General features: G+C 43.2%; 1 protein-coding gene across 14 annotated transcripts; it reads left to right on the top strand.

The window, feature by feature from the left end:
• Window positions 1-51,352: 51,352 nt before the first annotated feature.
• On the top strand, window positions 51,353-116,966 carry JADE1 (jade family PHD finger 1). Of its 14 annotated transcripts, none has more exons than XM_034959134.3 (12): window positions 51,353-51,549; window positions 73,425-73,502; window positions 78,167-78,241; window positions 84,660-84,745; window positions 88,074-88,231; window positions 90,679-90,866; window positions 93,768-93,979; window positions 97,344-97,511; window positions 99,051-99,167; window positions 103,409-103,930; window positions 109,583-109,700; window positions 113,088-116,966. In XM_034959134.3, the coding sequence occupies exons 2-12, from the start codon at window positions 73,451-73,453 to the stop codon at window positions 113,993-113,995; spliced, it is 2,604 nt and encodes an 867-aa protein (XP_034815025.1). In that variant the 5' UTR covers window positions 51,353-51,549; window positions 73,425-73,450; the 3' UTR covers window positions 113,996-116,966. The 14 variants fall into 14 exon arrangements, with proteins under 14 accessions (XP_034815025.1, XP_034815028.1, XP_063459971.1 ...); XM_063603901.1 differs by lacking the exon at window positions 51,353-51,549 and adding an exon at window positions 51,629-51,785; XM_014344730.4 differs by lacking the exon at window positions 51,353-51,549 and adding an exon at window positions 51,801-51,963.
• The last annotated feature ends 4,930 nt before the right edge of the window (window positions 116,967-121,896 follow it).

The raw sequence follows: 121,896 nt of genomic DNA on the forward strand, positions 1-121,896 counted from the left end.
AGAGCATTTACTAGGTATAATGTTGGGATCTTTCTTTGTTTTGCTCATAAAAATCTCTTAGGGCTCTGAAAGTCAGGTTGCTTTTTCCTTCCTAACTTCTGTCTCAATTTTATTATCACCTTAAGTGGCATCTGGTTGACAATGAGAAGAAAGAATTCAGAGAAAGAAGTAGAATGGAGGAAAAAATGACCTGTGACACCCACCAAAATCCAGCTTGGGCTTAGCTAATGTTTTTCTTGAGAAATTGTGGTACACCAACACGGTAATACTCTTTTATAACGATGGAGATCTAGAACTGTTCTAAAAAGGAAACAAACAAAAAAAACTATATGAAAGAAAATTTTTTAAAAATTAGTATACCAAGTGGTAGATCCACAAATTATTTACTTGGATAACAATACCTAAACTTACTGTATCAGCACCATCCAAAATATCTTCTATATATTCACCCATAGTTTTCTCAACAGATTTATGGGCCAGGTCCTATTATAAGCCCAATTCTGCAGGTGAGAAAAATGAGGCACAGAGAGGTTAACTCTTTTGTCCATGGTTACACAGTTAGTAAGTAGTAGTCTCAGATCTGATCCCAAGCCATCTGGCTACAGAGTTCACGGAATTGGCTGCTGTAGCATTTTGAATTTTTATAGAAATTCTTATTTGCTTTCATTAATAAAGCTCTAAATCAAGTTTAGCCCTCCAGGGTTTCAGTAAGAAGATGAGTTTCAGGATTTGGACCACCTAAAAATTTTGTATAAACCTCATCACATTCGACAGACTTCTACCTGATATTCTTAGGTAACAGGCAGTGGGAGGCCAGAGGGAAGCCAGAGGAGAAGGTGTCCAATAATAAGAAAGTCTTCAGGCTGGGCGCAGTGGCTCACGCCTGTAATCCCAGCACTTTGGGAGTCCAAGGTGGGCAGATCACAAGGTCAGGAGTTTGAGATCAGCCTGACCAACAGGTGAAACCCCGTCTCTACTAAAAATACAAAAATTAGCCAGGCGTGGTAGCGCATGCCTGTAATCCCAGCTATTCAGGATCGCGCCACTGCACTCCAGCCTGGGTGACAGAGCGAGACTCTGTCTGAAAAAAAAAAAAAAAGAAGAAAGCCTTCAGTTCCTTTGTTTGTTTGTTTTTGAGACGGAGTCTCAAAATGGTAGCCCAGGCTGGAGTGCAGTGGCATGATCTTGGCTCACTGCAACCTCTGCCTCCTGGATTCAAGCGATTCTCCTGCCTCACCCTCCCAAGTAGCTGAGGTTACAGGCACCTGCCACCACACCGGGCTAACCTTTTTTGTATTCTTTTAGTAAAGACAGTGCCATGTTGGCTGGGCTGGTCTCGAACTCCTGACCTCAAATGAGCTGCCTGCCTCAGCCTCCCAAAGTGCTGGGGTTACAGGTGTGAGCCACTGTGACTAGCCAAAAGCCTTCAGTTCTTAAAGTGCTTTTTTTTTTGAGGCAGAGTCTCACTCTGTCGCCCAGGCTGGGGTGCAGTGGCATGCTCACTGCAACCTCCACCTCCCGGGTTCAAGCGATTTTCCTGCCTCAGCCTCCCGAGTAGTTGGGATTACAGGTGCGCACCATCATGCCTGACTAATTTTTGCATTTTTTGTAAAGACGGGATTTCACCATGTTGGCCAAGCTGGTGTCAAACTCCTGACCTCAAGCGATCCTCCCCCATTGGCCTCCCAAAGTGCTGGGATTACAGGTGTGAGCCACTGTGCCTGGCCCAGTTCTTAAAGTACTTTAAGTAGTTAGTTGTTCCTAATTATCCACCACTAGACATAATGCTAATATATCCTTATAGCGTAATCTTTGTTTATATCCATGATTCTAAAAAAGTTATAATGAAGACAGTTTAAAAATAAGTCATATAATTTTCACCAGTATCAGGAAGGAATATTATAAGATCATTGTTAAATGATAGTTTTCAGAGAAAATTATTTTATATGAAAAATTCTAAGTAGAACCATTGCATAGAATACAATTCAAAAATTTTAAAAAGAACAAGAAGAGACTCAATAAGGATAAATTTTAATGTAACCAGAAATCAGATTGTATATGCTGGAAGTAATATGTGATTTTAAAAATCAACATGCTTGGCTGGGCATGGTGGTTCTCGCCTGTAATCCCAGCACTTTGGGAGGCCGAGGTGGGCAAATCATAAGGTCAGGGGTTTGAGACTAGCCTGGCCAATGTGGTGAAACCCCATCTCTCCTAAGAATACAAAAAATTAGCTGGGCATGGTGGCATGTGGCCGTAATCCCAGCCACTCGGGAGGCTGAGGCAGGAGAAACACTTGAACCCTGGAGGCAGAGGTTGCAGTGAGCTGAGACTGTACCACTGCACTCCAGCCCAGGTGACAGTGCGAGACTCCATCTGAAAACAAAAACAAATCAACATGCACAACTTAATTTAAAGGAATTTTAATATACAATGATATAGGCCGGGTGCGGTGGCTCAAACCTGTAATCCCAGCACTTTGGGAGGCTAAGGCGGGCAGATCACAAGGTCAAGAGAGTGAGACCATCCTGGCTAACACGATGAAACATCGTCTCTACTAAAAATACAAAAAAAAAAAAAAAAAATTAGCCGGGCATGGTGGCGGGCGCCTGCAGTCCTAGCTACTTGGGAGGCTGAGGCAGGAAAGTGGCATGAACCTGGGAGGTGGAGCTGGCAGTGAGCCAAGATCACGCCACTGCACTCTAGCCTGGGCGACAGAGCAAGACTCCATCTCAAAAAAAAGAAAAAAAAAAAAAAAATATATATATATATAGAGAGAGAGAGAGAATGATATAAAAAAATAGAAAGATGTAGTTGTGACATGAATGTGCTATTCATGTATTGCAGGCGAATTGTCAAGATGATATGGTAAATTTACATATGCTGGTGGTAGCAAGTATAAAACCCAGATATATAAGTCAAGGTAGAAAATATCTATCATTTGAGAAGGAATTATCTACAAAATGTAAGATTTTGACCAGGAGCCAAGAAAAAGGCTGTTGAGCCTCACTGTTAGCTCTTGCTCCTATGAGACTACAGAAAAGCTATCTCTCTTCTGTTGTTTACAGAGAATTGTCTATAATCTTTTAATAGTTGGCAATGAATTTGCTGGAATAGCTGAGTGATTATCAATTCTTATACTCTACAGATCAATACTCCATCATTAAACTTTGGGCATAGCTTTCAGTTGGCTGGGAGGAAGAAGAAGCCGACCAAGTTGCTTTTCCAAGATGTGTCATAGCAGGCAGTGTGGGAGACTAAGCTGAGATTTACCGTATGGCTAAATATCCTTTGGACTCCAAAGTTTTGAAGATTACTGCAGGACATTGAAGGTGACTGAGACTCACACCTTCAGTAACTAGTTTCTGGTCTGCCCTATTCATATCAATGTATCATATCAATGATATGTAGCCTGGAGGTTTTGATAACTGACTTGGAAATTCTGCCAGTCTCATCCTTTTATTCCCCTTACTAATAGAGGGTTGAATTAGTGGCATTGTGGTACCAAATTCTCTGGATGCATTTATGCAAGTGTGTACACATGCATACTCATTACTTCTTTATTTTCTTTGTGTGTGTGTGTGTGTGTGTGTGTGTGTGTGTGACAAAGTCTTGCTCTGTCACCGAGGCTGGAGTGCAGTGGTGTGATCTCAGCTCACTGCAACCTCCGCCTCCCGGGTTCAAGCAATTCTCCTGCCTCAGCCTCCCGAGTAGCTGGGACTACAAGCGCGTACCACCACAACCGGCTAATTTTTTGTATTTTTAGTAGAGATGGGGTTTCACCATGTTGGCCAGGCTGGTCTGGAACTCCTGACTTCAACCACCACGTCCAGCCCATACCCATTATTTCTATTTCATATCATAAACATTCTGAAAATTTATTTTTCTTTTATGTACCCGTCAACTTTTAAAGTTTAATTTTTTAATCTTTAAATAATTTACATGATTCAAATTTTAAAAAATATAAATGTATACACTAAGAAGTCTTTTTCTCCTCTCTGTTCCCATTGTAACCAATCAGTTCTTATTTCTGCAAACAACCAATGTTGTTAGATTTTCTATATCCTTCCAGACATATTTAAAGTATATATATATAAGAAAAAATATATAGCTATGTTATTGTTTTTTTTTTCCTTTTACTCAAGTGGCAGTCTATTTTCATACTTTAGAGCTTACTTTTATCAGATAAAACTAAATTTTATTATGTTCAGATGCTTTATCTATCCTGGTTATCTCTCTTGTCCTACTCTCCCATTTCTCACTCCCAATATGCATTTACTCTGCACTTTTGTATGCTAGAAATACATTAGTCCATTCCCTGATTAGTTTAGTTTAGGTGTTTTTGTTTGTTTATTTGTTTGTTTGTTTTTGACGGAGTCTTGCTCTGTTGCCCAGGCTAGAGTGCAGTGGCACAATCTTGGCTCACCACAACCTCTGCTTCCTGGGTTCAAGCCATTCTCCTGCCTCAGCCTCCTGAGTAGCTGGGATTACAGGCATGTGCCACCACACCCTGCTAATTTTTGTATTTTTAGTAGAGACGGGGTTTCACCATGTTGACCAGGCTGGTCATGAAATCCTGACCTCAAGTGGTCCTCCTGCTCCCACTTCCCAAAGTGCTGGGATTACAGGCATGAGCCACTGCGTCTGGCCTAGTTTAGTTTTTATTGTGCTGAAATCTTGCACATGTTTAGCCACTCAATATTGTCTGTTTAAATGGAAACCCCCAAATAATGTGATATACACATGTACATCTGTTTTAGTACAGAATCTAGTATAATACCAAGAATAATTACGAGTTTAATAAATGCCTTTTTATGACACTGATTTCTTTTCTTTTCTTTTTTTTTCTTTTTTTTGAGATGGAGTCTCACTGTGTCACCCAGGCTGGAGTGCAGTGGTGTGATCTCGGTTCACTGCAATCTCCGTCTGCCAGGTTCAAGTGATTCTTGTGCCTCAGCCTCCTGAGTAGCTGGGATTACAGGCATGTACCAACACACCCAGCTAATTTTTGTATTTTTGGTAGAGATGGGGTTTCACCACATTGGCAAGCCTGGTCTCAAACTCCTGGCCTGAAGTGATCTGCCCACCTCGGCCTCCCAGAGTGCTTGGATTACAGGTGTGAGCCACTGCACCTGGCCATATGACACTGATTTTTTATTTATTTGCCACCCACTTAGTGTTCTGAAACCAGTTCTATCTACTTTGGTGACTATTCCATTAAATTTTAGCTTGTTAATATACATGGATTGGCCAGATACTGGTAGAAGAGATATAGGACCATGCCTTTATTTAGTCAGTATGTTATAAAAAGAGATACAAAATAATTATAAATCTCTGAATTCTTTAGAATTCTATCTACGAACTTTATACAATCCAAATCAAAATACCAGTTAGATTTTTTTAGGACATTAAAAATACAGTTAGGCCAAGCATGGTGGCACATGCCTGTAATCTCAGCACTTTGGGAGGCTGAGATGGGAGGAGTGCTTAAGCCCAAGAGTTCAAGACCAGCCTGGGCAACATAGTGAAACCTCATCTCTAATAATAAGCAAACAAAAAAAGCATAAATAATAAAAAAAATATAATTGTATAAAAAATGAAATATATAATATGTCATTATTTGTGTAAGTTAATAATATCTGAGCACAAAATCATATACATTTTGTACCTACAACCAAAATAATACACATTAGAATGGTTTCCTGGGGCTTGTGGGGAGGGAAAAAGAATCAAAATAGAGTATTGGGGTAAAGGAAAATAAGTAAGTAGAATAAAAGCAGATACTTACACAATCCATTGATGGTCATGGACCATGAACTGAGAAATATAATTAAGTCATCTTTCTATGCCCAGGCAAGGGGCAGGGATGGGAGGTAGAGAGCAGAGACTTTATGTCTTTGGGTGAGCCTAAATTGATGGGACCCTTCCACATAAGATTTGAGACACTAGACCCAGATACCTTTAAAAAATATATCTCTTACAGCCTGAATCTGAATACTGGAGACTGACTGATTACAGATTCTTAGAATAGAAAGGGGTCACGAAGAGCTCAAAGAACAAATGAAAACAGACAAAAAATCTGCCCTCATTGATGGGAGGATGTCAGAGGTACACAGGAGCCAGCTGTAGAACTTCCAGTAGCCAATGGGAAAACAATTTAAGCAACTAAATAACAAAGTAGTATTGGACTATATAACTCAACATATCAGAGGTCGGGCACGGTGGCTCACGCCTGTAATCCCAGCACTTTGGGAGGCCGAGGTGGGTGGATCACGAGGTCAGGAGTTTGAGACCAGCCTGGCCAAGATGGTGAAATCCCATCTCTACTAAAAATAAAAAAAAATTAGCTGGACCTGGTGGCACGCACCTGTAATCCCAGCTGCTTGGGAGGCTGAGGTAGGAGAATCGCTTGAACCTGGGAGGCAGAGGTTGCAGTGAGCCAGAGGTTGCAGTGAGCCAAGATTGAGCCATTGCACTCCAGCCTGGGTGACAGTGCGAGTCTCTGTCTCAAAAAAACAAAAAACTCAACATATCAATATTCATGAGTCCATATTGATATAAATAAATTATTGAATAAATTAATAAATTGAGGAGAACAAACAAATCTTTCATGCTCTCCTGCAGAAGAATGACAAATAATGTATGTAGATACTCCATCCAATAATGAAGGGAGCATAACTCTGCACTCCTTGAGTGTGGGCTGCACAAGGAGTGGGGAGCTATGCTTCCCAAAGAGTAGAATGCGCAAAATGGGGATAAGGAGTAGCCGCCCACTGGGGAAAACAGACGCTCCCTCAGCCAGGTGATCAAGGGTCACATCAGCAGTAATAAATCATGTTAACAGATGTGCCTTTGTGTGATGTGATGACAATGGCGCTGTATCTCAGTGATCTTCCCAACACCACAGAACCCCAGGGTGGCTCATGCCTGTAATCCCAACACTCTGAGAGGTCGAGATGAGAGGATCCCTTGAGCCTAAGAGTTCGATACTAGCCTGGGCAACATGGCAAAACCCCATCTCTACAAAAAAGACAAAAACTAGCCAGGCCATGGTGGCACGTGCCTGTGGTCCCAGCAACTCAGGAGGCTGAGATGGGTAGATCACTTCAACCCAGAAGGTCGAGGCTGCAGTGAGCCACGATTGTGCCACTGCACTCCAGGATGGGCAACACACTGAGACTCTGTCTCAAAAAAAAAAAAAAAAAAGAAAGAAAAAACAGAAATTCCTTTTTTTTTTTTTTTTGAGACAGAGTTTTGCTCTTGTTGCCCAGGCTGGAGTGCAAAGGCGCAATCTCGGCTCACCACAACCTCTGCCTCTAGGTTCAGGCAATTCTCCTGCCCCAGCCTCCTGAGTAGCTGGGATTACAGGCATGTGCCACCACGCCTGGCTAATTTTGTATTTTTTTAGTAGATATGGGGTTTCTCCATGTTGGTCAGGCTGGTCTCGAACTCCCGACCTCAGGTGATCTGCCTTTCTAGGCCTCCCAAAGTGCTGGGATTACAGGCATGAGCCACCACACCCGGCTGAAAAAACAGAAATTCTGAGACTATCATATCCAAGAGGTGGCTCAGGAGACACGAAAATATAATGTACTATCCTGAAACCAAAAAAAGACATTAGGTAAAAAGTAAGGATATCTAAATAAGTATGGATTTTAGATATTAATCATGTTTTAATATTTGTCATTAATGGTAATATACAATAATAGGTGAAACTGAGGGAGGTGGTAGAAGTGATATGGGAACTTTCTCTACTGTCTTAATTTTTCTATAAATCTAAAACTGTTCTCAAAAAAAGGGTCATCACAAAAAAAGGGGGGGTCATGAAGTCAGTGGTCTATGAAACCCTGTAAAAATGTGACCCATCCCCCTCTATGTATAACAAAAAAGTTTTCTTTTTTGTCTTCCAGCTGAGGAAGTATTTGATTGGTTTGGTTGGTTTTTGCTAAACACAGAAGAGGTCTTTGCTCAGAGACACAGAAAGTGTTTCTCTTCTCTTCCTTTGGTGTTATGAGTGAGCTTGCCAAACTCGAAGGCAGATGTCTTAGCACCTTTCAGTGTTAATATAACTATGTATCTGGTTGGAACGTGCCCCGAGGCTCCCAAGGCAGCTAATAAATGGCCAGTAATGAACACTGATGGCCAGAGGCTTCTAACCATTAGGACAGTGGACCCATTCTTTCCCAGTCCTCAAAGTTCAACCACATGCAACTAGAAAGATAGTTTTAACCAATCCAAAGTAATGTTGGTTACAGAATCTCTTAGCACCAGTGTTCAGACAGGATTACATGTTGGGGTTTTCATCTTCTGATCCTAGCATGGTACCTAACACTCAGTAGGCACTTAACACATGTTCATTAAGTAAATGGCAATGTGTTCCTAGAGTTCAGGGCAGAATTTTAATATTTCATATACGGGTCTAATAAAGCAAAGAGCCATATAGCCTGGCTGGCAAAATAATTATCACCTAAAAAATTTATTAGGCATTTTCTAATTCACGAAATTTATCCGTTATTAGTTCAACTACTATAAGTTTCAAGCCTCTGAATAGCAGAACAGTTCCTGTTATCATGGGAATGTTGGGTCATATGTCACTTGAAAGGTATCTTTCCCTAAGTATCTATTAGTGTGCTAGCGTGGACTCAAAACTGGCCTATCAGGAATATTTAATGTTTCTCTCATGAGCAACCTTGAAGCAGTCGAATTTTATAATTTTTTTGTGTATTTTTTTATTAGTTACAGAACCTTGCCAATTCACTCAAGCTAATCTGCAAGTCCTGTCATTATCACAAAAAAGTACTCTGGCAAATTAACCCCATTTCTCAATGCAGGCTTAATAGGAAAGAGAGCTATTTTGAAAGCTCAGGGGATTACAAGCACTCTTTACAAAACGTACTGCAACACACTAGACTGTGAGATACAGCCTTAAATAGTTAAACAAGTCCATCGACATAAACTGGGTACATTTCCATCCTTGATTCTTCCCTATTGACTTCATTACTTAAGATGTACCTGACTGGAAGCTGGAAAAGGCCTCTTGGGAGTGAGCAGCCCTGGTGGAGGGGAGCAGAGGGAGCCCCTTATTTATGAGGGAGAGAAGACATCATTGGAAACGTATATGATTTGAACAACAAGCTTCACTGGAATATTATTGAGAGAGCAATACTTGGTTATATATAATCAGGGGTTTTGTAATGAATCTGTGGAAAGGTAACCAGTAATTTCTTAGTATAATCTAAAACTCTGAAAACCTTGTGATAAAATAGCTACAAAGAAATCAAATCAAAACACAGTCTCAGATGTTTTGATCATTGAAGTTGGAACAATTGGGATAGCCTTGAAAGCTTATCTCTAAAATAAGTTCTTACAGAACTCCGTGAGCAGAGACCAAAAGCAGACTTTTAGAAGAACTAACTTCAAAAAAGATTCCCTATATAATGAGTCATTTTAAACTGAAATGATCAAGACCTCCTAGGGATTCTAGGTCATGCCTAAACCATCACGGTCAAGTTGGACATGTATAGAGACCTGGTACTCTCACTCTTCCACCTTCGGCCCCACTTATATCCCAGGTTGGGCATTGAAGTTCCCTGTCAGTCAGTTGGACGGGGGTACAGGACAGGCCCCTTTAAACGCAGAACTCCCTCAATACTGCAGAACACTGGAAGAGCTCTTGTTCAAGTGGGTAAGTGCAGCCTGAGTGTCTGGTGAGATCAAACCTGAAGAGAGAGTGAGATAAGGAGAGAGTTGAGTCATTAGTCATCTCTTTTAACTAACTCTCTGAAGTTGGCTGGCTTCACACTAGACCTAGTGATTAATGGTAAAGAGATAGCTCTTGCAATTCAACTTCTGTAAGTACAAAGAAATTTAAAGCTTCCCCTGAGTATTCGCTTCCTCTTCGAATGCTTCAAAACAAATCTCAGCATTAGTAGGCTGATGCCAGTTCTCATCATACCCCACAGGCCTTGATGAGGGAGACGGAGAGAGCCAGGTGTGCCCTATTGAACAGGCCCCAATGGTTCTCTGCCTTTACATAGCAATCTCCTAAAGGGAGAACCAGAGTCATCAAATCTCAGGACAAAATGGCAGCCCTAAGAGGGCAATCCACTGTCAGAAAGCATGCATAAGCTATTATTCTGAAGAGAAGAAGATTATTTCCATTCACTATAGGGCTAGTCTGAAGTTTGCAAAGAAGTCCTTTTCATTCAATTATCCCTTGAAGGAAAGTATGTATGTAAAAGTTAAGAAAATTCAATATCAAAAATAGTTTTTGTTTTGGCTTTGAAATTTTTCTTAATATGTAAGCAAAATTCTTAGTTCTGGAGTTGCAGTTACTCAGTTATCAAAAATGATACAGATAAGATAACAAACCCCATTAACCACCCAGTTGCTCAAACAGAAATCTAGGATTCACGTTAATTCCTTTCTTCTTTCACCCCTCACACCCAATCCATTTGTTTCATTAGTTCTCCCTTCACAATACCTTAATTCATCCACTTTCTCCATTCTCATGGCACCATTCTAATATAAATCATGTCTCACCTGAATTGTTATCATAACCTCTTAAACAGAACTAACTCTTGCTTCCATAGTCTATTTCATGGCAGCCAGAGATTTTTAAAACCCCCATAAGATCTGGCCAGCATGGTGGCTCATGCCTGTAATCCCAGCACTTTGGGAGGCTGAGGCGGGTGGACTGCCTGAGGTTAGGAGTTCGAGACCAGCCTGGCCAACATAGTGAAACCCTGTCTCTACTAAAAATACAAAAAATTAGCTGGGCGTGGTGACAGGCACCTGTAATCCCAGCTACTAGGGAGGCTGAGGCAGGAGAATTGCTTGAACCTGGGAGGCGGAGGTTGCAGTGAGCTGAGATCGCTCCATTGCTCTCCAGCCAGGCCAACAAGAGTGAAACTCTGTCTGAAAAACAAAAAACAAAAAAATTGGCCAGGCGTGGTGATGCATGCCTGTAATTCCAGCTACTAGGGAGGCTGAAGCAGGAGAATTGCTTGAACCCAGGAGGTGGAGGTTGCAGTGAGCCGAGATGGTGCCACTGCACTCCAGCCTGGGTGACAGAGCAAGGCTCTGTCTCAAAAAAAAAAAAAAAAAATAGGATCTACTGTGTCAGTAAATCTTTAATGGCTTCCTCACAAGGCCTTACATAGTTTGGCCCCTAACTACCTTTCGACTTCATTTCCTACCTTGTTTTTCCTGCTAACACCACTGGTCCTGTTTGGGGTTTCATGACTAAGCCAAGCTCTTATTTCCCCTTGTGTCCTCTGGCTGTAATGCTGATCTTCTCATAACTGGTTCTTTTTCGTTCTTCAGGTCTTAGCGTAAATCATCTCCACATTTAAGATCTTCCTACTGGACCTGGCGCAGTGGCTCTCACCTGTAATCCCAACACTTTGGGAGGCTGAGGCAGGAGGATCACTTGAGTTCAGGAGTTCGAGACCAACCTAGGCAGCATAGTGAGACCCTGTGTCTACCAAAAATAGAAAAAATTAGTTGGGTGTGGTGCTTTGCACCTCTAGTTCCAGCAACTTGAGAGGCTGAGGTGGGAGGATCACTTAATCCTGGGAAGTCAAGGCTGCAGTGAGCCATATTTGCACCACTGTATTCCAGCCTGGGGGATACAGTGAGACCCTGTCTCAAAAAATAATAATAATAATCTTCAGGCCAGGTGCAGTGGCTCACACCTGTAATCCCAGCACTTGGGAGGCCAAGGTGGATGGATCACCTGAGGTTAGGAGTTTGAGACCAGGCTGGCCAACATGGTGGGACCCCGTCTCTACCAAAAATACAAAAATCAGCTGGGAGTGATGGCAGGTGCCTGTAATCCCTGCTACCGTGGAGGCTGAGGAAGGAGAATTGCTTGAACCCAGGAGCAGAGGTTGCAGTGAGCGGAGATCATGCCATTGCACCCCAGCCTGGGCGACAAGAGTGAAACTACATCTTAAAAAAAAATAATAATAATAATCTTCCTTACCAATCCATAGCTTCTCCTTCCCTGGCTGTCTTCTCTTTGTTAGTATCATCCCCCGTTTGTTTTATTTACAGCACTTACAATCTGAAATTGCCCTGTTTATTTAACGGATATGCCTATTGTTGGTCTTTTCCACTCACAACAAAATCTAATCTCCTAACCACATCTGTCTTGTGACATCACCACATCTCCAATACTTAAAACAGCACCTAGAACAATGAAGAGTCATTAAAGGAATGAAGAAAAGAAAAGAAGGAAGTATATAACCAAGAGCAGATTGGCAAACTCTTTTTTTTTTTTTTTGAGACAGAGTTTCACTCTTGTTGCCCAGGCTGGAGTGCAATGGTGTGATCTCAGCTCACTGCAACCTCCGCCTCCTGGATTCAAGCAATTCTCCTGCCTCACCCTCCCAAGTAGCTGGGATTACAGGCATGCGCCACAATGCCCGGCTAATTTTGTATTTTTAGTGGAGACGGGGTTTCTCCTTGTTGTCCAGGCTGGTCTCGAACTCCCGACCTCAAGTGATCCACCTGACTCGGCCTCCCAAAGTGCTGGGATTACAGGTGTGAGCCACCGTGCCTGGCCGGCAAACTCTTTTGGCAAAAGGCCAGACATTAAATATTTTAGGCTTTGCAGGTCACTTAAGACTTTTGTCGCCTATTCTTCTTCATTTAAAATAATTCTTGGCTCTTACAAAAAGCGAAAAAACAAACAAACAAACAAACAAACAAAAAAGCAGATCAAGGGCTGGATTTGCCCCAAGGGCCATAGTTGCCAATCCTGATCTAGATTAAGGAAGAAGTTTATCTATAACCCTAGTTACCTCTAATGTCTAAATTCTGCAAACCTGCCAGAGTTCTAGGTTGTAGTATAATAGAAATTGGAGTAGAAGGCCTGGCGCGGTGGCTAACGCCTGTAATCCCAGCATTTTGGGAGACCGAGATGGGAGGATCACCTGAGGTCAGGAGTTCAAGACCAGCCTGGCCAACATGGTTAAACCCATCTCCACAAAAATACCAAAATTAGCCGGTCATGATGGCGGGTGCCTGTAATTCCAGCTACTCGGGAGGCTGAGGTGACAGATTCGCTTGAACCCAGGAGGCAGAGGTTGCAGTGAGCCGAGATCGTGCCATTGCACTCCAATCTGGGCAACAGAGCGAGACTGTCTCAAAAAAAAAAGAGAGAGAGAAAGAAATTGGAATAGAAGTGCCAGTCATGACTTCCTTGCCCATGACCCCTTCTTAGTGAAACTGTTCCATCCACAGTTTGGAAAGGCAGATCTATATACCTCCTGATTCCTCAACACGTCTTACTTCCTATTCATGACTGATTGTACCAGATCACCCCATCAGATGACCTCTCTATGGAATTTGAAATTGGGCCACTGAAATAGAACTAACTAGATGCTGATGGACTCTTGAAGTAAAATATGTAGTTGGGTAGGTCCATGACAAACCAAAGCCAAAGGTAAACTCATATTTTCAGAGAATGGAGATAGCACAATAAAAAAGAAGTCAGTTTGCTCAAGGAAGCTTGAGAAAGAAGGAGACACACAGATAGAAGCACAGACCTGCTGCCACAGGGCCCCAAGAAGGGTGAAAGGACTAGCCTTGGGTCCTGAATGTCCAGCTCCATGTCCCATACGGTCTAGGTGTGCTTCACTAATGTCCTTGTATATCTGGGAAGTGTTCTGTTGTATCTCTTCTTTTATTTTTGAGACAAGGTCTCGCTCTGTCACCCAGGCTGCAGGGCAATGGTGCAATCCCGGCCTGCTGCAGCCTGGACCTCTTGGGCTCAAGTGATCCTCTCACCTCAGCCTCCCAAGTAGCAGGGACTACAGGCATGTGCCACCACACCCAGCCAATTTTTTAAATTTTTTATAGAGATGGGCTCTCACTGTGCTGCCCAGGTTGGTCTAAAACTCCTGGGCTCCAGCAATCTTCCCGTTCAACCTCCCAAAGTGCAGGCATGAACCACTGTGCCCAGCTTCTCTTCTTAACTTACCTAATTTGAGACAGTTTCTATTCCTGACCAGAGGAATGGGTGTTTCAAGTTACCGTCAAACCTATCAATGAACACACACGTGTTTGGTGGGTGTCTGTTATGTTTAAGACACTGAGAGACATGGTGGGGCAAACAAATACATGCAAAAAATAATAATTGTTTCCAGGAAAAGTAAATCTGGTAGAGGAATGAGACATAAATAACATAAAATGATAATTAACAGTGTGAGGCAGTGTATGGTAAGTACCGCATATCAGGGTTTTATGTGTCTAAGATGTTTTAAAAGTTAATTTTAATGGTATTTAGAACAAAATGAAAATAGATGCTGAGGAAATAATGACTACTATTTCAAAAGAACCACAACAGTGAATTTTGACAAATAAAATTGTTTTGATCAGAATTATTAACAGAAAATTGTTTTGATCAGACTTAATAACATTTTAACAATTTCAAAACTGCTAACCATGTGTCAAATCTATTAAGATGAACTGAGAATAAGCCATTCTGGTGTTCTTTCTGAAAGAGATAATGACTATCCTCAGAGTATCTAAAAAGTGTTTGGTCTTAACAACAAAGGACTAGATGAAGTCCCTGTTGTGTCAAAGTAAAGTCCCCAGTATTTCATCAATACAGACATCATGCTACCAGTTGCTTTAAAAATGCACTGCCTGATATAGTCTTTGTGCTGACAAAACATTCACTAGGAAGAGCGATCTCTAGAGATCTATGTCTGATGTGAGTTCGCATAGGAATTAATTTTTCCTGAACCAAGATTTGTAGAGATCTTCTAGAGATGCTTTCTGCAAAATTTGCTCAACCTGAAGTGGAAATAAACTTCATGGTAAAGGCAGTAAATTTACTAGGATTTTTTATTTTTTCAAAGTAAGTTTGTAAGGGCAATACATTTATCAGGATTTATTATTTTTTAAAGTAAGTTTATAGCAAAGTATTATTTTAAAAGGAAGTAAAGATGGGAGGGAAGAGTAAGAAAATGGGTTGCCTGCTCTAGCAATGCACAGAAATTCAGTATATGTAAAATAATCTGCTATTTAGCCCCTAAACAGTGTTTTTATTCATCCACTGGGCATTTACACTTGACGCAAAACAAGGTATGAGTCAGTAATTAATTTATGTCTATGTGCCAATATTGATAGTACTATACCATTAACTAATCAGTGGCTCTCAAGCTTAAGTGTAGATCAGAATCACCTAGAGGCTTGTTGAAACACAGATTACTAGGCCCCACTCTGAGTTTCTGATTCATTAGGTCTGGAGTGGGGCCTAACAATTTGCATTTCTTTTTTCTTTTTCTTTTTGGGACTGGGTCTTGCTCTGTCACCTAGGCTGGAGTGCAGTGGTGCAATTACAGCTCACTGCAACCTTGACCTCCTGGCCTCAAGTGATCCTCCCACCTCAGCCTCCCAAGTAGCTTATGACCACAAGTGCCTGGCTAATTGTTTTAACTTTTAAATGTTTTGCTAGAGACAGGGGTCTCACTATGTTGCTCAGGCTGGTCTCAAGGATTGCTGGGCTCAAGCAATCCTTCCCCTTGGGCCTCCCAAAGTGCTGGGATTACAGTCATGAGCCACCACCCCCCAGCTGAGAATTTGCATTTCTAACAAGTTCCCCAGGTAATACTGATGCTGTTGGTCTGAGGACCATGGAGAGAACCAATGAACTAAAAACTATTATACTGACATCAGCCCTGTCACCAGTCTGGTCTTTCCTGCTGCATACACCTAGGGAGACAACTAGAACTATATGAAGAAAGAGTCTAAGGTGGTTTTCTTATGAATTCTATTGCTGAAAAGTCATACAGTGGTGTGGGGGATTCTATCTCTAATTCTAATTAATTTTTAATTTTTTTTCTTCATATAAGGTCAAAGGCCAGCTGCCAGTGTTTGCTTAAGTAAAGAAGCACATATAGCAGGCACAAGCAAGGAATGAATTCAAGTGAAAATCTCACCAAAGTGAAACCTATTGGTTCACGCTGATTGTCCAGTGACAGTGCTGGGACAGTCCAGTTTTGGTGGTTGGGAAGGATTATCCAAACGAATAAAATACTGGCACATGCTACAACACAGATGAACCTTGCAAAAGTTGTGCTAAGTGAAAGAAGCTAGTCCTCAAGACCACATGTTACATGATTCTGTTTATCTGAAAGTCCAGAGCAGGAAAATGCATAGAGACAAAAAGCAGATTGATTAGTAGTTGCTGGAGGCAAGGGGTGGTTCACTAAAGGGGAAGAGTATTCTTTCTGAAGTGATGAAAATGTTCTAATTGTGGCAATGGTTGCACATATCTGTGAATATACTAAAAACCATTGAATTGTGTATTTTAACTGGGTAACTGTATGGTATGTGATTTATACCTCAACAAAGCTGTCTTTTGAAAAAGGATTGAGCCCAGGAGTTCATGACCAGCCTGGACAATATAGTGAGACCTCGTCTCTACAAAAAACTGTAAAAATTAGCTGGGTGTGGTGGCGCACACCTGTAGTACTAGCTACTCAGGCTGAGGTGGGAGAATCCCTTGAGCCCAGGAGTACGAGGTTGCAGTGATGGTATCACTGCAAAAGAGCCTGAGCAAAAGAGCAAGATCTTGTCTCTAAAAAAAAAGAAAGGATTGTCCATGTGCATACTTTGTTCATTCTCATACTTCATACCGTGCTGTCTTCTTTCCTTAGTACTTGTACAGGAACCACTATGATAAAAGACACTTTGGAAGCACAGAAGAGGGGCAGGTAAATTACAATGAGGGCTCAGAGGCAGCTTCCTGTAGAGAGTGGCTCTCAAGTTGAATTTTAAAGAACAAGCATGAGTAGCTAGCTAGAGAATGAGGGGATAGGGTGTGTCAAGTGGGAGTTAAGAGCAGGAGGGGAACTTCAGCTCTGGAAGGCACCATTGGCAGTGGCCTGCCCCGTTCCTGGTCCCAGCACCTGCAGAATAGAACCATTCTGGTTCTAGATTTTCCTGGGTAACCTTGACCCTTGGGGTCTGGTGACTTCATCTCCTTCTATTCCTTCAGCCTTAGGACTGGCTATTGGTGGTGGCTTGCTGTTGTTGTTAATTTCTGGATTATCTAAGCATCCTTATTTGTTTCTCAGCTCTTTCATCTCTGCTCTGAAGACGGAAAAAAAAAAAAAAAAAAAAAAGAGAGAAAGAGCAGGCTGTGGGAGGCATGGAATAATCAACACCATTTCTGATGGGAAACTTCGATGAACTGTGAATGGCTGGGGTGAAGGATGTGTGTAAGAGGAGAGGAACAAATAAAATTAGAGAAGTAGAGTGTTAGGTATTAAGCTAAAAGCCGCAGGGAGCCATTGAAGGATTAAGTAGGGGATCTGATTAGCATTTAGAAAGATCATTCTGATAGCAGTGTAAAGAATGGGCTTATTGCAGTTGGCCATGAACAGACTAGCAATAAGAAAACAAACATGTGGGAAACTGTTTCAGTGAGGGAGGGTGGACTAGTCAGCAATTCTCAAACATTTTGGCCTTAGGTGCTCTTCATATTGTTGAAAATTATTAAAGGCTCCAAGGCTGGGCTCAGTGGCTCACGCCTGCAATCCCAGCACTTTCGGAGGCTGGGGCAGATGGATCACTTGAGGCCAGGAGTTTGAGACCAGCCTGGACAACATGGTGAAACCCCGTCTCTACTAAAAATACAAACATTAGCTGGGCGTGGTGGCTCATGTCTGTAATCCCAGTTACTTGGGAGACTGAGGCAGGAGAATCGCTTGAACCCAGCAGGCAGAGGTTGCAGTGAGCCGAGATCGCGCCACTGCACTCCAGCCTGGGCAACACAGCGAGACTCCGTCTCAAAAAACAAACAAACAAACAAAGGTGCCAAGATAGCTGCCTTAGTTCCAGACATCACGTACAGACACAACAATGTGATAGAGGAGAGATTTTTCCATTAATGAATATTTCTGTTTAAGAGCCAGGATAACCTTTTTCAAAAATTCCTCAGCTCACTCTCCCAGTGCTTAAATCACAGAAAAAGGAAAAGGAGCTGTGTTTGGTTTAAACCAACCATGATTCACTCCCTGGAGCCGGGGTTGGGCATGGGGCCAGCCTCTTCTGAAGCTTATAGAGGCTCCTACTAGCAAGGACGAATGTGAAGAGGGTAAGTGCTCTTGGGTAAGCAGCTGTCAGCAGCTGCTACAGGATTCATCAATGCAGAAGTTGTCAGTGGAAGTCTGATGTCTACTGATGATTAACCAAAGAGTACTGAAGTCAGAAGAGCTGAGACAGAGGACAGGACTCTAAAGAATGCTGACACTTAGGAAAATGAGCAAAGTAAAATGAAGCTCTGAAAGAAACTGACCTGGGACATAAGAGTGCAGTGATTAAGAGCATGCGCTCCGAAGTGAGACTGAGTTAGGTGCTACTAACGTTAGCTGTCGGATCAGGGGAAAATCACTTCGTTTTCTCATCTATAAAATGGGGAGGAATTATACCTATTTCATTAGTGCTGTTAAGAGGTTGGATTAAATAATAGTAATATGTGTACTTAACACAGAACCCTTAATAAATGAAGGCTACTCTATTATTAGTTTTAATATTCATGAGGATCTGCTTCAGAGATGGAAAGATAATGAGATGGAACAGAAGACAAGAGAAGATAATTTTTTAAAGTGTCTCTAGTGATAAATACTGGAAAGAAGTCAAATAAGGTAAGGACCATCATGAAATGATTATAAGTGGTCCTATTCACGTTTTTAGCATCTACTATTGGCTTATATTAAACTAACAGCTAGCCAAATCCACAAAATTGCTTTTACACAAAATCCAGCCAAACTAGTTGCCTTTCTTTCTGTACCTTTGTAGCTAACTGCAGGATTTCCATTTTATACACTATGCTGTATCTAACTTTTTAGTCTAATGTTCTAGCCTGGCAAGATCAGTTTGAATCTTTGATCTATCTTTAGTACACTAAATGGCTTTTCCATTGATAATGTCATCTGTATACTTGATGTACGTGTCTTGTATATATATATTTTTTTCTTTTGAGACAGAGTCTCACTCTGTCGCCCAGGCTGGAGTGCAGTGGCATGATCTCGGCTCACTGCAACCTCTGCCTCCTGGGTTCACGCCATTCTCCTGCCTCAGCCTTCCGAACAGCTGGGACTACAGGCGCCTGCCACCACGCCCGGCTAATATTTTTTTTTTGTATTTTTAGTAGAGACGGGGTTTCACCCTGTTAGCCAGGATGGTCTCGATCTCCTGACCTTGTGACCCACCTGCCTCGGCCTCCCAAAGTGCTGGGACTACAGGCGTGAGCCACCACGCCAGGCCTGTGTCTTGTATATTTTTATGTAATCTTTTTATAACAAGTAAGTGGTAAGCATACTTAAAAGGAAAGTAACTTTTCTCCAAGCCGCATTCAGTTTTCTCATCTGTAAGTTGAGTATAATTAACAGGCCAGGCACGGTGGCTCACGCCTGTAATCCCAGCACTTTGGGAGGCCGAGGCAGGCGGATCACAACGTCAGGAGATCGAAACTATCCTGGCTAACACGGTGAAACCCCGTCTCTACTAAAAAATACAAAAAATTAGCCGGGCGCGGTGGCGGGCGCCTGTGGTCCCAGCCAGTCGTGGGGCTGAGGCAGGAGAATGGCGTGAACCCGGGAGCAGAGCTTGCAGTGAGCTGAGATCGTGCCACTGCACTCCAGCCTGGGCGACGGAGCGAGACTCCATCTCAAAAAAAAAAAAAAAAAGCCAGGCGCGGTGGCTCACGTCTGCAATCCCAGCACTTTGGGAGGCCAAGGCGGGCGGATCACGAGGTCAGGAGATCAACACCATCTTGGCTGACACGGTGAAATCCCGTCTCTACTAAAAAAACAAAAAATTAGCCGGGCGTGGTGGCGGGCGCCTGTAGTCCCAGCTACTCAGGAGGCTGAGGCAGGAGAATGGCGTGAACCTGGGAGGCGGAGCTCGCAGTGAACGAGATCCCGCCACTGCACTCCAGCCTAGGCGACACAGTAAGACTCTGCCTCAAAAAAAAAAAATGAGTATAATTATATTGATTTCAGATAAAGTATCATAAATAAGTAAATGCCTAAACATTCAATCCTCAATTGAAGCCTGTATCTGGCACATAGAAGATGCTCATGAATTCTTCCTTGTCACCTTTTTCTCCTCTTCCCTGTGTCACTCCTTCCCTTCCTTTCTCTTTAAATTTCTTTAAACATTGCTTTAATATACTGTCTTGCCTAACAAAAGAAACTGCATATAGAAGGGTGCATTGAGATCCAACTGGACAGAATAGATTAAACTGAATTTCATGCTTTGAGTTGGTGGTGGCTCCCTAACGTGAGGATAGAGACACAAATAACAAAAGATACTTCTGTCTCTTTTAAGGGAAAATTTTTAATTCCCACTGATATACTGTTGTCTTCTCCAGGTCTAGCCCTATACCTAACATCTCCTCTGGGTCTCACATCCCTTCTAGCCCCTCAAAGCACACCATAGTTATTTCACTACTAATAGAAAAATATGAATTTAGTATCAACAATAGGCACAGCATCAAATTAGGACCAAATATATGATTCTAGAGGCAGAAAACAACCTCTCTGCCACTTAGAACCTAATGAACTCTAGTACCTGGGTTTAATTCTTTTAGACTAGAGTCTCCATTTTCCTGAAAATCTACTACCTCATCCTAACACCCTGGGAAAAGAAAGAAAATTTGAGGAAACTTCTGGATTCCTGCCCCCTCTCCTGGGTAATATGGTCATGCCATTGATGTATTCTGTCACGCTGTCAACAAACATTTATTAAGCCCTTATTATGTTTCAGGCACATTTATAAATACTAGGGATACTGGGATGAGCAATACAGACAAGGTTCTCATGGGTTTTACATTCTAGAGGGGGAGACAATCACACAGAAAAATATACCAACAAGGCAATAGTAGAAATAAGTAAGCCGGGTGCAGTGGCTCATGCCTGTAATCTCAATGACTTGGGAGGCTGAGGTGGTAAGATTGAGGCCAGCCTGGGCAACATGGAGGTGGAGACCAGCCTGGGCAACATGACGAAATTCCATCATTACAAAGAGGTAAAAAAAAAAAAAAAATTAGCTGGGTGTGGTGACACGTACCTGTAGTCCCAGCTACTCAGGAGGCTGGGGTGGGTGGATTACTTAAGCCCAGGAGTTCTAGGTTGTAGTGAGCTATGATTGTAATCACGCCACTGCACACCAGCCTTGGTGACAGAGTGAGACCCTGACTCTGAAAGAAAAGAAGAGAAGAGGAGAAAAGAAAAGAGAAAAGCAAAGCAAAAACAAATGTGATATGGGGCATTTGAACAGATGACATGCTGTGGGGATCGTACGGCTCCTTTAGAGTGGGTGAGCAGGAAAACCCTCTGAACAGGTGACATTTCAGCTGAGACCTGAATTACAAGAAAGAACAAGTCACAGTAAAATGTAAAGAATATTCCAGGCAGAAGAAACACCAGCACAAAATCCCTGAGATGGGGATAAAACTGCTGTGTTCAGAGGGTTGAGAGGAAGAGGAGAGTGGTGTGTGATAAAGTTGAAGGGCCAGGGTCAGGTCACACTGTCAGGACCTCACAAACCTGAGAGCTGTTTAGAATTTCCTGGGGAGCTTTAAGAAACATGTGAGGCCTTCCTCCAGAGATTCTGATTCACTTGATCCAAGGTGGAGCCCAGGCATCAAAAGATCCCAGGGGATTCCTTTGTGCAACCTAGTTAAGACTCACTGATGTCTGGGGTTCACATGCCGTGGTAGGCAGCCTGCATTTTCTCCTAAGTGGGATGGGAAGTCACTAAAGGGTATGGAAACAGAGAAGTGATGGGATTTGAGTGATTTATTTAAAAGATCTCTCTAGCTGCTGTAAGGAGAATGGATTGTAACGAATCAAGAAAGAAAGCAGGCCATTATTGTTCAAGTCTTTTTGGAGACATATGCTTTAATTCCTCCTGGGTAAACATTTACGAATGAAATTGCTGGAAATACCCCAATGTCCATCACAAGGTGACTAGATAAACAAATTGTGATATGTTCATACAATAAAATATTACTCAGCAATAAAAATAAAGAACTACTGATACACAAAATAACATAGATGCATCTCAAAACCATTATGCTGAGTAAGACCAGCCAGACACAAAACAGTATATGCTGTACTATTTCTTTTATGAGGTTTAAGAAGAGGTAAAACTAACCTATGGTGATAGCAATAGAAGTGGCTGCTTCTAGGGGCACAAGGATTGACTGAAAGAGGGTTACTAGGGAATTTATGAGGGTAATAAAAATGTTCTACAACTTGATTATATGGGTATACACGTTTATAAAAACTCTGGATTGTACACTTAGGATTGGTACATTTCACTGTATGCAAATTTAAAAAAAAAGAACTACTACAACTACACACATAATAAAATGGCTTAAAAAAGAAAAAAAACAATACCAAGTGCTGGAGAGGATGTGGAAATCCCATATGTTACTGATGGGAATACGAAATGGTATATCTGCTTTAAAAAATAGTTTGGCATGGTGGCTCATGCCTGTAATCCCAGCACTTTGAGAGGCTGAGGAGGGCCGATGGCTTGAGCCCAGGAGTTCAAGACTAGCCTGGGAAATATGGCAAAACTCCATCTTTATGAAAAATACAGAAAATTAGCCAGGCATTGTGGTGCGCATCTGAGTCCCAGCTACTTGGGAGGCTGAGGTGGGAGAATCACCTGAGCTGGGGAAGTCGAGGCTGCAGTTGAGCTGTGATTACGCCACTGCACTCCAGCCTGGGCAATGGGAGTGAGACCCTGTCTCCTTACCAAAAAAAAAAAAAGTCTGGCACTCTTTCTCTTTTTTTTTGAGATGGAGTCTTGTTCTGTCACCCAGGCTGGAGTGCAGTGGCGAGATCTTGGCTCACTGCAACCTCCGCCTCCCAGGTTCAAGCAATTCTCCTGCCTCAGCCTCCTGAGTAGCTGGGACTACAGGCAAACATCACCACGTCCAGCTAATTTTTGTATTTTTAGTAGAGACGGGGTTTCGCCATGTTGGCCAGGATGATCTCAATCTCTTGACCTCGTGGTCCACCCACCTCTGCCTCCCAAAGTGCTGGGATAACATGCATGAGCCACCGTGCCCAACTTCTGGCACTTTCTTATAAAATTAAACAGGTACTTACCATATGACACAGCGATCTCACTTCTTGGTATTTACTCAAGAGAATAAAATATGTCACAGAAAGACCCTTATGTGACAGTTTACAGCTGTTTTATTCACAACAGTTGATTTTTGAAAACCAGAGAAAAGCATCAGGGATTACAGTTGGGAGACTATGGCAGTAGTCCTGGTGAAAGACGGTAACTAGGTCTAGGCTGCTAGGAATGAAGATGAAGAGAAGTTAACAAATCCAGGATGTATCTGGAGAGAGAGTCTAAAGGCATTGCCAATGGTGTGAGAAGAAGAAAGGAATCCAGAATGACTCTAAGGTCTTTGGTATGAGCAACTGGATGGATGATGATGCCATTTATGGGGCTGTGAAAGAATGGGGAAAGTAGGCGAGGATAGACAAAAATCCAGGGTTCTCTTTTAGCCATGTTAAGATGGCTTATTAGACTTCACAAACAGTGGAGCAATAGATTTGGGAAAAAGATGCCTCCATCTTTTATTGTTAGAACATAAACTGTCAATCTGGTGACTAGGAGGAGGCTGTGATGATAGGTGGCAGCAGAACGCCACGCTTTGGAGTTGTGATAGTGTGTCAGGAATAGGCTGACAAGCCACAGAATTAGGTATGATCTAGAATCTCTGTAGAACTGTGGACCTAACAGATAGAAGGAATAGAAAAAGAATTTAGGATGGGATGAAACAATCAATAGCTTAATCCAAACAAATGGTGTAATCACTGAATGGAGGTTTATAGGAGCTAATCAGGCTTGGAAATTAGATAATGATATGATTTAGGTTCAAGGATGTGGGCTAATGTGAGCATTTTTTATTAGTTATGTATTGCTATGAAACAAATTACTCCAAAATTTAGAGGCTTAAAACAATAATAAATGTTTATAATTTTACAGGAGTTCTGTGGATCAGGAATTTAGGAGCTGGCCGGGAGTGGTGGCTCAAGCCTGTAGTCCCAGCACTTTGGGAGGCCAAGGTGGGAGGATCACGAGGTCAGGAGTCAAGACCAGCCTGGCCAACTTGGTGAAACCCCGTCTCTACTAAAAATACAAAAAAAAATTAGACAGGCGTAGTGGCAGGCGCCTGTAATCCCAGCTACTCAGGAGGCTGAGGCAGAGAATTGCTTGAACCTGGGAGGCTGAGGTTGCAGTAAGCCAAGATTGCACCACTGCACTCCGGCCTGGGTGAAAGAGCGAGACAATGTCTCAAAAAAAAAAAAAAAAAAAAAAAAAAGAAAGGAATTTAGGAGCTGCTTGATGTTTCTGGTGTTTCCTTGTTGTTGTTGCTTTGGGGGAGGAAGAGGGCAGAATGGAGTGGCTCATTTTTAATTCAGGATCCCTCATGAGGTTGCAGTCAAAATGTTGGTGTGAGCTGCAGTTATCTGAAAGCTTGGCTGGGGCTAGAGGATCTACTTCCCAGATGGGTGATTCATACTCATGGCAAGCTAATGCTGGCCATTGGTAGGAGGACTCAGTTCCTCACTACATGACTGCTCCACAGGATTGCATGAGTAGCTGGCTTCGTCCAGAGCAAATGATACAAGAGCATGCAAGGTAGAAGTAGAAATGTTTTTGATGACCTAGCTTCAGAAGTCACTCTACATCATTTCCATACTGTCTTATTGATTTTCCAGGTCAGCCCTGTTCAGAGTGGAAGTATCCACCCAAGGGAGTGACTATGAGGTGTGAGAGAATCTCTGGGGGTTATTTTGGAGGCTGGCTACAACTCCTTTTTAAGTTCTAAAGTTCATGACATATTAAGAGTAAAAGGAACTCATCTCCTGGTAGTGGTGTTATGAACAGAATTCCCTGGGTGTTTGTTTTTGTTTGTTTGTTTTGAGACGAGGTCTTCCTCTATGGTCCAAGCTAAGGTGCTGTGCTCACTGCAGGTTTAACCTCCTGGGCTCAAGTGATCCTCCAACCTTAGCCTCCCACATAGCTGGGATCTCAGGCGAGCACTACCACATCCAGCTAATTTTTAATTTTTGTAGAGATGGGGTCTCCCTATGTTGTCCAGGATGGTCTCGAACTCCTGGACTCAAGTGATCCTCCCACCTTGGCCTCCCAAAGTGCTGGGATTACACGTGTCATTTACCGCATCTGGCCCCCCTAGAAATATGTGGCTCTAGACTTCGTGCAATACCAGCTTTGGAAGGTATATTTAAAAGAATTTGAGAAAAAACTTTTGTTTTTTAAAGCAATAAGTGTTTTATTTTATTTTATTTGTTTGTTTTTTGAGACAGATCTCACTCTGTCACCCAGGTTGGAGTGCCCTGGTGCGATCTGAGCTCACTGCAACCTCCGCCTTCCAGGTTCAAGGGATTCTCCTGCCTCAGCCTCCTGAGTAGCTGGGATTACAGGCACGCACCACCATGCCTGGCTAATTTTTGTATTTTTAGTAGAGATGGGGTTTCACCATGTTGGCCAAGCTGGTCTCGAACTCCTGACCTCAGGTGATCCGCCCACCTTGGCCTCTCAAAGTGCTGGGATGACAGGTGTGAGCCACCACACCCGGCTTAAAGCAATAAGTATTTTAAACCTAGGTAGGTTGACAATTAAATATAGAAATGATTAAGAAAATCAAACATGCTGGGCACGGTGGCTCACGCCTGTAATCCCAGCACTTCGGCAGGCAGAGGCGGGCGGATCACCAGGTCAGGGGATGGAGAACATCCTGGCTAACACGGTGAAACCCCGTCTCTACTAAAAATACAAACAAAACAAAACAAAACAAAAAACAAAACAAAACAAAAAACAAAAAAACAGCCGGGAGTGGTGGCGGGCGCCTGGAGTCCCAGCTACTCTGGAGGCTGAGGCAGGAGAATGGCGTGAACCCGGGAGGCGGAATGGCGTGAACCCGGGAGGCGGAATGGCGTGAACCCGGGAGGCGGAATGGCGTGAACCCGGGAGGCGGAGCTTGCAGTGAGCCGAGATCGCGCCACTGCACTCCCGCCTGGGCGAAAGAGTGAGACTCCTTCTCAAAAAAAAAAAAAAAAAAAAAAGAAAAAGAAAAAGAAAAAAGAAAAAAGAAAAGAAAATCAAACACATTGTATTAGTATTTTCGTGTAAAGGAATCTGTATATTTAGTATCTTAGGTCTTTATAGTGTTTAAGAGAATGGGATCTATTAGAAAAACATATTAGGGCCGGGCGCAGTGGCTCGCGCCTGTAATCCCAGCACTTTGGGAGGCCGAGGCAGGCGGATCACGAGGTCAGGAGATCGAGACCATCCTGGCTAACACGGTGAAACCCAGTCTCTACTAAAAATACAAAAAATTAGCCGGGTGTGGCGGCGGGTGCCTGTAGTGCCAGCTACTCGGGAGGCTGAGGCAGGAGAATGGTATGAACCCGGGAGGCGGAGCTTGCAGTGAGCCGAGATCGCGCCACTGCACTCCCGCCTGGGCGAAAGAGCGAGATTCCTTCTCAAAAAAAAAAAAAAAAAGAAAGAAAAGAAAAGAAAAAAGAAAAATATATTAGTCGTGTAGTATTTATTTAAAACATATGATCTAAGTAATTGACTTACATTTGTGATTTTAAGTGGAAATATTTCAAAATGTAAATGTAATATTAGACATTTAAAAGAACCTAAAATTAACATATTTTTAAGATTAATCGATTGCATACATATGAATCACATAAGTACTTGAAAAGGAATTTTTGTCAGTCATACAACTGAAGTACTTGACAAAATAAATTAATTACTTTAAGTTTACAAATGCAGATAAAATACTTAAAGTAGGTTAAGTAAATTTATTTATTTATTTATTTATTTATTTATTTAAAAAAATTTTTTTGAGACAGAATTTCAGTGTCATTGCACAGGCTGGAGTGCAGTGGCGCGATCTCGGCTCACCACAACCTCCGCCTCCAGAGTTCAAGTGATTCTTCTGCCTCAGCCTCCCGAGTAGCTGGGATAACAGGCATGTACCACCACGCCAGGCTAATTTTGTATTTTTTTGGTAGAGACAAGGTTTCTCCATGTTGGTCAGGCTGGTCTCGAACTATCCACTTCAGGTGATCCGCCTGCCTCAGCCTCCCAAAGTGTTGGGATTACAGGCTTGAGCCACCGCACCCAGCCTATTCTGTAGGTTTTTATTTTATTTATTTATTTTTTTGAGACAAAATTTCACTCCTGTTGCCCAGGCTGGATGGAGTGCAATGGCGTGATCTCGGCTCACCACAACCTCTGCCTCCCGGGTTCAAGCGATTCTCCTGCCTCAGCCTCTCCAGTAGCTGGGATTACAGGCATGCGCCAGGATGCCCAGCTAATTTCTATTTTTAGTAGAGACGCAGTTTCTCCTTGTTAGTCAGCTGCTCTCGAACTCCCAACCTCGGGTGATCTGCCCACCTCAGCCTCCCAAAGTGCTAGGATTACAGATGTGAGCCACCGCACCCTGCTGTTTTTATTTTTTTTTTAGATAGAGTCTTGCTGTGTTGCCCAGGCTGGAGTGCAGTGGCATAATCTCGGCTCACTGCAACCTCTGCCTCCCCGGTTCAAGCAATTCTCCTGCCTCAGTCTCCCAAGTAGCTGGGATTACAGGCATGTGCCACCACGCCTGGCTAATTTTTGTATTTTTAGTAGAGACAGAGTTTTGCCATGTTGGCCAGGCTGGTCTCGAACTCCTGGCTTCAATTGATCCACCCGCCTCGGCCTCCCAAACTGCTAGGATTACAGGCGTGAGCCACCACGCCCCACCAATTAAGTAAATGTATAAATTTGACCAAACATTAATCAAAACCCTCCTCAAAAGCGATTAAATTTAGCTATATCTATACAATTTATAAGTTGAATTTATAAGCTTACAGAAAAATCCTCGCAGGTTTTGATTTTGTACAGTCAAATATTAATTTTCAAAGCCAGGCAACTTCTGAATAATTTCTTTCTTTTTTTCTTTTCTGAGACAGAGTCTCAATCTGTTGCTCAGGCTGGAGTATAGTGGCATGCTCTCGGCTCCACTGCAGCCTCCATCTCTTAGGATCAAGCAATCCTCCCACTTCAGCCTCCAGAGTAACTGGGACTACAGGTGCACGCCACCACGCTGACCTGAATATCAATAATTTTTTCTATTTGCAAAAGCCGCCTTTGAGGGAATATATTGAATTGGATGGCAGATAAGGAAGGGGAGGTTGGGAAGAGATTTTGGCTGATGGGTCAGGCCCTGACTGAATAAGCTTGGGCCTGTCTCTAGCTGCCTTGCGAGGCTAGCTGCTCCAGTGCTATGAGCCCCTCAGTGCTGAAGCCGCAGGATGGGGGAAGGGAAGCAGAAGCCATGCGCCTGTCTGGGTTTGTCTGTCCCCAGCAACCCCTTGTCCTCACTGTGCTCTGTGCATGTATTAAATGATGCACTGGACTTAATACCAATTCACAGCATGATTCTTGTATCTCCGAAGGAGCTGAGCACATGGCGTAATGGTCTTTCTTTATTAACTTGCTCTTTGATTGTCCAAGGGACTCCTAACTGACCTGCAGAACTAATTGTGGCTGTATTAAGCAAAGAGTACAGTAAAAACCCAAAGAGGATCCTGAGCATAAGAGCTGCAAATTCACCACATTGTAGTGACATGACTGATCAATGTAGAATGAAGACATAGCCAAACACTGATTAATAGTGAGTGGCAGAGCCTCACATTTCATTTTTGGTTGTAATATATTATTGTTTTAAAATTTGCTATAACTGGGCCGGGTGCAGTGGCTCACACTTGTAATCCCAGCATTTTGGGAGGCTGAGGCCTGTGGATCACTTGAGGCCAGGAGTTCAAAACCAGCCTGGCCAACGTGGTGTAACCCGTTTCTACTAAAAATACAAAAAAATTAGCCAGTTGTGGTGGCACACACCTGTAATCCCAGCTACTCAGGAGGCTGAGGCAGGAGAAGCGCTTGAACCCAGGAGGTGGAGGTTGCAGTGAACCGACATTGTGCCATTATACTTCAGCCTGGGCAACAAGAGTGAAACTCCAACTCAAAATAAATAAATAAATAAATAATAAATAAAACTTGCTGTAACTGGTCTTATTCCTAAACCCCCTGCCCAGCTTGGATGTGGGGCAAGAGTGTTCTTAAATTTCCTGTTAACTGTATTTTTCTGTCTTCTATCAAAGTCCAACTCTCAGTTGGTGCTCTTGGCTTGGGATGGTGTCCAGATGCAGGAAGGAAGTCTCAAAAGCCTGGAGTGCTGGAGTGAGGTGGCCTGCTCTCCACACTGGCACGTGCGAAGTTCCCGACTTTGCTGCCCTTCATGCAGTTTTAGCATCCAAAGATGAGCTGCCCTGACCTCTGGGTTGCAACTTTTCTCTGCAGGCCTCCTCTTCCCCACCCAGGCCCTGCCAGACCAGCAGTCCAGGGCACAGCTTCAAAGCACAGCTCCGACATTCAGGGCCCCGATATAGTACTGTGGTCTCCAGCCACAGCCGTTCCTGGCTGGCCCAGTAGATAAGGCTTATTCTCAAATCCCACCCAGGGTAGCCAGCAGGCTCAGGTCACAAGTCCAGGAATCGCTAGCCGATCAAGGCTAGAGGTACCGCTTGTCTGATAAGTGACCCAGACCACGGGTGGAATCTTGGCTTGACAAGACCCACCGCCTTTCTCCTCCCCCAACTTCATCTTCGCAGTCTAACTATACTGGATCGGGTTTCCCATTTGGCAGTAAAACTTGTGCACTCAGCCCTGAATCACTGGTCTCTCAGCATTTTTCTCTGTAACGCAGGCAAAAGCCCCGCAGCTCTTGTCATCCCAGTGGGTGATCGCCTCTCCTGATCCTTGGCATTGTGCCAAGGCTCCTTTTTTCCCTACTTCTGTCTCCCACTCCTTCCTGCAGTACTCAGGGCCTAAATGGATGAACTTCTGGCAGGATGTCTTTACTCTCGTCACTAACGTCCAAGGCCCAGCCACGATGGTAGAAGAGGGGTCTTCACTACATTATGCGAGAAGGTGTAATACAAAAAATTAGCCAGGTGTGATGGCGGGTGCTTGTGGTCTCAGCTACTCAGGAGGCTGAGGTAGGAGGATTGATTGAGCCAAGGAGACAGAGGTTTCAATGAGCCGTGATCGCCACTGCACTCCAGCCTGGATGACAGAACAAGACCCTGTCTCAAAAAAAATAATGAAATAAAATAAAATAAGAGGTGCAGTTTCCAGCCTGGCCAGTATGGTGAAACCCTGTCTCCACTAAAGATACAAAAAATTAGCCTGGCATGGTGACGTGCACCTGTAATCCCAGCTACTCGAGAGGCTGAGGCAGGAGAATCGTTTGAACACAGGAGGCAGAAGTTGAGGTGAGCTGAGGTCGCGCCATTGCACTCCAGCCTGGGCGACAGGGCAAGACTCTGTCCCAGAAAAGAAGGTGTGGTTTGAGCCCATCATGTGAGTTGAGAATAGTAGAAACTGGGACCTATACTGGGACTCAAAATACATTAGCATTATATATGCAATTATATTTCCATTGAAACTAACTTTACATATTAATTGGACTTTTGAGGGGGTGGGGAGGGGGAATTATATTTAACAAAGAGTTACTGCCTGACTGTCATGTGCAAAGTACTGGACCCTGTCTACAATGACCTGACACCTTGGAGAGGAGGGGAAACATGTTTATAAGTATCTTCAAAGAAAAGACAGGGCTGGGCGCAGTGGCTCACGCCTGTAATCCCAGCACTTTGGGAGGCCGAGGCAGGTGGATCACCTGAGGCCAGGAGTTCAAGACCAGCCTGGCCAACATGGTGAAACCCTGTCTCTACTAAAAATACAAAAATTAGCTGGGCAGGGTGGCATGCGCCTGTAGTCCTAGCTACTCAGGAGGCTGAGGTAGAAGAATCGCTTGAATCCAGGAGGCAGAGGTTGCAGTGAGCAGAGATTGAGCTACTGCAGCACTCCAGCCTGGGCAATAAAGCAAGACTCCATCTCAAAAAAAAAAGAAAGAAAGAAAGAAAGAAAGACAGAAGATGGCAAGTGCTGTAAAAGAAATTCAAAGTATCATAGAAGCCTGGAGATGGATGAATTCTGAATCGGTGGACCCAGGAAGGCTTCAAGGAGCATCCATAAACATCTGAGGCTTGCTTAGGGAAAGAGAATATAGGAAGGAATAAGATATACTGTATCTGCTTTTGAGAATTCATGTTCTAGTGGCAAAGACTGACATGTTTTGTGGGAAAGGTGATGTTTAAGCCAGACCTTGGAAGACATGTACAATTTCAACAAGCAGAGATAAAGAATAAGAAAAAGAGGGATTTCCAGAAAAAGGAAAGCATGAATATCACAGACCTATGGTTTCTTTCCCTTCCCACCCCAGCACCACTTCATCCACAGGGATGAATCATCTTCTCCATACCATGAGATCCCACCTCCTGACCACATAGTATTGGCTCTTGAATATTGGCGGAATTCTTACCCAGCAAACCAATCAGTTCTTCCCTGAGACTTTTGGAACTGAAACTGAGAAAAAGTAGTCAATTTCCTTTTGGGTATGAAAGATAAACCTGGAATCTACTGATAACTATGACTTTGAGAATGCATGGAGAGAGACCGAGAGAGAAACGAGAGAGAGAGAGAGAGGAGTGAGAGAGAGGAAAAGAGAGAAAAAATCGAGGCAGATACAAAGGAGAGAAATATCATAGAGAGAGAACCCTAGTGGCCTGTGTGTCTCTGATTCTGGACATTCATGAGTCTTAGCTGCATTTCTGACCTTGGATTCCCTGGAATACAGTAATATCTTTATGATACATTTTTATTTTTCCTTAAGCTAAATTGAGGTTTTTGCTTTTTCTTCTTTGCCACTAAAAAATTCCTAACCAATTGTATTATTATTTATTTATTTATTTTGGTAAAGGGTCTCACTCTGTCACCCAGGCTGGAGTGCAGTGAGCTAGATCATGGCTCACTGCAGCCTTGACCTCCTGGGCTCAAGCAATCCTCCCATCTCATCCTCCTAAGTAGCTGGGACTAGAGGATGGTTAATTTTTGATTTTGTGTAGAGACAGGGTTTTACTATGTTGCCCTGGCTGGTCTCAAACTCCTGGGCTCAAGCCATCCTCCTGCCTCAGCCTCCCAAAGTGCTGGGATTACAGGTGTGAGCCACTGCACCCAGCATGTATTAGTTTTCTACAACTACTATAACAAATTACCTATTGTTATAGGCTTGAAACAATAGACGTTTATTCTCTTACAGTTCTAGAAGGTGGAAGTCCAAAATCAAGGTGTCCACAGGGCCGTGCTCCCTCTAAAGGTTCTAAGGAGGAATCCTTTCTTGACAATTTCTAGCTTCTGGCAGCTGCCTATAATCCTTGGCATTCCTTCGCCTATAGCTGCATCACCCCATTTCTACCTCCATCTTTACATGGCTGTCTTCACTCTGTGTGCCTCTCTGTCTTCAAATGGCCTTTCTTCTTCTTCTTCTTCTTCTTTGTTTTTTAAATTTGAGATGGAGTCTCTGTTGCCCAGGCTGCAGTGCAGTGGTGTGATCTCAGCTCACTGCAACCTCTGCCTCCTGGGTTCAAGCTATTCTCCTGCCTTAGCCTCCCAAGTAGCTGGGATTACAGGTACGTGCCACCACACCTAGTTTTGTTTTTGTCTTTTGTTTTTGTTTTTGTTTTTTTTTTTCAGTAGAGACAGGGTTTCACCATGTTGGCCAAGCTGGTCTCGAACTCCTGACCCCAGGTCTCAGAGGTCTCAGCCTCCCAAAGTGCTGGGATTACAGGTGTGAGCCACTGCACCCGACCATGGCCTTTCTTCTAAGGACACCAGTCATTGATTTTGGGGCCCACACTAATCCAACTAGACCTCATCTTAACTCACGACATCTGCAAAGACACTATTTCCCAATAAGGTCCCATTCTGAGGTTCTGGGCAGACATACATTTTGGAGGAATGCTATTCAACTCAGGACACTGCTTCAATGCACAAAGGCGCTGGGGCTGCAAGTTCAGATCCTGTTTAGAGCCAGGTACTCAGAAACCTGGAGTGTTGTGCCGGGGAGTTGGGGTTTGCTCTCTACCTAGTGAGGAGGCATCAAGTGTCCTGGACAGGACAGTATCATGGTCCTAGTTTCATGGAGGACTGCTGGTCATAGTGTGTAACCTAACTTGGAACAGGGAGGGATAAAGAAGCAGGAAAACCGGCCAGGCACGGTGGCTCACACCTGTAATCCCAGCACTTTGGGAGGCCAAGGCGCATGGATCACCTGAGGTCAGGAGTTCGAGACCACCCTGGCCAACGTGGCTAAACCCCGTTTCTACTAAAAATACAAAAATTAGCCGGGTATGGCGGTGAGCGCCTATAGTCCCAGCTACTTGGGAGGCTGAGATAGGAGAATCGCTTGAACCTGGGAGGCAGAGGTTGCAGTGAGCTGAGATCGCACCATTGCACTCCAGCCTGGGCAACAAGAGTAAAACTCCATCTCAAGAAAAAAAAAAAAAAAAAAGCAGGAAAACCAGTTACACTATTCAATGTCAGGTGAAAGGTAATACAGTGCCCAGTCAGGATAGCTGGTGTAGGAATGCGTAGAAAGGGACAGGCGGGAGACACACCACAGATCCAGAGTTAACCAGACTCGGCCACTTTTAACATAATTGTATGGTGGGGTGGGAGGAAGAGAGTGAAGAAACGGAAGAATTTAGATGCATTGTGCAATATGGGGGTCCATAAACATCATCGAATGGTTACCAGATGAGAGATGATATGACCTGAAGGGCTGGTATGTAAAGAGAAGGGCAAGGCTTGAGGATCACAGGGTTGGGCCCCCATAGACATTGTAAGAGGGGTCAGGGAGTTCGAAAGGCGTTCCCTCCATTTTGATTATTTACATGAAAATTATTCTGTGTTTTCATATGAGGAATCTAGAGCATAGTCCTTACCTGCTTTTATTTTCTTTAGGAAAAAAATTTTTGATACTCTTTGCTTACATCAGGATTCTTGTTTGAATAGTATATTTTTTTATTTGAATAGATACTGCCAGATTACTTTTCTAAAAGGCTATAACAATTTACTTTTCCACTGGTACCACATGAGTTTCCTTTCTTCCTTTTCCCTACCATTAGTAGGTATTTGCACTCTTTAATTTTTACTATTTGAAAATGTGACTTGGAGACAAAGTCTTGCTCTGTTGTCCAGGTTGGAGTGCAGTGGCGCAATCTCGGCTCACTGCAACCTCTACCTCCCGGGTTCAAGCAATCCTCCTGCCTCAGCCTCCCGAGTAGCTGGGATTACAGGTGCCTGCCACCATGCCTAGCTAATTTTTTGTATTTTTAGTAGAGAGGGGGTTTCACCAAGTTGGCCAGGCTGGTCTCAAACTCCTGACCTCAAGTGATCCACTCGCCTCAGCCTCCTGAAGTGCTGGGATTACAGGTGTGAGCCACTGCGCCCAGCCAAAATGAGAATTTTTATATATAAATCTTTGTCCATCCAATGATGCTTACAATGACGTTTATAATTAGAAAGATGACATAGGTGAAGTTTTCTCAGATTCTTTACTTTGTTGTTTGTCTTCCTGTGTGACTTTCTCCCACTTCTTTGCTAATATTTTAGGTGGATAGGGAGAGATATGAGAAAGGGAAAGGGTTAAATCAAATAAATGTTTTATTATCTTTGAATTATATTTATATATGCCTTTCCTGTCCTTCATTACAAAGTGATCTAGAACTGCTGTTAAGCCATTATTAGTTCTCTAATTTTACCTTATGCATAAAAAAATTTCTCATTTTATTGAGGGAAGAGCAAATGCAAAAGAATCCTAACATTATCTGTAACCTGCAAAAGCAGCTTCTTGACTCTTTCTTTTCTTTCTTTCTTTTTTTTTTTTGAGACGGAGTTTTGCTCTTGTTGCCTAGGCTGGAGTGCAGTGGTGTGATCTTGGCCCACTGCAACCTCCGCCTCCTGGGTTCTAGTGATCCTCCTGCCTCAGCCTCCCGAGTAGCTGGGATTACAGGTATGTGCCACTATGCCCGGCTAATTTTGTATTTTTTGTAGAGATGGGGTTTCTCCATGTTGGTCAGGCTGGTCTTGAACTCCCAACCTCAGGTAGTCCACCCGCCTTGGCCTCTGAAGGGTTGGGATTACAGGCATGAGCCACCACGCCTAGCCTGACTCTTTTCCTTAGACATAGAAATTCTGAAAAGCATCAACCTTTTTTTACCACAGTGAAAAAAAAAGATGAGATTTATATCTCAATACCATGAATGGTTTATATAATAATATATGAGTGGATAAATAAACATCCTTTTCTACAGTCTTCTCCTTTAAACTTTGGCTATTAGAGTCAGAATGCTTCGATTGCAGAATTCTCACTTGAGCAAAGTTTTTGTATAACATTATTCATATTCTTGGCCTTGGATAGCAATTAAGTCTCTCAAGTCTAAAATTGCTTTGTTTGCTTTTTAAAGAAATCTGCCCACCTTACAGACCTACAAGTTAACTAACCAGCCTGTTTTTCCCCCAAGAGGACTTCGCTCTGTTGGTTTCTTGCCAGCTCTTACTTTCAAATTGATATAGTTCAGTTTCACTGTTTCTAGAACATAGAATTCATTACCCATGGATTTTTGCCAACAATGTCCCTCTCATGTTTTTTAAAACTAAGATGAATGTTACAGAGTGACCTAGTGGACTGGATCCACGACTAGAAATCAGGCAGTGATATATTAGATGTGTGCGTGGATGCTCCATTCTGGGTAGTGAGGTGGCTAGGGGGATGGGATTCTGGGAGGGTGAGGAGGGCATTCAGGGTGAAGCCTTCAGGACTAGAGTGGAGAAATATGTGTGAGAGATTAGGTAAGATTTGACATATGTGAGGCAAGACTTAGATTCTTCCCTTGCCCTCAGGTCCCTGGTGGGTCTCTACCACAGATAGGGCACAGTCATTTATTCCTTTTGGTCATTTGGGTAGAAAACAGATAGCCAGGTGACAGAGAATATTTATAAAGGGCTCTAAGAAGAACCATTCTCTCTGTTGTTTCCATTTTCTCTTGCTACCTCTGCAGCTCTGCTTATCCCTCTGTTTCTACTAGTACTGAAAGGGCATGCCTTCCTGCAACAGAACAGAAATCTCAGGAATGTATACATCAGCATAACCTATGGCCAACATGAATTTTTCATTCATGTGGCTCTGTTGAATGAAATAATGAAATTCCTTTATCTTTTAGGTTACTTTCTAAGTATTTTTAGGTTACTTTCTAGGAATATGTTAGTGTTTAAATTTTTTTCTCTTCTGATTTACTATATGTATATATTTAATTAAACTTTTAATTGTGAGATAATTGTAGATTCATATACAGTTATAAGAAATAATGCAGGCCGGGGGTGGTGGCTCACGCCTGTAACCCCAGCACTTTGGGAGGCCGAGGTGGGTGGATCACTTTAGGTCAGGAGTTCGAGACCAGCCTGGCCAACATGGTGAAACCCTGTCTCTACTAAAAATACAAAAATTAGTCAGGCATGGTGGTGCACACCTGTAGTCCCAGCTACTCGGGAAGCTGAGGTGGGAGAATCACTTCAGCCCGGGAGGTAGAGGTTGCAGTGAGCCGAGATTGTGCCATTGCACTCCAGCTTGGGCAACTGAGTGAGATTCTGTCTCAAAAAAAAAAAAAAAAAAAGAAAGAAAGAAAATAAAAGAAAAGAGAGAAAGAATGCAGCTGAAGCCAGAAGCTACCTATTGGGTAAGGAGTGCTCTCAGCACTTAAGAGGTTTTTAAAAAAAAAAATAATAAAATAATGCAGAGAAATCTCATGTACCATTTACCCTGTTTCCCCCAATAGTAACATCTTCCAAAACTATAGCACAATGTGACAACAAGGATATTGACATTGACAGAATAAAGATTTATAAAAATTTCATCATCACAAGAATCCCTCCTGTTGCTCTTTTGCAGATGTGTACACTTCTCTCCTTCCCGGGCCCCTCGTTATCCCTGGCAACTGCTAGTCTATTCTCTATTTCTATAATGTTGCCATTTCAAGGTTGTTAATTAAATGGAACCATACAGTGTGAAACCTTTTGGTATTGGCTTTTTTTAACTCAGCATAATTCCTGGAGATTCATGTATATATCAATATTTAATTGTTTTTTAGTTCTGAGTAATATTTTGTGGTATGTACTACAGTTTGTTTATTCACTCATTGAAGGATAAGTGGGTCATTTCCAGTTTTTTGGCTATTATCACTAAAGCTGCTATGAATATTTGTTTTGTGTGTGTGTGTAAGATGGAGTCTCGCTCTGTTGCACAGGCTAGAGTGCTGTAGCATGATCATGGTTCACTGCAATCTTCGCCTCCCGGGTTCAAGTGATTCTTGTGCCTCAGCCCCCCGAGTAGCTGGAATTACAGGTGCCCACCACCATGCCTGGGTAATTTTGGTATTTTTAGTAGAGACGGGGTTTTGCCATGTTGGCCAGATTGTTCTCCAACTCCTGACCTCAGGTGATCCGCCTGCCTCGGCCTCCCAAATTGCTGAAATTACAGGCCTGAGCCACTGCGCCTGGCCTGCTATGAATATTTGAGCACAGGCTTTTATATGAACATAGATTTTGTGTCTCTGGAATATATGTCAAAGAGTACAACTGATGGGTCATGTGGGAGTTGCATGTTTAGTTTTATATGAAAGTGCCAAACTGTTTTCAAGAATGGTTGGACCATTTTAAGTTTCCACCAGCAATTATGAGTTATCCAGTTTCTCTACATCCTTGTCTGCATTTAATGTTGTCACTATTTTTATTTTAGCCATTCTGATAGTAACTGTAGTGATTTCTCATCGAAGTTGAAATCTACATTATTTTCCTGATGGCTAATGATGTCGGAGACCTTTTCATGTGCTTATTTGCCATCTGCATGTCTTCTATGAAAATATCTGTTCATGTTTTTTAAATCAATTTTCTAACTGAATTATTCGATTTTTATTTATTTATTTTTATTTTTTAAGACAGAGTCTTGCTCTGTTGCATAGGCTGGAGTGCTGTGGCGTGATCTCTGCTCAGTACAACCTCCGCCTCCCGGGTTCAAGTGATTCTGCTGGCTCAGTCTCCCGAGTAGCTGGGACTACAGGCATGTGCCACCACACTCAGCTAATCTGTTGGATTTTTAGTAGAGATGGGGTTTCACTGTGTTAGCCAATGGTCTCAATCTCCTGACCTCGTGATCTGCCCGCCTCGGCCTCCCAAAGTGCTGGGATTACAGGCGTGAGCCACCGTGCCCGGCCTATTTGATTTTTTAATTTTTGAGTTTTGACTGTTCTTTACATATTCCAGATAGTAGTTTTTTGTTGGATTTGTGGTTTGTGAATATTTTCTGTAGCTTGTCTTTTCATCTTCTTAATAGGATCTTTTGGAGAGCAAAGTTTTAATTTTGAGAGATCCAATATATCAATATTTCCTTTTATGGGTTGTGTTATCGCAATCAAGTAAAAGAACTCTTTGCCTAGCTCTAGATCTTAACATTTTTCCCTTATTTTTTTCTAAGAGTTTTATAGCTTACGTTTTACACTTAAGTCCATGGTCACATATTTTTAAGTAGGTGTTTAGATCCTGCTTGACATGTCTGATGTCTGAAATAAGCCTTAGCATGTGGAATTCTTTCTGTCCTCATTTTTTCCCTCAAGCATCTACTGAGTGCCAACTATGGCTCAAGTCACTGATACCAAATCATGTGTACAATTCCTCATTAGATAAATGTTTCAGACTTTGCAATGAGTCAATTGAGTGATGTACTTCAGGGCGTGGCCTTTGGAACCCAACTAGCTTGGTCAAACCTGGTGCCACCTCTCAGCAGCTTTGAGATCTTTAGCAAGTTACTTAATACCTCTGAAACTCAATGTTTCACATCATTCACATCTCGATGAAAATAATAATACCTACATCACAGGATTGTTGTGAGAAGTAAATGAAACATTATGTGTAAAATGCTTAGCACACTGCCTAGCACATACATAGAAAACATTCAATAATTTTTAGTCCTCCTCCTTCCCATCCCCTCATGCAAAGATTTTCTGGATACCTTCCCCAACTCATCATCTGCTTCCCCAGAGTCTCCAATTCTTTCTCTCTACTTCTGGTCTTAATTATTCTACTTCTTTTATTAAACAACATTCTCAACAGACTTTGGCATTTGATAGGATTTCCTATCTCCAATTTGTTTGTGGTATTCTTATACGTGTCAAACTATCTTTGTTTCCTGTATGTGTTATGTATCTCACCAACGACATATCTCCTCAAGGGCATGCCATGGCCCTAGTCTTCCATAGAGTCCAGCTCTATGTTGGGCAAGTGGCCCCTAATACACTGACAGTGGAGAATCTAAATTAAAACATTTTGTAGAAATGTTTTTGTAGAAAGCAATTTTTCAACTTCTGTAGAAAGCAATTCGGCAAAATGAATCCAAAACATTGAATACTTTGACCTAGTAATTTACCTTTTTCAGAATCCATCCTAAGAATGGTCAGATACTTGAATAAAAAATTTTATATATGGCTGGGTGCGGTGGCTCACGCCTGTAATCTCAGCACTTTGGGAGGCCGAGGCAGTCGGATCACCTGAGGTCAGTAGTTTGAGACCAGCCTGACCAATATGGTGAAACCCTGTCTCTACTAAAAATACAAAAAAAATTAGCCGGGTGTGGTGGTGGGCGCCTGTAGTCCCCGCTACTCCGCAGGCTGAGGCAGGAGAATGGCGTGAACCCGGGAAGTGGGGCTTGCAGTGAGCCGAGATTGTGCCACTGCACTCCAGCCTGGGCAAAAGAGCGAGACTCCGTCTCAAAAAAAAATAAATAAATAAAATAAAAATAAATAAATAAATAAATAAAAATTTAGAAAAATGTAAATGCATACTAATTTTAAAAATCAGGAATCAGAGTCCCAGCACGGTGGCTCACGCCTGTAATCCCAGCACTTTGGGAGGCCAAGGTGGGCGGATCACCTGAGGTTAGGAGTTTGAAACCAGCCTGACCAACATGGAGAAACCCCGACTCTACTAAAAATATGAAAATTAGCCAGATGTGGTTGTGCATGCCTGTAGTCCCAGCTACTTGGGCGGCTGAGGCAGGAGGAACGCTTGAACCCGAGAGGTGGAGGTTGCAGAGAGCCGAGATCACACCATTGCACTCTAGCCTGGATGACAGAGCAAGGCTCTGTCTCAAAAAATAAAAATAAAAAAAATAAATAAATAAATTTAAAAAATCAGGAATCAGGGTAAATTCCATTTATAGATGGAATATTATACCATCAATACAATTCTGTAGCTATAAATGCTGGGTAAGGTGTCAGAGCCCCGACATTGGGAAGTGGCGGACTAGCAGGTTGGTAAAAAGAATGTACCGACAACAGTATAGGTTTGAAAAAGGAAAGTTTATTAGAAAGAAAACACTGCAGAAGAGTGTAGCTGAGTGCCTCAGCAAGAGGACTGAGTGCAGTGGTGGATTTTTCCTTAGGAGCATTTATGGGTAATTTGGACCACATTAGCCATGTAGGTCATGATAGATGATTCCATTTGTAGACATTTTGGTGCCTTAATGTCAGCAAGGCTTGCACAACGAGTTTTGGCATGGCATTCTGGAGATGTATAGAAATTCTAGTTACTTATAAATTTTTTTGAGGGAAAGAAATCTGAAACCAGATGCCTGCTTTAGATAATAAGGAAGTTGAATCACTTCTAATTTTCCCCAGAGAAGTAGTTTTGCCTCTGGATGGCCTGTTTGATAGTCACCAGGTGGTGTTTGCTCCCTTCTAAATTCCCCAGGTAAGGAGTTTTTGTCTCCCGGGCCTGTTCAATGGCCACCAGGTGATTTTGCTCTCTTCAATAAGGATATACACTAAAGCACTCTTTATACTAGCAAACATGTAGAAATAATCCCAAAGCCCAACCCTATGGATAAATTAAACTGTCACAAAATAGAATTACAGTATAATCACATTTGTTTTAAAAAACTTAGGTACATATGGATGCACTTACACAAACATACAAAAACCAGGAAAAATATACAACAAAATTTTAGTGGTGATAGTCTGTGACTAAAAGATTTTTGGTGATTTTCATTGTAAGTATGGCTTCTTTAAAACATAATATTTGGCCGGGTGTGGTGGCTGACGCCTATAATCCCAGCACTTTGGAAGGCCGAGGCAGGTGGATCGCTTGAGACCAGGAGTTCGAGACCAGCCTGGGCAACATGGAGAAAGCCTGTCTCTACTAAAAATACAAAAATTAGCTGGGCAGGATGGCGCATGCATATAATCCCAGCTACTTGGGAGGCTGAGGAATGAGAATTGCTTGAACCCGGGAAGCGGAGGTTGCAGTGAGTCAAGATAACGCCACTGTACTCCAGCCTAGGCAACAGAGCAAGACTGTCTCAAAATAATAATAATAATATTTATTACTTTTACCATAAGAAAACAAGAATGAAAGTTACAATCTGTTTTTAAAATAGTGTTTTAGAGACTATTTAATTACATGGATATAATGATCATTCATCTCATTCAAAACATTTATTAAGTGCCTACCAACTGTTAGGCCCAATGCTAAGGACACACGGAGGGCACAATTAACAAAATCTTTGAATCACAGATAGTCTAATGAGGGATACAAAAAGTTTACAAAACAGAGAAGTGACAATACAGGTATAGTGCTGAGTGTCATGGAAGCATAGAGAAGGGTGGGAGTTAGGGAGGTAGGATAAGGTTTTTTGTTGAAACTTGATTGAGCCCAAAGAAACATTGTAAATAGGGAAGAAATACCCAGGCTTAGGTAGGGATAAGCATTTTCAAAATTTCTCAAGGGATTCCATGAAGAAAAGTAAACAGGCATGGGACTGGAGGAGAGTTTGGAAGGAAGGCTAGCAGAAGTGAGTAGGAATCAGAAAATCAGTTCCGTATAGTCTATGTTGCTGAGTTTGGACTTTCTATCCTTAAGAGTAAACAGAAAAAAAAAAAAAAAAAAAAAAGGAAAAAAAGGAATTAAAGGTTTTAAATGGGAATAGCATGATCATTTATGATTCTGACAAATGACATGGACTTTGCTCTAAAAAGATCACACTAACTACTGAGTAGGAAATGATTTGGAGGAAGATAAGGCTGGAGGCAGGAAAGCCAGTTAGACAGTGGTTTAGGTCACTGAGAGGATGACCCTGTCTGTAGGGATGGGGAGATGAAACTTGATGTAGAAGTGACTTGATGATAGTTTGAATTGCTGACAGTAGTGGAGGAGGTGTCAGGGAAAAGCAAGAGTCAAGAATGATGTTTTGGCTCTCGGGTTGGCAATTGCGGATGGTGGTACCACTAACTGAGACTGGAGACAGATGAAGAGGCACAAAGTGGGAGGGAAAATGAGTTCAGATTGGGAAACACTGAGTTTGAAATGCATGTGGGAAGTCTAAGGGAATGTTCGGGAGGCTTTTAGAGATACAAGTCTGAAAGTCAGGTGTGAAACTGGCTGTGTAGACATGTGTTTGGGGGGTCATGGGAGTAGATGAGATCACACAAGGGATATATGTAGAATTAGAGGATGGCTTAGGACAGAATTCTAAAGAAAACCAATGTTTAAGAGACTGAAAGTGAGAAAGAAAATGGACTCAAACCTGGTCTGGGACAGAAATTTTTTGTGTGATGTAATTTACAATTCCTTCTGGGAAGCAATTAGCATTCCTGATAAAGTGCGTGAACAGTTTTCTGACAGACTTTAATAAGACTGAGAACTCCTTCTGGGAAGCTAGGGTTACCCACCCAGCTGACTGACTAGCCTAATAATCTTTAACCAGATGTTCTTTTTTTTTGTACCCATTCTAAACATGGTTAGGGAACCATTCTTTTTTTTTTCTTATAAAATATCTCAACCAAAATTACTCCTTCGGTTGGATTTTTCAAAAAGCCTCTTTCTCATGTGCTCAAAACCAATTTGTCAGAAACACTACCTTAACAAAAAAGAAAAAGAAATCTGCAAGGGAATGAGCAGAAGCCAGAAAGGTAGGAGAGAAATCATCAGAATGTTGGTGTTATGGAAGCCAGGTGAAAATAAGAAAACAGGGCATGTATGGACAACAGTGTGAAATGCTGGTGAGAGTTCAAATAAAACAAGGATGAGAAATTGCCATGAGATTTAGCAATAAGAACATCAACGGTGATCTTGGCAAGAGCTGGGTGGGGTGACAGAGAGCATAAGTCAGATTTCAATATATTCAAGTGTGAGCGTAGACCATTCTTTTAAAAAAGTGTGGCTGTAAAGGGGAAGGGGGCTTTTTTAGTGGGGAACATATATTTAAATGTGTTTGAGAAGGAGTGAGTAGGAAAAGAAGAAGGGACCTGAGAGAGAAGGGCTAATCTTGAGTTTGAGACCAGCATCTTGAGTTTCGGTGTCTCAGGGACTTGGGAGGGGAATCTGGGCACAAGTGGAGGGAAGGTCAGCTTCCCACAGGAAAGAAGAGCAAGGATGGGCCTGTAAGGAAGACTGTCTGCAAGTTTGGTGCCAGAAGGCTGAAGGCATTCTTGTTCATTGGCTTGTTACCTCTGTGATAGTGACGTAGGTTAGAAGCTCCAGTGAAAGTGCTGAGGCAGGTGGCAGGAGAATGCAGACTGAACTGACTAGGAAAACAGAGTGATTTCAGGGCATTGTGGAGGTGGGGGATAATGAGTGTATTCTGGAACCAATCAGCACAGATCTGTGACTTTCTCCAGTAGCTTAGAAGTCCAAATTCAGGAATGAAGAAGGCTAATATGTTTGAATTATTCTAGGACTGTCTTCAAGGAAACCATTGCAGCTTTGCAGCTTCCTTTGCCCATTCTTTAAATGCTTCTTTTTAGTTTCTAGCCTAGGCTCTGTTTTCTTCTCACTTTATAGAAACGTCCTATTGATCTCATCCACTCTGGTGGCCTCAGTTAATCTCTCTATGCTGATGGCTCCTAATCCAATATTTGCAACCCAGCCTTTCTCTCCAGTACCAGATTTCTTCTGGTTCCCATCTGCCTTCTGGGGCATCTTCAATTGGGTGTCTCCTGGGCACCTCAAATTGAACTCATCATATTCCCACTGTCTCCGAGAATAAAAGTAAACACTAGAAAGACAGGGGTGTATTTGTCTCTACCATTATAGATCCTGAACTCAGTGCTCAATGAGCAACTGTTGGTTGAGTAAAAAAAGAAATCCACTCAGTTCTCTAAGCCACAGACTTTGGAGTCATCTTTTACTCCAACTTCTCCTTCATCTCTGACATCTAACCCATCAAGTCTTATCTACATTTAAATATGTTTCGTGGCAGAAACACACACACTCCCTCCGACATGCACACACACACAAAAGTGAATTTTCAAGCAGTTTTAACACAGAAACTTAGCTGCTTTACCTCCTTTTTTTTGCTTCATTAACATTAGAACTAAACCAGTGGGAGAGTACCTCCCTCCCTGCTTCCTCTCCCGCCTCCCCACCAAGCCAGCTCTGCCTTAGAGAAAAGTGAACCTGGTTTTTCATTTGCTAATGATTTGGGCTCAGGTTATAATGGGCCATTAAGGTGAATTGTGGAAGAAAGTGGGGAAAAATGAAGCTTTCAGGTGGAGGGATAAAGAAACTATGGGGTGGTGACCCCAGGATGCTAGGGAGTCCTGGGATCTGATCCAGGCCTTTTGGAAGAAGAGGGGTTGGAGCAGGACCCCTATGAGGGGCCCAAGTCCTCCCCACGCACCGTCAGGGAGGCCTCCTCTGCTCAGCCGTGCTGCTTGAGCCTCGGCTCTGGGTGCTGGGAGAGGACTTGGATCCCCCTGTACCAGGACTTCCACCTACTCACTGCCCATCAGGAGCTTTGCTTGTTTCCCCTACATGTTGCTTTCTGCCCAAAACACTGCCTCTGCCTTGTGGACACCCTCCTGACATGCCCCAGGGACTCTGTAAACCCCAGAGACATCCCCCAGGTACCCCTTAGAGCAGCAGCTCCAGAACTGGGGGAGCTGGAGGCCTCTGAAGAGCTGAGACAGTGTTAACGATGCCCTCATCACAGGGTGGTTTGTTTGCCTATCTGCACTCCACAATCAACGACGATAGTTCAGCCTGCCTTCAACTGTCATCTAGCCTCCTAACTAGGCTTACTCTCTCCAGTCTACAAACCCGCCGCCCTCCCAACCCATCCAGTTCTCTACCCTGAAGCCAAAGGGCTTGTAAAAAGTCAACATTTGGCCCCCATCCTCCTCCTCCTCACCTGGCTGATGCCTTCGGGTTTCAGCTTTAGTGTCACTTATTTTTAGACTGACGTCTTCTCTGACCACCCTCTTCCCACCAGGCAGATCAGGTGTATGCTATATGCCTCCCCCAAACCCTGGAGTTTATTGTAATCACTTTTTAATATTTTCTACTGGCCCGTGGACAAAGAATAGGCCTACTTGCCTGTTTTACCTTGTCTCCAGTGCCTAGCCAGCCCTGTGCCTGGGACATACTAATTGCTTAACACATTTGTCTGAGGAATGAAGAAACATTAGACAAGAAAGTTCAGAAAACAGTTGGTTAGAGGTGGTAGGTGGGAGTGAGACCTATATAAGTGTTTTTCTGATTGAGTGTGGATCAGAACTACCAGGAAGGGTTGTTAAAACACAGATTGTCGGATCCCACTTTCTGTTTCAGTAGGTCTGGGTTGGGGCTGGAAATAATGCATTTCTGACAAGTTCTCAGGTGCTGCTGCTGATTAGAGACCTTATGAGTTACATCCGTTCTGTTGTTGGTAAGAAAAGGCTGGAGGGGTAGATCAGAGGACTTTCAGATAAAAAGAAGGGTAAGGTGGGATGTATAGACTTTGGAAATCTGAAAGGTAGTGGTCAAAATGGGAGATACTTGAGTTTGATAATAAAGATGGCAGAAATTTCCAGTAGTTGACAAGGCCCAGGGAGAGTAGCTATGAGAATGCATAGCCAAAGTAACCTGTGGCGGAAGGTATAATAACATAGAGGGGGTCAAAGACCTGAAATGCACAAACATTGCATAAAAGTATTTAATACCCAAATGGAAAAATTGAAAGATGTAAGTGAAAAGGAAGGATGTAAAATGGAATGTGTTGCATCATTCCAATTTTAGGAAAAATGCATAGAAAAAAGACCAAAAAATGGACAATGTTTATAATAGTTATCCATATGGTTGAGTTTTATTACTTCATTTTTCTAAATTTTCAAAATTTCATTATCATGTATTCCTTTCATGATTAGGGAAGAGCTTTACTTATTTTGAACCTCCTCAGCTTTGGTCATTTCCATCTGGTGGAATTATCTCCTGTTATCCCATTTCATACTTACTTCTCTTTGACATTTTTACTTTCACTAAAAGTATGGAAACCAACAAAATTAAAACAACCAAAATGAAAAGCAAGCAAAGGAAAACAAAAAGAAGGGGAAGAAAGAATCTCAAGAAGAAAGTAATTTAGTTGGTACTGACACCAACAAGAAACAAATATTCCATATATTTGGAGGTTGTAATGACCTGCCTGGAGGAGCTAAAATGTTGTTAAGGACTGGTGACTTCACCAACAGGTCAGACAGGGAATTCTAGTCCTAATCTCTTACCCTTCATCTCCTGTGTCACGGAGTTCAGATAGGTGTTGACTGTGGCTCTCAACTTTTCTTGTTCAGAATTATATGTACCATACATTAGGACAAGGGGTGTTAAAAAACAAAAAAGAATTATATGTCCTTATTCCTCTTTGAACTACATCCCTCCCTCATACAATATTACTCAAAAAAGTTAATAAAAAGTTATTATTATTATTTTTTTGAGATGGAGTTTCGCTCTCATTGCCCAGGCTGCAGTGCAATGGTGCAATCTCGGCTCACCGCAACCTCCGCCTCCTGGGTCAAGCGATTTTCCTGCCTCAGCTTCCCAAGTAGCCGGGATTACAGGCATGCGCCACCACGCCTGGGTAATTTCTTTTTTTTTTTCTTTTTTTTTTTGAGATGGAGTCTCGGTCTGTCACCCAGGCTGGAGTAGAGCGGCAAGATCTCAGCTCACTGCAAACTCTGCCTCCCAGGTTCAAGCAATTCTTCTGCCTCAGCTTACCAAGTAGCTGGGATGACAGGTATGCACCATCACGCCCAGCTAATTTTTGTATTTTTAGTAGAGACGGGGTTTCACCATGTTGGCCAGGCTGGTCTTGAACGCTTGACCTTGTGATCCGCCTGCCTTGGCCTCCCAAAGTGCTGGGATTACAGGCGTGAGCCACCGCGCCCGGTGAATTTTTATATTTAGTAGAGATGGGTTTTCACTATATTGGTCAGGCTGGTCTCAAACTCCTGACCTCAAGTGATCCACCCGCCTCAGCCTCCCAAAGTGCTGGGAATACAGGTGTGAGCCACCACACCTGGTTGAAAAATAAAAAGTTATTTTTTATCATTTAGTTATTAGAATTATTTTTAAAAACAACAATCTAAGCCCTCTTTAGTAACAAGACATTTTTGGCACAAAATTCCAAAAAAATTAAAGTACATGCAAATAAACTTTTAGGATACAACCCATTTTATCCAAGATTGCCCTTTTACAGTAAAAAAAAAAAAAATTCTTCTCTCTGGGTGCAGGCGCAATGGCTCACGCCTATTATCCCAGCACTTTGGGAGAGCGAGGAGGGCGGATCGCTTGAGCTCAGGAGTTTGAGACCAGTCTGGGAAACACGGTGAAATCCTGTCTCTACAAAAAATATGAAAAATTAGTCAGGTGTGGTGGTTCATGCCTGTGTTCCCAGCTACTTTGGAGGCTGAGGTGGGGGAATTGCTTGAGCCCTGGAGGTGGAGGCTGCACTGAGCCATGTTGGGACCACTGAACTCCAGCCTGGGTGGCAGAGTGAGACCCTGATCTTGGAAAAAAAAAAATTATCTCGTTGGAATGTATACCAACTGACAGTGGTATTTGCCAGTAAGAATTTCTTGCTCATTTCCCTAAAGGAATGAGATAATACAGGACTTTAGTGTATGCATCCCTTCATTTCAAATATGAACAATTCTGAATCTCTTATCAAGGCCTTATAATTCTTTACCTACAGAGAAGTAGATGAAATGAAATGACTAAGTAAACATTCAGAGGTTTAATCAAGTCTGGTTTCAAAATCAGGAATATGAATATAAATATCCAAATTTCTATTTCATAAAAACCCATTATTATGGAAGAAAATAATTAAACTGTTTATGACTACAGCAGAATGTACAGGATATATAGAATTGTAATTATCACCACGAACAGGAAAGACTAGAATCTTGATATTTCTATTACACTGAGTACCTTGTAGCTATTTTGTTGAATGTCTTTTCATCTCTGATAATAAGGTGTGAATTAAAAAGAACTATTCCAGAGACTAGGAAATGATGATCCGGAATGATTTGGCAAGGTAAGACAGTAAGTGACAGAGTGGAATCAGAAACTCGCTTTCCTAATTGCCAGCTTAGTACTTCTTATTCTAGGCTGTATTATCTGTGCTGCCGCAAGGCAAACCATATCATTGCCTTTCCCATTTTAGAAATAGGTTGTATAGGAGTTTCCTTTGTGGTCTGATGGCAAGAGACACCTATTATTTAAGAAATGCCAACTGCTGATCATTGATGACAAAATATTTTTACATGTTCCTTATGGATTCAAGTTGTCCGCCATTTCTTCAAATAATCATCACGTTTCTAAGTTTGGTAAGAAAATCAGAAATGACTGAATGTTAAAGAGAAAGGGGCCTTAGACATTATTTTTCCTATCATCTCAGTGGGGAAACTAAAGCCCAAAGAGTCATATTGGGAGTTGGTGGGAGTCTCCTGACTTCTTGTCCAGGGCTATTTATAGCACATAGCACTGTTTCAGTGGATGAGTATTCTGAAGCCACGGCATAATTGAGACTCTGTACATGGCACCTTCACTCCTGTTCAATGTGTCAGTGTGGGGAGTTTGTGTGCCATTTTATCCCTTTATTTTTGTCATCCATTTTATTCAATACTTTCGTTGGTGCCTGATGTTTTTGATAGAAAAAGCAAATAAAAGAGTAAGCAGCAAATGTGAGTTAAAAAAAAATTTTTTTTGAGACAGAGTCTCGCTCTGTCGCCCAGGCTACAGTGCAGTGGCGTGATCTCGGCACACTGCAAGCTCCTCCTGCCTCAGCAGGAGTTCACGCCATTCTCCTGCCTCAGCCTCCCCAGCAGCTGGGACTACAGGCGCCCGCCACCACACCCGGCTAATTTTTTGTATTTTTAGTAGAGACGGGGTTTCACCTTGTTAGCCAGGATGGTCTGGATCTCCTGACCTCGTGATCCGCCCGCCTCTGCCTCCCAAAGTGCTGGGATTACAGGCATGAGCCACCGCGCCCGGTCGGCAAAAATTTTCTTAACATGAATGCGTGAAGTAAGCTGTTTGGAGTTTAGAAAAGTTGCAATTTTTGATGGAGAGAAAACCAAGAAGGAGTTGAGTGATGGCCGAGGGAGTGGACAACCTCCTACTGCCAGGGCCTCTACTCCTGAACTGTTATGAGGTTGCCTGATTCCTCTTAACAACCCTTCAGGTTAGGGGCCAGCTGTTAACTTAATTTTATTACCAGGGAAGAAACTGAGGCTCAGATAAAGTTCTTTTATCCCACAGGTACACAAACTGCTAACTGATAGAGCCAGATCCAGCCATGTCTGGCTACAAAGCCTGTGTACTTTAACTTCTACAGAGAGTATGTGCAAGGTGAACCAGTAAAAATAACAATAACTGAAGAGCAATACTAAGAATAGTAATAATGATAGTTAACACAGTGCTTTACATGTGTGATCGCTTTGAACAGGATTAAGTGAACACATGAATAGGACTGGCAGGGAGTCTTTCTACTCTTCATTAGCGAAACAGGAGAGGACATATACAGTACTTAGGATTTCCACTGGCTTACTTTGTTTTCTGAAAAATAACTGAAAGGCTCAATTAGTTTTGTTTTGTCGCATTTATCAGATTATAACGTTCTGGATGTGGGTCTGGATGTGGGTAGTTGGGCTGGTGTGGGATTACATGAAATCAAACCTGATATATTCAGAAAGTTCTTCCGGTGGACACATATGCCTTTTGGGTTCGATATTCAATTTTGTAATTAGTGATCACTGTTCCTATTTATTTATTTATTTTTTTGAGACGGAGTTTCGCTCTTATTGCCCAGGCTGGAGCACAATGGCGCATTATCGGCTCATCACAACCTCCACCTCCCGGGTTCAAGCGATTCTCCTGCCTCAGCCTCCCCAGTAGCTGGGGTTACAGGCATGTACCACCATGCCCGGCTAATTTTGTATTTTTTAGTGGAGACAGGGTTTATCCATGTTGGTCAGGCTGGTCTTGAACTCCCGACCTCAGGTGATCCGCCCACCTAGGCCTCCCAAAGTACTGGGATTACAGGCGTGAGCCACCGCGCCCGGCCTGAATGGGAGTTTTTAATCCGTACTTTTTTCTTATTGAAGTTGAATGCCATATACCCCTCTATTTCCCTAGATGAATCCATGAAAGAAGTATGTTGCCCTCTATATGAAAAAGCAAGCTTGTCTTCTGCAGAAAATCAGTAACCACTCGTTTTTACACATAAATACCCCCAAATGAATCTCCGATGACTGATCTGATACTAGTCTGCAATTCTAGTTTTAGCATTAGGCTCACTCCTCATATTTGGGAGAAGATGTCCAATTCTGTAGTAATGTGTAACATAAAGTGGTGTCAATTTATAAATAATATCTTCTAATGAATTAATGCTCATTTGCAATGATCACTTCCATACAAATTTAGGTAAAGATGTTATTCAGAATTCGATTATCTCTATTTAAAAATGTCATCCTAATGTGCAACTCCCTAAAACTGTTACTACAAACAACTATTTTGCCACTCAGCCTAAAAATAAAACCTTTCACCCAAATGACACATCTTAATAGCCATATTTTAATCTACGTAATTTTAAACTATTCTGAAAGAATCCATTTCTAGATGTCAGACAAGAGTTGAAACTGGGACAGCAGTTTGAAGGGGCTAATTTAAAAACCCACTTCCCTGCTTGGAGACACCTCAAGAATTTCTAGGCTCACAAGGTGGGTGAAGTAAGGAAAGAGACTAAGAGCTGAACAGTGCCGTTCTTTGCGAGCCCCTACTGGCGCAGGCTGAGCCGGCTGCGGCTAGGGCTGCGAAGAGTTAACGAGGGACCGAGCCCCCAGCGCCGCGGGCTCCCCGCATGCTCCCTCCGCCCTCCCGTCCCCACCCTCTCGTTTTGGCAAGGGATTAAAGTGCTCCCCCCTGTGGCAGCAGTGACCCAGAAATGAGTTTGATTCACATAGTCCTTCCTCCATAACAAGCCAAACGCCAGACCGAGAGTGCCTCCGTGCGCGAGTGCCCGGTGTGTGCGCGCCGGCGAGAGCAGGGGCCCGCCCGGCTCCCCGCCCGCCGCGGCCCGAACTCATGCAGCTCCGAGCGAGCGAGCGGCGCCCAGCCCAGCGCCTCGGCCGAACCCCTCCGCAGCAGGTACGCGCGCGGGCCGCGGGGGGCGCGCGGGGTGGGCGCGCCGCGCGTGTGTCCGCGCGTGTCCGCGTGTGGGTCCGTGTGCGCGTCCCGGTCCCGCGGCGGCGACGGCGGCGGCGGCGGCGGCGGCTGCAGGACGAGCCGAGAGGCTCAGCCATATTTGATGGTTTTGTTGCTTTGCTCGGGAGTTCTCGGGAGTAATTTAATGCCGAAGGTCGCTGCCTAGTGGAAATAATATAGTACGTCATTAATATGGCGCCAAAAGATTGGGTTCTCGATATGTAGCGAGGAGGGAGGGAGGCAGCCGCTGAGCGCAGCGTTACTATCCCACCAGTAACTTGGGCATTGCCGGGGCGGGGGCCGGAGGAGGAGGAGAGGATGATTTTTGGATCCTGAGAATTGATCTATGTTGGATCAGTAAGTTTTATTATGATTTTTTTTTTTCAAATTTGGGGGGCTGAAGACTTAGAGCTATTTCTTCTTTTGGATTTGCGAAGAACATGCGGTTTTCAGGTGAATCATCAATTAAACGCGTTTAGGAGCAGAAGCCCAGTTTAAGTTGGCTTTAGTTTATAGGTTTTTTTTTTTTTTTTTTTTTTTAGAAAGCCAAAGTGCATTAGGCTGCATGAAAGTGGAAAGCATAGTAGCAACTTGGTAGACAGATGGCAATGGCAGAACGCAGGTTCGCGTACATATATGAATCCAGTGTGTGTGAGACCGTGTGTGTGGTGGGACTGTATTTGTCCAAACATAGGTGTGCGTAGGTACATCTGTGTGTGGTGGCCGCAGCCCTGGCTCTTGTCACCGCGTCACCACATGTCCAAAATATTCATTGCATCAATTCAAGGGCAGTGAGAGGGGGGTGGGGGTGGGGGTGGAGGGACAGTTTGGCAATTAGATTCTTCCGAACTGGGCTTCCAGTGATCAGATCTTTTACTTACAGCGCGACTGCTTGTAAAGTGTAAAACCCCTTAATCGATGAAATGGGGTAGGAGTTGGCGTTGGTAGAGCAAAGTACCGATTAATCGTGAACTTAAAGGGGATTGCAAATTGCAACCTTTGGCACCATCTGCAAATTGTGGGGGTGGGGTCTCTTGGTCTCCTTGCTTCCTTAAATGAAAGTGTAGTGTGTACCCCGGGACTGCAAGTTGCAGAGCCCTTCAGTGCACGTGTCTTGTGCCTGTGAGTCTGTGTTTGCGAGTTGGGGGCTGTTGTTCGGTAGCCAGCAGGCTTTCCGGGTTGCTCGGCATTGGCTTGCAAATGCGGGAGAGGGATGGAATGTGGAATGTTGACCGGGGAACCGAATCCTGTCGGAACGGTCCCATTTGCTGGAGAAATTCGATCCCTTCCACCTCCTTCCCGCTCCCCCCCGCCCGCCTTCGGGCAGGAGGCGGGGCTGAGGACGCGGCTGCTGCTCAAAGTGGCGGAGCGCGGCGGCGGGAGGCAGGTGCACGGCACCCGCCAGTGGGGGTGCCTCAACTTCCGCGGGCGTTTAAATAGCAGCCTCTCTCCCCTCCCACCGGTAATAGGTGACCTGGCGGCCGAGGGCGGCGGGGGAGGGAACCGGGGGAGACTCGGGAGCGAGCCTCCGCGGCACGTGGGCAGGTGCTGGGTGGCCCCGGGGCCAACTTTTGTAGCCCGCCTCTGGTGTTTGAGGAGAGGCGGCCCAGTGTGGAAATGGGGGCGGGCGGCGGCCGAGGCGCTGCTTCTCCGCCGCGGCCGGAGCGTCACCTAACGGTCCCAGCTGCGCCGCCCGGGCCGGGGTGGGGGGTTGCGGGGGCGGGGACGCCCGGCCCGCCGCGCCCGCCCCGCACAAAGCCCGCGGCGCGGGGGTGGCCGCCGCGCCCCCGCCCCGGGAACGGCCCGAAGCCCGACGCGGTCCCCGCGCCGGTTCCGGCGGGCGGCCGCAGGCGTTTGTTTGTTGGTTCCGCGCCGCCTTCCTCGCCGGATGGCTTCCTGTGACAGAGGTGATACACAGTTTCCAGAACTGTCTGGGGGCGGGAGCGGGAGCGGGAGCCGAGCCCGCTCGGAGCTCCTCGCCGCCGCTGCCGCTCCCATCTTAAAACCGTTTCTCGCCGGCGCGCCCGCCCCAGCCCGAAGGTGCCGCCCCGGAGGGACTCGGGGAGGGGGACGGCGCGGCCGTTTCCAGCGGCGCAAGTGGCTTCTGGACGCGAGGGAGCGTTTGATTTGCAACTGGGGCCGAGCGGATTGGTGCAGCTGGCGGCGGCGGGGCGGGAGGAGCTGCGGCGGCGGGGGGTGGCCACTTTCAAATGGAGAGGGCGGCGGCGGCGGGGACGCCGCTGCGGAGGGAGCGGGGCTTGGTTGCGCCACGAGAAGGTGTCATCACTGCACCGGGGCTAATTCCGGCGGAGGTGCCGGGAGTTACTTTCCCCTCCTCCCGCGCTGTTGTTTCTGTCGCCTCGGGAGGAGGAGGAGGAGGAGGATTGGGAGAGAGGGAGGGGGCGGCGCCGCGCGGAACCGCGGCCCTGCGCATTCCCCGGCGGGCGGCGGGAGCCGCGCGGAGCGTTCGCCGCTGCGGGGCGGCGGCCGAGCTCCCCCACAACCCCGGGGTGCCCCCCTTGCTGGGATCTTTAGCCTTCTCACGTTCCCTCTCACTCCGCCACCCTCCCACTAGAGCTCCTTATTCTCGAGTCCTCAACCCCGGCTTGGCGCGTCCCGGGTCTCCCCTCGCCCCAGGTTTCCTCCCGCGCCAGGCTCCGCTGGCCCCAGGTTTCCCACCCCAAGCGGGTGGGGGCGGCCGCAGTCCCGGCGCCGGTGAATGCTGAGAGCAAACAAAAAAGCGGGCGATTTAAACATGCCTTCGAAACCCGTTAGGAATGCGTCGTCATCCGGAGACCGTTTAAAAGGAGCTTTAGCTTGCCTTCTAGTAACGAGAGGGCTGGCGCCCTGCCTTACTTCGGCAGGGGCGAGGGGCTGTCGCCCTCTATTTGCCCCGGCCAAGAGGGAATTTAAATTTTCTTTTGTAAAATGACAGCTGCAGTGAATGACCTGAGACAGCTACGTTTTTAGGAAAGTAGGAGAGGATCTGAGGTTTCCATTAATGGGAATGCTTAGGGGGTTCTTTCCCAAAGGTTTTTTATTAGGTGAACTATTTTTCCTTTTTATAATACCCGCCATGAAGGCTAGCTCTCTTGCTACTTGTAGCTCAAGGCTAATACCTTTCAAAGCTAATGAACTAGTTTTAAGATAGAGGGAAATTATTTCCCTGAAAGCTGATTTAGGTAGTGACTCCCCAGTGGTTACAGATTTTATAGTAAGTTGCATTTTGATCATATCGCAACTGATCAAGATTTAATCACAGGTGGAGAAAGGTGGAGAAAGGAAGCATTCAATATGTCCATACTTGCATTGAGTCAACACTTTTGATGTAATAATTTGTTGTAGGTGGGCAACATACGTGGGGGGAGTTAAATGGGATGTTTTGTGAGTAACACTCTTAGCAAGTACATGCAACCCAGAATTTTTATTGTCCTTTTATCCCAAAGATCTTAGTCTCATTTACTTACGGTCACTTTTTTTTTTTTTTTTTCCTTGAGACAGAGTCTTTCGCTCTGTCACCCAGCCTGGAGTGCAGTGGCATGATCTTAGCTCACTGCAACCTCCGCCTCCTGGGTTCAAGCGATTCTCCTGCCTCAGCCCCCTGAGTAGCTGGGACTACAGGCGCGTGCCACCACGGCTGGCTAATTTTTTTTTGTATTTTTAGTAGAGACGGGGTTTCACCATATTAGCCAGGCTGGTCTCGAACTCCTGACCTCGTGATCCGCCCGCCCCGGCCTCCCAAAGTGCTGGGATTACAGGCGTGAGCCACCACGCCCAGCCTACTTACGGTCACTTGTAAGTCAGATGACTTTCTGCTTGGTATTTTCCTGTCTTCTTCAAAGTTTGGATACTTCTATAAGTGTCTTTTACTTGGCATTGTCATTTTAATGTGTAGAATAAATATAATTTTAAGCTGTTTAAGTGTTAGGTTTCCTGCTGTTTCCTTTGGTCCCTATTTAGCAGAGATAATGGGAGTGTCTGAAAGTAAGGTAGAACTTGAACTTGATTCCACCTTTAAGAGTACAGACTGCTTACTAGTAAAAGTTGGGTTGGCTGCACATATATTTTAGCTTTAACAAAGGTAGATATGTGTTCATTTAAAAGAAAAAAAAAACCCACCTTCTTAGTTCTCCCCGCTTCACTTGACTGGTTTTCTGCCTGTAAACCAGTGCTGTGCTTATATTAGTTATCAAGGTTGAAAGAGTAGCTATACAGGGACAGCAATGAAAAGTATGTGTGTCTGGGTGAAACTAGAGGGAGAAAACCTATTGGAGTTTGAGGAAATGTGTTTTGTTGCTTAGCCTAGGGGGTTGGGGAAGAAAGATGACCTAAAAAACAAACTTGGAGGACTAGGTGAGAGTAAAAGCAGATTTCCATTGCGTCTTACGTATAGTAGGCACGTGATCGATATTAATTTTTGACTTTAAGGAGCTGTTAAAAAGTTATTACACAAGTAGTGTTACATGTACGTTTTTGAAAATTAGAAAATACAAGGAAACAAATATAAAAACAAATTGCTACCATCCATAGATGACTACTGTATTACTTTTCAGATAATTTTCTATGCATGTGCATGTGTGTTTTAATAAAAATGAGATACATGAATATACCATCTGTAAGGATTTTTTCTTTTTTTTTTTTTTGAGATGAAGTTTTGCTCTTGTTGCCCAGGCTGGAGTGCAATGGTGGGATCTCACTGCAACCTATGCCTCCCAGGTTCAAGCGATTCTCCTGCCTCAGCCTCCTGAGTAGCTGGGATTACAGGCTCCCGCCACCACGCCCAGCTAATTTTTTGTATTTTTAGTAGAGACGGGTTTTCACCATGTTTGTCAGGCTGGTCTTGAACTCCTGACCTCAGGTGATCCACCCGCCTCGGCCTCCCAAAGTGCTGGGATTACAGGCGTGAGCCACCGCACCCAGCTCTGAGGACCTTTTTTTTTTCTGTCAGCTAGCTTGGTTAGTTTTAATATAATCTATTACTGTGACATGTCCAGATTTCCCCATTTAGCCCCAGAATGTAATAGAGAAGCTTTGTCTAAACCACTGCCTAATAAAGGACCATTTTTTGCATTTGGTTGTTTCCCTTAAGTCGATTTTAGTCTTAAGTAACTTTTTTTTTTTTTTTTTTTGAGACGGAGGCTTGCTCTGTCGCCCAGGCTGGAGTACAGGGGTGCGATCTCGGCTCCCTGCAAGCTCCGCCTCCCTGCAAGCTCCGCCTCCCTGCAAGCTCCGCCTCCCTGTAAGCTCCGCCTCGCGGGTTCACGCCATTCTCCTGCCTCAGCCTCCAGAGTAGCTGGGACTACAGGCACCCGCCACCATGCCCAGCTAATTTTTTTGTATTTTTATTAAGACGGGGTTTCACCGTGTTAGCCAGGATGGTCTCGATCTCCTGACCTCGTGATCCGCCCGCCTCGGCCTCCCAAAGTTCTGGGGTTACAGGCGTGAGCCACCGTGCCCGGCAATCTTAAGTAACTTTTTGACAGAATATCTGACACTGAGGAGGCAAGCCTTTGGAAATAAAGTTGCCTGGATTTTAAAAAAGCAGGAAATCCAAATGGTATTTATTGTAATTTGGAAATCTTAGATTTGGAGATCATCTGCTTGCTTGATGTTACTTTCCACAGACTTGTTGGAAAAAGATTTATCAGATGTTTGTGTTTCAGTACTGAGGTGGTTGGAACAGTAAACATCAAGATATCAAACACAGATTACATCCTGTCTCTTTAGGGTTTGGTCAGAGAAGAGGAGGCATAGGAATCTGTCACAGTTCTGCTTGCTTCTTTACTTTCTTGTTTGTGAAGCTCTTCCCTGTCATTTAGTATTATGGGGCACCTGTTACAGCATTACAGTTAATGGTCTGTCAGAATTTGCATTATAAAACTGGTTTTCCTGTGAGGTTTATAAAACAGTTATAGAGGGAAATATGACATATTAGCGAACACACCTTGCTTTTTATTTGGGTTGGCATTAAGAGGTTTAGCTTGATTGTTAAAACAGTGAAAGTTACGTCACGTTTAAACTTATTTCCTCCCTTGTACAAGCCTTTAGAGAATTGGCACCATATTCAACAATACTTTTTTTATTTTTTTTATAAACATGAAGGGTGGGTTTGCTTGGAGTTTCTGGTTTCTTAGAAGGTATCAGCAATCTTAAATTAGGAAAGTATTTTAATTCCTGAGACAGGTAAGTTGTTTCCTTAAAAGTCTTAAATCTGTTTTCTCCGTTTTCAAGTCCTTGCAGCACTTTATATGACCGTGTATTTACAATCTCGACAATTCTTTTTATGTTTGTGGAATGTAATATCTCAGAAGTTGAGATTTAATTGAGTCTATTGAGTCTATTGTCCTTTGCCTAGTGTATTTCTCATATGAAAACTTTGGTTTGTGATCATGAGGGTGTATGCATTATTTTTATTTTTTCTTTTTTTGCAGTTCATAGCCCTGATGAAGCAAGTTACTCTGCTCTCCTAATAAATGCAAGAAAATGACCTTGGAGGGCCTTTTTAATTACACATAGAAGTGACAATTTGTAATTTTAAGGTTGGGTGTCATGGAATAGAATGGAAGAAATTGATGCTAAAAACTTTGGCTATGATGGGGCCTTTCCTAGCCCAGGACTTGAATGATTATTAAGGATTCTTTCCTCACCTCAAAGCACAAACATAAAGATTACCAGACTTGGAATGGAAAGCCTTTATCACTAGGAAAGGGGCCACGTATTTTTATGTTTAATCCCTTAGACCCATAGTGTACGATGTGCACACAGTAAATGTTCAGTGACCAAATTTTGGTTACTCTAAAACAAATTCAGTATTTACTTTTTGCCTTTAGTTCTTCAGGTAGAGGTAGGACATAATGTGATAGAGAGCAGTTGAAGAAAGTTAATTTTTAAAACCTTAGATTTTTTTGGGCTTACTTGTTGAGGGAAGTAAACTACAGTTTTCTCTCTCTCTTTTTTTTTTTTTGAGACAGGTTCTTGCTCTGTCACCCAGGGTGGAGTGCAGTGGTGGGATCTCGGCTCACTGCAGTGGGTTCAAGTGAGTCAGCCTCCGGAGTAGCTGGGATCACAGGCGCATGCCGCCGTGTCTGGCTAATTTTTGTATTTTTAGTAGAGACGGGGTTTCACCATGTTGGCCAGGCTGGTCTCAAACTCCTGACCTCAAGTGACCCACCTACCTCGGCCTCCCAAAGTGCTAGATTACAGGTGTGAGCCACCGTGACTGGCCAGTTTTCTATTACTTCGAAAGCGCTCACAATTGACATCTGTCTCTCTGTATTTTTTGTTAGAGAGATGAGGTTTCACTATGTTGCTCAGGTTGCCCAGGCTAGTCTTGAACTCCAGAGCTGAGTCCTCCCGCCCTGGCTTCCTGAGTAACTGCGATTACAAGTGTGCACCTGTGTGGCTGGTGGCAGTAATATTTTAAACTATTGATCATTTAGTGTCTCCTGTGCAGGAGATTTTATTAATTTGAGAATTCATGGCATCTTCCATGAGAGTTTATAAGGACTTACTTTAAGTGAAGATTTCAGTGGTGTGGGTCCACACTGAGGCATAAAATAATCTTTTTGTTTGTTTGTTTCCCACTTACACCAGGGTAAGGAACAAGAAATAGCAATGTTATTAGCAAGTTGCTTGAGGTTGAACTTCATGGCTTGCTTTAATTTAGCACAAAGTACACTAAATGCAATTTAAATTTTTTATTGATTACTCTTTGTCATAATCTTTATAAGCATCAGTTATTTCCATGTGGAAATGCCATGATGCACTTAACATATAGAGGCTGAGTGTTGGTGGTTGTAACTTTTTAAGTTGGGGACACTTGAAACTGAAACCCATGGAAGCTCTCCCCCAGAAAACATGGGTGTTTCCTTAAGCACATCCTTGGATTCTAGTTTAAGTGTTTAAATTCTGGTGACTTCTTTTTATGATTTCTCTGTGATCCTTTTACTGCCACTGTTACCATGTATTGTAGTTAAAATGCCTGTTGAGAACAGTGATTTTTCTGCTTATTGGTCATTAACTTGAAAATCAAATAAGAAGCTTGTTAGAAGTTTTTAAAACTTGTGTACACTGGCTCCAAGTAGGAGCCTCAGGGGTTTTCTTTTGAGAAAAACCCACTGGTTTTACTGTGGCCTTTATTTAAGTTGCTTAGAGGTCTCCTCAATGCCTTCCTTTTGATTATTCTAGTTAGGGACTTCCTTTTTTTTTTTTTGAGATAGAGTCTTGCTCTGTTATGCAGGATGGAGTGCAGTGGCATGATCTGGGCTCACTGCAACGTCTGTCTCCTGGGTTCAAGCAATTCTCCTGCCTCAGCCTCCCGAGTAGCTGGGATTACAGGCGTGTGCCACCATGCCCTGCTAATTTTTGTATTTTTAGTAGAGACGAGGTTTCACCATGTTGGCCAGGCTGGTCTCGAACTCTTGACCTCAGGTGATGCACCCACCTCAGCCTCCCCAAGTGGTGGGATTAGAAACGTGAGCCACCATGGCCGGCCATAGTTAGGGACTTCCTAAGGAGTGATTGTGTCTGATCCTTAATTTTGTAAGCTTTCGGGTGCTTGTCCAGCACCTGGTAATTGATTCACATTGAACTAAACACGCATAATGGTGGTTTATAAACATCATACTACTGATCGGTTGATTTATAGGACAGATCAGTTGCCTTTCTCTGTAAAGAGCCAGGTAGTCAATATTTTAGGTTTTGTGGGTCATATGGTCTGTCGCAACTGCTCAAGTCTGCAGTTGTGCCAGAGCAACCATGGGCAAAATGAATGTGAATGTGATATTTATGGATATAGAAATGTAAAATTTTTATGAACTTCGTATGTCATGAAATGTTCTTTGGCCCTCTACCCTCAACCATTTCAATATGTGAAAATCACTCTTAGCTCAAAAACCATACAGAAACAGGCTGTTGACCCCTGATTGGTTGATTGATTGATTTGAGACAGGGTCTCACCCTGTTGTCCAGGCTGGAGTGCAGTGGTGTAAATTCCAGGGCTCACTTGATCCTCCCATCTCAGCCTCCCCAGTAGCTGGGACTGCAGGCATCCCACACCAGGCCTGGCTAGTTTTTTGTATTTTTTGTAGAGATGGGGTTTGCTATGTTTCTTTGTTCTCGAACTCCTGAGCTCAAAGGTTCTGCCCACTTTGGCCATCACTCCCTGGCCTCCCCAGATTTATAGTAAGACACAGCAGCTACTTGATTGTTTCTGCTGGTGGCTGAGCTCCCTTCTAGGAACCTGAAAATACAAGTTGAAATTAGAAGTTTGTTTGGAGGTAGTTGGCTACGCTGAGGGCTGTGGGTTGTTTTTGTTTCGCTCTTCTTGCCCAGGCTGGAGTGCAATGGTGGTTTTTTTGGGGGGGGGCAGGCTCTCTCTGCTGCTCAGGCAGTAGTGCAGTGGCACGATCACGGCTCAGCAACCTTCTGGTCTCAGGCAGTTCTCCTGCCTTAGCTTCTGGAGTAGCTGGGATTCTGATCCTAGATCCCTTTTGAGGATAAAATGTGTAAGAACAAATACCTTGGTCATCTCTCACACCCTCCGGGGGGGTTAAGCTAAGAAGCCCTGTGTAAGAGGATATGTATTATAAGATTGGGTTCCACTACAGAGGGAGATAATGTCAAGTAGGGTGTATGTGCCACAGCAATCAGAAGTTAATGCCTACCACTCCGGGAGAACTCATACTCCTGTGGTAGTGTTTAAGGAACTGCTGACACATTCTTCCAGCTTTACCTTTTGTGTGCTTCACTATGCAAAATGAATGGCATTTGTGACCATCTTGCCATGAATCTGTGTTTCAGTTTTCAAGTTAACAGACTGTTGTTCATTGATTACATTTTCAGTTTTTGCTCTCTGATAACGTATCATGGCCTTAGTCATTCACATGACCTCTTTTTAAATCCCAGTGTACATCCAGGAGGAAGAAGCCCATAGTCCAGGAATCTGGGAGGAGGTGGCTGGCACAGGAGAGTGCCCCTCCACCCACCTGGGGAACTGGTCTTTGGTTCTTCCACTGCCTTTGCACTAGATCTACTTATGTGTGTTTGTGCAAGTTGATAAACATGCAGAAATCCATGTACTCCTCTTTAAAAGTAGGAAAGGTGGATTAAATTATTTTAAATTGTTTTTGAAATCCTCTCTAGCTCTGCAGTTAATTATGATTTTATGGGTTTCTTTTGGGAAGATTTCTTTTTTTTTTTTTTGAGATGGAGTCTTGCTTTGTCACCCAGGTTGGAGCGCAGTGGCATGATCTTGGCTCACTGCAGCCTCCATCTCCTGGGTTCATGCAGTTCTCCTGCCTCAGCCTCCCAAGTAGCTGGGATTATAGGCATGTGCCACCATGCCTAGCTAATTTTTGTATTTTTGGTAGAGACAGGGTTTCACCATATTGGTCAGGCTGGTCTTGAACTCCTGACCTCAAGTGATCCACCCACCTCACCCTCCCAAAGTGCTGGGATTACAGGCGTGAGCCACCACGCCCGGCTTTCTTTTGGGAAGATTTCTTCTAGACACAATCTGTGTTGTGAGACTTGTAGGCAGAGTCTACGTTGTGAGACTGAGACTTCAGCCTCAGAGAGTGCTTTCTAGACCTTGCTTCTAGGTTTGAGACCAACTTAGGTTTCCACGATCATAATAACGAGGCTTGTACAATTGTGATGAAACGTTTGTTTTCATATGTAACTTGGATGATTGTGTAAATGTTGTTTTTGTCAAGTGTGTCATCTAGGTTTTCAAATATACAACATTGGGAGTCTCTCTCTTTTTTTTTTTAAAACAGTACTTTAAAAATTTTTGGTGACTTAACATTGTTAGTGGTAACGGATAGTTTCTGACAACCGGGTATAATCAAGGAACAAAGTTCCTGAAAAACAGCTGCATTTCAATCTGTGCACAGTGTAATTGTCATTAGCTGGTGGAGTCTGGTTTCTGCAGAAGCTGATTTGTATATCCTGTATAAGAACATCTGGTTTGAGCATTTAAAAATCTTTTAAAATTACCCTGTAGACATTTAGCATTTATTGGCTTACTCCACCAAGGATGGAATAATGGGTTGTAGAATCCTTTCTCATGCTTATTCTTACCTTCGTTCATTCAGAAGCACTTGGTTTTCCTAAAGTGTCTAATGAGCTTTTAGAGTTTGACATGAAGTGTGTAGGTTTGTATTATAGAAATTAGTACCTGGTTCAGAGACCCCCAAGGCAGAATGGAACACAAACTCCTGATTTCAGTGAAATGCTTTAAAAAATAAACATTTCATTTTTGTATATTCTGAAGAGATTAATCTGACCCTAGCTTTCCCTGATAAATTGTCAGAAAACTGAGACGCGGAATAAGACATATAGGGCAAATGGGCTTTATCTCTCTTGGTGATAGCACTGTGTTAAGGAGGATTCTGAAGATATATGCCTGGGGGTGTGGAAAAGAATGACCTAATTTGTCAACCATGCCTTGCCATAGGTGGAAGGAATGGCATATTTGCCAGCTACCTCTTGAACATAGCCTTTTTAAATTTTTTCCAAAGTAGTACTACTGTGGAAATGGATAAGGAGTTGAAATGGATTCTTCTTTTTTTTTTTTTTTTTGAGAGGGAATCTCACTCTTTTTGCCCAGGCTGGAGTGCAGTGGCATGATCTCGGCTTACTGCAACCTCCGCCTCCTGGGTTCAAGCGATTCTCCTGCCTCAGCCTCCCGAGTAGAGTAGCTGCTAGGTTTGAGACCACCAACCTGATTACAGGTGCCTGCCACCATGCCTGGCTAATTTTTGTATTTTTAGTAGAGACTGGGTTTCGCCATGTTGGCCAGGCTGGTCTCGAGCTCCTGACCTCAGGTAATCTGGCCCGCCTCGGCCTCCCAAAGTGCTGGGATTACAGGCATGAGCCACCATGCCCAGCCTGTGTATAGTTTAAACCCTAATTTTCTTGTCTGGGTTAGTTTTTTTCTATTATTATTGCATATATTTTAAGTGACCTCCTTCTAATGTTGGCTGTTTTTACCTGTTTCAAAAACTTAAGCTTTTGAAGTATGTGATGACCTAATCAAGCAAATAGGGGATAATAGCATTTTATGGCATTATTACCTTTTCTCTTTTTTTTCTTCTGCACCTTTGCATCAGATATTCTTTTAAAGCAAGACAATTCTTTGATACTGCATCTCAGGAAAGAGGTGGCATATACATAGTTTATTGATGGTTGCTCGTTAGTTATAGGCTGGTGCTTTGCACTGGGGCAAGAAGTTGTGCTTCCAGGTCTTTTATATAGTGAAGAGCAGGGAAGAAATAAATCTTTACTACTGGCCGGGTGTGGTGGTGTGCGCCTCTAGTCCCAGTTACTTGGGAAGCTGAGGCAGGAGAATCGCTTGAATCCGGGAGGCGGAGGTTGCACTTAGCAGAGATCACACTCCTGCACTCCAGTCTGGGTGACAGAGCAAGACTCTGTCTCTCAAAAAAAAGTATCTTTACTATTATAAGTGTAGTACACAATCATCGTAAAAAGTTAAAATCATGGCCAGGTGCAGTGGCTCATGCCTGTAATCCCAGCACTTCGGGAGGCCGAGGCGGGTGGATCACCTGAGGTCAGAGTTCGAGACCAGCCTGACCAACATGGAGAAACCCCATCTCTAGTAAAAAAAAAAAAAAATACAAAATTAGCTGGGCGTGGTGGCACATGCCTGTAATCCCAGCTACTAGGGAGGCTGAAGCAGGAGAATCGCTTGAACCTGGGAGGCGGAGGTTGCGGTGAGCCGAGATCACACCATTGCACTCCAGCCTGGGCAACAAGAGTGAAACTCCATCTCAAGAAAAAAAAAAAGTTAAAATCATATTAAAGGTCATAAAGAGGAGGAAAAGTTCCCAACTCAGTCTGTCTTGGAACCCTTTGGTCACATTTCTCAGAGATGACCACTATGAACATTTATATTCTTTCAGAAATGTTCTATGAATATACAAGCAATTGCTGTAGGTATTTTCTCTCCTCCTATTATATATAAATGGTCTTATATTTTGGGTTTTTTCCCTGCAGTTAGCCTGTTTTTCTCCCCTAATATGTCTTGGGCATCTTTCCACATCTGAGCATTTAGATCTAACAGAAAAGAATTCTGAGTAGATGGAAATAAGGATAAAAGCTCAAGATTGGAGACCATGGTGACTGACTGCCTTTTTTGTTTGGTTGTGAATTCATTTACTCCCATGTCAAGGGAAGTTAAAAAAAATACATTCCAAGTACAAATGATTGGAATGTTTTGTCATAGCTGCTCTTATTCAGTTGCTGACTCTTAATTGAGTCAGCAATTACAGAGTCCTGGAAGGGGTTTAATAGATTGCCTTAGAGCTCGTAAGCAGTGATTGGATTATTTATAAATTGGCAAATGAGAGCTGCTTGTGATTCATTCAGAACCACTCAAATTTAAAATTCCTTAAAGTCTTGAAAAATGCTTTCTTGGTTTTTAAATCTGAGTTCAAAAATAACTTATAAAGAATTTAAAGTGAACTAATGTATTATAGTACATGGACTTTATGAGTAATGCTCCTAAGAGTAAATATTATAGTTATTTATTATGTGGTCAGTTATCATAATTTTTTTTCTTTTGGAGGAGGTGGCTATTTATTGCTAATGTAAACTTGTCAGCTGAATATTTGTAAGTTTTACCTCCTTCCAGAGGTTCTGTATTAGCTTGGGCCAGCATTTTCCTTAAATAAGTTTTGATGTATGACGTTATAAAGAGCACATTTTTTTGCTTGAGATATTTAGACAAGATTAAAACATTAACGCTTAAGATTTAAGCTATTTGTCAGTTAAATGTATGACTTTTTTTTTGACTAGATATAACCCTTTAGTTAAATTGAGAATCTGTGTTTGAGTTATAGTCATAGTAGCATTTTTAGATTCTGTGAGCATATGAATTAGATAATGTTGCCAATTGGAAAACTTCATATTTAAGCGATTAACGTTTACTTTAAAAACTGAGGTAAGAAACCAGCTGGGTTTCCTTCACATTCATTTAGGGGCAGGTGGACAGATTTTATTGTGAAGTTATAGGTCATTATATTTGGGTATTTAGAACTGTATATTCCATAGAAGACAAAAGTGACCAATTATTAAGAATATAATGTATCTTTTTGGGGGGAGTATTCTATGTTCAGTAATTTAGGAATCAAATTATCAGGTACCTAGTGTTTAAAAAATAATTTGAACTATGTGAACTTAAACAGAAAGGAGTGGCAGGGCGCGGTGGCTCACGCCTGTAATCCCAGCACTTTGGGAGGCCGAGGCGGGCGGATCATGAGGTCAGGAGATCGAGACCATCCTGGCTAACACGGTGAAACCCCGTCTCTACTAAAATTACAAAAAAAAATATATATATATATTAGCCGGGCGTGTTGGCAGGCGCCTGTAGTCCCAGGCTGAGGCAGGAGAATAGCGTGAACCCGGGAGGCGGAGCTTGCAGTGAGCTGAGTGAGCCATTGCACTCCAGCCTAGGTGACAGAGCGAGACTCCAACTCAAAAAAAAATAAAAGAGAAAGGAGTAGCTCATAAAATACTTAGTTTTATATAAGACCACCTGGTTTCTGAAAATACATTCTTTAGTACCTTTAGGTATTAGATTTTAGCTATTTGACAGAATGGAAGGGCATCAATAAATTTAAAAGTGAATACAGGAGAAGTTATTCCAGTTAAAGGTCAATTAGATATTAAAGTAAAAGCATCTCAAATTCAATAAAGTGGAGTGAACATAAGGTAACAGTACGGGAACTAAGGCATTCATCCAGTAGGTTATTTTAATACATAGTATTGCATTGGGTGATATATAAAAGTATGTAGCGGTCTTTAATTGAGTACCTTCTAGAACTTCTTGAGTGAAATAAATAAAAATGGAAACAGCAGATAAAACTGATACTTTGAGAGAGAAACCAGCCTTTCTGCATATGAGCCATAAGACAGTTAAAATCACTAGGGTGTAATCCTTATTATAGCTATAGAGTTTATGCCCTGATAAATGGGCCCTGTTCCACCACAGAGAGTAAGTAATTCTAGTAACTGGACAGTTTGTTTTCCTCAAATCAGTCCTTGTTTCCCAGGAATAGCATTGAATAAACATCCTCAAATTCTTAATTACCTTTCCCTTTTTTTGTTTCTTTTTTCGAGACAGAGTCTTGCTATATTGCCCGGGCTGGGGTGCAGTGGTATGATCTTGACTCACTGCAACCTCTGCCTCCTGAGTTCAAGCGATTCTCCTGCCTTAGCCTCTCAAGTAGCTGGAACAACAGGAATACACCACCAAACCTGGTTAACTTTTTGTGTTTTTAGTAGAGACGGGGTTTCGCCATGTTGCTAGGCTGGTCTTAAACTCCTGGCCTCAAGTGATATGCCTGCCTCGGCCTCCCCAAGTGCCTGGATTACAGGCGTGAGCCACTGTGCCCAGCCCTCTTATTCTTTTGTAAAAGTCCTTCTCTCCTTGTCCATGACGTTCTCATTCTTTCTTAGAATCATCACATCAGTCATGACCACGCCCAGGTCACTGAACTTGTTCGCTCAAATTCCTGAGCCACCCTAGGGATGGGTTCCTTCACATAGTGGCTCCTCTGAATCTATTGCATGCAGATTTTTCCCAGTTTCAGTCAGAGGAATGTAAATTTCAAGGTTTTCAGGTGCCTTGCTATCTCATGTGCATGTAAGCAGTAATCTGGTGACTTTTATAGCACTTACCACACTGAAGCCACTTGTCTGGTTATTTGATGTTTCCTCCAGGTAGACTGTGTGCTCCTGCAGTGCAGACATTCCATATCTTGTTCACCATATCTCTGACGTCTACCTTGATAAAATTTTCCTCAAATTATTATGTTAGCTAATGTACTGCATTTTAACTCACATGACAGAAGGGATCCAAGGAGAGAGTGATCTGCATATAATCTAAATAGGGGTTTGGGCCAGTGGGTAAAGCCTGTGTTTGCATTTCCTGAGGAGATGGTTCTCCGGCAGCTGCCACAGATGCTCAGTTGTCTTGGTGCATCTCTTCCTGCAGTGAGTGGAGTAGAGACACCAGAGGATTGTTAAGTAACTGGTCCAGCCAGGGTCTTTGGCCAGTGGCCTTTCCAGGCAGTGTTCTGTTTTTAATTTAACTTCCTAGGTAGTCTTCCTCTTTTTGGGCAAACTTGCAAATGCCCACTAACTAGCTCTTTTGTCTCTGTAGCTATTATGTTTCTCGTGGCAAGTGGACACTCCAGGCTCCTATAAGCTGGATAACTTTGCATCAGTTTTGAGGAAATGTAGACAGAATGTCAGGGTGAGCCGTGTCGACTGGATCCAGAGTTCTGAGGGCATCTATTGTAGCCAGGCTGAGAGGCCTTGTTTCTGACCAGTCTGAGTTGGATTCAATCTCTGTCCCGTACTGCAAGGTCCCATTGCAGTGTTCCCTATACCTACCATCATGGTCCCCCTTCTCTGTTATGTCTTTTTTTTTTGAAACAGAGTTTCACTCTTGTCACCCAGGCTGGAGTGCAGTGGCACACGCTCAGCTCACTGCAACCTCCACCTCCTGGGTTCAAGTGATTTTCCTGCCTCAGCCTCCTGAGTAGCTGGGACTACAGGCATGCATCACCACGCCTGGCTAATTTTTGTGTTTTTTTTTTTTTTTTCAGTAGAGACGGGGTTTTCCCATGTTGGCCAGGCTTGTCTCAAACTCCAGACTTCACATAGTGGCTCCTCTCAATCTATTGCATGCAGATAATACGCCTGCCTCGGCCTCCCAAAGTGCTGAGATTACAGGCATGAGCCACTGCACCTGGCCCTATGTTATGTTTATTTCATATTTGACTTGAGAGAATCTGTTCTCCAGAAATTACTGTAATCTTTACAGACACACACATGAAACATTTAAGTCATGATGCAAGGCAGTAGTTGATTGAATACTGACTAAGACTCCTTTGACCAAAACTTTAGTCACGCTCCTCCGGTCCTCCGCGTGAATGGGCACTACCTTGGGCTTCTCTTTGTATTATTGTTGAATCCAGTTGAAGCAAAAATCCTGTTAAAATCAGTTTAGGGAAAATTCTTCACCTGGGTATCTGACCACTCTGTCCTATCTTATCCTGGCCTGTCTTCAAGAATAATCCTATCAAATTAGCCATAAACCCCTTATCCTTGATATTTCTGTTTAGTAGTCAGTCTCCTATCCACTGGCCCCACCCTCCTCCTTGGTTATAAATCTCCACCTCTTTTGGAATCTGAGTTGGGTTCAATCTCCATCCCCCTCTGCAAGATCCCATTGCAGTGTTCCCTGTACCTACCACCATGGTCCCCCTTGAGTAAAATCTGCTTTACCATTTCTAACAAGTGTCATGAGGAATTTTTTTCAGTGATACTATTAAGGTAACAGTGCATTGAAAAGCAAGGTGAAAAAGTTCTAAAAGAGGAAGAAAGTTGAACTGAGCAGTACAGAATATAAGTGTTTGGAGTTGGAGTGGTCAGTGGCTTTGAGCTGAGCCCCAGAAAAGAGGTGGGATTAGGATAGGGAGCAAGGAGCAACAGGAGCAGCATTAGCAGAGAATGAGAACTGAAAGAAAGCAGAGTGTTCAGGGAAGAAGCCTGGCCCAACCAATGCAAGCTCTGGGTTTTGGGGCTTGCTAGAACAGATGCCTGAGTAAAGCTGTGAGAAGTCAGAAAACTTCATTTTTGGCTGGACAGTTTGGACTTAGACCTATTTGTAATGTGGAATGGAGGGAGAGATCTGCATATAGTATTTTGATGAGGTTGCCTCATGGGGTGTAGTTAATTTGTTGTTTTAATAATTGGAAGTGGGAAGAGATCATAGTTTGGAGAATAGGTGTTTAAAGCTTTCTAGGTACAAGTAGTTGAAGGGCAAACCCACAGGGCATATGGGGACTTTAGAGAGTCATAACATTATGAATCAGTAAACCTTGGCAATTGGCTATAAGGTGAGAAAGGATGTGTATGAAGATGCTACCCAGAGTAATATGCTGTGTTACACATATGTTGGTAAGTATGGTGCTCTGCCCCAAACATGCCCCTTTTTCTGGCTACCTCCTCTTTGTTCTTCAGGACTCAGCTCAGTCTTATCAGCCTCCTCTGACTCTTATTCACCTTTTGTATTCCTGTAGAACTCCGCATTTACCACTGTCAGGCACAAACAGTAGTGAATTTCCGTTGTTTTCCTGTCTGCTCAACTAGGCCAGAAGCTCTATGAGGTCAGGGTTAGTAATTTTCATCCAGCACCTCCTAATATATGAGATATTCAAATGTTTGTCGGCTGCATTATGTGCCATTATATCTTCTTGCTACTTTGGGGTGTTGTGAGTAGCCATTTTAATTGATTATTACTTATCCTACTACTGTCTAGATTAGTAATTAGCCATTGCCCTGAGAGTCAGGAAAGGTGATGATGCAGATGCTGGCTTTTAGTGGGGCAGATGTTTGCAGCATACAACCACTGTATTGTGTAGCTTAAAGATAGTAACATGTATTTTGATTTTCTGATATAGTAAGTCATCCTGGGTGAGATAAATCAGCTTGATGTCAAGGTTTAAGTACTTTAGAGCCACAGAGGAGGAAATTCTGCTGAGCACTAACCCCCATACTGTGCCAAGTTCCCTGGAGAAGCAAATACAGCACTCTCAAACCCTCATTACTCAAGATCTTCAGGGCGGATGAAAATGGATTTCATTAGAAAGAAAATACTATTTTTACTCTTCTTTTACTTGAATAATTTTGCTTAAGAGAGTATTTATGTGTGTTTAGGTGCATCATTGTATTTTGGCCAATGCTTGCGTTCTTTATTTAGTGACTGTTGAAGTGCTTCCTCAGGGAGTTGTGTTTGAAAGCTGGAAAGTAAGCATTTTGATTCAAAAAGATTCTTAAAAGCTACTCTATTAGGTGAATCTAATTTTTAAATTTTTTTATAGAGATAGGGGTCTCCCTGTGTTGCCCACTCCGGTCTCAACTCCTAGGTTCAAGCAGTCCTCCTGCCCTGGCGTCCCAAAGTGCTAGGATTACACATGTGAGCCACCGCGACCAGCCTGGTACTAATTTTTTTTAGCACTCTTTTGTAATGTTGGCTTTGGGGAGCTGAAGCTGTTAGGAGTGAGTGGTCTTCTGCCTTTCCCTTTTCCCTTTTACCTCTTGCTGGATCCTGAGGGGACCCAGAGGTGCATTCTCTAGAAGGTTGGAGAGCTTACCTGTCTGCAGTTGGTGTTTTTGGCACACACAGGGCAGAGAAAACAGTTGAATAGGGAGTGGACCACTGGTGTTTCTTGGTTATGGAACCTGAGGGCTGGAGTGGGCTTACCCCAGGCCAAGTTGCAGATTGCCTGGTTATGGGTGAGTGGGGCTTTTGGAAAAGGGATGGAGTGGGTTTTAGGACTTGACTATGCCTACAGCATGAAACCCCAGCTTGTAAAGCGTGTCCATAATATAGCTCATGACCCATACTGATCAGGACTTATGTTCAGCCTTTCTCTTGGTACATCATTTTAATGGCTTTTGAAGAATCAATTGATAAACAAAAACTTTAACTGGGTGAGTTTCTCAGGAAGAAAATATAAAATATTGCAATTATAGATTAGGGACCTAAATATTTGGATGAATTGTGTAGATCCATTTTTTAAGTGTAGTATAGGAAAAACTTTTCATCTACTTTTTTAGGTTCAGTTCATGCGAGTCTGAATTAAATGACAAAAGACATTACAGGAGAAAAGGCAAACTTCACTGATGCTGATATTTTTATGTGCCAGATGTGGGTAAAGGGAAGGAGACTTCACCGAAGAGAAAAAACCCAAAAAGAGTTAGACCTGAAGGCTTATATACAATTTTAACAGAGGGTGATAAATTGTGAAGTGACTAGTCAAAGGAAAAGGGAGTTTAGGCTTTTTTGACTGCTCTTTTGTAGGCCTTTTTAGAGTGGAGCTTTGGTTTTTTAAAATTGCTTTCTTGTTCTATCACAGTGGTTCTCCACATTTTTCTTTTTTTTTCGAGACGGAATCTCACTGTGTCACATAGGCTGGAGTGCCGTGGTGTGATCTCCACTCATTACAACCTCCGCCTCCCGGGTTTAAGTGATTCTCCTGCTTGAGCCTCCTGAGTAGCTGGGATTACAGATGTGCGCCACCACGCATGGCTAATTTTTGTATTTTTAGTAGAGACAGGGTTTCACCTTGTTGGTCAGGCTGGTCTTGAACTGCTGACCTCGTGATCCTCCCACCTCGGCCTCCCAAAGTGCAGGGATTACAGGTGTGAGCCACCACACCCAGCCCGGTTTTCCACATTTTTTTCTCCACACCATTCCTATGTGCCACACTTCTATTGTTGTGTGTATGTGTGTGTGTGTATGTTGAGACAGGGTCTCTGTCGCCCAGGCTGGAGTGCAGTGGTGTGATCTCGGCTCACTGCAACCTCCGCCTCCTGAGTTCAAGCGATTCTCCTGCCTCAGCCTCCTAAGTAGCTGGGATTACAGACACCTGCCACCACGCCCGGCTAATTTTTATATTTTTAGTAGAGACGGAGTTTCACCATGTTGGCCAGGCTGGTCTCCAACTCCTGACCTCAAGTGATCCTCCCGTCTTTGCCTCCCAAAGTGCTGGGATTACAGGGGTGAGCCACCATGCCCAGCCACATTTGCATTGTTAACACCACATCATACATATTGTGATTCCCAATGAGGAGGAGGTTGGGATGTACTTTTCTGAGAGGGTGGATGGGTAGGTAGGTGATGGACTACCATACTTTTTCTCACTTGAAAAAGCTCCCTTTCATTTTTAGGATTCATTGAACTGACAGACCAGTGCCCTAAAGATGTCAGGTTGATCAGTAATTTTAATTTGGAAAAGCTTTTTGTATTTGTTTAGAGAGCTGCCCAGTGTGAATATAACCGTGAGACCATCTGTATAAGTTCATTACTGGCCATTCCGTCTCAGTTCACTGCCTTCTTACCTAAATGCAGCCTTTCTCATACTTGAGGGTAGTGCTAGAATTCTGCTATCATCAGCTACCTGGGAGGAGTTGGCCAGGTGCGCTGGGTCTTTGTACAAACTGACTTCTTATTTTGGCTGGATTTGGTTCTATTTGTCCTGAAGGGAGCTGAGGTGAAGTGGAGTGGAAATAGTGTTGGATTTGGAATTAGAAGCTCCATTCCCACAACGTGACCTTGGGGAAGTTGCTGCTTAACCTTTCTTGGCTTTAGTTTCCTAATGTGAAAGGGAGGGGTCTGGATCAAAATTGTATAATGTCTGTGGTTCCTTCCTGTTCCATCTGTGGGGTTAGAGATGGCTGGAGGAGACATTTGCATTCCCATTACCCGATTTGTTTTGTTTCTTTTGCCTTTAGGGTTATTTTAGTAAAATTTGCCTGAGAAGCATAATCATGCCCAGTGCAGTGTAAATATTCACACATCCAGGCACAACCCCACCCCACCCCCCACATGTACGCATAAAATATGAATCTGTCTGTAGTGAGGAAGCACAGTACAGTGTTCATTGCTGTGGATTTTTTTCTGCAGTGCTTGCTGCCAGTCAGCTAAAGATTCCTGGAGTAGTTATAGTAGTAATGTCACAGGAATATAGAAAGAAACCTGGCATCTTTGGGAGACCTACTGATATGTGACTTCTCCACCCCTCCCCCTCCTTTTTTAACCTGGTCTGTTAATGATTGCACCTAATTATGTATCTTTGGTCTTTTTACTGTTTACAATTCAAATGCTACTTAAAGCCTTTTGTTTGCTTTTGTTTGCTGTAAATCCTGGGCTGCCATCTGAAGCACAACTTGATGATTGTGTATTATCATCTTGGGTTAAGTGCTGTCTCATTGCTTTGCAGGCTGCCTGCTGTTTCCCGGGGAGATCATGAAACGAGGTCGCCTTCCCAGCAGCAGTGAGGATTCTGACGACAATGGCAGTAAGTCCTGCTTTGTTGTTCTTGGAGCCTACCAGGGTTTGGGTCGGGGTAAAAACATGATTTTTTAATGTAATGCTTTAAATTGCTGAGGCCCTTTGCATGTCAGGCAGGTCAGAGAAAGCCAAAGCCTGGAGAAACATACCTGAGTGTGATACTGCAGGTCTGTAACCAGATCTTACTGGGTAAGGTTGACTGCAGGCAAGCATTCCTGAGGCTTCCTATTTGTTATCCTGGGAGGAATAAACCAGTTCCAAGAGTCACTGGTGTGTCTGGTTTTCCTAAACATCATTTATGGTACTTCGCAGTTGCGCTTTATGAAAGGGGAACTTAATCAAAGCCAGGTAATCATTAACTGGTTCAACTCAATACAAGGGGAGGTTGAAGACTGCCTAGTGTGATGTGAAAATTATTAAGTACAGGTTCTTAATAGGTCGAAAGTCCCTGCTCTTCACTTGGTTTTAATGTGACTATATTGAATACTACTGCTGTCTGTATCTCAGCTCTCTGGCAACTTCATATTTTCACAGTGCAGCTGAGAACCAGAAGTTAGTTGGCTTCCAGGCAGTCAAAATAAATATCACACAGTGTCTGTGTATTGAGAAGCTAACAGATTACTCAGAGAAGAGCTCCCCTCAGATAACAGAGGGAAATTTTGTACCTAGCACAGTGCCTGAGCTCTAGCCCGTTAGCTTATGTTTTACATTACAAATTAAACCCAGGACACCCTGAAAGAATGTGTGATGGGAAAGGAGCTGGGCCTGCTTTCAAGGAACTCTGCTTTAGACATATGTAAGAAGAGCTCTGATGTGAAAGTCATCAGGGCAGTAATAGAGATGTCTTTTTGATGCACTGTGGAAACAGATACAGATACAGATTCAGAGGAGGGGAGGGCAGGGAAACCTGCAGAGGAGATGAAGGTTGTATAGATCCTTAAGGATGAAATACTTTTTAGGCAAATAGGGTTATTTTCAGTTTTCTGTGCTCTAAGTTTTCAGCAAGTTAAAAGCTGCACATTAGAAAGCAAGACTTTGCTGCTGTAGGTGCCACCCTGTTCAGAAGAGGGGACCAGGAATATGAAAAACAGAACTCAATGTGGTATTTCGGTTGGTGTGCTTGGCACAGGCACAGGCACGGGGCTTTTGGGGAGGAGAATTGGCCGTTATGGGAGAGTGTCAGGTGTGAAGGGCTTGCAATGAGGACCTCTAAGGAATTGAGAGTTTTAGGGTTGACTGCTGATGTTGGCAGCAGGAGAGAAGTGAACTAGTTGAGAGAGGGTGTAGGGGCTCCAGAGCGAAAGACCTTTCCTCTTATTTCAGAGAAAGGTATTAAAGGTCTGTTTCCAAGTGCAGGCAGGTAAAGCCACCTGTCCGAACCTTTGGGATGCCACCTTCCGAACTTCTGAGGCGCTTGTTGTTTCATAACCCTGCCTACCTGTTTTCTAACGTTTATAGTTTTAGGCATTTTACTCCTTGAGGCAAAAACATCATTGGGAATTTCTTCTCTGCCCCTGTGTGGCGCCTATCAAAGTGTCTTTGTGAGTTATAAGTACTCCATAAATGCTCCTTGCTTGAGTACATAATTTTGTCCTACATTAATTAAAAAAAATAGTCTTGCCTGGCCTGGTGGCTCACGCCTGTATTCCCCAGCACTTTGGGAGGCCCAGGTGGGCGGATCACAAGGTCAAGAGATTGAGACCATCCTGGCCAACATGGTGAAACCCCATCTCTACTAAAAATTAGCTGGGCATGATGGTGCGTGCCTGTAGTCCAGCTACTCGGGAGGCTGAGGCAGGAGAATCACTTGAACCCAGGAGACGGAGGTTGCAGTGAGCCGAGATCGTGGCCCCTGTACTCCAGCCTGGCGACAGAGCGAGACTCCATCTCGAAAAAAAATTCTTGCTTTTAGGGTGAGAATTAGTCAGAAGACTGCTTGGTGAATTACCTCCATATAAAGATAATGCCCAATAAAAGCTTAAGAGCCCTATTTAAATATTTTTCTTGGCATTGAGCATCAGGTGTATGCTCACTCTGTCTGCTCTCGTCACTGCCTCTCTTCCTTGGGAGAGCTGTGTTAGAAAAGTTTCTCCTGGATGTTCTCTCAGATTTAGAGCCTTCCCTTTTCTGGACTAGCATTGTCCCATAGGATGAGAATGTCCTAATCTAGTGCAACTGAGGAACTGAATTTTAAACTTTTACTTAATTTTAATGAATTAAAAAATTTGAAGACACATGTGGCTAGTGTCCACTGTGTTGGACAGTGTAGTTCTGGACCTTGGCTTAGTTTAGTCCCTTTCAGTTGTCCAGAGGGTCTTAGTAGCGCAGAAGGCCTCATATTAGTCAGCTCAGGATGCTACAAAAATGTACCACAGCCCCCGGTAGTTTAAAGCTACAGAAATTTGTTTTCTCACAGTTCTGGAGACTGGAAGTCCAAGGTACTGGCAGGTGTGGTTTCTTCTGAGGCCTCTCGTGGTTTGCAGATGGACTTCTTCTCACGTGTTCTTACTTGGCCTTTCCTTTGCACAGGCATCCCTGGTGTGCCTCAGTGTGACTAAATTGGATTATGGCCCACCCTAATAGCCTCATTTTAACTCAGTCACCCCTTTCAAGGCCCTGTCTCCAAATATAGTCACATTCTGAGATTGGAGGTTAGGGCTTCAAAGTACGCATTTGGGGATGGGGGTACAATTCAGCCCATAAAAGCCCTAGAAGACCAGATATTTCTTTTTTTTTTTTTTTTTTTTTTTGAGATGGAGTCTTTGCTCTGTCGCCCAGGCTGGAGTACAGTGGCATGATCTCGGCTCACTGCAAGCTCTGCCTCCTGGGTTCACACCATTCTGCTGCCTCAGCCTCCGAGTAGCTAGGACTACAGGTGTCCGCCACTGCACCTGGCTACTTTTTTGTATTTTTTAGTAGAGACAGGGTTTCATCATGTTAGCCAGGATGGTCTTGATCTCCTGACCTCGTGATCTGCCCACCTTCTGCCTCCCAAAGTGCTGGGATTACAGGCGTGAGCCACCGCGCCTGGCCAAATATTTCATCTAAAATATATATATTCAGGATGGGCATGGTGGCTCATGACTGTAATCCCAACACTTAGGGAGGCTGAGCTGGGAGGATTGCTTGAGCCCAGGAATTGGAGACCAGCCTGGGCAACAAAGCGAGAACCCATCTCTATTTAAAAAAAAAAAAAAATTCCACCTAGAACTCTGGTTAGGAAGGAGGAAGAGAGTGTCCACAGTCCCCACCAAAAGTGTGTCTGTCAACTCACAAGTCTGTACTGGCCTCCGTCAAGAAGCTGGGGATGGAGAATTAAGGTAAATATTTATAGGTTACCAAAGGGTTAGCCTAGGCTAAACATGGAAATCTGGTGGTGGAGGAGAGGAATGATAGTTGCTAGTAGAAGGTTGGCTGTCCTTTTGTCATACAGCTGGTTCAATATAAAGTATATATTGATGCTTTACAGCCATGCTGTCTGTCCACGCTCAATGATTTGATAAGGTGGATGATGGTAGTGGTAAACGCAGAGTTCTCATTAAGAACCCCTGAAATGCCAGGCTTATAAAAAGATGCACATACTCATTGCCATGGAACACACCCCTTTCCATCCCCTCTGAAGGCAGCTGGTTCACAGCCTCTGCCACCAACTCACTCATTTGCATTGGAGCCTTCCTTTTGTATATAACTGGGTGGCCTGCGTCGTGGGGTGTGCCTCCTGTCCCTGCATTCAGGTCCACAAAATGAGCCCTACCTGGGTTAACTACCCATACTCTGCCTTCCTTCAGCCGGGCCTGTGCATTTGGAAAGTTCTGCTTACAAGAAAGATAGGGTCTATGCAGTGGCCACACCTCAGCCTCTCCAGCCTGCAGGCCTGACAGAATTTTGGCAGCACTTCCCAGCCCAGTGCACACCATGTCCAAGTGAAGGAGAGGCAGCTGCAGACGTCAGCATGGGGCTGCAGCACAAGCCACAGCCATGGCTGGGACTTGCTGGCCTCTGGTCTGGAGCCCTTTGCCTTGTTTTCTGGCCTGGTCCAGAGGAATACCAGTGTGGTATTTACAGTTGGGGACAGACAGGCATTTTCTGTGCCAGGTACAAGCCCTTATACAGCTGCAGTCATAGTTGAAGCCTTTCTCCAGGTGCCCTGGAGGCCCAGCCCTGCAGGTGGATGGAATAATGCTGGGGTGTTTGCAGGCAGCGTCTGCAATTGCTGGGCTTCTGGGACTGGGTGGCTCAGCCAGTCTCTGAAGTTATGCATTGCGCCAGAGCGTGGCCAAGGGAAACAAGTCCTTAATTTTCTGCTTTCCAGCCCAGGATCCTGTCCTTAGGGATTTGGCACGTGGGAATGGGGTCCACTAACTACTTTCAGTACAGTTGATCCTTGAACATCTCCCCCTACCCTGCAAATCAAAATTCTTTGTATAACTTTTGACTCCCAAAAATTTAACTAATAATAGCCTACTGTTAACCGGAAGCCTTACTAATAACATAAATCAACATATTTTATATGTCATATGTATTATATACTGTATTTTTACAATAAAGTAAGCTAGAGAAAATATTAAGAACATCATAAAGAAGAAATATATATGTATATATATAAAATATACTATTCATTGAGTGAAAGTAGATAATCATAAAGGTCTTCAACTTTGTCTTCATGTTGAGTAGGTAGAAGAGGAGAAGGAGGAAGAGAAGGCATGGGTCTTGCTGTCTTAGGGGTGGCAGAGAGAAAATTCTCACGTAAGTGAACTGGGCAGTTAAAACCCGTGTTGTTCAAGAGGCAACTATGTTTCTAAAACCTAAAGGACATTCCATGTTATCTTCAGTAAACCTGTAGAGGCTAATTTAAACATCAAGTATCCTTGTTTTTATCAGGAATTATATAGTATTGTTTATCTCAGGCCAATAGTAGCTCTGATCAGCACTGTTTTTTTTTTTTTTTTTTTTTTGAGATGGAGCCTCGCTCTGTTGCCCAGGCTGGAGTACAGTGGCATGATCTCAGCTCATTGCCCGCTCAGCTCACAGCTCACTGCAACCTCCGCCTCCCAGGTTAAAGTGATTTTCCTGCATCAGCCCCCTGAGTATGATCAGCATCTTTATATATATGTAGCAAATGGTGTTTTTGTTGGTTTTGGTTGTTCTTAAACTTTGGTGTCTCTCAAAGGTCCAAAGGGAGATTGGTCTCATTCCTTACTTCACAAAGAATGATAGAAGTGTGCTGATACTGTTAAGATTTTCCTAAAGTTATAGAGCAGGACTTCTTATTCTTGTCTGACTTCCTTAAATTTCAGAGATTTGTTGACTTTCTTTGGGAAGAAGGTCTGGAGCCAGGCTCCATGTGGGCCCTCTCTGGTCTCCCTGTTTCTGCACCTGAGCTAGCGTGGAAGCAGTCTGTCTTCCCACCTATCAGAGCCAGGCTCTGCCCCATCACCTGTGATAAGGAATGGGCAGAAAGGAAGCCAGCTGAAATTTAAAATTAGTAATTTTCCCACTGACTTGTACTTGGACCTCAGCAGAAATGGTGGGTGAGTGTCAAATGTTTGTGTGTCAGTTGGTTGAAGGCCTAAGTGTATTTAAGTATGTTGAAACATTTCTGGGCCAGTTCTTTGAATGTATGTATGATGCCTTTGTTTGTTGGAAGTGGAAGTGAGTTTGGCTGTAGAGCTGGGCTATGCTGGGCTAAAAAACTATGGTAGGTATAGGGTCAGCCTCTGCTCTAAATGACAGTTATATCAGATGCTTGTCTTCTATCATGCCGCTAAAACAAATAAACAGTAACTAGATTAAATTTCCCTAATTTGAGATGGGAATTAACACAGCATTGCTTTAGTCTAGTACAAGGCTAGCTTGGCTTTTAAGTAACTCATAGATGCGTTTGTCAGGTCTGTGTGCCCTTGCTGTGACACCAGACTGCTGGACTCGATACTTGCCAGTTTTAAGCATCTTACTTTGTTAAGCTGGTTTAACACCCCTAAAGACAGATACCAGCATATTATTTAGTGTCCAGAGCAGTGACTGAGACAGGATGACTGCTGTTTGATCAGTGGCAAGGTTCTTTCATAGTTTGCATTTTGTGGTGCAGCGAACACGAAGACTGCCATTCATTCTAATTTCTGAACCTTTCATGCATGGCACAACATGAGAAGCTTATCACACACCAGCTACCAAATGTGGAAGGTGTGTGCAGTATGTGTTAGATTTACTCTTCAGGTTTTCCTTATTTTAGATCTAGGGCAAGACAGCATGGCTATTTTTAATATTTCAAAGGGGAGTGAGTGTTGGAGATGTCTGTATAATAGGACCTGAAGGAACGTTGTGCCCGGGCAGGGTCCATGCTCATGGTGCTACAAACTCTGTGCCTTTTATAACTTTATATTAACCCAAAAGATTCTGTTTTAATGGAAGTTGGGGATATTAAAAACAAGACAATGTTTTTCCCCACTCAGTCTTTCCCATGTTTAACATGAGGTAATGTAATATAGAATTGTTTTTAACAGTGTATGTCAAGAATTTTAAGTCCTTTAAATTTGTCAGTAAAGTGAACTTTAGGTAATAATTTTACCTTGTGAATGGCAGTAAAATACTTCTAGACATTATTAGCAGATTTTTAGAGTTCCTAACTCCTTTCCTGAAAGCGAAAAGAAAGTAAAACAAAATTTTACTCGTCATGTGCTTAAATTAGTTTGTCATTAAATATCAGCACTCTGGAAACAAACAAAATGCAAACCAACCCAGTGTAATCTTACCACGCGGTTTTTAACAATAGCAAGCACACTGTTTTTAATAAGTGCGTGATGTTTTGCTGTAGTATAAATCACTGACTCCTGGTCTTTTTAGTATTTAAAATATTCTAATTTCTGGTTTGACCCCACTGTCCCACCCCCAATATTTTCCAGAAAGTGTTTATAAATTTTGTTTTAATTAAAAAGGAGTGTTAATTATTTTGATTTTAATAATATTCTGGTAGCTTCCTGACCTCCTGGGAATGTCTGGGGAGAGCCTGGCTGTAGGGAGAGGTGTTGGTGTAGCAATGTCAAGACACTCCCTTTGAGTCTCTAGCCTGTGGCCTTCCATGAATGTTTCTGTAGATGTAGGTGCATTCCAAGCAGGAAACAGTGGCTCCACAAATCTATCTTTAAATGTATTATTGCTTTATTTTCCTTGAGCTCAAAAGCATATCTTCTATTAGGTGAAACAGGAGTAAATTCTTAATGCCTGCCACCTTCAGTTCATGGGTTACAGCGATGGTTACAGCATGATTGACTGTCCTCAACAATGACATTTAAAAAAAAAATTATCTACTTTTCAAAGAAATATTGAGAATCTGCTGTGTGCACAGCACTGACTAACTTAGCTATGCTCTATGTTGTAAATTCTGTGTCTTATACCAGTGGCTCTTGATAGATTAACTTTTTGATACAACAAGAAAATGAGAAGGAATAGATCACCAGCAAATAACTGCTCCTGGACATGGAAGTCAGAGCAGTTCCCTCGGGTTCACAACCCCCTCCCAGATTCTCACTTGGTTCATCAGCAAAGTCTAGGTTTTATACAGACCACTTGTGTAAAGTAAAATAGAATTTTTTTCCCCTTACTGTTAATGGATGGTATCTCAGTGATAAATGTTTAATAGCTTTATTGAGAAATAATTGACATACAGTGAGCCTCTGAGCCTCATATATTTAAATTGTGTACTTTGATACGTTTTGACATGTTTATACCCATGAAATCATTGAAATCAAGATAATCCTTCCCTCCTACTTTTCTCTAGTCTTCCACTGATCTACTTTCTGTCACTATAGATTAGTTTGCATTTCTAGAGTTGTATGTAAATGGAATAATACAATATGGACTCTTTTTTTTTTGGTCTGGCTTCTTTCACTCAGGAGAATTACTTCAGCATTTATTCATGTTTGCATGTATCAGTAGCTCATTCCTTTTTATTGCTGGATGGTGTTCCACTGTGATGGTGTTCCACTGTATGGATATACCAGAGTTTCTTCATTCACAGTCTGTTGATGGATGTTTAGGTTGTTTCTGATTTTTGGCTTTTCTAAATAAGCTGCTAAGAGCATTCCTTATGCCAGTGATAATTTAAATTTAGTTTCTTTACCAGTCTTTCCCTGTCTGCAAAGTGAGTTTAATAGGATTAATTTTGCTTTTCCTTCTTCTGTATTGTATCAACACTAGGTAAATTAAGAGGAAAAGGAACAGACTATTTTTGGGTGGACTAGAGTTTCTCTTGGTTATTACTATTGGATACCAAGTATGTAGCATCTTTGTATATCTGTTTTTAAAAGCAAATGTGGCATAGACAGCAATTTTCAGGATTTATGAAAGCAGTCCTAGGAAAAGTTTTCAAATGAGTGTCATTATTTGGGTTGTGTTCTATGCCAGCAAAGCTGCAAGCTTCCTGGGAACCTTGGAAACTACTTGGGAGGGATCCTGACAGATCCTCAGGAAGAGACAAGAGGGTCAGAAAACCTGAGAATGAATGAATTTGTTGTTTCTGCTTTAACCCTGAAAGTATTTGACTCTGAAGACCCTCTTCTCCCCACTTCATGTTAATTTTTAAAGTATAGCAGTGGAGTGATTCTCTAAATTTCTGGCTTTGTTCCTTATCATTTATAACCTTTTCCATAGTAATTCAAAGCAGAGGAGGACCATCCCTTTTTGTTCTGCTTCTCTTCCCTTCCCCAGACCTTCTGATAATTCCATCCAGACACTGCGTGTGCTTTTCCTCGTCTCTTCTTTCAGGCTGTGGACCGGCTGGAGGATGGCCTCCAGGACAAGAGGGAGAAAGAGAGGCCTCTTTATAGACCCTAGGAGCCACCCAGCCACCTTCATCTCCAGGTTCCTAACTCGGCGTCTGTCTTCCTTTTTTCCAGTAATGACCAGATTTAGAACTTCTGCAGGTTGGGCTCACCCCAGTGTGCCCAGAATATTTCTTTCAGTGTGGGAGTGAAATATTCTTGTTCATTTAGAGTCTAAAGAGGCACACTTAGTATTTTTTTAAAGAAGAATTTTCTAAAACATTTACTGAAATGCCATGGGGCCACCAGCAGGAGCTCCAGTTCTGCTGATTGTGCTGGCGGAACAGCAGTCAGTTGACCTAGTAATGAGCCTCAGAACTGGTGCTCAAGGGTAGTGCCGACGTTGTCCCTGTCAGGGAAGCATGGCAATCCCATTTGGTCTTGGTCATCGCAAATCTGATGATAGGCTTATGTGCAGAATCTATTTCTTAAGGTCCCCAAGGTCTTAAGGGTGCTTTGATTCTCTGTTCCTGTCTCTGGAATCTGTAGAGATAAGAGCTTCCTGTCTGAGTGACAAATGATTTCACTGGCAGAATGGCAGTTAACCTTAAGCTTTTTTGGCTTTTATTTTTCTGGATTTTGTTAATTTCTGGAAAATGGTACAGTAGGTGTTCAGGATTGGGGTGATGATTATTAAAAATAGGAGGTGGAGGTGAATTATCAGAAAGTTGGACAAATACTACATGTGGGTGTTAGGGTTGTTTCAGATCTCTGGCAGCAGTACGGCACCCACAAATGGAAGATTTTGCACTTAAGTTGTCTTTGTAACAAATTAACAGGAGGCAGAGGCAGAGATGGAGAAGAGGAGCTGGAATTATTGGGAAGTTGAATTGACCTACCATTGATTGTGTCCTGAATGAGAAGAGTCTAGGACAACTCTTAGATTTCTGACGTCAAGTAGAAATGGTGGTAATAGTCATCAAAGTAGGAATGTAAGAGGCAGAACAGGTTTGGGTAAAATGTTGAGCTCAGTTTTTATAATGCTGAGTTGACAGATCTAAGGAATACCTTAGGATTGATGTCTTATGTGAAGGCGAAACTGGATCTGGAGCTTGGGAGGGAGGTTAGTCTGGGAATGTAGGTCTGGCAGGTTCCTCTGGGTGTGCTGGGTAAGACTGTGGACATGGGTGAGCACCCCCTGGGGAGAACATTTGGAGCAAGAAAAGAGCAAAGAGTTTAGGAGAAACCCATGTTGATGGGGTACATGGAGAGGAGGAACCCACGGAGTGGAAAGAGAATTGCCACTGAGGCTGAGGGAGTATTTCAGGCAGGATGGAGTTGTTGGTGCTGAGAAGTGTCAGGGCAGAGAAGAGATCAGACTTGGCAGCAGTTGGGAGACCCTGTTAGGCAGCAGTTAGGTACCATGTTCTGGGGGAGGCCAGATGATAGGAGTAGACCCCCCTTTGGAAGAAAGGCAGAGAACAGAGCCAACTGGAATTTTCATGGGAAAGTGGAGCAAATTTTAAAGGTTATTTGGCAATTGGCCCCTTAGTCTTCACTAAGTTTGTTTACCTACCGTCCTCCCTTCTTATGGCACTACGCTAGCTATTTACTACACCATAGGCCTGAGGTTTCCTGTCTAGGGATTGCTAAGTTTTTATGCCTTGTAGAGTGAAACCTTTTTTTAAAAAAGTGTTTTAGAAAGCTTCCTGAAAACTCAGTAAGATGTTTTTCTTTTCTTTTCTTTCTTTCTTTCTTTCTTTTTTTTTTTTGACAGAGTCTCGCTCTGTCCCCCAGGCTGGAGTGCAGTGACGCAGTCTCGGCTCACTTCAGCCTCTGCCTCCTAGGTTCAAGCAATTCTCCTGCCTCGGCTTCCCGAGTAGGTGGGATTACAGGCACCTGCCACCACGCGAAGCTAATTTTTGTAGTTTTAGTAGAGGTGGGGTTTCACCAAGTTGGCCAGGCAGGTCTTGAATTCCTGACCTAGGTGGTCCACCTGCCTTGGCTTCCCAAAGTGCTGGGATTACAGGCGTGAGCCGCCACCCCTGGCCTGATATTTTTTCAATTTGTATTTAGCAGCATGAGACTTTGAACCTCTTCAGTGCAGGCTTATGGGTGAAGACTACACCTGCATGGTGTTCTTAAAGTCCTCTCTTCTGTTGGGTGTGGTCCTTGATAACAGCATCCCTGCACAGAATGAGCACATTAGGCCTGCTCATGAGAGGTGAGAGTTAAATAACTGATGGACGTGGAAGAGCTCTGTGAGAGCCAGGAGGGCATCACAGGTGGTCTCATGGTGCAGTGCTGAGGTGAGCCTGGGATGAGTTTGGGTAAGAAAACCCCTGAGAATACTCAGTGACCCCTGCAATTTCTAATGGTTCTTATTTGGATATTTGTTTCTTTAGGCCTGTCAACTACTTGGTCCCAGAATTCCCGATCCCAGCATAGGAGAAGCTCCTGCTCCAGACATGAAGATCGAAAGCCTTCGGAGGTACTTCTTGAATGCTTGCCTGACCGTGCATGAATATATGCTACCCCATATGCCTAGTTGAGTGGTATCTGTTTGTGCAGTCCTGGGCAAATTATTCAAATCCTTGTGCTCCAGTTTCCAAATCTGTAAGACGGGGAGTGTCTACCTCATAGGATTGTTGTGAGGATTAAGTGGGTTAATTCACATAGACTAATACATGCAAAGCATGTGAATAGTTGCTGGCACATAAAAAGTGCTCAGTAAATGTTAGTTATTACTATTAATTACATTCTTTTTTTCCTTTCCTGTTGCATCTTCGCTGGCTCCCAACAACTTTTCTTCCTCTGGCCAGGATATCAGCAGGTTCAGCTGCTGCCAAGTCACTGCCAGCCTCAAGTTAGTTTTAGCCATGGGTTTGTGGCTTATTTGGCAACAAGCAAAACTCTGGGACTTTTGTTTAGGGGATTATGCTGAAGGCTTTCCCCATTCTTTCTCAATTTGTTTCTCATCTTATGTTTCCTCTGCTCCCTAACTTTTGTTATCTATCTATCTAAAGTTGCTTTTAGGTGCATTTCTTTCTGCTGGTCTTTGTTTAGGGGCCCTTATGAGACCTGAGGTCTGTTTATTCTAAAGACTTTTGCTAGGCTTTAAATCATCGAAGAAAAAGCATTTTATTTTATCACAGTTTTCAAGTGAGAAGGTTATAGGAAGAGTTTCTTTGGTTGAATGCTTTGCTTTGTGCTGCTTCTTATGGGATGAGTTCACAAACAGCCTCATCCTGTAATGGCAATGCATAGGCAGATATTCCTTGGAGGAACTTCCCGGGCTCTAATAGGGAACGTCAGAAGGCTGCCCTGTTGTGGAGTAGAGGAGTTATTTGGTTGTGGAATAGCTTCCTCCATGGGGAAGTAGTTTACATCCTTTAGAATTGTGGAAAACCATCCCAGGAGGCACTTTAGCATGAGATCAAATGTACTTGGGAAGGTAGCCACTTCTTCCCCTTACTTTATTTCAGGCCTTTTTTCCTTTGAACCTTTAGTGCTCTCTTCCTTTTCTTTGCCAAGGAGTGTCTCTGCTGCTCTTTATTTCTTAATTCCTTGTGCTGTGTCTGTAACCCCCAAAATACCTTTCTGATGTTCACACTAAACTCCTGTTACTTCAGCACAGGAATACAAGGGGGACTGAGCAGTTGTGACCTGGTGTGACGAGGGCTGGTCCCCAGTGGTGTAGTTCGAAACCTACTTCCAGCACTGACACCAAGCATGGAGGAGGGGGCCCAGCAGCACGGGTTGCTGTGCTGGCTTTGTCCCAGCCCTACATTTTGGTCCAGATGTTTTTCTCAACCCTGAGTCCAAACTATATGTATGGCACTAACATACTCTACCAGAGACTCCAGAGTTGACGTCCATTTGAGGGCCTTTGTTTCAGTTCTTGACTGAGTCTTTGAGCAAAGGAATAGCAGGCTGCCTTTTTTTCATTTCATTGCTTCAGTTTGATTTTCTTTCTTTTTTGGCAAACTCCTTTGTTTTTTATTTATATCAGTTAGTTGGAATATGTTTTTACCTGATTGGCTCTTGAAGGTATAGGCCCATCTCTTAGGTTTTAAAGTACTTTTCTCTTGGGGGCCAGGGAGTTGGTGTCCACTGGGCTGGGCACCTGCTTCTGCGGCTCTGTGCTTGAAGGGAAGGATCCTGGTATTACACGTGATTTTTGTGGGAGGTGCATGGCCTAATTCTTGCTTGTTAATAGGTCTTTAGAAATGAAGAGTGGCATACTGGGGAATAGTCCGTATGGAAAATGACAGGCAGGAGAAATGGCCTCTTTATTCAGACACTGCCTCAGACTTTATTATGGTGAAGTTTATTAAAGTGATCACTAGCCTGAAAAGCCACCAGGAAAAACAAATATGGACCTATTAGCAGGCGTATGATGTGAACTGTGCTTAGTAGCACAAGAAAGAACTCCCTGTCCTGAGAAAAGAGAGTTCAGCATTGTGACTTGTGTAAACAGACAGGGCAGCTTACAGATGCAAGCTTGCTCGATGCCAAACACAACTTTGGGCTGGTCCTGATGTCAAGGTCAGAGCTTTCTTATGCAGCCTTAGACACCAGTGGGCCAAGGACGAGGCTTGAGAGGGAGCCAGCTGTGCAGCCCTGGCTGGGAGGTGGTGTTGTGCTCCACCCCAGGGGCAGGCCTCACTGACCAAGGATGAATGCCACAGGCCCAGGAGTCTGCAGTGGCATAGGCACTGGGATGGCTGCCTTTCCTGTGGTTTCCTTCATTTGGCCTGTGATAAGGAATTGGGGAGCTCTCTCGTTAGAGGGGCACTGTTGGATCTGCCTGTTTTTGGCAGAGTGGGGAGAGGGTAGTGACTTTCTCTATTTCCTTTCCCCACAAATAACTCTTCCCAGGTAGAAGTTTTGCCAGGTGAAGGTGTGCAAACAGGTTTTTTGCAGGCCCATCAACCCAGTGGCCTGTGGTTGCTTCTCTTCCAGATTTTTCTAGGCCAGCCCAGACCTTGACTTCACCAGCTACCATACCATAAACCCTGGTGCCCTGGGAGGTAGGGCCTGGGTGGGGGCAGTCTCATTATAGAAGGTGAGTCCCTGGCCAGGAGCAGTGGCTCATGCTTGTAATCCCAGCACTTTGGGAGGCCGAGGCAGGTAGATCATTTGAGGTCCTGACCTCAATGGTTTGAGACCAGCCTGGCCAACATGATGAAACCCTGTTTCTACTAAAAACACAAAAATTAGCTGGGCGTGGTGGCATGCACCTGTAATCTCAGCTACTCGGGGGTGCTGAGGCAGGAGGATAGCTTGAACCTGGGAGGCAGAGGTTGCAGGGAGCCAAGACTGTGTCACTGCACTCCAGCCTGGGTGACAGAGCAAGATTCCATCTCAGAAAAAAAAAAAAGGAGATGAGTCCCTGGTGGTTCTGGGTTTTGGCTTGAAGTTGTTACATGGTTAGTGGAGTTATATTTCTAGAGCACCCTTGAGTGCAGTATCTCCCTTCAGAGATTTCCAGGTACATGTTTTCAGCAGCCCTTTTGGTGAACTGAGAGACATTTTTCAGAGGCGGACAACAAGATTTTTTGTTGTTTTTGTTACGTTGTTGTGGACACTATGGACTGAGGGAGTGAGAGGGCAGTGTTCCCTCAGCACTGCCACCCCCCATGCCTGAGTGAGGTAAAAGGCGTGTCAGGCAAAGTTTTTCTGTAATAGGTCAGGCTTGTTCTATGTTGATACAGTGACCTTGTTACATGGCAGCTCCATGGTTACATTGCAGCTGCCAGCACTCTGAATAAGAATGCAAATATCAAATGTCAGTGTCCCTTTCTCTTCCTTTCCAGGTGTTTAGGACAGACCTGATCACTGCCATGAAGTTGCATGACTCCTACCAGCTGAACCCGGATGAGTACTATGTGTTGGCAGATCCCTGGAGACAGGAATGGGAGAAAGGGGTCCAGGTGCCTGTGAGCCCGGGGACCATCCCTCAGCCTGTGGCCAGGTAGAGATGCCCTGAGGACAGAAGCCTCTCCACCCACCCTTGCTCTTCTTCCCTGACAGCAGGCATCTGAGAAGAGACAATTTCTGTGGGAAGAGACAGTTTCTGAGTTAGCATTAAAATATCATGAGGCCTCAAGTGGAAATAGAAATGCAGGAGCAACATACTTCAGGCATACAGGGTAGTGGTTTTGAGGGCCATGAGCCTCCAAACTTAACATTACAGCCACCACTGTGGGGAGGTGCTGCTGTCTTATGAGAGGAAGGCAAATTCCAAGACATCCTGGGAAGTGATGGGCTAGGGGAGGAAAATTTGGGTGTTCACACGTCTGCATCCTCTTTTCCTGCCCTCCGTATTCGCTCTGGAGAGTGGCTCTCCTGGAGAGAAGCATCTAGCTTTGTTGGGAACTAGCGCGGGCAGCTGCTCTGCCTACTGCGGTTGCCTCTGCCTTTGGAGGAGGACAGGTGTAAGGAGACCTGTCAGTTAGGGTTTGTGGAGAGGGGAGTTTTGGAGGGATTTATTTTGACTGGTCACATTATTCTTGGGGTACGTTCTCTGGATTTACTGACTTATCTTTAAAGATCCCTCAGGGTCGAGTCCCTGCTGACTCTCCTCACAATCAGGTTGCAGCTAGTTTACTCATTTCCTCACTGTGCCGCTCTGTGCCACCTGGAGAGTCCTGTTAGGAGGGAGGCTTGAGTGCCCTCTGTGCTCAGCCGGCACCTGGCTTCTCCGCCATCATCAGTTGGCTGCTGCTTTGTGAAATAGTGTCTTTCTCCATGCTGAGTCATGACTGAACTTGCTTCCTGGCCCTCACCCACTTTGTGTCTCTTTTTTGGGCACTTAAGATTATCAAATTTGAGTTGTCATTTTGGGATGTCTGGGGAGTCTATCCAGTGGTGACAAATGCCCCTGTCTTACTCAGGTTTAGGTGACCAGTCAGGAGTGCCAGGATGGCCCCCACAGGCTAGAGTCTGGACCTGTGGAATGGAGTGGTCATGGGGCCCTGCGGGGCAGACCAGGTATCTGCCTCAGAGCCTGTGTCTGAGATGCAGCATCACCTGATTCAGCACTGGCAGCCCCAGTCCAGGAATCACTTGCTGAATGCTTCACTTTCAGTGGGGAGCCAGGACAGAAGTGAGCATTAATACAGCTTGTGGAAGTTTTACAAGCTGTATTAAAGTTGGAGCCCTGAGCAAGTTGGATCCCTGCTCTTGGTTGAGTAGGAGAAATAAATCCCTTCAGTTTGTCCATGTCAGTGTCATGTAGATAAAATCACTCCCATAATATAAGGGTGATGAAGGTACTCTGACAAACTCTGGGCAGCCTGTTGACAGTAATTTAAACTGTGGAAACACATATGTGGAAGGACTTTGTTGAGGCCTGGGGTCTGTGATTAGGAAGGTGGCCTTTTTTTGGTTCCAAGTCGGGAGTGATTTGCTCTCCTTGCACATGCCGTCTTATTTTGAGTGGGGTGAGTTGGAAGGCACCACTCCAGGTGTTAAAGGTCGGGAGAGATTGTGTGGCAGTACCAGGAGGAGAAACTTATGCTTTTGTTCCTGGGATCATGGGTGTATGTTGGGAGAGTCAGTCCCCTTCTTGGCTGGGACTCTGTTTCTTAGATTTTTTGGTAATGGCCTTGGTCTTATTTCCTTTTTTTTGTTTGCGTTTGAGACAGTCTCACTCTGTTGCCCAGGCTGGAGTGCAGTGGTGCAATCTTGGCTCACTACAACCTCCGCCTCCTGGGTTCAAGCGATTCTCCTGCCCCAGCCTCCCGAGTAGCTGGGGTTACAGGCGTGTGCCACATACCTGGCTAATTTCTGTATTTTTAGTAGAGATGGGGTTTCACTGTGTTGGCCAGGCTGGTCTCAAACTCCTGACCTCAAATGATCCGCCTGCCTCGGCCTCCCAAAGTGCTGGGATTACAGGCTTGGGCCACCTTGCCCAGCCCAAGGCCTAATTTTCTTTTCCCTCTCTCCATCTTTTTTTTTGTGAGGTGTGAGGGTTGGCGGGTTTCTCCCTCTGGTTCTCAGAGTCTGCTGCGCCTGCCCTGCCTGTGTGGTGCCCTGGTTCTAATGGCCTCCAGCAGGGATGGGCAGGTCTGGTTAAGGGAAAGTGATTTAATGACTAACTCTTGAAATGTATGGGTCAGTGTGTTTTGGTGTTGGCTGCAGGCCAGAGTGGTCAGAGGTGGTGGGCAGGGCACAGCAGGGTCCCGGGAAGCAGATTTCGAAGGCTTCTACAGTGTTTTCATTTGTATCTATTGCCTGTTAGCAGGCTTTAACAACTTCTAGTTAAGGTTTTATTAGCAGTGACATTCAGGTTTTCAGCCTCTGGTGATGACCTGGGGCTCTGAGGGTTGGAAGAGGAAGACACTTGGGGCCTTGTGGCACACTTCATTGTCTGTGGCTGAAAGGGTAACCTGGCTGCCTTGTTTTTTTGTTATCCAGGGTTGTGTCTGAAGAGAAATCCCTCATGTTCATCAGGCCCAAGAAGTACATCGTGTCATCAGGCTCTGAGCCTCCCGAGTTGGGCTATGTGGACATCCGGACGCTGGCTGACAGCGTGTGTCGCTATGACCTCAATGACATGGATGCTGCATGGCTGGAACTGACCAATGAAGAATTTAAGGAGATGGGTGAGAGACCATGTATTCTATTATTTTATTAACCAATGATGAATAGAGACATTTTAGGCAGGTAGGTGAGTAGCAGAAAGCTCCTTATTGCCAGTTGAAGGCAGCTCCATCATAGCTTTAGTCAGTGAGAATCGCAGCCCTGCCTTAGATCTCAGCCTGTTTGGCTGTGTCAGATGTGCTGAGATGGTTTCAGAGTGGAAGCAGGGCTCCTCGGCTCAGGCACCAGGGATTCCCATCCCCGCTCTGATCTAACTCCCTCATTCACTTACCTTAAGGAAGCTGAAGTCCAGGGAAATGAAGTGACAAAAGGGCATGGCCCACAGTTACCTGCTCTAGTGTTTTTCTCCTGTGATGCCATTCGGATTCCTTCTTTAGCCGTGGTTTGCTGCTTCTCTAAATGAACACTCTTCCAGGCATGCTCCCCATTTCCAAGCACATCATGTGTGTTTTAACTTGAGCGATTTTCCTTATGTCATGCTGCAAACCTGGAGTTCTTTTTCCCTCCGTTTATCTCTCTCCTGGCTTTCCTTCAGTGAAGCCTGACATTAGCTGTGTGCCCAGCCCTTCTCCACCTCTTTTCTGCAAGCTCATTTTAGTGTATGTAGACGTTGGAGCATCTCATGGTGTTGAGACTGGGATGGCGTATAGGTCTCATCTCACATGCCAGTCCTGATTGCTAAGGGTTGCCTTGAGGGTCTTGATGAACAAGACAGTGGAGTCAAGTCTGGGCTCAGTGTGAAAAACTGTGAGGATTAATTAGCTTTTGTGCTGTAGGTACATGGTGGGGAGGTGGTGGCAAGGGCTGTGTATTGTAATCTAGGACATAGTAAATAATCACAAGATCGGCTGGGCTTGTTGGCTCACATCTGTAATCCCAGCACTTTGAGAAGCCAAGGTGGGCAGATCACCTGAGGTCAGGACTTCAAGACCAGCCTGGCAAACATGGTGAAACCCCGTCTCTACTAAAAATACAAAAATTAGCTAGGCGTGGTGGTGGGCATCTGTGGTCCCAGCCACTCAGGAGGCTGAGGCAGAAGAATCACTTGAGGTGATTCTTCTCAAGTCACTTGAGGGGGTGGAGGTTTCCTTGAGCCGGGATTGTGCCACTGCATTCCCACCTGGGCAACAGAGCCAGACTCCATCTCAAAAAAAAAAAAAAAAAAATCACAAGATTTTTGTCATGGTGGATTTCACAGCCTTGAAGGGCCAAGACCTTTTGCGTCTTTCCAGGGAACGTAGCATAGGGTGTGGCTTGCAGTAGATGCTTGTCCTGCCATTAGGCTCACCACCTGTTGAATGGGAGTGATAATGTAGACTGAGCTGAGCATGGTGTTGTCTTCTACTCGCTCAGTTACTCAAGTGTTTTTATAGACAAAATAGACTTCCTTCTTCTTTGTCCTGCTTTAGGTATTAATGGCCAAAACATTAGCAGGCCACAAGGTGGTTTTATGGCATGAGTTCAGGAGTTCTCAGAGATCTTTTGGAACTGAATACTAAATTTTAGCTTCAGAGATGATACAGTTTCTGCTGTGTTGTAAGCACATTATAAAGACCAGTGTAATACACTTGACTGGAATCTAGGTGTCCTGTGTTAAGTCAGAGGACTCAGCCCAAAGACTCTTCGCATTTATGAATGGTTTAAATAATAAGAACTGGGCTAATCCATATTTGAAGATACTGTTGAATACATTGGCAAGATTAATTTTGTAATTTTGTAATTTTATAACATAAATGGAACGCATGCTTAAATATGTTTGTCTTAGCTGTTATTGGTCTTTTTTTCTTTCTTTTTTGAGATGAAGTCTCGCCCTGTGGCCCATGCTGGAGTGCAGGGGTGCAATCTCGGCTGACTGCAACCTCTACCTCCTGAGTTCAAGCGATTCTCCTGCCCCAGCCTCCCAAGTAGCTGGGATTATTGGCACCTGCCACCATGCCTGGCTAATTTTTGTATTTTTAGTAGAGACAGGATTTCGCCATATTGGCCAGGTTGGTCGTGAACTCCTGACCTCAAATGATCTACCTGCAAAGTACTGGGATTATAGGCGTGAGCCACCATGCCTGGTGTTTCAGTCTTTTTTGCATTTGGTTAACTATGTTTTTCAACCTTGTAGAAGTAAGAGGATGAGGAGGGATAAACCATTTAAAAATATTTGAGTGCCCAAAGTGAAATCTGTTTTGAGAGAACTGTTTTACCTACCAAGAAAGGCAAATTTTTAAAAACATCCAAACCATTATATGAAGTCATGGTTTTGAAGTCACTTACGTGTTAGTTGTTATGTGTAATGAGTATAATGAAATGACTTATTCAACAATGTATGTATTTAATATCCTTGAATCCTTTTAAAATTTACCTTTTGCTTTTCCATTTACTACACTGCATCTTCACTACCTGACCATAGGAACATAACAGTTTCCTGGAAGACTCTCCCCTTTGAAGATTGTTTCTTAGAAGGATCTGATAAGCATTTAATAAAAAATTTTGGGGCCCTCAGGGATGGATGCATCGATGGGTTGATTGATTGATAGATTGAGACACGGTCTTATGTCACTCAGCCTGGATCACTGTGGCACAGTCATGGCTCACTATAGCCCCAACCTCCTGGGCTCAAGCAGTTCTCCCACCGCAGGCTCTTGAGTAGTTGGGACTACAGGTGTGTGCCACCACGTCTGGCTAATTTTCATATTTTTTGTAGAGATGGGGTTCCACTATGTTGCCCAGGCTGACCTTGAGCTCTTGGGCTCAGATGTGAGCCACCACGCCTGGCCAGTGATTGGATTTATTTATTGTACTATTATTTATTCATTATACATTATTTTTAAGTATAAATAAACCAGTACTATTTTGTAATATTTATTAATATGGATTTATTAAAATGGGTTTTGTGGCATTTTTAACTTCAGGAATGCCTGAACTAGATGAATACACCATGGAGAGGGTCCTAGAGGAATTTGAGCAGCGATGCTACGACAATATGAATCATGCCATAGAGACTGAGGAAGGCCTGGGGATCGAATATGATGAAGATGTTGTCTGTGATGTCTGCCAGTCTCCTGATGGTGAGGACGGCAATGAGATGGTGTTCTGTGACAAATGCAACATCTGTGTGCACCAGGTATGTGGGGCAGGGAGGCCAGAAAGAAGAAACCTGGGGCATGAGCCTGTCTGCTGTGGGAGTGTATGCCTGGAGTCCAGGATTCTTCCTCCGAATGGGGTCTGTGTTTCTACGATTTAAAGAAATGTGCCCTATAGACTTTCTTTTTCCCTAGTAGGTTCTTACAGTGATTGAAATATATCCTCTGCTTTTGCAGCCAGAAGGATAGTACCCTCTGTGGAAATCGTCTTTCTTCACAGTGTTTTATTCTTATCCATAAAAGTCAAGTTTACTTAAAAAGAATGTATGAGCCCCCTCTGTCCTACTGTAACACTTAAATTTAGGTATTAAGAACACTGAGAAAACAAACCTTTGAAAAGGTGGTTAGTGTGCTGTATTAGTTTCTTACAGCTGCCCTGTGGAACAGACAAATTACTACAGACTGTATGTGCTTAAAACAACAAAAATGTATTGTCTTGTGGTTCTGGAAACTAAAAGTCCAGAATTGAGGTGGTGGCAGTGCTGTGCTTCCTCTGAAACATGCAGGGGAGCCCTTCCTTGCCTCTTCGTAGCTTATGGTGATTTGGGCAATCTTGGGCATTCCTTGGCTCGCGGCTGCCATCATCATATGTGTTCTCCCTGTGTCTCTGTCTTCACATGGTGGTCTTCTTTTTTTTTTTTTTTTTTTTTGAGATGGCTGGAGTGCAATGGCGTGGTCTTGGCTCACTGCAACCTCCGCCTCCTGGGTTCAAGTGATTCTTCCTCCTCCGCCTCCCGAGTAGCTGGGACTGCGGGAGTGTGCCACCACACCCGGCTAGAGATGGGGTTTCACTATGTTGGCCAGGCTGGTCTTGAACTCCTGACCTCATGATCCGCCCACCTTGGCCTTCCAAAGTGCTGGGATTACAGGTGTGAGGCACCGTGCCCGGTCCACATGGCGGTCTTCTTAGAAGGGTACCAGTCGTATTGGACTAGGGACCCACCCTACTTCAGAGTGAGCTCATCTTAAATAATTACATCTGCAATGACTACTTCTAAATCTAAAGAAGGTCACATTTTGAGATATTTGGAGTTAGGACTTCAACATGTCTTTTAGAGGACACAATTTGCCGTCATATTTGTGAGCATGTGTTAGGGTATAAGCTGAGCTGTTAGAGGAAAGCAGCCCCTTTTCTTGAAGACGATTTCCTGTCTTAAAAAACAGGACAGTAGGTTTTGGTGATTGCTTGCTACCATCCACAGAAAGGGAAACCCTTAGATTTCAGGAGGATGGGCGCTAGGTAACTTAAAAAGTTTATGACAATCTCAGTGCCTCTTTTTTATTTAGTTTTTAATGCAGTAATGAAGAAATTTGGATTTGGGTGGGGACATGTGCCCACGTATATTCTTAGGATTTAAAAGGCTATCCTGAAGTACTTTCTTTAAATTCACCTGTTGATGCTGAGATTTAAAGCAAACTTAAAAGAAAGACTTGTATGGAATAGGTGCTTGGTGACTTCTTGGGAAGAAGAAGCACGTTTGCTCCATGAAGTTCTTGATTACCCTTTGCTTCATAATTTGTGACCTCCTAGGCTTTCCCTCTGTCTGAAGACCTCCCCAGCTGTGGCCCAGTCCTGGCTCCTTGATAGGGAGACCTGCGACTCCTGCTTCAGTCATCGCCGTCTGTTGCTCTGGATCTCACACTGTCTGGGAAGTCTCCTTACGGTAGTGAGAATTCCTGTGGTGGCTTTGTTCTGTGACATGAGCATCCTGATGACCAGTGTTGCTTTTTTGGTTGCTGGTGCTTCATGTATTTACTTGGCTGACTTCTCAGTCTTTTTCTTGTCTTTACTTGCTATTTTTTTCCCCATGAAAAATTTTTTTGAGTAAAAGCTTTCTGCTTGAAAACTGGTCAACCCCTGTGTTATCAGTGAGTTAACTGATGTCAGGGCAGGCTTGTGCAAGCTCTCACAGTGGACGTGTGGCAGAGTTGTAACTTAAGGCTTTTGGATGCCCCCTTCTCACCTTCTCTTCTTTCTGCCATATCACCTTTTCTCTTTTCCTCAACATTTACTTCATTTTTCCTTTGAGAAATCCGTCATGGCTTATCTTTAAGGCATACTTTATGTAATCTCCTAAATTAATTTAGACCTGCTTTTCCAGGAAAAAAATTTCTTCCTTCACATGTGGCTGTAGAATGTCTGATACAGACCTTTAGTGTTTTGAAACCTTTATAGTGTCACTTAACTCCATTAAAAATTTTTTTCTAGTAAGTCTGCGTTGACAGTAGCTTATTTATGGCCCCCAAACAGCGCTCTGAGGCTTCCATCTGAAGTGTGACTTTTCTTTGCTCAACTCTCATCCTTGTGGTTTCCTCTTTGCATCGTCGTGGGTATTCAGATTGCATAGTGGCTGTGTTTTTTCTGTCTGAAGAATTAGAGCTATGCTACTGTGACTCTCGACTTCCTGACTTCCAGGTCATTTAAGGATAAAGTTCTGAACAGTTGGGTTTTTAAAGAGCTCTCTGAATATGCTCCTGGTACCATCGTGGTTTTTATTTATTCAGTTATTTAACATTAACCTTTTCTGTCTTTGAACTGTCTTAATTACTTTAGTTGTAATAGCCTTGATTTCTGCAGTTTATGCCATCTTGTTTAATTTTGCCATCTTGTACAAAACAGGCTTTGTTTTATTTTTTAATTTAAATTGTTTTTTTTGTCTCCATTTCTGAAAGGCTGAATTTGTTTTAAATACCAGCTAAGGAGACGACATTCTTCCTGTGTAGAAGGTCTCCTTTTTCTGCCCTGTTTTGTTCACTGGGAGAGTGCTGGGATCTAGTTGGTATGGAGTTTGCTTAGCCTAGGGAGTGTGCATGCTTCTCTCCTGTTCCATTGCCATCTCATTCAGCAGCTTTGGGAGATTCTCTCAGCTGCTGTGTGCTTTTTCTCCACACTCTGTATTCCACCCCACCTCTGTCAGTAAAGTAGAGAAGTAGCTTCTCTCACGGAACCCTGTGGAGTGTTTCGAGGACTTACTGAGGACTTACTGCTCAATATTTAGAAACTTGGTATGGATGGGTTTCTGCGGCAACACAGCAAAGCAGATTTCATTTAAACCTTTCTGTCCTCAAGTAGTTTCCAGGACCACCCTCTGCTAAATAAATATGTATTGTGTCAGCAGAGCTCACCTCTATTATGAATACATATTCACCTCCTAAATGCTCCTGTGAGGCTGCCGGGCATTTTCCCGAGGGGAGACGGTCGTAGCCAGGAAGCTGTGGGAGTGTCTCTGCTTTGGTGGTAGTTCTGTTAAAATCTTTCTAAGTGTTTAAAATGAATAGATATAATGGGAAAAATAACATTTTCTCTTTCTCTCTATTCCTCTGGGATGTGCCGTGGCATCACAGGCCTGTTATGGAATCCTCAAGGTACCAGAGGGCAGCTGGCTGTGCCGGACATGTGCCCTGGGGGTTCAGCCAAAATGTCTGCTGTGTCCGAAGAAGGGTGGAGCTATGAAGCCCACCCGTAGCGGAACCAAGTGGGTCCACGTTAGCTGTGCTCTGTGGATCCCTGAGGTACGTGTGGTTCTTTTTTTGTTGTTTTCACTTTTTTTTAAGACAGAGTTTAACTCTGTCGCCCAGGCTGGAGTGCAGTGAGCTGGATCATGGCTCACTGCAGCCTTGACCTGCTGGGCTCAAGTGATCCTCCCACCTCAGCCTTTTGAGTAGCTGAGATTATAGGCATGTGCTACCAGGCCCAGCTTATTTTTTATTTTTTGTAGTGAGGGGATCTCACTTTGTTGACCTGGCTGGTCTCAAACTCCTGGGATCAAGCAGTCCTCTTTCCTTGGCTTTCCAAAGTGTTGGGATTACAAGCATGAGCCACTGTGCCTGGTCAAGCATGGTTTTTAATAGCACCTTAGCTCAGAAGGTCCTGGCTTTTAACTGGGATTTAGTGGGTGGGTGGAGAACCATGCATAAATAGGCAGCATTGCAGCTATGAGTAAAAAGACACCTTTTAGTTGCTACCTTTTTCCTTGAGGAAAAACTGAATCTTAAGCACACTCTCATCTTGTCATGGAATGTAGATTCGTGGAAATGTTAGCTGGAAGCAGCAGTCACTTGGGACTGGAAGTTAGTGGTGGTCACCCAGCCATCGCAGTGAGCCTTCCCATCGCGACTCTCACTCTCAGGAGCAGACCTGTAGCACTTAAACAGCTGTGGCCTGGGTGTGTCATTCCCCAAGGATCAGCTGTACATCCTGTGTGTGGCAAGCTGTACTTGAGTTGAGGCACCACCATGGTTAAAAAACCACCACTTTTAGGCATACTTTGGTGATTTTTATTTAAACTCTTATTGTGCCTCAACCTTTTTAATTTCAGGTCTGGTCTAATTTATTTCTAGTCTCAGACCTTGACTAATATAATTTGCATAGCTCAGTGTGAGAATATAATTTGCTATTCAAATTCCAGCATTTTTTGGGTGTGATTTTGGTACATTTTCCTCTTGGGGAATATTATTTGAGGATGATTTGGATTGAGGTTTCATGATTCGGGTCTTGGTAGCACTGAGTCTTGTGGTTTGGTATTGATGGGATACAATTCGGTGATCCAGGCTGAATGCAGAGATGATACCTTATTTATCTTTGTAATTTCCCATCTTGAATGTAGTCATGTTTCAGACTGAAGAAAATGGTTTTCTTTGGCGAGAGATTAAAAACAGATTATATTTACTTACCCTGTTGTTGACAACCTATTTGAATCGATTTAAGATGGATTTTTAGTCTTCACCAATTTGTTATGAGCTAGAGATTATAGATGACATTGTCCTGGTACATGACTCTTTGTCATCAGACGCTCCGGTGAGAAGTGAAAACTCAGTTATCTAAGTGTTTTTGACAGACAGGGATGTCTGTCAGATGGGGACTGGGCTGTGAGCTCAGTTGTCACTGGGGCTCTTCTGAGGCTTTAAAGTAAGGGTTTGTTTTGAGTGGGTGCCCCTTGCCACTGTCTGGTAGGAGAGATGTAGGAAAGTAATGGATCTTTTAGTTTCTGACATTCATGTTCAGCCTTTGACGACCTGAGCCACCCTGTCTTGCTGTTTTCCGACCTTTAGGTGAGCATTGGCAGCCCGGAGAAGATGGAGCCCATCACCAAGGTGTCACACATTCCCAGCAGCCGGTGGGCGCTAGTGTGCAGCCTCTGCAATGAGAAGTTTGGGGCCTCTATACAGGTAATTAGCTTCCTAAGAATGGCTTCATTTTCCTTTCCTGCGTGGTGGGGAGCAGGATGAGGGAACGCTCTGTGAACTGTCCAAGGGTTTGGAGAGGGGACTAGAATCCAGGAAGCAGGACGAGGTTTCCAAGGGGTGACTCCAGCCCCAGTACACACACCTTTAATAGGCTAACTGTATCCGGTGTAACTAGAACCCAAGCTTTCACAGTCACAGGGTAGTTCAGAAGTTCCCCTGAGCTGTGAGGCGATTGCAGTTTGTCTCTCGCTACCCTTTCTGCCCAAAGTCTAGCATCGCAACTTCTTTCCATAGGCCAACACCTCCTAGCAGTCTTAGTGAGATGTTCCTTGACACGGCATTTGAGAGTTGGCCACCCTCCCACCTGCAGTCACCGAATGTAGCTGCAGACCCTGGCCCACCTCTGTGGCGGCCTCCTGAGATTGCAGGTTTCCATGGTGTGCGCACACCTGTTAGTAATCAAGGGGACATGCTAATGCATTTGCAGTTGGAAAAACAGAGACTCTTTGAACACGGCCTGGGTAGAGGGGCATCTGTGAGGAGTTCCTGTGTATGCTGTCATCTGATTGGAGCATCATTTGGATGTCTGATTCTTTATGGCACCAGGCGCGCATGCACGTGTGTGTGTGTGTGAGAGAGCGTGAGCGAAAGAGTGCGTGCACACCTGTGTGTAAACATGTTGCCTACCTGCTTTTGCATATCCAGGTACAGACAAGTATAGGATGTCATGAGATAGGGGAATTAAGGAGGGAATATAGATGGCATGCCGTTTTTCATGTGGTCTAAGACCCTACTGAGAAGTTCGTTTTTAGGCCTCACATTATTGACATCTAGACAGTCAGGATTAGAGAGGCCTGCAGTGCTGTGTGGCTGATGGGGGCCCTTCAGGTTAAGTTTGGATCTTCTCGGATGTACTAGCACAGGCCACAGGCTCTTCTTCCTTGGTTTCCTCATTGAATTCTGGGAGCAGAGCCACTGTTTTGGGATGGCTTCTTTCTCAAAGCAGCTCAGCACAGACATAAGCTCCAAGAGCATGGTCATCCTGTCAGCCATGGGTTTTAAAGAAATGACCTCATTTGGCAAAGTCAGTTTGTATTTTGACTGATAAATACTTTTTGGGAAGGTGGTTTTAAAATTTTTTTTTTTTTTTGAGACAGAGTCTCACTCTGTCGCCCAAGCTGGAGTGCAGTGGCATCATCTCGGCTCACTGCAACCTCCACCTCCCGGGTTCAGGCGATTCTCCTGCCTCAGCCTCCTAAGTAGCTAGGAATACAGGCGCGCACCAGCACGCCCGGCTAATTCTCATTTTTGTATTTTTAGTAGAGATGGGGGTTTCACCATGTTGGCCAGGCTGGTCTCGAACTCCTGACCTCGTGATCCACCCACCTCGGCCTCCCAAAGTGCTGGGATTACAGGCTTGAGCCACCGCGCCTGGCTATTTTAAATTTTTTTTTTAACAAGCCAAGTGGTTCTACTTTTCTTCTTTATCACTTTGACTAGTGTTCAAGAATCCAAAATATAACAGAAATATTTGGAGGGTGGGTCATGAGACAGCTGGTGGGATTTGGCTGGGGACCTTGAAATAGTGGAGATATTTTTGGCATGTGAATACATGACAAACGCCTCTGGCCCGAGTTGGATTGGGGAAGGAGGAGGAAAGAGTGGAGCAGGAAGAGAAAAGGGCAGGGAGCTGATGAACTTGAGTGTGTGTGTGTATGCATGTGTGTGTGTGTGTGTGAGTATGGGTGTGTGTGTGAGTATGCGTATGTGGGTGAGCATGCATATGTGTGCATGTGTGGGGGTGTGAGTGTGCATGTGATTATGTGTATGTGTATGCATGTGTATTTGGTTATGCATATGTATGCTGTATGCACGTATGCGTATTTGAGTATGCGTGTGTGAACGTGTATGTGTGAGTATGCATGCGTGAGTATGCGTATGCGTGTGTATGCATGTGTGCATGTGTATGCATGTGTGTATGCACGTGAGTGCGTGAGTATGCACATGAGTATGCATGTGTATGTGTGTATGCGTGTGAGTATGCTTGTGTATGTATGCATGCGTGTATATGTGTATGCGTGTGAGTATGCGTGTATGTGTGTGAGTGTGCATGTGTACGAGTGTGTAAGTATGTGTATGCACGTGTGCACTGGCAGGAAACAGGCTGCAGCAGACCACATTCCCCGGTGTTCTGAGCGTAGAATTTATGCCCTTGCCTGAGTATGCCAATCTGGTCCATAATTAATGTTTAAAAGAGGTGGGCGAATGGGATCTTTGTTTCCCTTTTGAAGAGAGATGATATAATGACTTTTTTGTTGCCATTGACCTCTTTTTCCCAGAACATTAATCTAAAGAAGAGGCCAAAGAAGGCTGATGATTTTTCATATCTTCACAGAATGGATTGATTTTATTAAAAGAATTCCTCTCTGAAATGTCTGCAGCTGTGAAGGCTCTGGTTTACGTTTCTGTAACATCTGTTTGCTGAGTCAACCTGAATGGGAAAACCCAGAGGAAGGCCATTTGGCGTTTTTACAAAGTCCTGTATAAATATTCTGCTGCAGTTCATTTCTCTTTAGGGTTAGAGCGCTTGGGTTAAGTGTAGTTTAAGCCAAACACAGATAGTGTCTCAGTCATCTGTTCCCACTTTTACTTCCCACTTGGCTGTGTGCTACAAGGGAAGACACTTTGTCTTCTCATGACAGTGGCCAGGTGTGTATGTGTGCGTGCTTGTGTGTGTGTTCTGCCACCAAAGCTGATTTCATACATTTCTTAGAATTGAGGTTATTTATAGAGAAAATACAGATTTATGTCAGTCTCTGTGGTTGAAGTGTTTGTAAGGGTGGAATGGTGAAGGGAGCTGGATTTTCTCCTCTTCTCAGTAAAAGAGACCTCATAGTAATGGAAGAAAGCCTGGTTGGCAGTGAGTTTCCTCTTAAATACTGGAATGATTAGGGGGAAAGCCTCAGCTCTAGCCTCTGCCATCCTTGGTGATGTGATTCAGGATCTGTTGAATGAGTTGAATTCAACTTCTCAGTTGGCTTGAAGCCGCTGGATTCTACAGCTCTGTGCAGCCCCTGGCATGCCCCGGGGATCACTTGGCTTCACACAATGCAGTGCTGCTTTTCAGGGACTGGCTTCAGTCACCATGAGGAACCACCTTCTAGGGATTTGCTCAGCAAGATCAGTGGAGGAGGAGTTAATCACTTTGCTCCTGCTAGACCAGAGGCTTGTTGTCTGGATCAAAGGCACTAAATTGTGGCCCTGTTTAGGCAGTGAGAGGGGAAGTGTTCTTCTGCATAGGTTGCTGATACCTGGCCTCTACGTTGACCTCCCTGTGACGCATGGGAAGGATCTTTCACGGTTCTCCTGCCTCTCTTCAGTGGCCAGGATCGGCGTGCACCGATCTCAGGGCTCAGAGCCCTCCATGCCTCTGGTGAAGCTTCTTCGCAAGTGTGAAGACCTTTCCCTACCTTTCCTGTGCTGGATTCCTCTTGTCTCCTATTTTTTGGGGTTTTTATTCAGTTTCTCCTTCGTGCTGCTTCAAGGAAGTGCACTGTTCATTTTCTCACTCGTGTTGGGACTCTTCCTGGCTGGGGAGTCAGGATTTATGTTCAAACTGTGAGTAGTAGTCATTCTTCCCAAAGAGGTTCTTATTCAGGTTTACACCAAAAGAGCTCAAATCTGTAAGAAAACCCAAGTTAATGCCTGAAAGTGGACTTTGCATATTGAGTACAGATTCTTTTGAATATGATCCTAGTGCCACACCTCCTTTCTCTACACATGTCATTTGTGTAATCATGTCTGCTCCAAGATGGGATTTGGATGCAGTTACTTTTCTGAGGAAGTTAGGGTTTGGTTGATTAAACCTTTCATTTGAAGAGGGCCCTTAAATTCCAAGACTTGGCTGGGCGCAGTGGCTCACGCCTGTAATCCCAGCACTTTGGGAGGCTGAGATGGGCGGATCTCTTTTGCCCAAGAGTTGGAGACCAACTTAGGCAACATAGGGAGACCTCATCTCTATAAAAAAAATTCCAAGCCTTACCTCTTTTAAAACATGACAGGATCTTGCAGGGTTAATCCACGTACAACTTTCCTGTCATGGCACATGCTTGAAGCATGGCTCTTCTCTGTGCATGTGTACATGGGGTGCCTAGCACTGCGGGCCTTCTGCCATCGTTGCTCTATAATGGTCTATTCTCATGTTCTTTGTGTGTTCTTGCCAGTGCTCTGTGAAGAACTGCCGCACAGCCTTCCATGTGACCTGTGCTTTTGACCGGGGCCTGGAGATGAAGACCATCTTAGCAGAGAATGATGAAGTCAAGTTCAAGTCCTATTGCCCAAAGCACAGCTCACATAGGAAACCCGAGGAGAGTCTTGGCAAGGGGGCTGCACAGGAGAATGGGGCCCCTGAGTGTTCCCCCCGGAATCCGCTGGAGCCCTTTGCCAGCCTTGAGCAGAACCGGGAGGAGGCCCACCGGGTGAGTGTCCGTAAGCAGAAGCTGCAGCAGCTGGAGGATGAGTTCTACACCTTCGTCAACCTGCTGGATGTTGCCAGGGCTCTGCGGCTGCCTGAGGAAGTAGTGGATTTCCTGTACCAGTACTGGAAGTTGAAGAGGAAGGTCAACTTCAACAAGCCCCTGATCACCCCAAAGAAAGATGAAGAGGACAATCTAGCCAAGCGGGAGCAGGATGTCTTGTTTAGGAGGCTGCAGCTGTTCACGCACCTGCGGCAGGACCTGGAGAGGGTAATGATTGACACTGACACCTTATAGTGACTTAGAGAAGAAGATGCAAAGAGGCGAACGCTCGCCCAGAGCAAGAAATGATAGCCAGTCATATACTCTCAGACCCTTGTACACACCACAGCATGAGGTTGTGTTGGTTAAAAATATTTATGGGCTGGTAAACTCATTGTACATATGTGCAAAACTGCTACTGAGTGGGGAGCTTCTTTGTGGTTTTTTTTTAAAAAACACTTTCCCATTTATCTTTACTGTTTTGTAAGATCAAATGGGGTGTGTCTTCCCCACCCCCATTCCTTCATTCTAGAGCTAGAGTGAATGAGCCCCAAGAAAATGACCCAAGGAGTTGACTCAGGATTGTTTACAGACTGATTTAGAAAACCAGAACGGATTTCATTTCTAATGGAGGGGGCCAGAGATGGGAAAATTTCTTGTTCAGTCCGGGGAAACACACCTAGGTGCTGGTGATGGGCTTATGAAGGAAGCTAAGCACGGCTGCTCACTGGCCCCCACTTTGTTTCTTGGGTAATTCACAGGGGAATTCCCAGTACTGTCATGGAGCAGAGCAGGCAGTGGGTGCTGATGTGTGTGCATGAGCTGTATGTACACATGCATATATCTGTTACAGAAGATACTCCTGGCAGTGAGGTGCTAAGTCATCACTGAGGCTGTGTGTGTGTGTGTGTGTGTGTGTGTGTGTGTGTGTGTGTGTGTGTGTCCCCGTGTCCATCCATGTCTCTGTTGTGTGTCTGTGTGCGGGTATGGGTGGGATTCCTGGTGGACAGGGGTGTCAGATCTGTCTGAGGAGCCCCAGTCATGCTCAGCACGCTACAGATGTGTTGTTTGTCACACTGAGATTGCTGAATGTCGTGGCTGTTGGCTGCCGAGCCTCAGCTGCTGGCATTTCCTTCTGCTGTTTGCTGCTTTTGTGCCTCCCCCACTTTCCATCACCTCTGGAGTCCCGTCTGGACGTCCCTTCCTGCTACAGGAATAATGAGGCGTGGGCTGCCTCCCGCTAGGGCCTCCTGCTCCCTGTAGGTAGTTTCTGGCTGAGGCTTGCTAATTGGGGATGCTTCTCAGAGCATCTTCCACATCAACTCCCCTGGCTGCTGGCTACCGATTAAATTCATTAGTGTGAAAGAGGTGGGAGTGAGGTTTTCTGGCCTGAAGCAGTCTGCACTGAAAGGTACCCAAGTGGCCTGAAACAGTGTAGGGAAAGACCTGGGAAACACTGGACCAAAAAAGCCTGATCTCATGGAGACCTGCATGGCCCTGTTAGAGATGGCGTAGAAGTGAAAGTCTTTTAAAGGGAGCATTAGAGATCCTTTTAATACACGACTGAGTGCCAGCTTATTTGTGATGCCCCTTCCCAGACCAGGTTAGGATTCCTGGGAAGGCCGCGGATTCCGGCCCTGGAAGAGGCAGGATCCTGGAGCAGTTTTGTGAGGCTTTTGTGCTCCCATACGCCCCCTGGTGGTGAGTGTAAAGAAGACTTTGCCTCTCACAACTACATGTATGTGTGGCATTTTTGTTAGAGATGAGAAAAGGATTGAGAAGGATAAACTGGAATCCTGGTGAGAAGCCTTTATGCCAGCCCGACACCTGCTGTAATTGGGGTGCATGAGCTATGGAGTCAGATAGTTGTTGGGAGGGGGAGGACAAGAAGTCTATTGTTTGGACTGTGTTTGTCTCACAATCACCACAAAATAAAAGTGTAGAAAATGCTTGTGGTGTACTAACTCTTTTCTGTACTTAAGTTACTCAGATTAACATGCACTTCTAATTCTAAACATTTTTTTTGGAGTCATCACTGTCGCTGTTTAAGTAGAACAATGCCAACGATGTATGAGAAACAGGGAATAAATCAGGATTTGTGTGTGTATGTGTGTGGCATTACTTACATTTACTTTATTAAAAAGCCTAAGGAACTTTAAAGAATTTGTATTCAGTTTATTTTTATTTTTTCAAGACAGAGTCTCACTTTGTTGCCCAGGCTGGAGTGCAGTGGCGTGATCTCGGCTCACTGCAGCCTCCGCCTCCCGGGTTCAAGTGATTCTCCTGCCTCGGTCTCATGAGTAGCTGGGATTACAGGTGTGCGCCACCATGCCTGGCTAATTTTTGTATTTTTAGTAGAGATGGTTTCACCATGTTGGTCACGTTGGTCTTGAACTCCTGACCTCAAGTGATCTACCCGCCTTGGCCTCCCAGAGTGTTGGGATTACGCCACTGTACCCAGCCTTAGACTCAGTTTAAAATGGGCTTATTGTAATGAAAAAAAAAATACGCTACCCAAAATTTGCCATGATGCCTGTGATGGTGAAGGCATTAAACAATTGAAATCTTTGCCTTGCCCAGAGAGTTGCAGTTATTTGTAATTATAAACAGTAAGTGTATCAGGGCAGGGGTGACAATAAAAAACCAATCATTACTACCAACTTGTTTTCTCAAGTAAGTTAGTTTTCTGTTTAATTCACACAATATCAGTTTATAGCAGATCCTCAAAAATCATTTAATACCTGTGACTACAATCAAGGCATATGATCATTCTCAGACTGACAAATGAGTAGCCATCATTAGAAATGCAGACAACTGAGTAATTATGGTGACTGCTCTTCCTTCAAACACACACCTCGGGGCATTGCATACCTGGGTACCAGTTCTGGATCTGGAAGTTAGGTGACAGGAGTAGATTTCAGGAGGGCTTGGGAGCACACAACTTTAAGAAGACACAGTTGCTGATGTGGTGGGTAGCCATGTCATTCCCAAGGCTGCCACTTCACTTTCATTCCTTTCCCCTAAAAGATGCAGTAAATGTGAGTTCAGCAAATGAGTATTTATTCAGATAAAGACATGCTACCACTGCACTCTGGCTAGCGTTATGGAAAGTGGCCAAGTCCTGGGGGCAGTCCTGTAGTCACTCAGTGGAATGGTCACCTTTGAAAATCTGGTAGTGGCTACGGTGTCCCCTGAACAAAAGGCACGTTCAACTTTAGTGCTGCAAACAGTTTTGGATTCAAGAAAACACTGAAACCACTTTTAGATGTCTTAGAGCAGTGTATCTCAGGGTGTTGTCCCTGACCCAGAAACTTAGGAATGCAGATTCATGGGCCCCACCTCCAAAGGGTGGTTCTGTTTTGTGGGTACCCCATGTTTCTGTTTGGGAACACTGCTTTAGGGGAAAGGGATGATCAGGTTTAAGGTGGTGTGAGAGTGCACCTGGAGATGGTTTAAATGTTTTTTCAGATACCTCCTTGCAGGCAGTTGGGAGAAGATAAAGCAGAGGAGGGAGCTTAGTGGAACGGGTGCAGGAAGGGACAAGCTGGATGTGTTTTGAGGATGGGAGAGCATCAGTCCAGCTCTGCAGGTGGAGGTTGCTGAGCGTTGTCCTATAGGGAACTTTACGCATAAGGGAAGTCAGGTTTAGAGTCCTCACCACTATAAAGTGGAGTTGGTCAGGGCTGATTTGTTCCGATTGAAAACCATGCCCTTTGCTTTTTGGGTTTACATTTAGATATTTCCCATCAGAGATCATGAGGAATAGCAGTGAGATTTTTCTATTTAGCAGCCATGGTGTGGTCAAAGCTACCAAAATTAAATTTGAATAATATACAAAGTTCAAATTCCCTGGCTTCCCCGTTTTCCATTTTTAAGGATAATTTCAAGTAAGAGAGATGTAAGTATTTCTATTACATGTCTGATTTGAATATGAGAGCAACCTGTCTGCTCCTAAGATGTCAGGATTTGTTTCCATTTTTTATTTCCAGGAGTCAGATTCCTTGTTGATGTAAAAACGGTTCTGTTTCCTAGAAGTTTTGAATCTGCTATGGATCTAGGTCTGGCCCCTTGTTCTTGAGCTTCACTCTTAATTTCCCCTGGGTGGAACAATATCGAAGAGAGGAGGATGTTAGCCACTTCCATTCCCAAGTTGGTGAGAATTTCTATAAAGGACACCTGCTTCTTGGATTGAGGGTGTGCAGCTGTCAGAGAAGGGAAGAAACTACCTTAACTAGGCTGATTGACATCCATGTAATATTTACTATGAGACAGGGAGAGTGTTTTTATTCTCAATTCTTTAAATTTAAAATAAGACAGGAAATGTTAGTGACATAAGGGATTGTTAGAGAAAAAAAGATGGGAAGATCCCTAAAGTGAATTTGTTAGGGGCAGGAGAAGCCTGACTTGGCATTTTCCTGTTTAGGCCAGGAGATTTTACCATGATGCAAATGTGAAAGCCTGTGCTCTGTCTCTCTTAATGCTTCATGTCCTCTTGCAAATGAGACTGCCTTCAGCACAGCTGGAATTGTTAGGGTTTAGTCTACACTTACGCTCTACACCAGAGTGCAAAATCTTTTGTGTCTTCACAAGGCTTGTTGATGCTTGTTGCTGTCCTCACTGCCAAAAGAAAAGGTTAGTGACCTTTGGACTTTTTCCACTTAAAGTAGGGTGATACTACTTTATTGAGTTTATGGGGAAAAAATTACAAAGGTGTCAGGGGAAGAGTTTGCTCATAATGGGATTTTTTAAGGAAAGTGAAGGCATGCCTGTAGGAGCTAATGGGAAAGATGTGGTCAGATAAAGATGCTACCACTCCTGCCACTGAGATTACTTAGGAGGTCTTGTCCACATATTCCTGAAGAAGGGTTTAATTGTGTATTTGGTGTGCTGTGTCTGACATCTGTGTTTGCAGGTCCGTGTAATCTAATCAGGTTGACCAATAGAAGATTTTAGGACTGAAGGATTAAGGGAGTTTAGAGACTAATTCTTTAAGTTTTGTGTATTGAGTGATGACAGGTGGGGAACAAATCTAAACGTTGATTACTGAGCATAGGTTAGGGTTATGTGATCCAAAGCAGTCACACATCAGATAGGAAGTAGAGCCAACTCTTAGCACTGGGTCTTTTCAGTTACAAGCGAATCAGGAGAGGGCAATACCAGTTTTTCAAGTGATGATGCAGAGAACTGGACTGGAGATGTCTAACCAGCAAATCATTGGCAAAGCTGGAAATTTCCTAGGCATTCGCACACCTCATAGCAACACATAAGCTACCTGCTAACTCCAGGCCTTTCAGTGAGTTCAGTGTGCAGTTGACAAAGACATTTACTAGGATTCTTGGTAACCATTTGGTCTTCCAGTGGGCCTGGTGCAGGGGGCTCCACTTTGATGACCCTTGGCCCCATGTTTACCCAGCTCAGCCTCAGAAGATAGTTGATAAAGTGCAGAAGTGGCTTCTGAACTGCTTTAAAGCCATTGGCCATCCAAGTAATAGAAGATATTGATGCAATAATTAGCAAAGTCGACTGGCAAGAGGTTGCAAGTTTTGACTTGGACACCAATGGCCTCTGTGCCGGGATGGGTTAGGTGTGATGGAGGAGGCAGGACTTTTGTAGGAGTTCTCTAGGTGTCCCTCCCACTCCTGTGGGTCCCTAACCCTCTTCGGTGTTGCTTCTGCCTATGTTGAGGGCTATATGTGGAATCCTTCTTATCTGCCCAAAAGGAGATCAGAGATTGGATAAAATGTTTAAAGTACCTATTGATTTCAAGTATCTGTCAAGGCCCTAGTAGGAGTAATTTCTCTTAGGTAAAGAAATTTAAAAAGCACCAAAGTACTGTTATACTGTATTGCTTACTTAGAATCTTTATTCTCTACATTCTAGGTTCGGAACCTCACTTACATGGTGACCCGCAGGGAAAAGATTAAACGGTCTGTGTGCAAAGTCCAGGAACAGATATTCAATCTTTACACTAAGCTTTTGGAGCAAGAAAGAGTTTCAGGTATGCATTAAGCTCTGGTAGGTCAAAGTATAGGGCAGGGGTTTGTAAGCTTTAACACTGTTGAGGAAGAAATAATCATTTCTTAATTTTCTTATAGAAGAATTTAAGAAGCATAGACGTTCATATTTAAAGGAAGTCTTTAATTTGAGGCATCATGTTTAAGGGAAAAAGCTATGAATTTGCCCTCTATAAATATGGGTGGAATCCTGTGTTCTCTGCTTACTGAGCAAACACATGAAAGTCTTTTGAGTCTCCCTAATTTCTTCATGTGCAAAATGGAGATATCGCAAGCTACCTCTTGGAATTGAGAGACTAAAATGAAACAGTGACTTATATATTACACAGTACTTGGTAAACACATCATGGGGATACCTAACAGGTTTATATTCAGCCTTGGGCTCTATCTGTAACATGGTAAATATGGTCAATATATGTTAAGACTGTACTTAAGACACAGTCCATTTTTAGATAATGTTCACAGTAGACTTTTTTTGTGTAGATGGATTGTTGACTATTTCTGAGATTGAGCACCAAATATTTATTTAGTGTCTTCTATTTTATATTGCCCTGGGCTAGGCAAACAGAAAAAGAAAACTAGGGTATATACTTCCTCTACTCTGGACAACACATCAGTTACTTGGAGATCAAGGGCAAAGATCAAGTTGGGCAGGTTGTTTAACCTCTCTGAGATTCCGTTGATCTTAAAGTTTGTTTTAGAATCAAGACCCCTTAAGTGCATTTGAGCTCTATATTCTGTGATCATAAGCCCCCAAAAGTAGGTAGTATAAGGATTTCAGAGAAGCAGAGCTGCTGAGTGTGGATCAGGCAGAATTAGGGACCCATGGAACAGGTAGGTCTTAGACTGGACTTCATTGGAAGATAGTCAGCGTCTCTCTCCTGCCTTGGACTGCCCTTTAAAGTTCTAGCTGCACCATTCTTGGTGCTTGCGTTGTGCAATCATAGTTGATTCACTCTTGTTTTGGTGCATTTGTGGCTTTTTGTCACTCCATCTAGATTATTATGGTGCACAGAGACAACAAAGAAGTTGTTATAACCTGTTGCATTGAAATCCAAATTCTGGTTTATCTAACCAATTATGTGCGACTAGAGGGAGCTCGGTCATCTGAAGAAATAAAAAAAGGTTTAGGGAGGTTTAAATAATGTTCTTGAAGTGTTACATAGTTTGAATGCAATAACTTGTTGATATCCTAGATATTTTCTTCCCAAGATTAAGTATTTTCCAGGTGAATCAAGTGTATATCATTAGCTGGAACTTGCAGTTTAATTGTTAAGATTTTAAAAATAAATTTTCTAAGTAGGGTGTCATATGTAAAAGTAGGTCGATTCAGATTCCCTAAGGTGAGCTCTCTCTTCATGATTCCTACCTGAGTACAAATAAATGAGATCTGTTTAACTGCCTTGGAAGACTGTCTGGTGCAGATCACCGAGCCTACAGCAGCAAATGCTGAGCTGGGATCACTAATGCAAGTTGTGCCTGTGGAGTTGTGCCACTGGAGGGCTTTCTGCAACTCTTAGGTCATTATGTAATGAGTGACTCCCTGTAAAAATAAGCCGTAAAAAGCATTTTCATCTGGTTTCATTTGAGTTATTTCTCATGGATATTGCAGGCAGGTTTTTGCATTTCATGGCTGAGGTTTTTACTGGGTGAGCGAATGATATTCTTAATAAGTCTGGGAGTTATTTTGTGGTAACAGAGCTGTAATGTAGATCTGCATTCAGAAGTCCTACTATTTCAGAAAAGGAAAACAAATCTTCCTTTCATTCTGATGTAAGAACCATAGGTATGATCAGTTGAAAACATTTATCTTCCTGTAGGATGCTGTTGAGTAATGCAGTTGAAACCCTTTAGGGTGCTTTTTTTCTTTTTCCAGTCCTAGGCTTCAGTCGTGTTCTTATTCATGCCTAAAGGCTGTCTCCTGCCTGAAGTAGAGCAGATGGTCATGATTTATATGTCATTTAGGGTCCATGGTTTAAACTCTGTGATTCTGAGAGTGGGTAGGGTCATTTGCTGAGAGTGTCCTCAGTGGCAACAGTGCTTATGGGGGGTGGGGGGGTCATGAGTTGGAGGCTCTTTAGAGACATGGATTACAGTCAAGGAGATAGAAATCAGAGTTCAGAAAATGTTAGCCTCTTCTTACCATTCTCTTTTCCTGTGGCAGGTGATTGAGTAAAAGAAATATATTCAGTGTGATGTGAAGGTTGATTCTAATGATTGATTCTTGAGAAAGCAGCATTTCCAAACCAGCAGGTTGTAAAATACCTCCTCCTGTGGTCATGACAGCTCTGTGTTCTGAGTCGCTAGCTATGTTTCATTTGCTTGCAGTGTCTGTGTCTGGTGAGCACTAGGTTCTCATATGGCCTCCTGTCTCATACCCTGGGGGCTGAACCTTGTTTTCTTGGTGGCTCATATCTTATGGGAGACAGAAAACATGAGAACTGCTCTTTCTAGATGATCTTGAGGCTGTTGTAAAATCATGGTCTTTATGACAAACTCTAATGTGTTATGAATTCACCCACTAGGGGTAACAACTCATTAGTGGGTTCTGAGATGAATTCAGTGGGTCATGACCAGTATTAAAAACAAGTAAAGTATAATAGGAAATGTCAGAGTACATTATCAAATGATGAGGGTTAATATTATTTCGTGAAATGTGAACTCTTACTAGGTCATGCTGTGGAATTTAGTCACTGTGATTTGCATCAAAAAATATGAAAAACATCAATTTAACTTACTTCAAGTTGAATGACAATTCAGTTGAATCCCACAAATGTATTTTGCACATCATAATAATGAACATTTTTGGAACACTTACTATGTGTCAAGAATTATTTTAAACATTTCCTTTATTCATTCACATGTTTACATGTACTTGTCCTCATAATAACCCTGTGAGGGTATAGACACATAGAGAAACTTAGAAGCCCCGAGCCCTGCTTTTTGGGTCCTCTCAGTCTCGTACGGGAGGCAGAAGACTGGACCGTGGAGGAGCGCGGCGCAGGTGCTGCTCTGTAACCAGGTAGAGGGAGCAGAGGCAGCCATCAGCCACCTGATGGGTTCTGCATGGAGTCCGCTCTGAAAATCAGATCAGTTATTTTGTTTGGAGGAGGTCTAGTTTTATGAAAAATTATGTGAGCTTCAGCTGTTTTAGAAAATGTGGCATATTGAGTCTGCAGATTGAATGGAGATTCTCAAGGCAGGTAATCTCTTCACTATAAAAACCAAATTTGTACAAACTTGGTGGTGTAAGTGTTGTGTTGTTGGGTGGGGAGTTCACATCAATTGGGCCACACTAAGGGTGTAGAATTTTATTCTTTTGGATTTGCTTCTGCTGTAATTTTTCTTTATTTGTGGTTTTATGTTTATAGGTGTGCCTTCTTCCTGCTCCTCCTCCTCACTGGAAAACATGCTTTTGTTTAACAGTCCTTCTGTTGGCCCTGATGCTCCCAAGATAGAGGACTTGAAGTGGCATTCTGCATTCTTCAGAAAACAAATGGGTACTTCCTTGGTTCATTCGCTGAAAAAGCCCCATAAGCGAGATCCTTTGCAGAATAGCCCTGGAAGTGAAGGCAAAACCCTGCTGAAGCAGCCAGACCTGTGTGGTAGAAGGGAGGGGATGGTGGTCCCAGAGAGCTTTTTGGGTTTGGAAAAGACCTTTGCAGAAGCACGTCTCATATCAGCACAACAGAAAAATGGTGTGGTGATGCCAGACCACGGGAAAAGAAGAGACAATCGTTTTCATTGTGATCTCATTAAAGGAGACTTAAAGGACAAATCTTTTAAACAGAGTCACAAGCCTCTCAGGTCCACAGATGTGTCCCAGAGGCATCTGGACAACACAAGAGCTGCCACCTCCCCTGGAGTGGGGCAGTCAGCACCTGGCACAAGGAAGGAGATAGTGCCCAAGTGCAATGGCTCCCTAATCAAAGTAAACTATAATCAGACTGCAGTCAAAGTGCCTACAACACCTGCCAGCCCAGTGAAAAACTGGGGAGGATTCCGGATTCCAAAGAAGGGGGAACGGCAGCAGCAGGGAGAGGCCCACGACGGGGCCTGCCACCAGCACTCAGACTACCCATATTTGGGCTTAGGCCGAGTTCCAGCCAAGGAAAGGGCAAAAAGCAAATTAAAATCCGACAATGAGAATGACGGGTATGTCCCCGATGTGGAAATGAGTGACTCAGAGAGTGAGGCATCAGAAAAGAAATGTATACACACCAGCAGCACTATCAGCAGAAGGACAGACATTATCAGGAGAAGCATCTTGGCTTCTTGATGCAACAGAGATGATGCGGAAGCCCTTTGGGCTCGTCATTGGGTTTGCTAGAGGAGAGCTCTGATGTGGGGGAGAAGCAGAAACCCATTAATCCTGAGCTACACAAACACATTTACTTGCAATTCAGATTAATTTTTTTCCAGTCATTTTTAAATCATTTTTGTGAGAAGTTTGTGTTATTTGCAACTTGTTGAGGAAACAGAAGAGTAGATTGTAACCATAAGACACTGCTAAGACTAGAACCCGAACTAAACACTAAAATAAGAATGAAATGTTTTAAAGAAGGCAAGGCTTAAATAAGCCTCATGAATTTTTATAGCCCTCTGCATTCTTCCCAAAGCACAAACTCATGGTTACCTGAATATAGGGAACCAGATATGGTTCTTGAGAAACCCTCATGGTACCATTCACAGCCCATAAAGTTTATTTTCTAGGACTGTGGTAGATCTTGAAATCATATTTATATTTGGCCCTCAAGGCTATTTTTGTTGCATTATAGTATATAGGCAGCAGCTCTGAAGCTTCAGTAACACTAAGAAATTTATGTGTAAATATAGCAGTCAGGGAAGAGAATTTTAAAAAAGGTCATTATTGAAGAAGCTGAGGGGACAGGGTAGAGCTGCTGCAATATGGAGATTTAGGGTAATATGGCAAGGTCCTGCTGCTTGAAGCCTGTGAGTGGGTTGTGGATATGGGACTGGTGGAGAGTGAGACTGTTAGGAAAGTTGTATCTATGAATAAGGGCAGTTGAAGTAGAATTTTTACCAGTCCACTTGACCTTCTTCTTCCCTAACCACTGGCTCTTGAGCCAGCTTGGGATTTCCCTGGCCATTGCCAATACCTGGCCATCTGGCTTCCAATAGTACAATGGCTACTCAAGTTCAAGCGAAGAACTTCCAGACTCTGGTGACTGTTACTTCCCAGAGCCAACCACTAGTGCATATGTTAGGGAATCTGGGCTTCCAACATGAATGGATTCCTTAAGAAAAAGGAAAAAAAAAAAAAAAAAAAAAAAAAGAAAGAAAAAAAGAAAAAAAAAGAAAAAAGAAAAAAAGAGAAAAAAGCGAAATAGGTTATATTTTAAAAACAATAGAAAGGCAATAAGTTGCGATAAGCTCTTACTATTGACCAAGGTTATACAGGAAAGAGACTGAAGTGTACCCTTGAATAGGTTTTCTGTAGTCAGAGTTCTAAACTCTAATTTGTAACTTGGACTTTCTAATTGCAAATGGCAATAACTATTAAGTTATCAGCAATAATAAATTTAGCATTAAATTTGAGTACAATGTTTTGTTTTTGCACTCCCCATAGTGCGTATGTATTAAGACAGTGGATAGTGTTTAGGTCCTGTTAATTTTCTTTGGAATTCAATGTGGTTGTGAATCAAACTTAAGGAAGGAACGTTTAAATAGCAATGAGATACAGAATTATGGGCCTTTGGAACAAGCCCGACTTCCCCTAAATTCTCCTTAGTTTGTTAATACCAGTATTCAGATTCCTGATTCATTTATACATCTGTTTCCATATGGCAGGGACATTATGATACTTAATGAATAATGCTTTGAGGAGTTCTGCAGTTAACTTTCAAGTCTTCCAGATGATTGTCAACAACAAAAAAGGCTTATTGAATCCCATCTTGCTATGCAAGTTTTATCAGATGATCAAATAGTAGATCTGATACATCCCCATTGTATGTATGACATTTTCAAACCAAGTCTTAACTTTTCAAGGACATTTTAGTAGCTAATTCAGGGGAGGGGGAAGAATGATGCAGGTTTTTAGATTGACTGACTATTTTTGAGCTATGGGGCTCATTTTGAAAGACTGCTGTCCAGATCAGCTTGTTGCTGCAGATAATAGAAGGTTCTTATGAATCCAAGTTGTATATTCACTTGTAGCATAATTTAAAAATTAGATTTTTTTTGCATATGAGCAAAAACCTTTTGCTGGATACAGGAGAAGGTTGGACTTTATCTACAGTTATCTTTTGATTACAGCAACAGCTCTGGGTGAGAGTAGAATTTATAGAGGGATAATTTGTCAAGCCATAGAAAGAAAATCTAAATTAATCTAGTAAGTGTATGACCTCTCACCATTTTAAGAGGTATCAGATTCATTTGCACTATTAGGAATGCTAGTTTTGTGCAAAAATAATGCCTTACCTGTTTTTTCCCCACATTTAGGTTGAAAAGCTTTCAAATGTTCCAAGTTATGCTGAACCAAAAAACAAAACAAAAACAAAACAAAAAATATTAAAAAAAAAACCCACACAAAAACAAAACACACAAAAATAAAAAGCCCACACTTTTTATTCCTGCTTCGAAATGCAAATGGATAGAGCACGGTTTCTCTGACAGTATAATGATAGCTTTGTGAGTTAGTTTCATGTCATGCTGGGAACTCTGTATGAGGTGGCCATAAGCAGCAACCAGCCCAAACACCCACTTGCGTTCTATTAGTATGGAACCATTTGCATTTGTTTTTTTTAAGCTTTATCTTTCCTTGTGCATCCTGACCAAGAAATATCTTTGATTATGATTAATGTATTATGTCAAAATGTAGGCTAGTTAAACTTTTGTAAAGTTGCCTGGAATGTCATTTGTTAGGTTATAAACACAAGATCTAAATGAAGGGTTTTATGTGTTGTGTACAAATCTTATTTTGAAATGGACAAACTTGTCATTACATTTGTAACCTTGTACAGAGGATTTTTCACTATGTGCCTAGCTTGGTGTCCATTCAGCTAAAATTGAAAAAAAAAAAAGGTGCATGAAGAGTTAAAAATCAAATTAAAGTATATGTAGAGATGACTATTTTATATTACATGACCCAATCCTGTATTTATTTCTACCCCCTTTTTGAAAGTATTTATAAAACTAGTTGAGGACAGCTGTATTTTTTTGTTGAACTATTTAGTAGAATTGTGCCTTTTTGTCTGTATGTGAATAAATGCTGTACATTTTGCAATACATTTTAAGTGTCTTTTGAAATCTGCTTTTGCTAAATATTTAAAGGTATATATGACTTAGCAGTCCTGAATCAGTTGTTTACTGTCTTCCAATTTAAATCAGGAATGAGAACTGTAGAGAGCATATCAAATTTGTGCAGAACACAGATTCACTGGGCTGCTTTCTGGCTCAACTCTGATGGCGAGACTGAAAAATAACGGTTTGAGTTTAGTCTTCCCCACCTGGAGTTCTTTCCAGAATACAGTTTTGGATCTGAAAACATAGAATCGTTGAAACAACATAGACTTCAGGGTCAGAGAGAACTGTATTTAAAGGCTAAACTATAGTTTACCAGGCACATGACATTGGCCAAGTCACTTAACCGTTTTAAGCCTCAGTTTTCCCAGAAAGAGGATAACATCTTAGTAACTTAGATATTGAAGTAGTTGTGATTATTTAAAGCAAGTCCATTGAGCACCTTACAGAGAGCATATATTAGGCATTTAGTAAGTGGTAGGCTATTATTTTTATTAGGAACAAGACACTGATGTTTACAATATTTTAACTAATGAGCTTTCTGAGGTGAAAAAATATTCCTGAATGATGGGACGGTTGTATTTTTAATACAACCTTTAAATAATTTTTAAAAATAATTTTTCAAAGAGCAGTTTCATTAAATGCTTTCTTTTGATCACAGAACTCTGGGACAGTAGGGCAAAAAAATATTATCTGCATTGTACACCTTAAGACTTGGCCAAGATCACAGCAGTAGGTACTGGCAGAACTGGGCCTACACTCTCATTCTCATTTCTGAAAAGATTGTTTCCTGCCTGAAACAATCTTTTGTACATCCACTACATGCAGAAATTAGCATATAGTGAAATGCACCTTTTTCTTTATGTTGGGAACAGCAAAACTGGTGTGAATTATGCATTCTCATGTAGATTATAATGATTAGGATCCAAAACAGGGTAGCTATCTTAATCTAATTTATAATTTTTGTAAGGATTTGGCCAGTTTAAAAGAAAAAACAATTATTCGTACATTTTGCTAAAAGCTTCTCATTTCTCCTTAGTGACTATTTACTTCCATATTGCTTGCTCTGAGTAAGACCCCTGAGAGAAACAACTGATTCTTCCTACAAGGTCTTAAAGTTGAATAACCACAATAGTTCCCTAGGGAAATTAAGTCCTCAGGAGCCAAAGGAAGGGCCTATCATTGGCAGCTGTGCAATCTGTGATGGGAAATGTCACACCAGGGACTCACGTTCATGTTTTCACCCAAATCACTGAAAAAACAGTTTCTACCTTTGAAGCATTAGCCATCTGCAACAAACTTCACAATTAACTTCAAGGTTGAAATCTTCAATATGATTTCCCTTTAATGCTCAGAACTCCATTAGATGATGTGTTCTAGTCTGAGGTAGGCTTTGATTGTCTGGTCATTGAAAAAGAGGATAAAGGCAAATCCAATGGTATCTACTTCCTTCACTTCAACTGTTCCCTGTACTACTTACTCAGTTTGGTATTTCTGCAGTCCAGCTTTTCTGGAGTGTGAAGAGATTGCTTATTGGGCATCCCCTCTTGGATGTATACAGGTACTTGAGATTTTGGAACTCTTTCTATATCCTGTTTTAGAGAATGTCCTCCTAGACTGAAACCTGGGAGTCCTTTATGAATTCTTCAACTCTCACAGCCAAATAGTGATCAAGGCCTGTGTATTACATTTAATATTGCCTTAATATTTTTTGCTTCGATCCCACCACCATTTGCTATATAATTCAGGTCTCTTCATTTTTTGCCTGGATTACTGGTTTCCTTAACACAAGTCTTGCTGAAATTAATCTCTCCAGCATTTGGCTGAAGCCTTGCCAATGGTATCTCCATAGTGATAACTTCTGAAATAAAAGCTGATTTTGTCATTCCACATAGCCTTTGGGGGAACCTCCTGACTTCTGCAGATAATTACAAAGGTTTATCAAGTGGCAGGCACTGGTATGTATTATGTTAATTAGTTTAATCCTTATAACGTGAAGTAGGCACTATTATCTCCAATTTACAGATGAGGAAACTGAGGCACAGAGAAATTAAGTAATTTGCTCAAGGTCAGTAGGGTTAGATCTGGGATTCAATCCCAGCCTGTCTGGGATTGAGACCCATAGGCTGTACTGCCTCTCAGAATATAAAAATAGTTCACACACGGCCGGGTGCAGTGGCTCACGCCTGTAATCCCAGCACTTTGGGAGGTGGAGGTGGGCAGATCACGAGGTCAGGAGTTCGAGACCAGCCTGAACAATATAGTGAAACCCTGTATCTACTAAAAATCCAAAAAATTAGCCAGGCGTGGTGGCACACGCCTGTAATCCTAGCTACTCAGGAGGCTGAGGCAAGAGAACTGCTTGAACCTGGGAAGTGGAGGTTGCAGTGAGCTGAGATTGTGCCACTGCCCTCCAGCCTGGGTGACAGAGTGAGACTCGGTCTCAAAAAAAAAAAAAGTTCACACAAAGTAGTTAGCATATTTAGGACTACACGTGTAAACTTCAGTTAAATGAATTGGTAAATTTATTGGTAAAGCCAATAAACTTGGTTAAAACATGTTAATGCACTGGTTAAAAGACTTTGAGTATAACCTAATAGATAATGAGCAGGATAGTCTGCTTACAGTCAATTAGTTCCAGCCTTATTCTAGGGAGAATGGAATTAATTGTCACATGCATATTGTATGTAACACACATACATACAAACATATTTACAGATCAAATATATGTATATGTAATCAAAGAAAACAACACTGCTATCAAAGAATAAAAAGAATAACTGAACTCTACATCCTAACTGCTTGGAAAGTTAGTTACAGAAATATTTAAAATCACATAGTTTCTTGATGTTGAGAACTAATATCTTAACACTAAATTAAAGCTATGTAAAACCTCCAAGTCGGCATTTTTGTGATAAGAAGTATAATAAATCCAGTTATTTTTACAAATGAATAAGCAATGCAGAATTAAGTAGCAAAGATAAAAATAATGTGTATTGTCATTCCTAATGTATCGCCAATGTGTCCTGATATTCTCACTACTACTTGGCTTATATATGGCTGAGTTTTACAAATTACATTTATAATTATGGGTTAATGTGATTATTTTACTCACTAATCTGGGGTGATTGATAGTTCTAACTTCAGGATTATGACCAGTGTAAAACAATTTCTTTATGAAGCAAATCTTTTTCTTTGGTGTTTCCCTTCCCATGCAACAGTTTCAAGGACAGCTTTTCTCCTTTTTCCCACCAACTTTGGCTCTAATTCAGTTCCATCCTTGGAGCTTCTCTTTTTTATATCAAAAGCTTGTGATGGTATCTTTGCCTCAACTAGTCTCAAGTACTCTAAGTAAATACCTTTCAAACTCCATATTTTAAAATATCACACTCTGAAAGAAAATTATGCATTATATCACTTTACAATAACTAAACACAATTTAACATTTTTTTGGTCGATTAAAATTGGTGAAATTGTCATCACTCATTGAAGAAATCTGGAAACTTTCAAAAGAGGTATTAAGCTAATTATTATAACTTCCTTTGCTTAGATCTATTTTTTCCTACTACTTTACTTACATTTAGGTTGTGGCCAATTTCTTTTCTAGGTCTGGAAAATTTACCAAATCCCACTAGATACGAAGATACTTTGTTCTAGCAAGTTTTTAGGGCTATATACATAATCTGAAAACCAAAAGAGCTTTTTGGGTAGTGCCAGTCAGAAAGGGAATTAAAACAAAAAAAGAGGCTCACTCGGGAGGGGGGAGGGATAGCATCAGGAGATATACCTAATGTAAATGACGAGTTAATGGGTGCAGCACACCAACACGGCACATGTATACATATGTGACAAACCTGCACATTGTGCACATGTACCCTAGAACTTAAAGTATTAAAAAAAAAAAAAGGCTCACAGCTCAGACTTGTTTTAAGGTTGATGAATGAAAAAGTGGAAGTAGAATTTTTTGAAACATATTTGGCATCTATATGTTCAATCAAGAACGCTGATCCTTGAACTGCAAGGACAGAGTGGACACTGGTAAGATGATGAGGGTCACTTGAAGTCTAGAATGTGTGAAGCATTTACATGAGAGCATCTAGATGTTTACAGTGAGTTCAAGCCTCCTGACCCAGATGAATTACATCCCATGACACTTGGAGAACCCATAAAGGTTACTTTTGAATCACTGTCAGCAAATGGGAGAGGTGTCAAAATTATAAATTCCTCAAACTCTAAAGATACAATGTTGCACAATAGTACAATTCTGGTGTTGACCAGATCTGGTCCAGCTGTGCCACCTGCCAGCTATGTGACCCCGAGCAAATGATTTAACTTTTACTATACCTCATATCTTTGGAAAGGAAATAACACCTACCTAGAAGGGCTGTCAAACTATATGAGGTAATAAATGCAAAATGTTAGCATGATGCACAGCACATGACAGATGCTCCACAAACAGACATTATTAATACACATAAGCATGTTACCATAATCCAGAGAAACTCTCCACTGGATTGTTTTAGTTATTTGAAGAAATATGCTTATAACTTCTCTTATTCTCTTTTATCCCATAGAGTAGTTTAAATGAAAGGAGATCTAGTCTCACTTTTAATCTTCCTAGATGTAAATATTAAAGATTTCCTTATATTTTATATTATGCTCTGATAACTTTTTCATTCACTGAAAAAAGGACTGTGCTGCCATAGAATGAAAACATTGAACGAAAACTTCCATAATGCCTTATCAAAGGAATTAAAGAGTTTTAACAAACATAAAAGGAACATGCTGTGATTACTAGGATGCCACATGGATTTACTAAGAAGGCTTACTTTTCATTTTGGACAGGATTACTAGATTACATCTGGAAAATATGACTAGTATGGCATAAATGAATTTTTGCTTGGCAGAAGGCTGGAT

This window comes from Pan paniscus, chromosome 3 (assembly GCF_029289425.2).
Source record: "Pan paniscus chromosome 3, NHGRI_mPanPan1-v2.0_pri, whole genome shotgun sequence".
NCBI lineage: Eukaryota > Metazoa > Chordata > Mammalia > Primates > Hominidae > Pan > Pan paniscus.

Bases quoted from the DNA above. Each gene is read 5' to 3' on its own strand.
- JADE1 (XM_034959134.3), top strand. From the start codon at position 73,451: ATGAAACGAGGTCGCCTTCCCAGCAGCAGTGAGGATTCTGACGACAAT. The intron at 73,503-78,166 runs GTAAGTCCTGCT...CTTCATGTTGAG, and splicing joins GGATTCTGACGACAATGGCA to TAGGTAGAAGAGGAGAAGGA. The intron at 93,980-97,343 runs GTATGTGGGGCA...GTGGCATCACAG, and splicing joins GCAACATCTGTGTGCACCAG to GCCTGTTATGGAATCCTCAA.